Source organism: Suillus subalutaceus (assembly GCF_016647625.1).
Source record: "Suillus subalutaceus strain FC151 chromosome Unknown DFJ58scaffold_49, whole genome shotgun sequence".
Lineage (NCBI taxonomy): Eukaryota > Fungi > Basidiomycota > Agaricomycetes > Boletales > Suillaceae > Suillus > Suillus subalutaceus.
Genome location: NW_024540298.1, coordinates 1 through 132,008, shown reverse-complemented (window position 1 = coordinate 132,008; position 132,008 = coordinate 1). Strand labels below are relative to the sequence as shown.

The window sequence follows — 132,008 nt, the reverse complement described above, 5'->3', positions numbered from 1 at the left end:
AATATGCCTATGACACTCATATGCGCCCAGCGCTGGTATGATTGTCACAACGGTTAAAAATGCATATCCACTACCAAGATCTCAAGACCTGATTCATGCCCCTACTGGTGCTACAATGTAATCCAAGATGGATGTACGATGGGGGTATAACAATATTCCGATGAAAGAAGGAGATGAGTGGAAGGCAGCTTTCAAAACACCTTATGGTCACCATGAACCAACCGTAATGTATTTTGGGTTGACAAACTCTCCAGCAACTTTCCAAACCATGATGAATGAAATATTCAGAGATTTAATAGACAGCAAAACAGTGGTCGTTTATATCGATGACATCTTGGTTTTTACAAATGGAAATAGAGAGCAACACCTGCGCCCGTCATTGCAGAAGAGTTTTCCTGCTATTGCATTTTTACCGTTCCATCAGTTTTGAACCACGCTTTTGTCATCTGGAACCAGTCTTTTTTTAATTTGCCATCCATGCACAACTTACGTGCTCATCTTGCATATATTTGCACCTCACTTGCATTTATCATTGTCTATGACTTTGCATCTTTTGCCTTTATCCACAATTTCCATTCTTCCGTCTATCATGTCGATATCATCCTTGCATGCCCTATCAAGGGCTATCTGTTTATGTCTTGGCACCAATTGGCCCTTGACCTAGAGTCTATCCAACACAATCGCGCATTATCCGCGCCTAATAACACTTATCATTTGTCTTGTGTTAATATTTTCACAGTGTATCAGCCACTCCTCGCATATTTAGAGGATATAGAGAACAACGTGCCCAACCACGATTGTGCGCACAGCTCACGCGCACATTATCTAACCTTAGAGCACCCCCACGCGCCTTATATCGCCCCATTAGGGCACACTTTCAACTTGTACCGCAAGGTGCAAGAATTCATTCTGCCAGTCACTAGTCCACCATCAAGCTGCGTTTGAAGAAGATTTGGAATATACCTGATAGGAAAAGATGTCGCAGAGTTAGAAGATGAAGATACCACCGCCCTCAGTTGCCTTAGTTGCCTTCCACCATCGCCTCACGCGCCTTTCGACCTGCAGCATCGTGCACCCTCAGATAGATGAAGAAGACCAGGAATGCACTGGTAGGAGAAGAAGTAGAAGAGCTTGACAAAGAAGATCCAAACACGCCAGCTTCCGACCCACCCACTCCATCACTCAACACTCGCCATCATTATCCACACCATCTGCTTTCTCCACTCTGTCATTTTGCAATACCATATACCATCACATAAACCGTCATTTTCATAGGATATAGTTCATTTTACCCTGGGTTTCATCCAGTGATCTCCACTTTTCAATTTTCATTTTCCCTCATTATAACGTCGTCCAAAGGACTAATAACGCGCTGATATATACGCCTATAGAAAACTACCTAGAAGAAAAGAAGAAAAACAAAAGACCATAGATTGTGCCCACCTAACCCAGTAGGATATCATTTTCTCTTTGCATGCATGAAGCGGCACCATGCACCTTTTTACCTTAGAACGCGCCTCATATGCGCACAGATTTCCCACATTTCCACACCCATAGGAAGGAATAGATGTCAACAGCCGCACAAAGAAGCCAAGTCGGACTTGGACATCCACACCATTTGCCGTCTCTCTTTCGCATTTTGAATATAGTTTTACTCATGCCATTCAATCCCATAGCACCTATTACTTAGCATGCCTAGTGGGACTTGGTTTGGACATGGATTGGATTGCTTCCAGACCGCCTAGCATCGCCTTATACCCCCACAGATATATTGGACATAGACATCATCACGCTATCATCCCCTCATGCTTCCTTGCAGTTTCACACATCGTGCATTCATCTCCTTGCAGTTTTGCATTTTGCATTTTGCATTTTGCATTTTGTGCATTTTCACATGCTGCATCCTTGCACCTAATGCGACACATCTGCGCCATCCTTGCATTATCATAGTTCCGAGTTCATTTCACAATTCCTGTACCAGAGTCATTTCGCACAAACCACTGTATGTGACACATTCTTGCGCTTATGCAACACGTTCCCATGCTCGCGCACATCACACATTAGCCACGCCTCTTTGCACTTAGTCGCACTATCATCTGAAACACACGCACATCATACTCGACGATCATCACGTACCCTTATCACCGACTTCACTCAAGATCCTCACCAGACACACTCTGAGTGGGGATACTCAGTATTCAAAGTCCCCGGTGTCCTGCATGATTTGGGAATCATGCATGGACATGACTACTAGGTATCCCCCTAAAAGACAAAGTCTGTTAGCTTAGTCCTCAGACTAGTCAACCCATACCTTGGTATCAAACCTTGGTCCAATAGTTTCAGTTTTCCCTCAGTGATTCATGAATCCACCATGTTTTGAAGAAAAGTCATATGTGAGATGGGAATCACATAATGACCTAGTTGATATGAGAAGCAAAATGAAGGTTAAGGTATTGCCTTTCCTTTGGCTTATTCACTTTGGCTAGAGAAACCCATAGAGAAAAGTTCAAAGCCTAACAAAAACCTATCTAAAAAGCCTGTGTATTGTGTACTATTATTTGTTCCATTATTTCTGAGTTGTTTTCTCTAGTGTTTCATTACTTTACTTTTCTATTAGGATGCTCTGACTAATCAGATGCTTCATAAAATTCTACCTACAGGGTATGATGTCATAATGATGTCATAGGACTTCACCCACACTCCTGCAGGTATTTTGTTGAAAGATATGATATCATGTTCCATGGAATTTGCTAGAACATTCCAATGACTCATAATGACTCAGAATGATGTCATTATCCCACCATGAATATTCTGGAATGTTTATTTGCACCTGCTAGAACATTCTGCTCCAGTTTTTAGAATATTCTTCTCACATTCTGAAGTCATTACATCACCTTTTTACTTACATAATATTCCCACACAAAATGTATATAAGGAGAGCCCATTCTCCCCCAAAAAATAGATCTCCCACTTGTTGCATTCAAGAATCTCCCACTTGAGCAAATTGAACTCTCACCTAAGAAGCTTCAGTCTGAACAAATTGCTGCTTACAAAGCCCATTTCCTTTGTAAGAACTGTCCAGACAAGTGCAGGGAAAGTGTTTCCCTTGAGATTACATAAGTTTCTCGCGATAGAAACCCAGTTTTGTGAGACCAGTGTTCTCACCACATAGTGTTTACTGACCAACACAAGCTTTGGTCACCATTGTTATTTGTGAGACCAGCGTTCTCACCAGGTATTTGTATACTGACCAACACGAGCTTTGGTCATTGTTGTTATTTATCATTGTTTGTTTTTCTATTTGTCACTTGTTGTTATTTGTGAGACCAGCGTTCTCACCAGGTATTTGTATATTGACCAACACGAGCTTTGGTCAACGTAGTCACATTTGAGACCAGCTTCTCAACAGTTAATCGTATATTCAGGAAACCAGTTCAAGTGTCTAGACAGTATATCCTAGACAATCCCATAGTTTCAATCAGAAATAATAAAGCTCCGGCTAAGTTAATCTGACTGATTGGTTTAGCAAGCCTCCCAAGAACTCACACATTATCTACCACGAAAGAAGAAACATCATAGACCGTGTTAATCAAGGACTGGCAAGAAGTCTTATCCAGTGTAATTGTGGTGTCATTACATTCTTACACGTATTTATATAAGACCCTCGGTTATTAAGACAACACGACCAATATGCCAGCAAGGGTAAGATTCACATCACGCCAGAAAAGAGGATTGTTATGCCCGACAGTAGCAACATCCCTGGAAGGCTCTCTGACGGGAATTTCAAGGAACGCATAGACAGATTCCTGCGCGATGGACCCACTACAGGTTCTAACTTGACAGCGCTAGGGTTCATGTATTGTCGCGCTGAGCCCACTACTCAGGTGACTCTGGATATCGAGCCTTGCGCATTCATGCACACATGTGCCAGTGTAGAGGATAGCGACTCCGACAACGAAGAATTAGCCCACCTAGAGAGAGAAGCAACTTGAGCCCGCGATGCATTCGCAGCGGTGAAAGCAGATCGTGCTAACCGCAAGGACAAGGGTAAGAACATACAGTTTGAAGGCATTAATGTTCTGCCATGCCCAAAACCAGGACCATCTTCTAAAACTACCAACGCAGTAGAGGAAGTCGCATCTCCACAAGTGAAGGCATCTGGGTCAAAGACCACCAGCACGCCTAACAAAGGTACAGTAGTGGTGACGCCAGCAAGCTCATCATCCGCACCTAATACTTCATCCTATGATCCACCTACCGCTAATCCCTCCTCTACACAGTTTAGGTATACCCACCCGCTGGAAGATAAGGAAGGCGACAAGAAGGTAATCAACCGGATGCTAGACTCCAGCATCAGCATACCCATGCAGGAGTTGATCGCAGTATCCACTGACGTCCGCAAGGTGCTCAAGGAAATGACTACCACCAAGCGTGTTACAGTCGGGTCGATATCAGTGAACGAGCTGAGCGGCCAACCCGAAACACATGAATTCCTGAGGAAGTACGATGGTTGTTTGCAGAGGAGCGACAATGTTGGTCAGTATACAAATACCTGGTGAGAACGCTGGTCTCACAAATAACAATGGTGACCAAAGCTTGTGTTGGTCAGTAAACACTATGTGGTGAGAACACTGGTCTCACAAAACTGGGTTTCTATCGCGAGAAACTTATGTAATCTCAAGGGAAACACTTTCCCTGCACTTGTCTGGACAGTTCTTACAAAGGAAATGGGCTTTGTAAGCAGCAATTTGTTCAGACTGAAGCTTCTTAGGTGAGAGTTCAATTTGCTCAAGTGGGAGATTCTTGAATGCAACAAGTGGGAGATCTATTTTTTGGGGGAGAATGGGCTCTCCTTATATACATTTTGTGTGGGAATATTATGTAAGTAAAAAGGTGATGTAATGACTTCAGAATGTGAGAAGAATATTCTAAAAACTGGAGCAGAATGTTCTAGCAGGTGCAAATAAACATTCCAGAATATTCATGGTGGGATAATGACATCATTCTGAGTCATTATGAGTCATTGGAATGTTCTAGCAAATTCCATGGAACATGATATCATATCTTTCAACAAAATACCTGCAGGAGTGTGGGTGAAGTCCTATGACATCATTATGACATCATACCCTGTAGGTAGAATTTTATGAAGCATCTGATTAGTCAGAGCATCCTAATAGAAAAGTAAAGTAATGAAACACTAGAGAAAACAACTCAGAAATAATGGAACAAATAATAGTACACAATACACAGGCTTTTTAGATAGGTTTTTGTTAGGCTTTGAACTTTTCTCTATGGGTTTCTCTAGCCAAAGTGAATAAGCCAAAGGAAAGGCAATACCTTAACCTTCATTTTGCTTCTCATATCAACTAGGTCATTATGTGATTCCCATCTCACATATGACTTTTCTTCAAAACATGGTGGATTCATGAATCACTGAGGGAAAACTGAAACTATTGGACCAAGGTTTGATACCAAGGTATGGGTTGACTAGTCTGAGGACTAAGCTAACAGACTTTGTCTTTTAGGGGGATACCTAGTAGTCATGTCCATGCATGATTCCCAAATCATGCAGGACAGCATAAGGTGCAGCGGTTTGTGTAGTGATCTCCTCTGCAGAAATAACACACGTTGTTGGAGAGAGGTCGCATCTGGCTATACTCTCGTTTTACCACAGTTCCGGTGGCGGGTTGCTGAGGTGCGGGTTGCTGGTTAGTCGCGGGCGCGCTAGGAGGTGAAACAGTGGTTACCGTGGGCGCGATGCTGGGTAGCAAGAATACTGCTGTGTTGTATACTTCTTCCAAGGTGTATGGGTCGTTGGGATGGTGGTCGACTAGCTTGATCTCTAACCTTCGCTTGATGGCGGTATTGGCCGTGGAATGGATGCCTTCTAAAAGTAGCGACCGAGCTCGAGTTCTGCTATCCTACTCTTGTCAAGGAGGTATTGTGAAACGTGAAAGAACTTGCAGTAGAACTGTCCAAGTTCTTTCTTCGAGTGAATCGGTTTGCGGACTTGTTCTCTGCAAAGGTTTTCCAAATCAGTGCATGCATAGCGATGATTGCCTTCACATCCTGGGTACATAGCCTTGATGGCATCAACAAACTTGTCCCAATCTTTACCTTTCGCAGTGGGTCTTGATGCCCATGTTTCCGATTTGTCAACGGGCGCGTATTGGATCGCAGCCTTGATGCACTGTTCAGCAGTAAGTCCTGCATAGTCAGCAAGTAACTCCACATCCTCACAAAATGGTATGAGGCGTGTTGGTGTGCCATTGAACTTTGGCGCAGCGTCGGTTCCTCTAAGAGGCATCTTGAATGGTGCGGAAGACATGATGGCGGGTATGATGGTTTGAGCAGGTTGAGTAAAACGAGCGGGTTGTACGACTGGAGGAAGGGCGGTAGTAAATGGTGCTGTCGAGGAAGATGCGGTATGAATAGTGGGGTCGGGTATGGATGGCAGGAGAGTGCTTAGTCGCTTTCGCGGAGACGGGATAGAGCTAGGTATGAAGGAGGTGGGTATGAAAAGGTTCTGCCTTTCGGGTGAATCGTCGTGAGACGGAGTAGAGGGGGTGAGTGATGATGCGGTGGAGGGAGTGTCTACAGTAACGAACAGAACTCAAGGGAGCGGAAGGTAATGTGATGTTAATTGTCCGAGGGGTTCTTCCTCTTCTTTGAAGTCGGAGGTAAGATGGCGGATAACAGTAGCTTCCAAAGATGAGCGGGATCGCGAGTCAAATGCAGCGCGCTCAACTTCTTCATTGGTGGAATCTATTACTGAGTAGAAAAAATCTTCTTGCGAAATGTCGCTAAGGTCGTGAGGTTTTCGGGTCTTGGTAGGTCTAGGCGGTGTGCCTTCCAGCTTCAAATGGCCCCCTCGCGGTGGGCTCCAGTTGTGAAAGAGAAATAGCAACTAGGCTGGTTAGAAACTAGCGCTACTTATCCAAATAGGCGCGAGTGTAGTATTTGACCCAAGAGGACTGCTATTGAAGCAACTCCCTTCAAATATGCAAGGGTAGCGATAGTGCGAAGGACTAATAACCTATAGCGACCTAAGACCAAAAACTAATGAGTAGCGCTATAGCAATAAGTGACTAGCGACTAGTGAGTTCTGACAGAGAAACGTGCGTATAAGTGAGTAGTGCTATGCAAGTTGTTTTATGCGATAGCGCTATGCGACGTCTGACTAGCGACAGCGAGAAGAAATCAAAGGAAGGGAAAGCGAGGAATAAGGTAAGACAGTGCAAGTGAAATGCCCAATAGTGACTAGATTATAGCTCAACTACCAATAACGATCCCGACATTGCGAAAGTCAAACTTATGAGGGAACTTTAGCGACTCGCACTTAAAGCAAGTCAAGCGACACGTGATCAGAGAGATTGGCAAGAGCGGAATCAATTGCACCAAGACTAGGATATAGCAACTAAAGTGACTCCAACACCAGCAAAGGTCCGGGGAAGGGAAGTACTGTACTGTATGTGCGACGGGTCATTTTATCATACTGCGTAAAAGTTCGGGAATGTGTAGGCGAGAACAGTAGCGATACTGGCGAGGGCACAATGTAGCGACAGGTAAGAAAACATGCTGCGCTGCGGAACACAAGGATACATGCAAAAGACCTGCGACTGATGAGTAGCGACATTTAAGGAAAAATAACGCACCAGCAGAGGTAGGTGGACATAGGCAGGACATGGGAGGACGGAATACCTAGGCATTGGGCCGGGCAGCGCGCTATGGGAGAAAGCGGTTCCAAAGCGGATAGCTTGGGAGTTGAATAGCGCTGATGACTAGTGCCTTACTCTTTTCCTCTATGCAAGGCAAAATATGCCTATGACACTCATACGCGCCCAGCGCTGGTATGATTGTCACACTGCCTTCACAACAATCCTCCATCACCATCGTAAAGACTGAAGATTGCGATAACTTTATTTGTCATAACTGTGGTCTTACTGGCCATCATCACAAGAACTGTCCCACATATTTCTGTCGTGTATGTTGTAACCTTGCGCCAGGACACCTGTCGGTCTTTTGCAAAGAACTCAAAGGAGAAGCAGTAATCCCTTTGGTTTGGACGGACAACGGGTTCTACGATGCTCTCTCTAGATGGGAGGCTGATAAAGATGCTGCCTTAGAACAGATCTCAGTCGAAGAAGACGAGAAACTATTCTCTCAATGTGCAGGAGACCGTGACAACTATGACACTTACAATAATTATGAATGTTGAAATCGGTGACTTCAACAATAAAAACGGGGTAATGTTACAGTCAAAGTACGCCCCTATTCATTTTTCCTTCTTTTACTTGTATTACGTCACGATCACTATCAAAGCCGTCGCTAGACTTATCTTTTCTTGCCTTATCTCTGAATAATTGTATTACATCATGATCGCTATCAAGCCGTCACTAGATGACCTATTCTTGTTATCTCTGACTCGTCCTTATCTCTGACTCATTCTGACTTCATCATACCTGCCCTAAAGCAGTTACCATTCACTATATAAACTCGCTTTGTACTATGTAGTTCTTTACTTTAATCTTACTAGGTTTTACCTGGAACTTCCTTCGCTTAAGACCTCCAATCTTAAGTCGTCTGAACTTGATTCAAGTCAAGGACACTCTCCTTGTCTTGTCTTAGTGAACCATCGAACTCTGGTATACACCAGAGCCTTGAACCAACCTTGGCCGATTACTCTTATCGAGTAGCCATACGTCTGAACTATCCTAGTTCATAACAATTCCTCCCATAGCGTCCATCCAGGACAACAATTTCGTTTCTTATATTACCGAGGCTTGTATGCCCAATGCCACCTTTATCGCGGCCACTCAAGGCAAAGCTGATGCATTTCGCTCCCTCAACAAATGGATTGAACCCAGTATTACCTATCCATAATCTCTTAGAGACGAAAATCACGCCACTCAATCAACGTCTCCCAAAGACGAAATCCTTGCCGCTCATACTATCCCTACTAACCTTCTGAACCGCCAGGGACTAACACTGTTAGAAAGGAAAGCCCTGGAGGAAGCAGAAGGTCTGTTTTCTCAATATAACGCACCTACCATCACTGACAATCCTATGCTAGACTCAAGCATCACTCAAGAAGCTCAACCTGCCAAGGAAAGTGGACGTTTGCAAGTCCTAGGGTTTTATGATGCTCTGAATACTATTCTTGCACGCGCTACTCAGGACGAAGACAATGAAGACAACTGCCACCCAAACAGAATCCAAGAAGTTGTCAAAGAACATGAAAGGTGCAGTCCCCATCTCGTTCTAATGCCTCTACCCGTCCTCCTTCATATGACTCATCCAACCCTTCTTCTGTACCCCCGGCTTCTCGGGACAGTGTCTCGAATGTCGACGGTACCTTCGACATCTTCTTTATCCGACCACTTTCAACTGGAGGACCCATGCTTATCCCACCATCACCATCTATGACGCCATCATCAATCTTTCCTTCAACTCCTCCCAACTCCAACTCCAGCTTCTACAACAACAAGGCTATGCCGTCACTAATGCCTTCAAATAAATATGTTTCTCCACCAGCAGAGCCTCCTCCCATCAAACCAAAACTGGCACATGCCAAAGCATCTATCTATGAGGAAGACGTACCTATGCTCAGTCTTTCTGCAGAATCGTTCGAACCCACAACTGGTGATATCCCTTACCATGGCCATTTGCGCGCTGATGGGAGGACCACAATCTTGTTCGACAGACTGACAAATGCTCATGCTGAACAGTACCTTACCTCTACCTATGCCCAATATAATGATTATCATTCTGTTTACATCCCTAACGTGATCCACACCATTGAGTCTTTCTGTTCCTGCCAGGTCAACATCATCTCCAATGACTGGAATGTCCACATGTTCCGAGATGGGACATATGCTGGTCATCCTGTTATTTCTGGGGGTATTAAACTCCCCATGGGCGGTCCTCGTTTAGGAAGAACATGGCAGGAACGCATTCCTGAACTCCGTGACCACCGAGCACACATGCGCCACATAATTAATGTTCTCGACACCGTCTTATCCACTCGCATGCTTGCCGAAGCCACGACTCATGCAAAGACTATCAAGTGTGATAACCTCTTGCATATCCAAGGGGGCCTTACTGAAAAAGTCTATGCTGGTCATTATGATGATGTTAACCTGTTTTTTTTCCGAAATCGAAAGGAAGCGCCTGAATGCCTATGCTGCTGCTGCCGAAGCACATGGAGAGCCAGAGCTCGCTTCGAAGATCCTAGATGCCCTACTCATGCCTTTCCCCAACAAAGATATTGTCAGCACCCTCACTGAATCACAATTTCTCAACATCGGAACTTCCCAAGATATACTGCGCCTCACACATGAGCGAGATCTTGTACTTGGCATCACATGCACCGGACTTGCTATTGTTGCTACTTCCCCTTTTCGCTCCAAGAAATTTGACGACCTTGGATTCTCAAATGAATGGTATATACTCTCGGATATTAACGAAGAGGATGAGGAAGACCAACACTCAAAATCGAAAAAGTTCTTTCTCTAGCATCCTAGAGGTGAACTCTTGTTTTTCAATACCCTTTTGGTCACTTATACCCTGTTTTTTCAGTAATCGAGATTATTCAACTCCGTTTTCGTTTTTTCAAGTTCAAAGCTCGTATTTTTATCCATCGTGTTCATTCCTATCTCGACTCTTATCCCTCAGCAACAAACTCGTATAACCTCAAAAAAATGGACCCTCGGAGCCTTGAATCATTATCTATGTACTTATATCACCATTTTTACTCCGTTTTTAGTTCTCACGCCTTGTTCGACATGTTTGTTTTTGCTTGTCCTGATTGTTTCTAGTGCTTTGGCCTATTTACAAAAAATTACAATGCAGGCTTCTGTGTACAATAGCTAGGCTATGAAGAAAGGTGTTAAAAGTCAAGAAGTGATAGCTTTAGATATGAGTTACCAGTTCTGTAATTCGAGTCTTTTGCGGTCCGTAATTTCATCCAAACTTCCTAAGTTCAAACAAAGTCACACTTTAAGTCTAAGTCTTTCACATATCCCCGAAAAGCCTCAAGCACCGAGATATTAGTCTATCCCCAAGATATACTTGAAGATGAGACAATAGAGGGAATCAAACATGTCGATTCTCACACCGATTCTGTTGTCAATTTTTAGATGACAGAATTGGGTAGAATTGAGAATCAACAAGAATCGTTGAAGCGGCTCTGGAGCCGCTTCAACGATTCGTTTCATCATCAATTCATCAACATCATGTTGCCATGTCCAATTTTGTAATTTCCATGTGAATTAAAATTGCGAAATATCCATTCAAAACATATCACAAAGAAATACACTGTCCCCTACACTATGACTCAAAGGGCCTACTGCTGTTATAACCTGCTAGCTGTACCATAGCGAAAGCAACAACCAAAAATGCACTTGCAAAGTCTAAGCCCGCTGATGCGAAAGCTAAGAAGCAGCCCACCAAAACAGGCAAGAGAGGATCAAAGGGTCAGGAAGATCATAGTGCATGACCTATTGTTCTGTTACTATTAGTATCCAACAATGCCCAACTACAGATGGACTGAAGATCTTACTTTTCAGATGCTAACTGAGATCACTGACAAAGCAGGTGCTATGAGCGAGAATCATGCATGATTCAGAGGCAAAGTTGCAAGTAGAATCGGGGGTGTTCAAAGTTGGCATCAATTCAAGTCAAAGAATCGAGCCGAAAATCGGACTCAGAATTGGTTGTGAGAATTGACATGTTTTATTCCCTCTAATAGCAGAGTGCTATGAGAGACTTAGAAAATACCCAAATCAATTCAACCCAAGCAAACACGTACCATTACAAACCACATATCCAGAAGACTCAGACTATGAATATGATACCGATAGTGAGTCTGATGTCCTTATTTCATGCGAACCTACTGATCAACCTGAGAACACTCCAGTACTATCTATGTACAAGAGGGTTGATAAGAAAGTTAAGCCTGTATCAGGAACCTTTCCTCAGGAAGCTTGCGTAGATCGTCACTTTCCACACGACCCCCTCCATAATTTAATCCCAATACCCTGAAGCCTCCCAAATTCATTCTCTACTGGCCAACTATCCCAAGGAGAATATATGGATAGCTTAAAAATAAATCCACAAGGAATTCTTTGGCCTGAAGAGAGAAAACTTTTCAAACATATCATGAATCTAACCAAGACACCCTGCTTTGAGGAAACCAATAGGGGTAACCCTAATAAAAGAATCATACTGCACCCACCTATACACCACACTTTCCTACCATTACCTCATTACCCCGGAGAATTACAAGAATATTCCTATTCCTCCCCAGGATTTACAACAGAAAGAAGCTTATGAACTACTCAAATTAAAAATCAACGCAGGAGTATACGAACCGAGCCAGTCAGCTTATCGACCTCCTCTTGATGGTGTCTGTGTACTCAGAAAGAATGGGCAATTATACGACTAGTTCATGATCTCAACCACTCAACCAAAAAATATCTATCCACGATGCCGGACGTATTCCGATAGGGTACGATGATTTCATAGAATCATATTTGCTGGAGCGCAATGTTACACCGTATTCGATTTATTCTGGGGATTTGATGCACCCAAAATGCACCCAGATAGCAGAGACCTTACAGCTTTCCTAACTCCTTTAGGATTGCTACAATTAACCGCATTACCTATGGGATATACCAATGCACCTGCAGAATTTCAGAAATGCACTAGCTTTGTACTGCAGGACGAGATCCCACACATTGCAAATGTTTTCATAGATGATCTTCCTGTCAAAGGACCGAAGACAATCTACCCAGACAATGAAGGAAATCCCAAAGTCTTATAAGAAAACTCAGGGATTAGAAGATTTATTTGGGAACACGCTAATGATGTTCACCGAATCATGCACCATATACATGATGTTGGTGCCACTTTTTCCGCTACCAAGATTCAGTTATGCCTTCCTGATGTCCTCATAGTTGGACAGCGATGCACACCGGAAGGAAGATGACCCGATACAGAGAAAGTATCTAAGATTTTGAATTGGCCAATCCCCTCAACAGTCAAACAAGCACGAGGATTTATGGGACTTTGTGGGACAGTTCGTATCTGGATACTAGGATTTTCTGAGCTAGCCAGACCTATTACTCAGCTCTGGAGAAAAGATGCCCCTTTTGTTTGGGGAGAGAAACAAAACTATGCATTTGAGACTTTGAAAGAATGTATATGCTCTGCACCAGCAATGAGAAGCATCGACTATACCTCTTCAAACCCCGTATACCTTTCAGTAGATTCCAGCTTCATAGCTGTAGGAATCATCCTCTCACAGATTGATGATGACGGAAAATGACGTCCAGCTCGATATGGTTCTCTACCAATGGGAGAAGCAGAATCACACTATTCACAACCTAAGCTGGAACTCTACAAACTTTTCCGAGCATTACGACACTACCGACTTCATATAATTGGAGTACAGAACCTTCACGTTGAAGTTGACGCAAAATACATTAAGGGCATGCTTAATGAGCCCGACCTTCAACCTAATGCAACAATCAATAAATGGATTCAAGGAATCCTCCTTTTCAACTTTACACTCCACCACGTACCTGCTACCAGTTTCAAAAGGCCCAGATGGCTTATCTAGACGCCCTGTTGCCTCAGATGAAGAGATTATCCCTGAAGACGACTCCTGGTTAGATGAAATAGCACTATTTACATCTATCACATCACCATCCACACTTCCATACAACTCAACTGAGTTACCATCCACACTCCTGTCAGCTGCTGATCAGGAGCAGACACTGACAAACATCTACAAATTCCTCACCACATTAGAAGCTCCAAGCTTTGATAGTACTGCAAAGTGTAGAAAATTTGTTAAACGTACCACTCGGTTTTTCGTACAGAAGGGAAGAATGTATAAACGTCTGCAAGATAGACCACCCTTACTTGTAATTTTCGAACCAGATAAGCGAATTTCTATACTCACAGGAGCACATGAAGATTTAGGTCATAAAGGTGTTCAGTCCACCTTTGAGACAATACAATACTGATTTTTCTGGCCTCATATGTATACCAACGTTAAGCACCATGTACAGTCCTGTCACGATTGTCAGATTCGAACCGTTGTAGAGACTCGCATTTCTGCAGGCACATATGGGCTCATATTAAGAATTCTGATGACTGGCCTTTACTGCACAACTCGCACTATCATCCACTATGACTTCCCTATAGAGTGTACCACTTTCCCGCGAAATGTGCCATAGGTGCGACACTTTCCCGCACAATGCGCAGTATTCCCACGTGCGACGCCTTGCGCGCTTTCTTGCGCTTAAGTGCCCTGCGTCGCACAGCATCCAGGAGCATCCGTCCATTGTCCGACCAGTCCCTCGGTATGTCCCTTTCATTATCTGACCATATTTGGCATATTACACTTCCTATTTCATCATGGACCCTTACTTTACATCACTTTACCTCATTTACATACTTAGAGCGCTCCATATTCGGCTCTGAGCCCTGGGAGAGTGCTTAGGTAGAACTTACATACACTCATGTTCGATTTGCACCTTAGCTTCCTACCACCTTAGCTTCCTACCACTCAGTATCTATCACCAGTTAGTTCCATGCAATGCATGTGTCCATCATCATTTTGAGGCCCTAGCATCAGTCTATAGCTAGTGGCACTATCAGTAGCCGTCTAGATCCGCACTTTCCCCTTATCAGTCTCAGTATCCACCGTCTACACTTGTGCACCACTTGCACTACCTTCCCTGCGCTTCGCGCACTTTCGCACTTCGCTTTCCCGCGCGCGCCTTCAGCGCGTTTCTCGCACTTTCACCGCCATTCACTAGGGTTGTTCAGCATCATTCCGTGGATCCTTGCTTTCTTTGCTTCCCCTTTAGGGTCGAACGTTCTTGCATTCTGCAAGTATAGCAGCTAGGCAGAGCTCAGACTCACTTATACTGGCTGAGCACTTTTCTTATATGTGCCTGCCAGGTTGTGATACCCACACAGTTAAGAAAATGCATATATCCATAACTATCTCTACTGCCAGCCACAATTTTCACTGAAGATCTATATTGACATACTCAAGATGCCAGCCGGGAAAGGTTTGAAGCATCTAGTGTTAGCTCGAGACGACTCTGTCACGATTCATAGAAGGTAGAGCATTACAATCTGCATCCGCTAAATCTATGGCCAAGTTCTTCTGGGAAGACTTGTACTGCTGATATGGTGCCATAGGACAGATCGTCACAGATAATGGCTCAGAAGTTAAAGGAGCATTTCAAAAGTTACTTCAGCAAGTGGACATTCCACAGATTCAAATATCACCCTACAATTCACAGGCTAATGGGGTAGTTGAACTGTGGACATTTCAATATCAGAGAAGCAATAGTAAAAAGTTGTGGAAAGCACATCTCACATTGGCCTGAGAAAATTCCTTAGGCACTTTTTGCTGAAAATATTACCACCAGCCGTGCAACTGGATTTTCCCCATTCTACCTCCTCCACGGAGTACATCCCGTTCTACCTTTGAACCTTAGTGAAGCCACATTCCTTGTTGGAGGATTTCATGAGAATATGAATCCTGTTGATTTCCTCACGTTACAAATACGTCAAATCAAAAGAAGACCTGAAGACTTGAGACAAGCCGCAAAGACCTTGAAAAAGGCAAGATTCAAGTCCAAGCTTCAGTTTGAACAGAAATATCACCTCAGGATGCATAAGAAATTGTTTAATCCTGGTGATTTTGTCTTAGTCCGTAATACCCAGATCAAAAAAGAATTAAGTTGCAAAACAAAACCATGATACTTAGGACCCTTTGTTGTTGAGAGACAAACCAAAGGAGGATCTTACATATTAAAAGAAATGAACAGAAACTCTGTCTAGATGTGGTGTAGCCGCCTTTAGACTAGTTCCATATATCAACTGAAATGATCCTGCCTTGCAAGAAATTGCTGATACCCTTGTCAATGCTCAGCGCTCTGAGGAAAAATTTATCACCATCTGACTCTGATTCCTCTTCCCTCTCCCAGGACAAGTGACATTAACAATATAAAAAATCATAACATTATGAACGGAAAAGACCACACATATCAATTCAGTTTGCAGGATGAAATTACTACTTTATTTGACATTCTTCTGGAGGATTGTAATCAACTCCATAAGAATTTCATTTTTCACGACATCAGTATTCACTATTGACAAATGCTATACTACTGGGACAGAAGTCACCAGGAAGTATTATCACAACTATGTCCAAAATGCGGAGTATACTTCGAGTTTTTTTAGGATTCTAGAGGACTATTACCACCTCACAGATCCAGAGATTAGATGGAGAAGAGAGAGACGAAAATTAACATCATGACACGCCTTCAACTGAGGACAGTTGCTGATTTCTCGTGCCGGGTGGATGTCATGCATGGTATGTGATCCATACCATGACATATACACAACAGCAGTGACAGGGAAGGTAGAAGACACCTGACTGATTCCTATCACCAAGTTACCTTATCATTTTTTCATTCATTTCTTAGCTAGTATTTTCACTTTCAAACTTCACTCCTATTTTTTCCATGTATTTCTATTTTTCTATGAGATTCTATCTCTTTCTATTTTTCTAGGCACATTTAGCCACCAGACTTTTCCTCAAGCCACCAAACATGTTAGTAATCATGTCATGTGACTAGGAAATACTCTGATTTGTAAGGATTTAGCTTGATTCATCATGTTTGGTCATGATTCGTCATGCTTTGTAAAACTTGCAACTGTATTTGTAATCCACTTTGTCATAAGGCTGATTCAGCACACCTAAGGACTTGGTTTGTAAGCACATTCTTACCAATCCATGTGATGACTCATGCTTTTCATTTTTCATTCTTTGTAATACTACACTTCATTTTGTATGTACATTAGTAAACAAGCTGATTCAACACAAGTTTGTAAGCACATTCTTACCAATCTATGTGATGAGTCATGCTTAGTAAGATGGCCTCCCAAAGGTATATAAGGAGCCCATTTTCACCCATGCAATTTAAGCTTCCCACTTTAACTCTTTTCTCAAACCGTGTGAGAACCAGTAAGATCTAAGTGCAGGCCATTCAGCAGCCTTGAAGTTAAGAATAAGAAACATATATTCAAGTTATATACTACCTTACAGGGGTTGACTATATAACAAAGTACAGCTACCTAGCTAAAAGTTTATCAGCACTACTTTCCTCTCTCTTTTTCAGGAAGGGAGACACAAATCACGAGACACACTTCACGAATTCACGGGCACACACTTGCCAAAACATGTACAAACTTCACACTCAGTATTTCGAGACCACAAGGTTTAAACTAAACCAAGGAACAAGAAGGAGAATATTGAAAGACATTCCTCCCAAGAACTCAGCACGTTAGTCTACCACGAAAACTAGAAAAGTCGTATAGACCGTGTACTTAAGGACTGGCAAGAAGTCTTATCCTGTATAGTTGTGTTGTCACTATATACATGTCATATATAAGACCCTTAAGTAACAAGACACTGGGCCCACACATAGCTACCGGGATATACAACATACCGCATACCAATATACCTTGGCATTCCAACCAGGCCCATCCGTATTCACCGAGATCCCAATGCCATACCAAGCATTGCTTCCAACCGGGCCCCAACACATGGCTACCAGGATATAACACATACCGCTGTGACAATCATATTTCCACTGGGCTTGTATGAAGCCACTATGCAATTTGCATCCATACCCCATGTTGTCCGACTCACCCCTAGTCATCCCCGATGCAACCCAACATCTCCGATGCAACCCGATGATCGGACCCGCTCAGATACCCTGCGGACTCGTCCTACCTATGTCCAGTCCAGTCGCACTTTACCCCACTAGGTGCACAGTCATTTATTTCCTTATTACTGAGGCGGTAGACAGTGCTATTACATGTATTCCCACTGGCCGCAGCACCTCATGGCCTTTTACATATTTTGTCGGACCCAATGATGTGCTACTACTTTTGCCTACAGTACTCTGGACTTGCACGTAGCTAGTTAAATAGGACTCAGTAGGTGATCGTACTTTACCACTCTGTAGATGGGAGAAATTCCCTGATACTAGGTCACATCACTTAGTCCCTATCCCCTATACCCGCTGAATCTATCTGATTTCCACTCTTTACGCTCTGAACCTCAGTCGCTCATTATTGCTAAACATTCCCTTGTGTTTCCTATCCTAAGCCTGCAACCTTCCTTACTTCTCCCTCACTTTCCCGTCCTCCCCAATCCCCGAAACGTCGGACTCGGTATCCCCTACGTCAGACTACATCTCCTATCATCGGACTCGACATTTCTACCTTTGGATTTTATTCCTTGTGTGGTACTGACTTATTTCAACTTAACTAGACAGCAGACCCCTTTAGGGTCGAACACTCTTGCTTGCAAGTGAAGCAGCTAGGCAGAGCTATGACCTCATATACTAGCTAAGTACTTTACAGGTATCTAGCTAGGTTGTGATTTCCACACCGCATACCAATATACCTTATCATTCCAACCAAACCCTTCTGTATCTACCGAGATCCCAATGCCATGCCAAGCATTGCTTCCAACCGGACCCATGCATGGCTACCAGGATATAAAAACATTCTGCATACTGTTATACCTTGGCATTCGAACTGGGCCCATCTGCATCTACCGAGATCCCAATCCACATGGGATCCATCTGGGCCCATCCATGTCCACCGATATTACTATCCTATCCTATATTCCTATCATACCCAACTTGGCCCATCCATTTCCATCGAGGCCATAACCCTATGCCATATGCCCAGCCCAGTCCACATCCACCGAGATATATACCGTATACTACATGGCTGGCCCAGCCATCAGTATCGGGTAGCTATATCCACATGGGCCTACTGACTCTACTGGGACCCACCTACATCAGGGCCCGTCTCCCATGGAAGAATCTCAACCTCGGGTGTCCGTTTAACACGGAAAATTTTGACTGAATTATGTGGATTTGGGCGCTAATGATGGGCATTTATTGGGTTGTTCATGAGTATTCAAGAATGAATAATGATGTGTATTTGGAACTTGTGACATTACCCCCTCTCTAGATTGAGCATCATCGCGAATGTAAGATGGTCAAATATTTTGCTCTCTCCATTTCTTGAAATCTTCCATATTAAGAATAGATCCTAGAATCTGTTTGGATTTAGCAGCTGTGGGATTTTTCTTGTGGAAGTCCGCAATTAGAATCAGAGAGTTTTTAATGTTCTCTTCTGGCTCCCATGTTGATTCTTCTATTAGATATCCTTCCCATTTAACTCGGTATTGCACTTTTCCTCAGATTTGTTGACTATCTAATATCTCTTCTATGACAAATTCTTCCTGATCGTAAACTACGTCTGGAGGTGGTTGGGTGGCTTGAGAATGAGGCTGGTGCACTTCAACTTATAACCTCCACCTCCCACCAGTCTACTACACAACTAATTCACCATGTAGTCACCATGGGCATATCTGGTTAGAAAGATTACAAGGATTATCGTTGAGCTGCTTCATTAACTGGCAATATATCTCATCCCTTAGCTTCATTAGCTCAGTTGCTAATAAAAGCTTAGCGAAAACCCCAAAAATTGCATTCATCAGCTTAGTTGCTAATAAAGCATAGCAAAAACCCTCAAGGGTGAATCTTATAGCTCTCTGGCAATTTCAATTTGTAGTTCACTTCACCAGTCTTCTCTAGTATTTCAAAGGGCCCAAGACGACGATCTGACAACTTTTGACTTGGACAACGTTGTTTGATGTTCTTTGCGTCTAGCCAGACCTTGTCTCTCTTTTGATACTGAGGTGCATTGAGGCGATCTCAACCTGGCTGGGCTGATATGAAATATCTAAAATGCTCAACCAGTATAAGTGAATCTTGGCTCTGCCTAGCTGCTATACTCGCAGAATGCAAGAATGTTCGACCCTAAAGGGGACTGCTACTGAACACAGAACCAGATGAATGAAAGACCCTTGTAGTGCGATGGATGCGCGAAAGCATGAGAAGAAAAGCGAAGTGAGCATGAAGCGTGAGAGAGCACACTAAGGTAAGCACGAGTGTGAGAAAGTGTGCACTAAGGCGCATGGTGTGCAGGAGAATACCGGTGTAGAGACTCGCGTTTCTGCAGGCTCATATGGGCTCATTTTACGAATTCTGACAACTGGCCTTCATGGCACAACTCGCACCATCATCCACTATGACTTCCCTATAGAGTGCACCACTTTCCCGCACAACACGCAGTATTCCCGCGTGCGCGCCTTGCGCACTTTCTCGCGCTTAAGCGCACTATGTCGCACAGCATCCAGGAGCATCCATCCATCATCCAACCAGTCCCTCGGTATGTCCCTTTTCGTTATCTGACCATATTTAGCATATTACACTTCCCATTTCATTATGCACCCTTACTTTACATCACCTTACCTCATTTACATACTTAGAGCGCTCCCTATTCGGCTCCGAGCCCTGGGAGAGCGCTTAGGTAGAACTTACATACACTCATGTTCGTTTTACACCCAACTATTTCACCTTACCTTCCTACCACTCAGTATCTATCACCAGTTAGCTCCATGCAATGCATGTGTCCATCATTGTTTTGAGGCCCTAGCATCAGTCTATAGCTAGTGGCACTATCAGTATCCGTCTAGATCCGCGCTTTCCCTCTTATCAGTCTCAGTATATATCTTTTACACCTGTGCACTGCTTGCACTACCTTCCCGCGCTCCGCGCACTTTCGCACTTCGCTTTCCCGCGCGCGCTTTCTCACGCTTTCACCGCCATTCACCAGGGTTGTTCAGCATCATTCCGTGGATCCTTGCTTTCCTTGCTTCCCCCTTTAGGGTCGAACGTTCTTGCATTCTGCGAGTATAGCAGCTAGGCAGAGCTGAGACTCACTTATACTGGCTGAGCACTTTTCTTATATGTGCCTGCCAGGTTGTGATACCCACACCGGATGAGGGAAACGGATAAGGAAATGGATGTGCAAAGCGAGTGCAAATGCAGAGTGAGTGTTATAACGAGCATGGATAATAGTCTAGTATAGGCAGATAACGATAACCATTGGAAACACAAAGTGTGCCCAAGTGGTGACTACTACTTGAAAGTAAAACCCAATAGTGAGGGAAGTACAGCAAAGGGGAGTAATAATGATGAAGTAGTAAGTCAGCAAACTTTATACTATGGAAATCACATCAGAAGCAGAAGGGATAGGAGGAGTAAGCACTAAGAATACATAATGACATGTAATAGCACTGCAATGCTTGTTACAAACCATGAGGCAAGGAATATGATGTACAAATGAGGTGGATGGACATAGATGGACGTTCCTGGATGATAGGCGATGCAGGGCGCTTAAGCGCGAGAAATCACGCAAGGTGCGCGTGTGGGAATGCTGTGTGTTGTGCGGGAAAGTATTGCGCCTATGGCGCATTTCACAGGAAAGCTGCGCGTTATGTGTAAAATGACTAGAGACATGATAGAAATCAAATATAGCTGATCGTGCAAGTTGTGCAGTGATGCCCAGTTGTCCTGAGTCATGATATAGGCTATATATGTGTCATATCAGCCTGCAGAAACACAAGTCTCTACAGTGTTTTTAACTCCTCGGTCATAGAAGTGTTTCATGTGTTCATTGACTATCTTTAGAGTATTTTCCGCATCATCTCTTGCTTCTCTCATTTGATCTGCTCTTTCATCGGTGGCAGGAATAAGGGATGTGGAGTTCAGAGATATGGTGAATTCGGGATTATATCCATAAAGGACTTTGAACGGACTGTGACTGGTTACTGTGACTGTATTGTTATGTGAAAACTCTGCTATTGGCAGCCAAGATACCCAATCATTTTGTCTATATGAGGCAAACATGCGCAAGTATTGTTCAACTTCTTGGTTTACACCTTCTGTCTGTCCATCTGTTCTGGGATGATAGGATGTTGAGGCAGACCATTTCATTCCTAATCTTTTCGATACTTGTCCCATAAACTTTGAAATGAACTTTGTTCCTCTATCCGAAATCACCTTTTTTGGTGTACCATGATGTTTCCATACATTTTTTAGAAATAGCTCGGCAATTCCCTTCGAGTCTACGTCTTTGGTGGTGGGAATGAAGTGCGATTGTTTTGAAAATCGATCAACAACATCAAATATACTGTCGCATCCTTCACTCTTTGGTAAGTCCACTATCAGGTCACATGAGATTGTTTGCCAAGGTCCTTCTGGAACTTTATTTGGCTGTAAAGGTCCCATTGGTTTACTTAGGAACACTTTTGTTTGTTTGCATCGATCACAACCATCTATGTAATTATGGACATATTTTGTCATTGACGGCCACCAATAATTTCTGGAAATCAATTCTAAGGTTTTGGCACATCCAGGATGTCCAGCTGGTGGAGAGTCGTGAAACAACTCCAATATTTCTCGGTGGATGTCTTTATCATTTGGAACATATACCAGTCCTCGGAATAACACCAATCCATCTTCAACATTCCATTCTTTGACTCCTCTGCACAATTGTACTGGTGCTGCTTTTAGCGTTTCTAGTGCTTTCATTACTTCGGGCTCTCATTCTGTGCTCTTTCTTATCTTTTTCATGAGCGAACTTTCTCCTTCTATGAGAATTTGGCCTCGTTTAGCAGCATTGACTTTGAAAAACTCTGGTTTTAACAAAATGCGGTCAGAATTATCGTTTTCTACCCCCCCCCCCCCCTCTGTGGTCTTCTCTCCGAGATAGACGGTTGGCTTTGTCATTGACTACACCAGGCTTATGTTGGAGTGTAAATTCATACTCCGCCAGGAATAGACTCCATCTGGCTTGCCTTCGTGTCAACTTTTGACTCGTCATAAAATACTCGAGATTCTCATGATCCGTCCAGATCTCCACATGTTGGGGTTTTCCCTGCACATAGTGCCTCCACTCTTCTAATGCTTGAATGATTGCTAATAACTCTTTATCATGAATGTCGTAATTTCTTTCTGCATCATTCATTGACTTCAAATAATAAGCCACTGGGTGCCATAAGTCATCTTCCATCAATTGAGATAGAACTGCTCCTGTTGCGTAATCAGAAGCATCGGTTTCCATTTCCATTTTCTTCTTAACATCAGGCATGACTAAGACAGGAGCTTCTGTAAAACGCTTCTTTAATTCATCAAAGGCGTTTTGCTGTCTCTCTGTCCAATCCCATTTGGCATCTTTTTGTAGCAAATCATTCATTGGTCTAGCAATGTCTGAGAACCCAAGTATGAATCTTCGATAGAAGTTGGCAAAGCCCATGAATGCTTGTATATCTTTTACGCATTTGGGAACAGGCCATTTCAATACTCCTTCTACCTTGACAGGGGTCCATAGATACACTGCCTTTTCCACGATCAACCCAAGGAATTCGACTTTAGACTGTTCGAAGCTACATTTCTTGGGCTTGACATACATGAACCTGGACACATCTTTTAAACACAATATAAGAGTCTGTAGGATTAACATAAGTAAACCAACGCGACTCAGATTTGAAGGGAGTACTTGCCACAGGTCCTGGGTGGGTCAGCGTAAACTTGATGATATAAGTCAGCCAGTCTACGAGCAGATTTTCGACATCCATGAAGATGTGATTACCAGCAATGTCAACTTTGTCACTGCAGTCGACAGGTCCAAAAGGGAGGGCAGTACTAGTGGGAGGCATTAGAATATAAGTAGGTATAAGATTAAGAGTTATCAATACCTGAGTACGTGTCAACCTAATACACTACTCACAAAATTCCAGCAGAGCCCAATCTAATAGGAGCCAAACAAGGACAAGCGCGTCAATATTGATGATATTCACGCATCTTTATCACTGATTCTTATTTTTCTGTCCTACACCTCGGCCCGTCACAAATGCACTACCTCTATTTCATTGTCTTCTTTATCCAACAGTTCTAGCTCATCTGAGTCAGTAGTAGTTGTACCTCCGAAGAAGATCTCGAAGAAAGTCACCAGGCCAAAGAAAAGGTGGTGTTCATCAGATGATGATGACAAAGGGACGTAAGTAGATTTATCATCAGTTTTTTGGATGTTGCAATCACTAATAATGTTTAAATCCAGGAATATGGAGCCTGAGACTGATCCTCATGAGGAATTTCTTGCTGCATCACGTTGTATAGTGCGCTGCATTGATGTCTTCTGTAAGACAAAACAACCAATAACTGTAGGTCTTTCTCTGCAGCAGCACAACACTGCAGAGAATGGTGATGTCTCGGAAGATGAAGATCTCCGTGCTAGTCGTGACAAGCGACTCTCAAAAATGTAATTCACTTCTAAATCTTACCATTAACTAAATCTTTTCTGGCTTGCAGGTCACCCAAAATCCAAGATCAATACAAGAGAAACTACACTTGTCTACTCCAGCTTGCTCCGAGCTTGAAACCTCTGCTCGGTGATCCTCAGAAAGCCTCGGAACTCAGCCTTATCATCAAGAAGGTGAGTGTATGCGCATATTATGTACTGATTTCATCCATCAGATGGATGCTACTATTTCAGCTACTCATCCTGACAATACCTCATGCCTGAAGAGTCAAATCAGTCACTACACGGCCTTTAATGTTCACTCCCCAATAATGCTAGCTATATATGATGGCACTGGTTCACGTACCCACCTGGGTAGTAATCACCCCATTCTTGCTTGATTTCTCTGTCCAGTCAGGGAGCTCAAAGAATTTTCAAAGGATGCTGATAAGTGCGTATTTTTTCATTTATTCCAACTCAAGGTAGTCTAATGCTGTACAGGGCTCAGAAAAACTTCAGAGCGGCAAGATTAGAATGACTGCCTCCACTCTTCCTGCCTTTCTATGGGCTGGGGATCTACTGGGCAAAGACTACAATGACGACAACATGTTTGAAGGGATGTTTGAAGGTCATTTGTTGGAAAGAGTATGCATTTTTTATTATTGTTGCTTTATGCTGATGTTCCTTTAGACTATGCGCCATATTTTTACAAGTCCCTCAAGTGTGTATGGGGGGGAGATGTGGGTGACACGCACATGTAATGCTGCTCTTCATGACATGATGACAGTAGAAGCAGCACATATTGCCTATGGCTGCTTGCAGGTTTGATTCCCCAAGTTCTCTCTGTAGTCACGATGAGGCGATCTCAACCTGGCTGGGCTGATATGAAATATCTAAAATGCTCAACCAGTATAAGTGAGTCTTGGCTCTGCCTAGCTGCTATACTCGCAGAATGCAAGAATGTTCGACCCTAAAGGGGACTGCTACTGAACACAGAACCAGATGAACAAAAGACCCTTGTAGTGCGATGGATGCGCGAAAGCGTGAGAAGAAAAGCGAAGTGAGCGCAAGGCGCAAGAGAGCGCACTAAGGTAAGCACGAGCATGAGAAAGTGCGTGCTAAGGTGCGTGTTGTGCGGGAGAATACCGGATGAGGAAACAGATGTGCAAAGTGAGTGTTATAGCGAGTGGAGATAATAGTCTAGTATAGGCGGATAACGATAACCATTGGAAACACAAAGTGCGCCCAAGTGGTGACTACTACTTTAAAGTAAAACCCAATAGTGAGGGAAGTACAGCAAAGGGGAGTAATAATGATGAAGTAGTAAGTCAGCAAACTTATACTAGGGAAATCGCATCAGAAGTGGAAGGGATAGGAGCAGTAAGCGCTATGAATATGTAGTGACATGTAATAGTGCTGCAATGCTTGTTACAAACCACGAGGCAAGGGATATGACATATCAATGAGGTGGATGGACATAGATGGACGTTCCTGGATGATAGGCGATGCGGGGCACTTAAGTGCAAGAAAGCGCGCAAGGTGCACGTGTGGGAATGCTGCGTGTTGTGCGGGAAAGTATCGCGCCTATGGCGCGTTTTGCGGGAAAGCTGCGCGTTACTTGTGGAATGGCTAGAGACATAGTCGAAGTTGCATAATGGATGAGCATGCGAGTTGTGCATTGGAGGCCAATTGTCATGAGTTGTGAAAAGGTGTAATATAGGCCAATCTGCGCCTGCTCAAACTCAAGTCTCTACAACGAGTTGCTCATTTTTTAAAGGTTCATTTTGGTATTCGCACCAAGAATGCTTGGTTGGAAGTCGACAGCAATTTCAACTATAGGGACTTTTACAACAACATTGTCAACCTCATCAAAGATTCCCCTAATCCAGAAAGGAAAGACAAAATCCTCAAAGCTTGGAATATGTAAGTTTTTTTTATATTCTTGATGTCATGCTAATATGATTGATTCAAGGAAATTATTTAAGAATGAGGAAGGCCATGATGGAAACTCTATCTCTAGTAGAGATAGCGACATTTCCAGCACCTCAGATGAATGAGTCCATGCCCAAATGGTGGCCTGTTGTGCAGCCAAGGCAGCTCCAGCACATCATCCTTCTCCCCCACCTTCCCTTTCACCACCTCCCCCTCCTCCAGCTCGTCCTTCTGAACCAATGCCTTCTCACAAATCAACTCCAGTGCCGCCTCCTGCTCACAGGACAGTTCCTACTCCTAGGCTGGTTCCTACTCCCAAGCAAGTTTCTCCTTGCAAGGTTCCAGCTCCATCTGCGCCAGCACCTGCACATGTTGAGTCACCCACCCCCAGTGATCTAACAGGGTCCTTGGAGTTGGATGAGGAGTCTGAACCCATCCAGACCAAATGTAAATGCAAGGCCAAGAAGGGGAGCACCAAAGTCTCTAAACCAAAGTGTGGCAAGGCTGCCCCATCTGCAGAAGCCAAGCTACAGAGAAGTTCAAGGAAGTAGTTGTCCCCTGCCTCATGTATCATCACATGTTCTCCTCATTCGCATTGCTTGCAGACCCCCATGTGTACTTTCATTTTCTCACTGTCATTTGCTACTGTGTTGTACTACTGACCTACTCATAGATCACTCATTTCCCCATTCTGTTGTCTGCTCTCAATTACCTGCATTTGCATACATAGGCTTGGAACTGTTGTACCTCACTGCTTTGTACTACCACTAATTCAATGCATTACATGATTATATCCAAATGCAATTGCAATGTCTGATGAATCTGAACGAAATTCAAATGGATTATGTACATAGCAATGTATGATATATCGGTACCCTAGCCTAATGCCATACTACAGTCATATAGCAGTCACCATGTAGGAATTGAGTTTCCTAACATTGCCTTACATTGAGAGCTTGGGCTAGATACATATGGCAGGTATGGTGGCTCCGACATGACCATGTCTGGATTCAGTAATTTTGGTGATGAAGCAGCAGTACCGGTACTACCTGGGCAACACCCCTAATTGTCGCCACCATCGTGACTGTGGGAATTTCCTCAAAAATAGATTCACTTGCAGAAACGACTTTTTAGTTGGAGACAAACTTGAGACAAACACGACTTGCAGAATTTTCGGGATATTTGACATCCAAACAGAGGTACGGATTTGTAGCAGCAGCCCTAAACAGACGCCATTCAGAGGACTGTCATCAAAACACTTTTGAGATTATTTTGACTTCGCAAAACAACCTCTTTCTTCACCCAAAACCGCGTCTGTTTTTTTTACCAGTGTGTTATTTCTCCACCCTTTCTCAACCCTAGGTTCCTTGGCGTCAAAAAGTATGTCTTGCACTTTTTTTTTTCAAGTCCGTCAAATGCAAAACTTCATCCCAAGCCCCCTCCTTGCTCCCATTTGGCTGACGCGGCAGCGCAGTATACGAGCATCCCATTGGATCACTATATTAACGCCCAGGTCAAGGGCGAAGCTTGTGTCGATGGAATGTCGGACGTCAGGACGCTAGCTGAAGGAATGGGTCTAGCGTGGTTTCAATCATACCTTGATATCACCTGTATGGAACAACATTTACCCTTCGTATCGCTATCGTATGCTGACATGCAATGTGACATGGAACAACTTACCACGATTGTATGATCGAATCATTATTGATCACGCAGCCCTCCCACCGGTGGGCTACATACCTTCAGTCTTACGTTACAATTCGCGGAAGATTACATCCAAGCGTATCTGAAATGAAGACACTGGACCCATATTCATGCGCCACGTGTTATCAAATAGTGATCACGCCCTGCTCTACTGAGGTTATATGAGGTGAGTCTAGATCGTACACGACCCCATGACTTGAATGAAGGAAGCCATACTAAAATTTAAACACTCAATGCTTCAGCTTCCCAACACCATGGATGGGTTCAAGTTTCTTCCTCCGTTCCTGCACAATCGCTATGATTGCAAACCACGCCAGGAACTCAGCTTGTCTGCGTGACTCTACTCTCCTGCCTGATGTAACTGTGTTTGCTGAAGATCGTTGTCAGAAGCGATCTTTGCACGCTTACCCTCGCTCACGCTTCTTGATTTGTACGTTCGCTGGGCCTCAAAATGTCTGCCACTAGCTTCTATATGAACTCGTACCCTCTTTAAGGTCTGGTTCTTACCTTAAATTGAACTGTAAGTAATGTCCGAGCTTCATCTTTGCACCTATCTCACCGGCGCCAGATAAGGTTATGTCCGCTATCTATATTCAGCTTGATAGTTGCAATCTGTCGCTGGTTTTCGAGTGTCCTCGCCAGTCATATTACTCAACATATGACTCTCGACATCACTCTCGTACGTACTTTTGATTCTCCGTCGCAATCAACGTATTAATTTCTCTCCCCATCAAATAATCTCCCTTAGTCTTTTGATCCAAGACTGAGTCCCTTTCCCGTTCCTAGTCCGAACCTCCTCATTCGTAAGAATATTGCAAGTGCCAGTTATGATGGCTTCCCCAAGTTCGAATTCACACTCAGAACATACCAGGGACGAAGCGGTTCTTGCTAGGTTGGGATATAAGCAAGAGTTTCGCAGGGAGTTCACTCCATTAGAGGTGGGTCCTCATCAGAGCCTTGGGCATGCTTGGCAATGTCCTTGCACAGGTCTTTGGTGTTGCATTCAGCATCGTGGGGCTCCTTCCATCCATTGCGTATGATGTGTTATTCTACCGAGACGAATTGTTCGCTGATACAATGTTTGTTCAGATCGGTGCTCTTCAATGCCATGCCCAACGGTGGTCCTCTTGCAATGGTTTGGGGTGTAAGGCTTCACATGTTAAAAGTATCGGATCTTGTACTCATTCCGTTATACAGTGGCTGTTTGCCTGTGCTTTTATCATGTGTATCGGTTTGGCCATGGCGGAGCTTGCATCTGCGGCACCAACCTCAGGTGGAGTATGTCCTTCATCCTGTCGCCGATACAGATTCGACCTCTCACAAGTATCTAGTTGTATTACTGGACCTATTCACTTGCCTCCCCTCGTTGTCGGAATTTTCTCTCGTGGATAGTTGGGTGTGAATATGACCTTTCCTTTCAAACTCGTTTCACTGACATGTGCCATCACGCAGATTCTAATACGATCGCGTCTATCGCAGCATTTGGTGAAGAACTCAATGTGCCGTGAAAAATTCGCTTATTGAGTTACGAAACTAGCTTCAGTAGATTGGGCATGCGCGATCCAAATCACAGCGGCAGTTAGTATCGCATCTAATCAAGTATACGTGACAACCAATGGACAGATCTAGTGAGTGTTTTTATGTCTCGTCGATGTGTCAGCTTCCCTGATCCCTTGCAGTGGTATATTTGCAGCGTTGGTGTTATCCCATGCTGTCCTTGTGAGCCTCGGGACACAAATCCTGGCAAGACTTCAAAGACTATACATCCTCCTAAATGTGTGGTAGGTGTTATATTTCCGTCTTGTACTAGTTTCTTCAGGTTCACTGCCTGAGGCAGCCTCTGCTTTATAGTCATCATCGCGCTTCCAATCGCAACGCCATCAGAATTCAGAAACAGCGCCAGCTACGCACTCGGAGACTTTACTAACTGTATGTGACATGTACTATTGTCATCTCCATCTCATAATTTTTGTCAGTGGACGGCTGGCCATCTGGATTTGCGTTCATATTAAGTCTATTGGCGCCTCTCTGGACGATAGGTTTGGCTTATCCCTTGTTGCTCCCATTTTGTTTGACAATCTAACAGGTGGTTATGATTCAAGTGTACACATGAGTGAGGAGGCATCCAATGCCACTACCGCCATACCATGGGCCATTGTGAGTAGCACTAGACACTGTAGCCACAATGCTAATGCAAGCAGATCGGCTCCATTGCAATATCTGCAGCCCTTGGCTGGGGTGCGTGTCACGTTGTCGAATATATTGTTACGAATTTAATGGCTTCCAGGCATCAATGTCTCCCTTGTATTTTGCATGGGCAGTGACCTCGAAGGCATCTTGAGCAGTCCGATCGGTCAACCTATGGCGCAGATATTCTACAACTCTTTTGGGCAAAAAGGAGCGTTAGCCCTCTGGTCTCTCGTCATTGTGGCACAGTGTGTTCTTCAGATATTAGGCTCCCCTTACTGCTCTAAAAGAGGAACAGATATATGATGGGATCGAGCGTGCTGCTTGTCGGTTCCCGCCAGACGTTTGCGTTTTCTCGTGATGGCGGTCTACCGTTCTCGCGATATTTTTTACCGAATCAATAGCTACACAGGAACGCCAGTCAATACTGTTTGGCTCGATGCTTTGCTTGCTCTTGCGATCGGTCTTCTGGCGTTCGTGAGCACACAGGCCATCAACGCAATATTTACCCTCGTAGTCACCTCTTCATACATATCTTACATCACCCCAATCGCAACCCGTTTCGCTTTCAAGAATGATTTCAAGCCCGGTCCATTTAATCTTGGGAAATTTGTGAGTCAGAAAGCAATGGATGTGATCTTAGACTTATGTCTCTTGCAGAGCTTTCCTGTCGCAGCAATCGCTGTGTCATGGATGGTCTTCATGAATATGGTTTTCTTCTTCCCCACGACCCCACAGACTACTGCGCAAGAGATGAACTATACAGTGGTCGTCCTAGGTGGTTTCATGTCCCTCGCTGTTTTCTGGTATTACTGCCCGGTATACGGAGGAGTACACTGGTTCAATGGACCTGTCTCAAATCTAATGTCAGCCGAGAAGGGGCAAGATGATGAATCGGCATCAGAGAAGACAGGGAAAGGGCGAGGAGTAGATGTCTTGATCGTGGACGCATAAGTCTAGTTCTCAATGTTATAACTGTTGCAACATGATTATGCCCCACTTAGTCCCTAGTCACTCGAAGCCTTCATAATTACGTAGCGTTGACTTGAATAAGCACTCCATAGCTAACATGAACCTTTGGGGGGTTATCCGTGAATCTCAGAAACCATCAGGAACGCTTGAAACAGAGCTGGAACGACAAACGGGGCCCTTTTCTCTGCCTCAATCTCATTGAGACCTCGCTCAGCTCGAAGGCGCTTATATCTTTCTTGCCGTAGTTCGTTCTCAACTTCAGCGAGACGAGCTTCAAGCTCTGCATTATCATATTGAACGAAGGCTAAATGCAGCTCGGAACTAGTCACCTGAGGATTTTTGTGCTCGTCCAGATTCGAGGATGTGGCGAGGAGCATCTAGATGGCACAATGAAGCTACGAGGTCGGTTTCGCGCGCTCGCAAGGCAGTCATTTCCCGTCGGGTATCCCAAAGATTGCGTGTGAGTCGGGATGTTACATTGCTATCAGGAGTTGATTGCGGCTTCTCGGGCAGCGACGATGCTATGGTGGTCGAACTAATTCGAGGAGGTAGCTCCACAAAAACTGGACAATTAGGAAGAGATGGGTGCAGCTTAGCGAGACTAACTTGCGTTCCCTGATTTGCCACATCTGAGCCGAGAGCGCTAGAGAGCTGCACGGGGCTCACCACCGGCTGTTGCTGATGGAGTGGGTTTACGGTTGTGCCCTCTGTCAGGGCTTTGGAATGATTAGGACCTGTAGGATCAAATATGTCTGAGAACTGGTTGAGACTTTCCAGTGCACCCTGTTGCATATAGACACTACTAGGACTTTGCTCTTGCTTCTTCCCTCGCTCCTTATCTTTCGGGCTTGCTGTATACCCCTTCCCCTTGTGATACTGCGGTTCGTAACTTTTAATAGCGTCAGCCTCATCGCGAGCAGTCTGGAGATGACGACGCTGACGAGGCCTCGTCCCGTAATGTCGGTGATATAAGCCGTTAAGCGATCCCCTCTTGAAGCCTGAGCTGTGAGAGCTTGTGGGCACTACATAGCGTGAGGGGAGAGCCTCGTGGATAAAGTGGTAAGCTCACCCATGAAGTTCTCAAGTGGGACTCCAGTGGAAGTGGCAGCTGTCGTCGAAGGCCTAACTGGAGAAGGCTGTTGTCAATTGAGACCCGGTCCAAGTGGGTAACCTCTCACGCGACGGTCAACTCATCAATTTCTCAATTTACTGTAGAGATACGCACTTAGGTTCGGCCCTATTGAGGTGTGACCAAATGAACGTTAGGTTCGAAGGTTCGCAGGGGGGGTGTGACGTGTGACACGCTGTGCTTAGGTTCGACGACCGACGTTAGGCAGACACATTCCTTCATATACATATGCAGCGCTAAGCGTGCTGATCCTTGTGCTCGACCCGGAAGTGCTCACTCTACAAGCTTTGTCTCTAATTTTATTTCTGTCCGGCAACACAACATCTTCTCTATATGTCGTTGTAAAGTCTTGTCAGTGTGGATCTTCCCATGTTTGGCATGCCTGAGCACTGAGTACCGAGCGCAACGACTCAATGGACACGGTCTGAAGCATTTCCCCTCAAAGTTCTGTACCATGCCTGATCTCTGTGTTGCCTCAGAGGCTAAATTCCAGGATGTGCTATCCATGCCTGCACCATTCTCAATATTAATTGCTCCTTCTGGCAGCCTTTCTGTCGCTACATTACTGCTTCTAAACCTGCATACAGTGTTACAAAATGACACTTTGGCTACTAGAATTGTCTTTTCCACTCAGTACAAGGACTTTTGGCTGCACTAGACTTTTTTTTCATGTTTTTACCGTATGTCACAGATTAGGTTCGACGGCCTCAAAATTGGTGTGACCGTCACGCAAAATAGGTTCGATTCGCTAGGCATGTGACGGTGTGACGAACTTAGGTGCGTATCTCTACAGTAATGGGCCGACCCCAAGTTGCAGACGCGTCAGGGTAATTCGTTCACGTGACTGTACCTGGAAATTCTCAGTTCCAATTTGCCCAAGAAAACAGATCGACGTGTAATGATTGACATAAATGAAACCGTATCAACTTTTGAGGACACAGCATTTTTGTAAAGCCTCTTCTTGTCTTAGAGAAGTGTCTTTTACCCAAAGACCTCGAAATGCAGTAAAAAAACACCACAGCCTATTATTATAAGTATTTCCTTCGTAATACATCGCTACCGTGTCGACTTGCACTGGACTTCCAATTTCAAGTGCCGTAGAAAAATCGCCAATAGCCAGGGAGTAAGTGCACAAGGGTAAACCAGAGCTACAGCCATGAGTCAGTAGGTAGAATTTTCCAACTCGAGATCACTAACGCTGTACAGTTTGCACGATTGTTTGTGGGCATTCGCAGTCCTATAAACCATGAATCTTGCCCCGACAATCGTTCCATAGATTATAAATGCAACAGAACAGGTGGGATCCAACTTCCAAAGTCTGCTGAGGCAAAGTGACCAAAGGGGGACGCCAATCATCATGGACATGCGTGCAAAGGTAGGGAACAGAGTGACAAGAGTGCGTCTTCCTGTCAACCGATCTCCCTCCTCATCTTTAAAATCTTGTGCGTGAAGTGTCGTTGCAAACACTACGGAGCTGAAGGTAATTCCATGTGCCCCAATTTTATCAATGCTGGACCCTGGTTATTGAAAAATAAATCCCAGTCAACAACAAAGCTTGCTTATGATCTCTGGCACAGCCCACGTACCAATCACGACAGTTGCGCCTAGTTCAAGAATTGTATATGCTAGGTTCTTCGAAAGCCCAGTCTTATCGCCACCGAACTCATTGTACCAGATACTGAGGACTTCTAGACAAACGCTACAGGCGAGGACCGTGCTGCCATACATCGCAGAAAATATCAGGCAGACTGGCACTAGCAGCCAGCGCACATCAGCCGCATTTTGTGCAGTTATACGACCAGCAGGGAGAGGGCGATGAGGTTTGTTTTTCTGGTCCTCCTCTGGATCTTGCATTTGGTTATATATATCGTGTTTCAGGAGGTGCAGCCACATCCATACGACAATGTCTGGAATGCGAGTTACGTTGGGATGGGGAGCAGCTGCGAGGGTAGACAAAGTCTAATGCACAAAGTCACGTCAAGGAACATACAAGTAACATGTATTAGGGGCATGCACGATAGGGATCAGAACTGTCAACAAGTCGGACTTGGTGAACAAAAATAATGTCATGATGTGCCCGCTGATGCGACGACCGCTGTCTAGGGCTTGAGACAGCATGGTCTGATTGTTTGCTCATTTTTGAGACAGCAGCCTACAGTTATATAGCCTGACATGCTGCTCAAAATCTGACATTACCAAATACTAGCCGGCAAATGCGTAGGTTGTCGGTGACCCTGCAAACCGGCCGCAATAGGTCCGAGTCACCGTCCGTTTCCAGGCACGGAGCTGAATGCCGTGCAAGGTCACTGGTTAGGAATGCTTTTGTGATTCTCGGAGGTTGAGGTCACCCTGCGACCGATGTCGAGATAAGGGTACCCGGTGGTCCCAGCTCCATTCGACTTTGTCACAATTTCACGGCAATCACGTGCCGCTTATCGTTCCTAATCTGGTAGTTACTCCTGCTCATTCTGACCACAAGAGACACATCTTCCTGTAGTAGATACTAGGCTCAACGAATACACCTTATTGGACTGCAAACCTGACCCAAAGGACTTGCAAAGAACCGTCAATTTTAATTTTTCACACGAATTCCATTTCAAGGCGAGTGTCGTAGTAAGAATTTGCGGAATCGCTTATGTTTTCGTGTCCAGATATCAGGGTGACTCTCAATCCTGTGGTCACCGCTTCTTGACGATGCTGGCAAGTGCTTCTTGTAAGTTACAAGTATGACTCATCAGGCTGAGCACACCGTAATGTCGTGGGGTATTGTTGCAGCATTTTTTCCAGCTGTTTTGTCTGGTGCTGTGGCACCAGTCATCCGGACTGCTACAACCATCGGATACAAGCAACGACCTCGATCCGGTGCCCGGGTGGCACCATAGGAATTCCAATACCATGTTTGTCCTGAGGAGCTGCAGCCGCAAGAGCCCGCATCTGCCAATGTTCCCACTCGCGTAGCTGCTGTTGACTCTCCTGGAGAACTCGTACCGTCTCAGTGGCGTATCGGGTGCGTTACCATCTGAAGCCCTGGCCTATCACGTACTGTAATTATAACACCTACTCACACATTTTGCTAATGCCCCTCGTAATTTTCACTTTTCGGCAGAAAAACATCTCAGTTCTTATGTAGAATAACCCTGCGCGGCTGCGTTGCTTGAAATCGAGATCAACGACTCTGGTCATTAACTTTATACTAGCACCTTACTTGGAGTGCGGCATTCTACTTGTAACAGTGCTTGGGCACTTAGAGCCAGTTCGGCAACTCGATGTTGGGGCGTATTTGCCATGTTGCACATCTGGCGCAATGTGAGTTGCACCGGCATGCTCCCGGCATATAGTCAGAGCTTGAATGTAATCCTAGGTTAGACGACTGTATCCCTGGGCTCGTGAATCCTTCATAGTACTATGGAGTCCCTACCCGAAGTCTTTCCAGGGCTTCGTCTTCAAAACCGGTCTCAGGTTCATCATAAAATCATACAGTATGTAGTACTTCTACTCAGCATTCTCATCCATGCCTCCGGCAGTCTTGTAGCATCTATGTACCCAAGGGACCCACAACCCTACCATACATCAGCGCTTTCTGGTGAAGCATGGGTGGTCGAATTACTCACTGGTCATCCGGAGCGCATTCGTTGTGAGCTTGGAGTGCATGCCCATGTCTTTGCAGAGCTCATATCAGAACTCCGTACCCTTGGGTATTCCGACTCCAAGTTTGTCTCTCTAGAGGAGCAACTCGCCATTTTCCTGTATGCCGCTGTCACAGGCCTGTCAATCAGGCATATTGGTGAAAGATTTCAGCGTTCCAATGAGACAATATCTCGGTAAGTGTCATATTTTCATGGACTGGACTCATTTGTCACGCTATATCTAGATACTTTCGAAGGATGCTCGTAATTCTATCAACCCCACCATTCTATTCAAAATACGTCCACCTCCCATCAGATGAAGCAGTTTCTCGCAAAATTCGCCAGAATCCCAAATTCTGGCCGTTTTTTAAGGACGCCATTGGGGCGCTTGATGGGAGCCATATCCATGCTACACCTCCTGCACTTGAACGTGCTGCCTACCGCGATCGCAAAGGTCTCGTCTCTCAAAACTGCCTGTTTGCATGCGACTTCGACATGAATTTTACCTATGTCCTTACCGGTTGGGAGGGATCCGCCACAGATGCACGTGTTTTCGAGGACGCGTCTACCAAAGACCTTAAGATCTCCCAAGAAAAATACTTTCTAGCTGATGCTGGTTACCCTCTACGCCGTGGACTCCTGATACCATACCGTAATGTCCGCTACCATCTCGCTGAGTGGGGACGAGCGAGTGTAAGGTAAGACAGTCCATATTCTTTGGAACGCACACTAACATTGATAGTAGGCCATGCAATAAAGAGGAGCTATTCAATCTTCGCCATGCCATGGCAAGGAACATCATTGAACGTGTCTTCGGCGTCTTAAAGCATCGCTTCCGCATCCTCATCCTCGCACCAAGGTATAACTTAAACATTCAAGCGCAGATTCCAGCTGCTCTATGTACAATTCACAACTTTATATGCCTGCACGACCCACAGGAGGGTCCTATCCCAGATACTAACTCAGATGGGGATCCGGCTGAGGATGAGACTGACCCACATGAGGCAGTGGTACCAGAGGAAGAAACGGCAGATATTGAAATGAGCCACTTGCGTGACAACATCGCTGAAGACATGTGGGCTCAATATGGGCAAGTTTTGCATGAACAAGTACTAGCAGATGGTGATGACTTAGATGAAGAGGACTTACTTGGCCTGGATGGTGATGACAACGCAGACGAGGATGAGGGCGCAGATGCAAACAATGATATTCATGTATAGTTCTTACACGTGTATTAGAACCCAATGCTACATGATTGTGGACTCGAAAATGATGGTGGGACAACAAACAACAAAGCAGACAGAAAACAGCGCGACAATCACAGAACATACGGCCTAAGATACATTGTACAAGTAAGGGACAAGATGTGAAAGTGATACCTACTTCGCTGCATGAGCCTCAAGAAGCGCCTTGATATAAGAGTGGCGTGGTCCCAGTGGGCTTTGCACATAAATCTCCATCGCCCGCTCATTGCTTGTAAAAATTAGTAACAGTCGGCCTAAGTCCTCTGCAGGCACCTCCGCATCTTCGGTTTGCATAAGGATCATGGCGTGATCAAGAGCGGTTGCAACCAAGGGGGGAGGGGGTGGAGGAGGTGGTAGTGGTGGTGCAGGCGCAGGCGCTGCAGTGACGGCTTTTTCGAGAATGTCACCAATGCGGTTGATGGAACCCTGCATGCCAACAACAGCAGTGGCAGGTGAAACCTTCAACCCTCGTGCTGCACTGGTCATCATTGCGACCGCACTGTCACCGTGACGTCCAGATCGCGATTTTTTTGCAGGAGGGGGTGCTGATACCAAGGTAGAGGACGGCAAGGGACCAGAAAATAACGGATAGCTGGATAGGTGAGTTGATGATTCCATGTCGCACGATGCATCATCATGAGTGCATTTTCCAGTGCCAATACTGGATGCAACAGTGGAAGGAGGCAAGATGGGAAGACGAGAAGCATTGAAGTTGGTATCGCGAGGCAGTTCCATGGTAGCAGCAACAGGGTCATTACTGGCACTGGCAGCTGATGCGATGATGGTTGCAGCAGCAGCAGTAGTGATGACATGCTCTGCACCAGGCTCAACATCATCGTCAGCCAGTACTGGAGCTGCAGCAGCAGCCGGATGAAATGCGTGAGTTCCCTGAGCGCCAGTGCCATTTGGGAAGATCTCAGCTAGTTTGTCGTAGTATATCCACCCGCTGTTGGCAAATGGCCGCATTGAAGCGCGGGACGTCTATTTAATATATTAGATTACAGTAGATAGCTTTGAACAGGGGACGTACACTTGATGTGACGTAGTTATTGAATACCTCTAATGCAGTCCTTCCTTCGATTCCAGCGCCTCTGGTATTATCCCAGTGAGCTCCTGAGACATTGCGATAGTTTTGGATCTCTCGGTATATCCCTCTGAGCTGGTACAGGGGTAGATATTAGTAGAATGGGACGTAGAGAATCTCAATGCACTCACCGTGTTCCATTTACTTCTACAGCGTTTATTTGTCTTTGGAGGGCCTGCAGTTAGCAGGTTGGCCCTTGCAAGGGCAGTTGCTGCTGAGGTAAATGTAGATGGCTTGAAACCGCCATCCCCAACCTCGGATTTGTTGCTGACTAGGTGATCGAGAAGAGCGTTCGTCTCTGCCACATTCCATTGCAGCTTTTGGCTCAGCTGGTACTGGTACGACAGTAGCAGTGTTTGGCTCGGTAGCCATTATAACAGTAGTAAATTGGCCGCAAATAGATACAACAGCGACGACCGATGAATAAACTAGCTTGCGGAGGTGAGGGTCGAGCCAGTCCATTGTGGTGCTAGTCAGTAGATAGGGAAGGTTCGAGCTCCGACTGACCAAAGGTATATGCCGGGAGCATGCCGGTGCAACTCACATTGCGCCAGATGTGCAACATGGCAAATACGCCCCAACATCGAGTTGCCGAACTGGCTCTTACGCGAACATCGCTTGGCAACGCTCAGCTGTACTCCGCGGTGGCGAGATGTCGTCCGAGCTCTCTGAAGCACGGTAGCAACCTCAAAAGCTTCGACAACTCGACAAAACCACATTATCGACCGTTCTAGTACCTACGTCGACTATCCCCAGAATTTTCCGTCCGCGTCCCGCGCCATCACCAGCGGCATATATGCGGCGTTGGTGTTAACACATGCCATCCTCGTTAGCCTTGGCACTAATTCTTGGCAAGACTGCAGAGACCACATCTTGCCGAATGTGTGGTGAGTATTGTCCCTCCCTGATCCTTGCTCTGAATCTTCCCAGAGCCTCTGCTTCGTAGTCATCATCGTGCTTCCGATCGCAACGCCATCAAAATACCGAAACAGCGCGAGTTGTACGCTAGGGGGCTTTACAAGCTGTATGTAGCGTGTGCCAGTTACCACCACGGCTCACGATCAGTTGTAGTGGACGGTTGGCCATCAGTGTTTGCATTCATTTTGAGCTTAATGGCTCCTCTGTATACAATAGGTTAAAACATCTTCTCCTGGATGGTCTGTTCACGTTCTCAGCCCACCAGGGGGTTGTGATTCTAGCGTGCATATCAGCGAGGAGGCCTCAAATGAAATACCGCTATCGCGATACCATGGGCAATTGTAAGTAACTTTAGAAAATGAACAATTATTCAGCTTACCCCAGCTAGATTAATTCCATCGCCATGTCAGCCATCCTTGGCTGGGGTATGTGGAATGATGCACAACATCACTATAATTTTGAGGTCATTTTCTTATATAGGAATCAACGTCCCCTTACCTTTTGCATGGGCGCTGACCTCAACGGCATCCCAAGTAGCCTCATAGGCCAGCCTATGGCGCAGATCTTGTATAATTCGTCTATAAACTAATTGAAAAGCAGGTACAAGATGGAGTCCAGCTGTCTCCTGGTCAGCTCTCGCCAGACCTTTGCATTCGCTCGTGATGGAACCCTCCCATTTTCATAGTAACTATACCGGGTCAATGACTGTACAAGCACACCGGTTAATACAGTCTGATTTGACGCCGCCATTGTTCTCGCAATCGGATTTTTGGCGTTTACGGGCCCCCAGGCCATTTATGCGGTATCCATAATTGCTGTCACTGTCTCATACGTCTCATACTACATAACGCCAATCGCGACCTGCTTTGTGTCCAAGAACGATTTCAAACCCGGCCCATTTAATCTTGGGAGATTGGTCAGTCGAGCTGTGGTAATGTCACGGCATTCTTGCTAATTTTCCCGTGCAGAACGTTCCAATCGCAGCGATCGCTGTACCGCGGGCAGTCTTCATGATAATCGTTTTCTTCTTCCCTTCCACTGCGCAAATAAATGTCCAAACGATGAACTATACGGTCGTTGTCCTTGGAGGATACATGTGGTTTTCTGTTTTGCTGCCCAGTATACGAAGGTGTGCGCTGATTCAACGGACCTGTATCAAACCTCGCACCTGCCATCAAAGGTGGATGTGGAGATGAGGATTCGGTATGCGAGAGAAAGGAAATTCGTGAAACAGATCTCTCTGTGTGAGTAGTAGATTCATGAGTCGTATTCGCGTACCGTCGTAAAGTAAAGCGCCAACTGGTATACTACAACAATTATATTTCAACTGAAGATGTGCAGTGGATTCCAAAGTGTTATACGAATGACCATCCCGAGTTTCAATCTTATTACTCATCCGAGGTTCGTGCAATCTTCTCTGTTGCCTCCGTGTTCCTGTAGTCATTGGTGTTCCTAGCAGCTCTGTGAAGTAGCAGTCCACTGAGTGTTGCGAAAAGGACCGCGAACCAGGGAAGGATCGCACAGAGTCGCACTTTGTATCGTTCAGCACGAAGACCTGGTACCATATTTGGTTCATACGCACGGTACCACTGCTTTCTGTATTCAGGTGAGACGCCGATGGTTTGCTCCATCTGCTGAATGACACTTTGGGATACTGCAACTCCATCGAAAGTTGCTGTGATTTTGGTTGACCGAGTGGCAAAGATAACATCACACGCGATAACAGTAGCCAAAAGCCACAGGGCGCCAAACAACATGAGAAAGGCTTGGAGGTGCAAAAGGCGCTGTTTTCTTCCAATTGATGAAATTATGGAGAAAGCCGACACGAGGGACACGGCTGTCAAAAGTGCGCAGGCTGCTGCGATGACTGAGCAAACCGAGTACACATCTCGAGACGAGCGTCAAAGAAGCCCATTATAGTATGTGTCTCACAAGCACCTTACCATGATAGTTAAGATCCACGATGGTGCCACCAGGGGCCGCGCTCTTGACATATGAGCTTTCTTGGTTGGACCTTCATTGGAACTCTTCAGTTCAAATAAACCTTATAGAAGTTGCAGTCTTTACTCACTTCACTAGAGCATTGATCACAACCGACCACCCAACAACCGAGAACGCAAATGTCAGAAAGAGCGAGACGAGAAGTAAAACCTTGGAAGGCATATGGGTGGCGTGGTAGTGGGTACAATGCGGCGGGACAGTTACGAATGTATCCTAAAAAGTAGGAACGTCATTATATCACTTCTGGACTATGTAGATCCGCTCCTTGGGCGCAATGAGAAGTCACGCGAAGTATCATCGTGATTTGCACGAACCCCAAAAACTATCATGTGTTGCGATCTTTCGTAAAGATCAGGATGCAGATACCCCTTACAGTAAGAAATAAGATCCGATACATTACTCAAACGCTCCCAGTTGACGGCGATAATGCTGATCATGCATGTGCCTATCCAAATCCTATATTGGCGTTGAGCACCTACTTGATTGAGTCGAAGAGCTGAACCTACCTCTCTACAGTCAAAGGACTGCTGGCATTGGTCGATTACGTCGGGCCCAGTTTTCCATTTGCAGGGATACAGCCCACACTCTTCTTCCTCGGCTTCCTCCGGGCTAACGTCAACTTCTAAAGCGTCCGCCTGGCCCAAGAAGCTGGTGTCTGGACCCGACAGACCGTTTAGCTCTATAATTTCACCTGGTTCAAGCTCGGTATACGATAGTTTCACCAAATGGAAATCGGGCATCTGATTGTGTTCTTGCAGTTCGGAGAGTTTCAGATCTTGCATCTTGTCGCGCTCCGCAGAAGACTTCTGATGAACACGTCCAAGCTCGATGAGGTCAGCACGCAACAAGTTAACCTGGCGCTCCAGTTGCCGGCATCGTTCTGCAAGCTCAGGGTGTTCGGCAGCACGCCGTCTGATAAGATCATCTGTTCGCCGATCTTTCTCCTGAAGAAGAGTAGAAACACCCCTCCATCGATCGACATCTTCTTTCAACGCCTTTATCTGACTCTGTATCACAACATCGTCAAGAGAGCAACCAAATACAATAAGATAAAATTACCTCAAACATGTGCTTGATCAGAGCGACTCCATCGCGTGCTTGACCTTCTGCAGTCTTGGCCTTCTGCTCCAGCTCAACATTCTCTGCTCTAGTGGCACTCACGAAACCAGAAGCCTGCGTATATTGATCACGGAAGAAGTCGCGGTCCTTTTCAGCTAGACTCTTGGAGCGAGTCAGGGCATCCAAAGAGGACTTTGATCTCGTCACGTCCGCAACAAGTGCCTCGTGCGCCTCGATCATAGAGGTGCGCTCCGCAGACCACTTTTCGCGCTCGGTTTCCCAAAGTTCCTTGTCACGTACCCATTCGGTATGATCGGCTTCCCATTTAGTCCGTTGCAGTTCCATGGCTTCGCGATGAACGTCCCACAAAGCGCGTTCTCGGGCACTTGCTGTTTGTTGCTGTGCCCAACTCTCCCGTTCCGACACCCATGCAGCACGCTCCGTCGTGATAATAGTTTGTTCTTGTTCCCATTGAGCTCGTGCTGCTTTAAAGGTGGCGCCAGTCTCCGTCAACGATTTGATCTGGGCAGCAAGACGATCACGTTCCTCCACCCATCCGATTTGCTCACCAAGCATTTCGGCCACTTGGAGATCCAACTTCTTGCGTTCATTCTCCCATAGCTCGCGTTCTCGCCGGAAAGTCGCTTGGTCTGCATCCCAAGAAGCTCTAAGCTCGTCAACTGGGCGCGCGTTGGTTTCAAAGCGATCTCGCTCAGCGGTGAGTCTCAAGATTTCCTCCTCCAAATTACGGCGCCCCGCCTCCCAAACTTCGCGCTCTTGGTTCCACTTGACCCTCATGTCGGCAAGCTCGGAAACGGCTGAATTGGTCTGCATTGCGCCTACGGGTTGAGCGCTTGATGCGATTCCTTCCTGAGTAGTCGTGCTTGGGGATTGCCAGGCTACCTTTACCTCGGCTTCGAGCTTTGAAGTTTTCTCGCGCTCAAGTGCCAATGCAGCTTGCAACGCTTGAATCTCATCGGACTTCTTGTGGAGGGTGGACAGTGCCTGATTGAGCCGTCTCACAGTCGCGTCGCTCTGTGAAAAAAGGTAAAGGGGTTAGTTGGTCTAGTCTATCAGTAAAGTTGGGCTGTAATGCAGTACATACATCATGCTGCGGTACGCTTCGTGTTGGTGAACTGTTCAAGATATTTGATGTATCAAAATCTTCATCATCCCTGCCTTGCCGTTGACCCTGACTCGGGTTGGCGATCATACTGGCAACTTGTAAGTCATCTATATGTGTTGAAGGCTGGTTTGATTTGTGTTTACTTCCACCTGGCTCGGCAGGTATAGGGGACGGCTAAACGAAATGAGGTGGGAGCCAACAAAATATATTAGCGACAAACCTGAACACCATCATCATTATTGCCCATGTCTGTATCGTCGATGGCTAGCTCCTGCCGTCGCGCTTCGAAATTTTCCACAACATCTACCTTTGGCACCAGAAGCGCCGGATTACCACTGAGCAAGGCCTCCTGCGTACATTCCTCCTCCTCCTCACGAAGAAGGATACGCTGAGCCTCTTTGTCTTGGGGACCACTTTGTGTGAAAGTGTCGATAGTTGTGCTATTTCCTCCGCTGAGGTCAACGTAAGCATCCTCCATTTGCTGAACGATTTCGAGGTCTCCCTCGTGAGCCCCCTTGTTAGACGCGAATGGGTGAGTGTCTGGTCCCGACTGTTTGCCTTTGCTTGTCATAGCCAGAGGCACGCGTGATCGTACAAGGTCATTGATAGTTTTTTTAGGTGGTTTATCGGTAACTTGGAGAAGCTCCTTCTTCCGCAAAGCCCGCTCATACAGTGCTTTCCCTCTAGCTTTCAGTTCCGCGTCCGTGACGCTAGGAACACGATCTTCGTCGCTTGAACGTTCATCAGGACCAGAGTATCGTTGCTTTCCCTTATCTTTCCGCGGAGATGGGAAGCTTTCAATGGAGCTCATCGGAGGCTCGTTATCGCGTTCTGTAGTAAGCGATTCAACCGTCTTACGAAAAGTATGGGGAGAGATACGTGGAATTGGCCCTGTGGGTGGTTTCCGCGGCCGAAGTGACACTTCACTGCTTGAAGCGACGGTAGGTAAGACTGATGCTGCATTGGACTTCCTTGAAGTAGATCTTGGGAGAGAAGGTTGTTTGGGTGGCGGCGGTTGATCAATGCGCTTTCCATTCGTCATGTGGTTGGGAAGTGAAGGCTGGGACTGCGAAGACTCTGTCTCCGGGACAATCCCAGAAAATGGCGAATCGCCAGTAGGTTCCTTGCGACCTGCCGTAGTAGCAATCGTGGGTGGGGGTGTTGAAAATTTAGGAGGCGGACTAAGAGGTGTGTCGTAAGGATCTGCAGCACCATAATCTGTATTCTCGCCCATATTTGCATAGGGATCTCCGTCGCCATTATCCGAACCGATGCCCATCATGCAGTCAAATATTTCTAACCGAGCTCGGGCGCCAGGAGATAATGATGGTTGGCGTCGCAAAGGAGGGGGGGAAACTGGAGATGACTTCTTGGAATGAAGTATTGCGGGAGTAGATATGTGTGATCTGACTGAGGATTGAGCCACAACATGTTTGGCAGCAGTCTCTTGTGGTGTGGTCTTTGAGGTTGTCTTCCTGTCAGCGAAGCGGGATATAGGTGGCTTTTTCGATTTGGGTAATAAGTCGGCCTCCTCTGTAGATGACAACACGATGACATCGTGTTGGTTCTTCGAAAAAGGCTGCCCATTTCGACTTGGGCCACTGGATTGTTCAGGCTTTTGGATGGTTGTTGTGGTTGTGACGCGACGATGATCAGTGACGGACGAGAGGACGTCGTCCTTGGGCTTAGGTACAGGGCGTTTTCTAGTAGGTGGACCAACCCTGGTGACTGGAATTCCATCGCCTACTCCGCCTGCTGCAACGACGCTATCATCGGCGTCTGACTCGATAGATTGACTGTGGCTAGCGGGGGTGCGCTGTGTAGCCTTGCGCTTCGATTTCGTACTAGTTGGTTCACCAGTGACGAGTTTCTTCTTCTTCCTTGGATGTTCCGGCTCTGAAGGATCCGCCGAGTTGCTTAGATTTGATGGCTCCTTTGCCATATCTGCACGTTTACGCTTCGAAGATGAAGACTGTGCCTTTGACGTTGACGGCTGAGCACGAGGAGGTTCATCATAGTCTGTTAGAACAGGGACGCTTTCTTCCGCCAGAGAGCGCGATTTTCGGGAAGTAGAAGTCGTAGAAACCTTTGAAATCGTCGAGGCGCGTGAAGAGGTTTTCTGGCCACCTAATAAAAGGAATGATGTATCAGACTCATTGCTGTTACAATAGCACTTACCAGTCTTATTCGATCGACGTCGTCCCTTCACGGCCTTTTTCCTCTTCCACTCTTCCACAAGATGATCCGTGCAGTCATGCTTAGGTACCCAGTCCAACGGCCATGGCCTCCCCGTCTTGGGATCATTGCCCGCCCACCTAACCCGATACTTCTTACCCCGCTCGGCAACAATTTCTATGACTTCCCATAGAGCATCGTCATCGTTAGACCGAGGCTCAAATTGCGTCTCGAACTCGGACAACTCTCCCGCGGGGGATTCCCCTTCAGTAGACATGATTCAAACAAGGTACAAAACCATTCAAAATTGTTGAAGGGGGTGACCAAGGGGTGACACTAGTAGGAAGAAAGCAATTGACGATTACATAATCACCACTATGATAGACTACTGATAGAATGTTAGGAATACAGTCTAATACAGTATCCCTCATCTTTTGGGTAAGGATTATCATCTCTGGTTCAACCAAGTCTGACGACCGATAATTCATTGACATTAAGTAGGAATGGTCCACATATAGGTCAATCCAGAAGCATAACCAGCGCAAAGGCGTTCACTAGTAGAAAAAGTTACCTCTGTCAGCAAGCTCTCTTAAGAATAGAACGAACTGTTCGCGTACCCAATAAACTTGAGCGCAGTGACAGATCCTAAAGCAATATCAGATACCCCCTCTCCAGAATTCATCCGACGAACTTCAACAAACTCCCATTGCGCTTGCATTCCAGCTGGAGTCCCATCTGCGTTCCATGTCCATAGCGTGATGGAACCATCGTCGTGACCCGTGGCAAGGATATCCAAATGCGAATATTCACGTTCATGGAACGCCAGAGACGTGATTGGCGCGCGCACAGTGTCGAGTCTGGCAATTGGTCTCGCGTTGATTGTGTGCAACATTAAGTGGGAAACGGAACAAGTAGCGATGTATCCCGTAGACTCGTTGATGGCAGATAGATACACTTCTGCGCCTAGGATTTCATTGCCGTGCCAAATTGAATGTCGGTAAGACCCTCTGTTCAGGTCCCAAACGATGGCACTCCCGTCCTCGCTGCCACTAACAATAACGGACCATGTACGCGATGTTGCAATACACACCACACGTTGAGTGTGTCCTCTGAGGAGATGTGTCATCGACAGCGTTGAAGATGCATGCCTGCGAGACCGTCCCGAAGCTCCAACAAAGCCCGAAGGCGCCACTTGACCTTGGTTGACGCGCCAAACACGCACAATATTATCACCAGAACCCGTGACTAGAGTGTCCTGGTCCGCGAAGGCAGCACATGCGAGTGCTGCTTGTTCAATAACTTGTGTAACCTGAGAGGACTACATTAGTTGAGACCATCGTCGTCAAAAAAATGAGTACTTTTCCGTGGGATACCAATCGCAGTGAGCGATCACTTGAGTCCTGATCCCATTCGATTTGTTCATGACCAATCGAAGGGAGGCCGATCGCTCCACGAGGCAACGGACGCACACCGCCATATTTCCCATCAAACAGGTCGGCAGAGATATTCGACACAGCACTATCCAACACGACTGCGTCAAACAGTTAAAGACTTGAAACGAACGAAACAAAATTGGGATACTTGCCCTTGAAAGGCTCCGGATCTCTTACTAAGGCAAGTGCGTCCTCAGGGACACCACGGGTTATCGTGACAGGGAGACTCAGGAACCCTTCAAGATTTCGAGGTGGATGTGGCGAAATAAAGAGCTCCTTGGGAGTCTGCCCGACTGCATTGCTATTAATTGACTGTTTCAGGTGACTGGGACAGGGGCTAACGCACAATTGTGGATGATTCCAACAGTAGCTTGTCGCTCCAGATCGCTGGTGATCATGTCCAGATCTGGACATACCCATCAACGAAGAGTAAATTCAGACAGCGAAACCTACCAATTGCGCCTTCGTAACTGAGAGGGTGAAAAACGTTCGCAGAATCCACGTCTCGTTGTTTGCATCCCCATATGAGATCTATCCAAGCAGGAAGATTCTCGCTGACGTAGTGGCTCTCAAGAACCTGTTTACGCACCAGAACAAAGTTGTTTAATCAAAATAATATTGTATCGTAAAACTTACACGGCGATGCATTACGATGAACAGGAGCGGGTCTCCTTTCGCCCACGCAGGCAGTTTAACATTGTGAATTCGTTCTCCGGTAGTTTGAGAGATACCGAAGTCGAGATTTGATGAATTCTCGAGGAATCTGAACACGGTAATATCAAATTGAACGAGACACAGTGCAGTCAGAGGACTTACTCTGGACAAGTAAAGAATTCGGGTATTAATTCACGCACATCCCCACGGATATCATGCGATGCCAAGGAATATGCTTTCCTGATATCACTAAAGTATAATCATTACACGTTGCCCCACATCCTGGTTCCAACTGAAAACTAACCTGAAAAGCCTATCGGGCAAATCCCAGTCTCCTCCCTGTGGGAGATAAATGAATGTTCTTCGACACCAAAAAGGAACACACCTGGAGCGTCTTGAACATACTGGTAAACGGCTGCATGCGAATATTGAAGTGGCAAACGATCATCGACCTGTACTCGGTGTCAAGAAAAAAATATGGGCAAATAGAATAGACTTACGAGCTGAAGTGTGTTCCGTAGTGGAATGGCTCTTCATCAACACTGCCCAGGTTAGCATAGCGAGCTTCCGCATCCTCACGACGCTCGACCGTCAAAGCCCCCATAGGCTTCGTGAGGCTGAAACAATGTGTTAACTTGGAGTTTACGATCTCAGGGAGTGTGCGAACTCACTCTCTGAACACATTAGGAGATGACAGATCCAGCACCTCTGAAACATAATCATTAAGAACCCAAGCTAAAAGTTGCCGTGAGTTTCCTTGTGAATAAGGAATTAAGAATCACTGACGAAAAACGGGGTATTGAGTTGCATCGTTTGGGGTACGTCCCGACAGTTGGTTAAGAATACTCAAATAACCAAACTAGCTCAAAATAAGTACTGAAATAAGAAATGTGAACATCACACACATTGCTTAGCTCTCTATTCTGCCACCGCCGTTGCGCTGATTGGAGTTCCTTCTCTACTGCGCTAGTGGATGATCTACTTTTCAAAAGCGATTTGGGTATAATAGATCCAGGTGTTAGGCTGGGTTCGAACGTCCTCATTTTCAAGGCTATCGACGAGAGCATCTGGGAAGCCGCTTGGCGACGTGTCCCATCAAGGAAAATAACCAGCAGTGTGCGGCTATCTTTGAAAAAGATCTCGACCCTGACGACCGAGTTAGTAAGGTTACATGCGGTGAGCGACCCATCTCACCCTACGTCCTGGAAAAGGAACATCCTGTCAGAGAAGCCTGATACTTGCTCTAATGACCTGTCACAGAAGATATTCAGTGTCACAAAGCTAGAACAGAAAAATGTTCTCTATGTACCATCGTTGAGCCCGTTGCGAGTTCCGAACGTCCGCGGCACTTCCGGATATAAGGAACAATCCTTCCGGCGCATTAGCTGCGTCAATAACTTCGCCCTCACTATTCTCTACGAGGCCTTCCAACATGTACAGGTGGGTACGCCCGAAGATCAACATGCCAACTAGGGATCAATGATTGAGACTGCCAGTGATCAAGTCAGCAGTTTGACCGCTTACGAAAAGAATCGACGCCGGCTATTCGGCAGACAGTGCTAACAGCTTCAATGACATCCCCAGGCTCGAGTTGATGCCTCACTCTCCTCAGTTTGTCCTCGGTTATGTCTTCAGCGAGCTGATGATCGCCTGGAAATAATGTTAGTCAAAGTTGATAAAGCATCGAAAGTAAAGAAGAACCGTCTTCGCCTGTCCAAGATGGAACAACCACTGTATTCGGAGAAGTAAGTTCTGACTGGGATGGCGACAATAACTCTGAATCGAAAGCTGACGAAGCTTCCTCGTGACTAGCAGACCTCGAATCCTGCACAAGCATTTCCAGGAGGTTCTCCATCTTTATCCTGGTTGATGTCATTGTTTGGCTTCTGACAACGAAAAGTTCACTGACCTGACTCTATGCGGTCCTTCAGTCTCGTCCAATTTCCATACGCGTTTCCGAGCTAAATGGGGCCAAATATCACGTTCGGTCGTTGACGCAGACACACTTTCTTCAAAAGATGCGGCTCTACGTCGCCTTTCCTGCCTATATCAACAGTCAGTACATCTCAAGGTCGCTGTAGCATGGATAGTTAGGCACAAGTCTAATAGAGTCTGTCTGAAGTGTTTGCGCTCCGAAACAAGAATCGTCTTTCGCCATTCTTCAAGATGTGCAGATGCTTTACGGACCGTGTCTGCCTGAGCAAGACTGAGTTGTGACCCAGAAGTGTCTGCAAAATCAGGTCGTCCTTTTGACTGAGCGCCAGGGCGAACGATACCAAGAATCTGTGCATATAGTCTGAGAAGCCTTATCATATGACAAAGGAGTAGAATACCTGTTGTTTTTGAGACGTAGATATGTGCTTGCCCATCGCTACAAGTAATCCGAAGTGCGTTAGCTTGACGGATATTTTGGCATCCAGGACCCCGGCAGGCTGCCTCATGGTAGAGAATATATTGAGGCCATCAAGAAGTAGCTGAGCAGTGCTCTGGGACCTGAAGACGCGGCGGAACGGTGAACTTGACTCGTGCAGCTTTGTTAAGTCATCGAGAATCCAGATGATAGCATCTTTTGAAGGAGCTGCACGAAAGATTAAACGGAATATCAAGGCAGTAGACAGATAGCCCACCTTCATCGGATTCAGCATTGTTGTTCCCGATTGAAAGTCCTTGATATAACGCAAAGAGAAACACGGACAACATTTGAGGGGATCCTGAGTCATCACTGGATCTATCTCCAGGGCGCCCAGGCAGGATGTCTAAGGCTGCATCATGTACACTGCGATCCCAGACTCGAGGTAACACAGTTTTGAGAATGCCCCAACCACCGGCCGAGTCGAAGTTTTTGCCAGATGACAATGAGGCTTTCAGGCTGAGGCCAAGCATGCCAAGCACTTGGCAGGCAGTATGTGCGGAAGGTTGGCTCCCAAGCAACAGTAAACAAATGCGTGGCATAGGAAGTGTACCAGCAAGCTTAGAGTGAAGCGAAGGGATGCGCATCATGGAAACAAGGGCTTCAAGGACTTGCTCGGCTTTATCCCTGGTGCTATATCTTAGCAAGTCCCCACGGGAGGTTGTTGATTGAGGTGACGATGAAGATGATGATCGGGACTCTGGGAGACGTTTGATGGGACGAAAAGAGGTTGAAGATGAGATTGCCCACCTTCAGCAAGGGTGGCAGCTATGTATGAAACAATTGGTTTGATCGCTTCCTCCGCTGTAAATGATGATTGTGCAACAAGCACCAGCGTGTTGACGACAAGTGATATAGATTCTTGCGGGTACCAGGCTGACTGAATGGCGAATAATAACTTGCGCACGATGCTTAGTTTCGACAATCGCATCTTGATGGTGAACTGTCTATATCGACTGGCACGCAACAGGAAGGCGAAATGCTCGAGATGAGCCCGTTGGATGTCGGCACTGGTTTTTGACCACAGCTCAAAGTCGAGTGCCACGGCTCTGTATGCGATGGTGTTGACAACAGTGGATAAACTGATGGAATGTCAGTGCCTTGCATGTTAAGATAGAAGGCAGGCATACTCAGGAGAACGGAAATTTAGACCAAGGAATTCAAACAATATTTCAAAGCTGGTCATGTTTATGAGATGACTTCGAGCTCTAAGCGTGCTTGCAAGAACATCATAACCGTCTATACGAAAATCAACTACAAGCAAGATCTCGCATATTCTGTACTCACGTAACCTTTCCATGTCATCAGAGTTTTGCCAACTGTTGCGAAGACAGTCAGAAAAGACGCTCAATGCTCTGGAAAGTTCATGCGGCGTTTGAGCAAGTGCTACTAGGCGCAGCAATAGAGCCGCCCCGCCAATTTTCCACACCGCAAGGTCCATCGTCTGACAGCATATTGTAAATACATCGCCTCGAGTTACAATTTGGTCCTTTTTATCGTGCGGTTGTGGGACGACACGAAATATAATCGATGAATCGCTAATAATCGAATCTCCGCGAATAACCTTCTTGAGCTGCGAATTCTCAGGTAGTGATGCACCTTGAGTTGTGATATGCATGCTGAGCGAAGTCGACGCTTCGTACGTCAGGAACCTGATGAGACTCTGATCTTGGAATGAATCAGAATATCGGGGGCCCAGGTGGTGTATAAATCTCGGAAAGTCATCATCTACATGTATTAAAGAAATTAGAGTCCTTTGTTGATAGAAAATGCTTACCGAGAGCGACCGAAAGCAGGTAGGCAGAAGCCACGCACCAGCTAGATTCAACTGTGGCAACGTCATCTCCTACCATGAAAGTTGCGGGCGACATATTATGGAACTTCGGATATGCCCATTGCAATGAGTCACTTAGAATGCCATCAACGAACAAGCCTAAAACACGGCCGGTCAGAATATTAAAGGGGCATATCCGAGGCACGTACAGACGGAAGGATGCGACGATCTATGGTTATGATGCACAAGGGTGACGTGAGTCCATCGAGAAGTTGTCAATTTCGACTTTGGAAGCATTTCAACTTTTTGAACGGCACGTGATCGCAAGGCTAATACCCCGTTACTACCGACAGAGAGAGCCACGGCTTCACTGGACCCAAAAGATATGCTGAGCAACTTGTGTGGCCCTGATGGCATCCTTTCGAACCAAATCCAGGCCTGCCCGCGATTTAGACACAATTGCGATTTTGCAGATCAAATGGCCTACCATGAATGTAAAGCCATGGGCAGGAAGAGTCTTCATTTCTGTAGACGGCATTGCGAGTGCAGAAGAGCCATCAAGTGAGAAGTGCTGTGGCCACCTCGACTTTGCACTTGAGCGTAGAAGTTCGAGCATATCTGCATCTACAGCTCCATCTTGCTTCGCAGTGCACTGCAGCAAATCTCTGGAGTTTTGGGTACTAGCACCCATTTCGAAAAGACGGCGAAGGATCTTTGCTAGGATACGGTGCTCCTTATCGTCATCTCCGGCGCTACTCGTATTAGCCTTCCACGATTTGAAAAGATGCGGCAAGATATTTTGCATGCTTAGGACGGCGAGATTTCTATGCGTGCTATGTGTCAGATGCTCTAGAAGCCGGTAAACGATGAGCCTCAAGGCGCGGTCCGTGTTCATGGTTCGCAGAATGAAGCTCCAAAGAACATTGAATGCTCCGGGAAGGCTGATACTGGCTAGACCGGGTGCAAATTCCAGGAAGTGGATGTGCATCGCTTCGGTCTCAGGCAATTTTGTTCGTAACGAGCTGAAAAATTCCACAAGAAAGACATCACCAAATGAAAGAGCTAGCAAGCACCCGAGTGTCGCATCCGCAGTCAGCGCATTACAGACCAGCGGGTCCACAGCATCAGAAAGCGAAGCGTAACCAATGAATTCCTTGGGTTTCAAGGTCACGATGGTATTACGACCAGGTGCAAAGAAACGCACCTCGAAGAACTCAAGATTCACTGCATGTTCCTTCAAAGCCTCGGATGCCAACGTAAAAACTGACTTGATACAAGCCGCAACATCACGCGTCGATTGGGATCCTCGTCGTCCGATCGTCGTCGAGAGTGTAGAGAGCACGTGAACTAGTAAGAGAAACCCGTCTGAACTGCGAAACGCGTCTTTCGTTTCGGGTACTTCACGAACGAGAGTAGCAATTCGTTGCAGGAGCTACAGGATGCGATTATGGGTATCCCACTGAACATAGAACGATACGCAGCTCACAGTCGTCTTCGCGACTACTGTCTCTGTTACTTTCAAGTCCTCTACCATATCTCGCATCCGTCTTGCCGCACGTTCACCACCGTTGCTGGGATCTGAGGCTTCGCCGCCAGTGATGTTAATTGCAGGCAAAGTGGGCGCGAGGTCTTCGTGACTTTGCCATGGTGCAAGCAGTGACCGAAACATCCCGACAGGAACTGTGCTCTATCAGACTCAAGTCCCAATCAGTTAGAACGCGACCTAGAGAATGACGATGGGGGTATGTTGAATAGTGTTGAAGTACGTACATGCGAGAGCCAACTTGGCTGGGAAATTGTTATTACATCATGATCATCAACAGAAGTTCCGACCAAATACTGCCAGCATGTCAAACCTAGCTATCAATATCTCTGAATATACTCATACGCCATGTACAGTGATCTTATTCTTTTCGCAAGTCTAAGTAGCATAATCGGCGAGTTCATCTGAATATCAAACGGGACTATACATCACACCCTCTAATTCCTCGCATTGATGATATTGACAAACTCTGGCTTCAATGAAGCTCCTCCGACAAGGAAACCATCTACGTCGGATTGAGTAGCTAAAATGGAGAGTCAGTATCTCCTTCTTAGTCTTCTGCCGTATACGTACAAAGATCTTTGGAGTTTGCAGCGGTAACACTGCCTCCATAGATAATCCTGGTGTTCTCCGCTACAGCAGGGGACACTGCCTGAGTGAGGAACGTGCGAATGTCCAGATGAGCCTGCTGAGCTTGAGCGGATGTGGCGACTCTGCCTGTGCCAATCGCCCACACAGGTTCGTATGCGATCACAACACCACTGAAACATTGCCAATCAGCACAGCACAGTACGACTGTATAAGTTCGCACCTCCAGTCACTCTCCTGCAGTACATCGACGACGGCCTGCAACTGATTCTGAACGACTGCTGCAGTCTGCCCTGTTTCACGCTCCGGAAGGGTTTCACCAACGCAAAGGATGACTTTCAATGTCGCATTTAAAGCAGCCTTGGTCTTCTGGGCAACGAACTCAGACGTTTCGTGGAAAAGGGTTCGGCGTTCAGAGTGGCCTGAAAGAATTCAGTCGACATCTATGGAAGTTCATAAACCACTCACCTAGAATCACATAGGGGATATTGGCATCGACGAGTTGCGCAGGACTAATGATGAAAAAAGGTCAAGATTGAGTCAACTCAGGCTGTTTGTCAACTCGCCTGAGTTCACCAGTGAATGCTCCTGAATCTTTATAATAGCAGTTTTGAGCAGAGAGCTGTAGTTCCGATCGCACCGTGGCTTTGAGTGGGATGAGATAAAGCGACGGAGGCGCAATGACGATCTCTGCAGTAATCTCTGTGAGCTGAAGATCTCGTACATATAAGAAAAATACGCGCCAGTTGTGCCGTCCAGATCAGCAGAGTTAAGGACACTGATGATAGATCCCAGTTGACCCGATGAGGTGGGGTTCATCTTGAAATTTCCGCCGACGAAGAATTGACGAGGCATATCGAATAAAAGTCAAGGTATATGGTGGAAGACAAAAGATTTAAATTCAAAGACGGCGTCGAGCAGAGGAGAATAGCGGCGTTGGTAGGTGTTCAGCCTTGAGTAGAGCTAGTCCATATCTAATCTTTATCGAGAGTCCGACGCTAAATCCGATCATACGACGAGATCATACGAGAAATTTCAAACGTGGGTCGCAAATATTGGTACGTGATCCTGACGCAACGACCTGCAACGACGCAACTCGTACGACTCAGATTCTATTGACCATGTAGAATCTAAATAGTAATTCGGTTTGTCTTCAGACACTATAGTTCCGACCAGTATAAGATCTTTCTTGTCCCTCATAGCACCTCAAACCATGACTCCAGCAGCCTAAGTAAAGAAGAGCCCTCCATCTACAGAAACCTGTCTCGAGAAAATCAACAGGTTTAACCAGATTCCCATTCAGTGCTAGTGCACTTACGCTCTGCCCTATATAACATTAGGTATCCGATAAGCCCTGATGTTCCACTGGATGGGACTCGAAACTCACCAGTTATAAAGTGCGCCTCCTTTGATACGAGGTAGGAGACTATACTTGCGATATCGTCTGGAGTACCCTCGTACCCAACTGTCGTCTGCACCTGATGCGAAAAACCATGAGAATGTATGACTCCGTACAGTCAAGAATTTGCATCTTACTCGTTGAATTGAACCAGGATCATGTCCCTGTTCAGCTACCCATCGCTCCCTTTGTTCTCTCAAGGTCCGCACTGAAGGTGGGTCGGGACATTATTGGAACTACGAAAACATTCTAATGCGCACACATTTCTGTCTGGATGGGCCCTGGAGCATAGCAGTTCACAGTGATACCGTGATGACCAAACTCCATAGCTGCGGAGGATTAAGGGTATCGGTTATCCATTATTCGTTCTATGCCCACCACCATCTCACCTGCAGCCTGAGTCAGCCCTCTCACAGCAAATTTGCTGCTGCTATACACAATAAAATCCTTAGTGCCTTCGTATCACAGGTAAGTCGGAATACTACTTGAACAGGCAATTCAAACACCGTACCTTTCTTCCCAAGCACTGATGATGCGCCTATAATTCTTCCTCCCCGTCCTTGCTCGATCATCTGCCGGGCAGCATGCTTGTAACAGAGGAGCGTCCCTCGGACATTCACAGAGAAAGTGGCGTCGAAACTTTCTACGTCGGCTGGGCACAGGTATAACTGCAGTGAACGTTAGTACCACATAAAGGCCACTTACCGTCCAAGACATTGCCAAATGTGATTATCCCGGCGTTAGCTATCATCTGCTCAATATTAGCTAATGCTATTAGAAGTGTGTCAAGCAGGACTTGCTACATCGACGCCACCCAGAACACGAACAGTGGTTGCAATCATCCCTTTGACCTCATCCTCCACTGATACATCTGCTGGAACAACGATAGTTCGTCGTCCCTTACCATTAATGTCACTTGCTACAGCCTCCAACTCGATGCTCTTGGTCGCAATGTCGTTCAGAGCGATATCAAAACCATCATCAGCAAGGCGAAGTGCGATGGCACGGCCAATTCCCCGACTAGCTCCTGTGACAATAGCAGTGCCTTTAGGTTGCGACATGGAAGAAAGACGAATTTCAATGTTAGCGAGAGTGTAGGCAGGTCTCGAACACGCTTGACACTGAGCGGCAGACTCTAAATATCCCAAACCTCTGATCTATCCGAATGTAGCCTTTTAGTTTTGCCAGTTTTACCACAGATCCGGAAGAAGTTCTTGCGCTCAAGTTTATGTAACAATAGTATCTGCGAGTAAGAATAGATTCTTTTCAGGACCTTTTCTCAGGTCATGAGGCCATGCTGTTTCTCCCATCGACTGAGATCTGGGAGTAAATCAGACCAACTGTGTGCAGCAAACCAACTTATTGACCTGAAGACATTACATGCTACGTGAGAAAGAGATGGGCTCAATGAAGCTATGAACTTACCGGCAATGAAGTGCGCTTCCTTCGATCCGAGATAGCTTACCGGTTGTCCAGTGTGCTTGATAGGAACATTCCCAAGTAACTTGTCGAGGTTTTAAAGAAAACGAGTGTTCAGTATCTGGATTTTGGACAAGGTTTGCAATCGTGCCATACTCACCGACATTACCCACTTTCTTGAGACAGGATCGTCGACGATTGTTGCCAGATCCAAATTCCCAGAGTCTGGGGCTTCCTAAAGTCCAGAAAATAACTGCAGATGAGCCAGAATCTCAACAGTACTTGAGCATGCAAAGGCATACATCTCATTTCACTGCAGAAGTGCGATAGCAATTAGAAGGCGCTAATCTAATTCAAGTCTCACCAAAAACCATCTGTGGTCGAACAGAAACCTTACGTATCTGGAGCGCCCAGTAGAATGTAACCAGGAGCTACGTCTCACCGGGTGCTCGAAACACATAAACTAAGTGACCATATTGGTGGGTAGTGAAATGTCGTTGATATCTGGGCTGGGTTCAATCCTGAGGATCTAGGTGGAAGACCGACTGTGCACACACCTGCTACGCGTTTTAACCAGCTAGGTTCAATTTTGTCCAGACGTGCACCTCGTTTCTATGGGTATTATCGCAGTGAAAAATGGGCCGTTAGGCGGGAATGGTGTGACATACTGCGTTCAACAGTACAATGGCTCCTTTGGTTGATACTGAAGCTTGAATTCGGGGCTACAACTCATCTCAAGCTATAGCTAAAGAGTCATGGCATCAGAACTCCGAAGAGATGGGTCTCCTTCAGACAAGTTCCAGAACTCGACGGTTGTGTCACACATGTGACATGTGATGTTGACCCTTTGGCCGTACACCATGAGGATGGTTGCCCTGATTGCAGACGAGGATCTCCATTCCCGATCGCGCCATGCGATACTGAACAAGCCTGTGGATATCGCATACAACGAGGAACACAAACCCACCTGTGACAAGCTACTCGCTTGCGCATCGGACAGCAGAGAAATGCTTATTACAACGGAGCGCGCCGCGGCGTCTTCAAGTCTTGTGATTGTGCGTCTGTATTTGAACCAGTCTGACTCTTGAAGGTTTCGGGCACTGATCAAACACCGGATTCCGTTGGCCGAGGCAAGTTCTTCATGAAGGTGTGTCTGATGCTTCCGAATCACTGTAAGACCGCTGCCCGTGGCACTGACCTACCTAATCATTCCTCGGGTCGCCGGTTCATTGTTCTCGCACATCCCTAAATGTTGAACAACTCCTTCTTACCCCGCCGCATCCCCATTTCAAACAGGGGTAAAAGCAGAGCGACAGGCTGTCTCCCGTCCGAAAATTCTCGGTTCCCAGAAGTTGCGTCACTTCAAGGTACGAGCATTGGCAATTGCTCCTTCGAGCCTATGCAAGACCCCGAGGAACCCATGTTCTTTAGTTCCAACAGTTATTATTTCGCTGACGTCTGCCGCATCTCTTGCCTCCTAACGCTTCACCTACAGCTCACTCCTCTGAATATCCATGTACGTTCCAAGTCAGTTCAACGCCTTCGTTCGGCAAAACTCATCTCTCTTTGGGCAGTCCAAATTCTAACGTATTCAAGCGCCCACTGTTCACACCGCTTCGCCCGTTCAATATGAACCCTGCGAACGCTTCGACGCTGCCGCTTATGAAGGACCGTTGAACTTTATAAAAAAATATTTTATATCATCACATCACAGAGCTACACCTTCCCTGCCTTTCGTCGTTACCACAACTTACTACTCCACCCAGATAACTTCATGTGGAAGGCCTTTATGGCCCAGGCAGAATGACGGCGTATGTGAGTCGGCGGTTCATCAGGTGTCACGGCATGTCGTCTTTGATGGGTTGGGCACCCACCTCCTCTCGGGAAGATTGCTTGGTATGTCTGCGGTACAGGATAATGAGTTGCATTAATTGGCAGCTGCAGTACTCGGTACGTGGTTCTGGTATTTATCATCACTTTGGGATCTCAAGTTACCAGCATTTTATATCAGCAGAGGCTCGAAGAAAGACAGTAATCGGAACAAGCCAGCGGAGTTGGGAACTGGCGCGTACGCGGCGCTACTATGCTTGTATTTGAACAGAGAGCAGCGAAAATAATCGGCGGCTCGCCGCCGCTGTGATACTGATAAGCGACCTCATCGAAAGTCGTACAAATGCAAGCCACCCGGACAAGCAGTGACATCAATTTATGACGTAGTCCACAAAATACAAGTGAGTCAAATATTTATTGAAGGGGGGGAGGGGAGGACTTTGGCACATTGAATTCGTCACCTATTTACAACGATCGACACCCAAACAAGACGAGGCCCCTATGATCAATAATCAGTATCGCAAAGACAAACGGTATGATATTGGCGTCACCTAGCAATCGGAGTTGGAGGACTGCCCCTTCACAACCTCAACGGGAGCTTCCTCGGGCAGACACAACTTGCGCGCAAGGGCCTGGATGTGATCAAGTTGTGTGTCAGTAACCACGAAGGATGCAAGATCGTGACTATGTGCCCCAACACTGAAGTCCATGCTAGCTTCAAGCTCCTGCTTGTTGCCTCCAGCCAAATACCTTTGGAAGTATGAAGCATCCGCAATGCTACGAGCATATTCGTGAGCATTTTGCTCGAGAATGGATTCAAGAAGCTTGATGCGTTGCAGATTTGCCTCAATCTCCCAGGTCGTTGTCAGAACACGTAAGCGCATGGATTCGCGAGTAGCTTGCTTCGCGATAACAGCTTGAGTGACAGTCTTATGAGACATGCCTCTCAAGCCACGCTCGAAGATATCTTTGCCCTGGTACAACGATTATCACTGTGAAGTGGTGTATGCATGGTTGGTTGACATACCTCTTGGACGTCAGGTAGACTCATCTCAGTCTCGCTAGCATATTTCCCAACAGACCTGTGAACAAGACGAAGTTCTATTGCGTTTGGCGCATGGCTATGGTGCGGGTCATAGGGCTTGAACTGTCTTTGTGCACGAGTCACAAGCCGAGACAGGTTGCGCATGATGCCAGAAGGAGGGCTCGGAAGTGCACGAAGCTCATCTTCAAGTGATGAATCATTGCTGGTGTCATCGGAAGATGGTGATAGTTGACGAGGGTACGTCGTTGTGTGTTTGGACTGTGTTTTTGTACTTTGAATATCATGATGCATCCGACTGTCACGGAATGGAGAGCAGAGGTTCTGAACGGGCCTCAATTGGCGAGGCTCATCCGTATCACGGGTAGGACTCGGTTGTCCCACAGAACTTGGTGGAGGAGTAATACAGGCGTGCATGCTGGACGTTGTTCGGAAACATCACGATGCCCTGGGGGAATGTTATAAACCAGGTAGCGGAGTTGCAAAGACGTTAGGTGAAGTTTGTAAATGTCAAAACGGGATTGATATTTCCTCCGTATCAGGGTGTAGTATAACTCGCAGCAAAGTTGGTCCAATGTACTGGCGCACAACTGCCCGTATGGGATTGAAATTTCCTCCTCATTTGGTACTACTATCACTCCTGGGGTTCTGCAACATTTTCAATAAATCTTTTGTAACTCCTCAACCGCATCATATTATCTTCTACTGATTTGCACCATTATATATTCGTAGCTACTCTATATGAATATGATTTTTTCTGATTTTTCTGATTTTTTGGTGGAGTGTCGGATGAAGGCCGAGAAAACTCAGGGTCTGACTGGTATTCTGCAAAACATGGTCACGCTGTGTCACACGTCGGCACAGCAGCGGCACCGTCAACTTTCACTCTCCGAAGACTCTGAAGCTCGTCGTTGCGCATCGCATTGAAAATGAATATTATCGAGGATCGTGGTCTATATACTAATTATTGTGATTGTAATGGTACTGTTGATAGAGTCTTGACTCATACAGCTGACGGCCTGCATCACCAGAGCCCCCAATGTCATACATCTGCACTCCACCAACTCGAAAATCCTGAGACATACTAGCGCTACCAACCGGTGTGAAGGGAGGGTGAAGAACAGGTGGAGACCGAGGTACAGAATGGTGCATTGAATAATATGGAGGTGCGTAGCCGGGTGGGGGCAGATCCATGGCTGACATTGAGGAATGAGTGACAGGCAGCTGTGGTTGATACCTGGATGGTTGTTGAATCGAATTTGCGGGAATCATATCTTGCGGGAATTCAGGCGCCACACTATTGTCATTTTCGAGACAGCGCCTGCGAGAACGGGGGGGATTAAATAAACCATCATAGCGTTGATTTTTCTTGAGTTCCGGGTGGTCGTTGAAGTGCTGCAAAATTCGCTGTAACAATTCAGCCTTGAGTCCAGTCTCCGGCAATCGCAAGGCTGCGGCTACGTCTCGTAATTCCTCCAGCTTTTTGGTCTTGATTGCGCCTGTAAATGCAGCTTGAGAACGCTCCTGCTCTGCTCGCCGATCACGTTTTCCCTGTTCCTCTGCAACCTTCTTCTGTTTACTCGCTTCCTCCTGACGCTCGCGCTCAGCCTGATCAGCCTCCAATTCCCTCAGCTCCGCACGGCCTTCCTCTGATGTCAGCACCCTTGAATAGGGCTTCATTCGTTTCTTGCCCGATCCCTTGCGAGTTTTGTCGTCCAGCTTCTTGTTCAACCGTGCTTTGTAGTGGTCGGCCATCTGAGCTGAAAAATAGCAGTGAGTCTCCGCAGCATCTTTTTGGAACATCAATAATTCATTTTCTCGACGGAGCCATTCAATCTCCTCCTCGGCCTGTTGGAGACGTTCCACAATCATTTTCGATCGCTCGACTGGTGTTGCACTTCGTGAGAGCAGGCAGTTTCGTACTTGCAGACACTGATCGAGTGTGGCGCCGAAGTGTGTTTGCGGGATGAGTCGTCTGAGTCGTGCTGGGATCTGTTTCTGGCACTAATGACAGTGAACCGGAAAAATTGGAGGGGCCTGCTTCCGGCACTGATGAAGACTCAAGGGACTGGGCTCCTGACCACTGCGGGGGTAAGTTTCCTTGTCCTATTATTCTAGGGGTATGACTCGGATCACTGCCATTATCAGATTCTGACGAGTCTGAACCCGATTCTGAACCGTCAGAGTCGGATGAAGTTTCTTGTGGTGGCTCGTATGTTGGATCAGTGTCGGAAAGGGGATCAGAGAATGTGTGATTAGCCTGAGGGAAGGTGGCAGGGAGGTGCAACTGGGTGGATGACTCGTAACTTGGTGCGTAATCCTCTTCTGTAAATATTCCTGGGTTTATCGGTCTAATTCCACTTTTTTTCCATGCCTGCAGGATCGTCTCCTCTTTAAATGCGATATCTCTCGCCTTCATATACTCTCGAATCACGTTGCGCTTTTTGATCCCCTCCCCAGTCTCTTCCATCACAACCTCACTGCGTCTCTGCCATTGTTTCTGTAGGGGACCAAAAACGCCAACATCAAGGGGTTGTAAACGATGTGTCGTGTGTGGGGGGAGACAAAAAAGGTGAATGCCATGTTCTTCTGCTGCTTGACGAAGTTTGATGGTCTCGTGTGAGCGGTGTCCATCATATATTAGGAGGATCGGTTGACCGGATGAATTTCGTGCTTTGGCTTGCGGCACGAAGCTTTTCACAAACCACTCAGTGCCAATAAAGTCACTCGTCCAACCATTTTCGGATGTTGCAACTCTATAATTGAGTGAGTTTCGTTCTACCTATCATCGAGCAGAGACTCACATTATACCATCTTCTTCATAGTATTCCGGGTATATTTGTGACCCAGAAAATACAAAGCCGGGCTTCAGATTGGAGCCGTCTGCACACACTGCACTCGATCACGGTCACCAGCTCAAGTTGGTCACTCTTTGCCCTGACCCTGGCTTTTGCGTTCCGTGAAAACAGGTACTTCGTGTTATCACATTTCCTCCCTCCCCCAAGTTGTATCCCCTTCTCATCCATGTTATACACGTTCTCCCAGGGAATGTTCTCCGATTTCAAGAAGTTGTCAAGGAGTTTGAAGTGGTGATTAACAGTTGTGTAATTGAACATTTGCATGCGCTTCGGATCAATTCCAGTAGGGCGTCCCAGCTTGATTTCCGGATGGCGAGCAAGAAAATAGCTGATCCACATTTTTGAAGGCCCCTTATCTTTACCAGTCAGCTTCTTCTTTGCCTTTAACTTCTCGCTCAGCTCTGACACCTTTGCACGAAGGCTGCGCTTGGAGAGAGGGTGACCTGTCATTGCCAGGTACTGGGCCCAGTGACATAATGTTTCTTCCTGTCCTTCGGTGAGTAGCTGTTGGTTTTTGTGGGCTTTCGAATGAGGTTTGGTCAGGTTCAGTGCCCGTCGACGAAGAGTGTCATATGGCACTTTGAACTGTGCAGCTGCTGTCCGGAGGTTCTTGGTCTTTTTGTCTTTGACAGCCTGGATAGCAGCTGTGAATTTGGCCTCACGAGTTGCATCTTCTTCAGCTTTCTTCTGAAGGTTACACCGGCGGTTTGGAGGCATTGCGAGAATACGAGACCGAGACAATGCAATGTGAATGCGACTGACTGGACAGTGCCGTGTATCAAGCCGAGTGTGCCATAGAGGAGATTGAATTTCTTACACACTCTCCTATCTGTTGTCACGCTTTCATACATGTCCACAATCCTCCGTCTATAGCATCTTAAAACAAGAGAATGACCTCTATCGAAATTGTGTTCTGACACCCTGACAAGGTGCTTGATATACCCCGGGTGTAATTTTTTGAATATCTCTCTAGGATCTATGGGATCTGGATCATTTATGATTATACAAGGTTGCAAATTACCACTATTCCGTCTCTCACAGCTGCAACACTCAAGAAATTTTTATTCTACTTGGACAGTACATCATCTCTAAGTAGCCTACATGCATCTAAATTTTTTTGAGGTGATTCAAGCAGCGCATTGAGGTGTTTTGCACATTTTGCATATTACATGCCAGTTGCAGATTCCCAGGAATGATAGTAGGCCAGCCGGGACGACCGGCCATCAGATTTTGGACCCGTTGAAAAACGATCGTTGAACGGACCACATTGAGCAAGGCACTTTGCCAAAAACACCAAACCGAAAGTTACAAAAGCGAGAATAAGTGAGAGCCGCCGATTGCCATTATCAAGGTTGATATGATCACAATTAAAGATTTTACCCAGATACAAAGTAGTACTACTGAGCTCAGCTGAGCATCAGTTGCTGCTGTACTGCATTAAACCGAGCGCTCACTGAGTCATCTGACCAGTGGCACAGATCGTAAGTGTCCGTAATGCGCTCAAGTTAAGCGTTCATTTCAGCTGTTTTACCGATCATAGGGTCGGGCCTAACCATCAAATAATTTGGCCGAGGCCACCAACTTCCATTTGTTGTTCCACCGCTTTGGCATGCAAATTCCAATGCAAGACTGAGCTCAGGTTGCCATTTCAAACTTCTGTTTTAGAACAGAATTTTGATTATGTTAGTTTAACTCCAGAGCTGGACCGTATGGACTCGCCAGGCTATCGGAAGCAGTCGCCATTATCCTGATTGTCAAATTATTTGACGCCGTCGTCGCTGGACAACTGGAGCACCTGGGGATCGGTGAAGCCTTTGACTTTACCGTCCTACGATTTCACGCTGTTAGCAATCTCGCATCTGTTAACACCAGGCAGACTTACTATCTGGTCGATCCCAAGGTACAGGTTTGTCTCAGTATCATAGAGAGTCGCAAGATGCTGAACCACGTCCTTGACATTGACTTGGATCTATGGGCATTGATGAGCACGGGAAGTGCGTTGCTGTAACGATGCACGCGTATGATTTGAGCAACGTCGTGGCCGACGAACTCCTTGTTTCCTGACATGTGGACGTACCGGTCTACATACAAGACATTCCTGATCTTGTATGGTCCGGAGGGGATCATGTGGCTCATGGTTGATTGAAGATCCCGTTGAGTACTGATTGAGAGAAGGTTGTTGATAGAAACTGACGACAGCCTGAGGACATGATGATGCTGCGACCTTTATACCTGGCCGAAAGCTCCATTGCTAGTTCCAGTCTTCCAGATAAGCCCCAAAGTCAGCATCACCCTCCGTCTATGTCTTGGTCTTGGGGTCACGACTCACATAACTTCGGGTACTGATCAAACATCGATTCCCGAATTCCGTTGGAGACAAGTTCTTGATGAAGGTGCGCCAACTTCCGAATTATTGTGACCAACATTATTGATCTAATCATTCCTCGGGTCGCGTCCGGTTCATTGTTCTCCGAGTCGTACATTCCGAGTCGAACGGCTCCCCGCAGCATCCCATTTCAAACAGGGGTACAAGCAGAGTCACCAGTTTCCCGTTATTCGTCCGAAAATTCTCGGTTCCCAGAAGTTGTGTCACGAAGTTCAAGGGACGCCTTCGAGCTTATGCAAGACCCCGAGCAGCGGCCATGTTCGTTAGTTCCAACAGAGGGTGCTTGACACTGCCGAAAATACTTGGTGTCGCTCGGGCCCAACCTCGACGAGTGTTAATTAGATGAACGACAGTTTGACCGGAAGATTCGCTGCACCCCTGAATGCTACTCATGGGACCAACTCAAATGCCCTGCTTGTATGAGTATATCATCCCCTGTTATTCGTCCTCGCCGGTCCAGGTTCCCTGGAATTGCATCACTTCAAGTACAGGCAAATTAATCACTGTTCAAACTATGTGTGCACTGGCCGTCCCATTACCTCAGAACAGCAGAACAGCAAATCAAACAATTTTATTGACACAAGATACACAAGACCGTTCTTGCTCGTAGTTCCCCGTCTTGTAGTGAGGCACTTCCTGCTACATCCACAGTACAACTGCGCATCTATCCCACTCGAGATCGACTGAGCAATTTCAGTGTCTTGCATGGAGCTGTACAGTAGTGTGTAATGGATGATACAATGCCCGGCGGGGCAATTTTTATTAACAAACGTGAAGAACGCCTGTCACTACCCTACATATCATCCTGGTGCCTGTTCGCGCAGCGCAGCATTCCATCCTTTTCTCGCACGAGATCAGTTGGTTTGCGCGGTCACTTTGTCGATGAGTTTCCTCAGCACAAGCCTGTAGTCGGTGCTGTCAGCAACGACGACGCAAATCAGTATCATTGGTGAAAGGCGAGTGACGTGCATGGGGGATGCAGAGCAGCGCTAACCTTCGGTGTGCAGAAATTGAGGATGCAGAAGATGTCACCACGAAGATGTTGCGCGATGCTACGAAGGCTGTGAAGGCATACAGAGATGCCGTTGCATGGTTCCCCGCAGAGGAGGAGAAAGAATGGCTTGGCTGAGCACGAGGAATTTTTAAAGCATGGGTGCAGCCTTCGGTCCCAGTTGTATCGAGAATTCATTTATCACCTTTATCTGCAGGATCCATCCAAAGGACGTGGACGAAGTGTGGTATCTCAAAGATGGCGGAAACTGGACCTTTGTTTGTTTTCATCGCTGACCTTTTTTGACTTGATTTATGACCAACTTCACTCTAGATCACTGTTCAGCCAGCTCCTGCCTCGGAGGCGAAGTACTGGACGTTCGAAAAGGCGAAATAAATGTTTTGAAATGCAAGGATACCTAAGTAGCAGCTGCCAGCTGCTGTTGCTCTGATCTGTATGTCTGTCGGAGAATGCTTGTATGATTAGCTTATGATTGTGATGTATGCAAGATATGTTTGTGACTTTCCGTGACTGGACAGTGGGATGTCCAAATGTTTACCTGTCAGAGTTGTGTCACCTCTACCGACTTACGCACTGGTGTTATTGTTATCTGCTCTCTGCATTCACAGCCATGTCTTCCTCCCACTCGCCTTAGTGGGTAACAACTGAGCTCCCGTAAGTCTCGCTTGATTGTGCGCTTGATGGTCCCTTCCTCGCTGAGAAATACTGCGCTGTACGACCGGTAAGATGATGTCAACGTCGCTTGATCAATCACTGGGAGCAATTCTGCGCAGACTCCTTACCAACGACTCCCCTTGATGGGTGCTGGCGGTGCTGGACTAGGTTCAATACCTGGGAAGATAGCATCGTCTGGAACCAGGTGTTCGTCAACTACGGCATGGTGTTCCCTTCAGTATTTCCGCTCCATCCAACATCGCTTGATGAGACACTGGTCGTTCTCACTGAGAGTGTGATTTATGCTCAGTTGGATGTCATCATGTCACCCGCTTCAATAAAGCACGGCATAAAATAGTGTAAAACGCACGACAATACAGGTATTAACACCACTAATTCGATCCAGGGGGGTCCATTCGTTCGGATGCAGCACGTGCCGTCCACGCCGTCCAAAATATGAAGACACATGCTAGACTCTATGTGTAGCTGCCGATTTTCGTGATGGCAGGAAGAAGGTCAGCTATATTAACCGGTTGATGCTATCTGACTTGTACAAATAGTAGCAAAGATATTTGTGGAGCTATTTGGGCTTAAAACCCGCAGGGTTTTATGACCCGAAACACCGTTTCGAACCTGTGGAGAAAGTCCAGGATGAGCCGTGATTCCCAAATTCAAGGAGCCCTGCGATGCGTCAGGCGCAGCATGGACTCCCAATTCGAAGGAGGAGGGCGGATTGGTGTGTGCTTACCTTGTTAACGCGTCAGTGGCATGGTGTAGCGGGCGAACGGCTCCAATGCTGGTGACGCTTGCAGGTAAGGCGCTAAAATTAATGCGTGTTTGCGCAGATAGATCGTGAACGCCTCGCTTGACCATCTACCCATAGATTTGACTACGTCAAACGGAACTCCCCGCAGCAAATATTCCAGGGTCCCTCCAATGCGTAGGCCATGCCCCTTCAAATTGCCTAGTCCCGCTCTCTTGACTATTCCTCCGATTCGTTTCCAGAATTCGGACCTCGTCAAAGGCCTCATGCCTTTTTTGTGTTTCCACGCAAAAAGATGACTGTCTCGCGGTGGGTCGTTGACCGCGAAATGATTGAGCATGGCTGCTTTGGGTTCGGAGAGATCCTGTTGTTGCGCCCAGTGTACTCCTTCTCCGTTCCCTGCTGCCTTGGTCCTCGGTAAGAAAATCTTGGTTACTCTAAGTTCGTGCCTGTCCTCAGCGTCCATTTCTAGATTAGAACACTTTACATGCTTCTCCGGTTCGAAGGTTTTCATGGATTTGACGGTCAACTCTCCTACGCGGCATAATGCGTAAAAGGCACTCGTTAAGCATGCGTAGACTGCTGCATTGAGAGGAGCTGATGGGTTTAGGTGAGCGCGGATATCGATAATGAGTTTTATGGTGAAAGGTTCGTGTTTGGGACGTTTTGATTTGTCTGGAGTTAGTTCTGAAGCCCTGTCTAATGATGCTTTCAGTTCATCCTGCTGTACGTTCCAAGGCTGACCATGTAACGTGTGCCACGCTCTAATTGTATACACATAGTTTGTTACAGTCTTCCCCGAATACGATCCAGCGCAGCTTGAGACAAAATTCAGCATGGTTCGCGTGTCGACTGGACATCGCTGCTCCTCAGGTATGTTTCTTTCATCACAAAAGACATGGAACACTAAGAGACTGGCCCCGTAGCATTCTCTCATTCCCGTTGCCCATGATAGGTTCATCACGGTCATGACCCTCTGTAAGTCTTCATCCGAGATGGCCAGAAAACGACCGTCTGCTCCCGAAGCTACTCTGGTTTCAACCGGGAACCAGAGTTTCAACCTGTCTCAGCGCTAAACAGTGTGGACGAAGCTGCGAAGGTATCAGGATGAGTCCCGTCTTGTATGGAAGAGGCTTTGCTACAGGATCTGGTGGGAGAGATGCGCTAAAGTGCGTGTTGTTCGCTGGTATGCCCCTGCCTCTGGTGGATATGATAGAGCGCGTCACTGATGACTCTTGCACCCTCATCGATGTCGGCACTGATACTGTTGAGAGAAGATTTCTTGGGGGTACCTGGTTGGATCCGTTCTGAGCTGTATTCTCTTGGGTCCGTGGAGATGATGAATGGATCAAGGATGAACTGTTCGAGTGCACTTGGGATGGGGAGCATTGGTAGTAGGTGCTCTGTGCTACCATAGATTCCTCTGGAGGGATCATCTGCAGGGTTTTCTTTGCTAGAGATGTATGCAGGATAGAATGAGTATGACACTGCAGAATTGTCGATAAAAGTGAAGATGCGATGGAAGACTTCATTGACGGCTGAGTTCCTGCTTCGTCCGTTCCTCCACCCTTCAATGACACCCTGGTTGTCTCTGAATACTTTGAAATTTCTCTGCAATCCTCCCATGCTGACAAGGTGGTGAATAAGTAGCTCGAACCCGACTGCTTCCGCCCATCCGATGTCCTTTTTTCTGTTAAGAGTTCGCCATCCTTTGCGCAGACACCATGCTCGCCATTTGACTCCAATAGTGATTGCGATCCCAACGCCGGAGCTGGCATCCAAATAGGCCTCCGGGTCAGATAATTTGAGAGGTCTAGGGATGGCGCGTCCAACAAAAGCACTCTGCAACAGAGACTTCCACCAGTGTAGGTCAAAATCGAGGCTTTTGACAGGCCTCCGTGGGATAAAAGGCTTATCAAACGCGAGGCACAGCATCGCTTCGAGCGACATAAGATATGCTCTTCCCTTCGGTACAACAAGTGTGGTATGCAGCAACTTACCGTAAAGTTGTTGTATGTCAATAAGCACGTGCGTGTTACGGTTCTGCCAGGTGTCAATTGCTGACAAGTACTTCTTCTTCTTTTCCTTGTCGAGATAGACTGTACCTTGGGCCAGATCCCACATGATACCAATGTAAGGGTTAGCATACGCGAAGTCTTTGTCCTTGAGAGGCTCCCAAGGAACATCCAGTTCTGCTGAAGCGTCGTCAATGTCAGACAAGTTACATGAGAACTTGGCGTCTTCGGTTGATCTCGGTGACGCCTCTGAGAGATCAGTGATTGGAAATCTGCAGTCTTTATCAAACTCTTCAAGAGTGCCGTCTTCAAACACGAAGCCGCCAAACCACACTCTGCCCCGGTCCTGATGCATACCTCTCTTAATGATATCTTGGTGCCAAGCTCGCCTCTTTTCGTTGTATGCTTCAATGTACTGCTTAAGAATTCGTATGAACAGGTGATCATCGACCCATCTCGATGCGGGCCCGATTCCCCGCGAACGAAAAAGGTCCAGACCAGCATCAGCCAAGCAGCCATAAGCTCCCGCTGATGGTCGTAAGCCGAAGCACATGCAAGTATCGATGCAAAACAGGTCTTCCAAGATACAGGCAACCGACCCTGGCCATTGGGAAGGGTGAATGGGTACGGTTCGGTATGCTTCCAATACGTCCCTGATAGCAATTTGAGACCCGGGGGGTAGGCGACTGATTGTGAGTGCAACGACGTGAAAGGTGCCCCAGGTGCTGGGAAAATTATCCAGATTAATGTATGAATTGATAGAAGCATTAGGGAATTGTGTAGATGCGGCGTGAGGAAAAGAGTAATTTTGAATGATGCGATAATGCCCGGGGCGACCCGGCTTAGGAATAATGGAGAATGGAGATGATTGAAACGGGCCGATGAGATCCTCGACCTCTTTTGCTCTAAGTGGCCTGATGTACCTTCCTTTCTTAAGCTCAATTTGGATGATAGCAAGGAACTCTTTTTGATATGACACAATGGATTGCTTGTTGGGTGGCGTTTGTGTAACGTTAATACTAGGAATATCCAGATGAAAACCCTTCCGCAGACCCTCTGGAATGTGTGGGTATCTGTCAATGAGCCCTGTCGACGCGAGCCTCGATGCCCATGCTTCCGGGTTGTACAGCGTGAGTGCTTCAAGCTCTCTGCGCTCAAGAGCACGTTTGAGCTCCGTGAGATGCAGCACCGCATCCAGAACAGAAGTGTCTTCGGTCATGAGTGACCTCCGAGCACCCTGCTGACCCGCTGCCAGTCGCTGCAAACTGGTTTGCCGTCCCGCATTGTGAGGACTCTCCCAATGTGGGAGCAGAGAGTATTGAATGCATCGTCCCAGGTTTTGAGGGCCTTGCATTCGATAATCCTGTGTGGGTTGCGTCCAAGGCATACGGCACAAGCGGAGAGGACTCCCCCATTTGCGCCCGTCCGAAAATCCTGATGCGGCTTCTTTCCCCTGCCCGAGCGTTCAGGAGACGCTGAACACTTGCGTGACTCCTTCCAGTCTCGCTGCCTCGATGAGGACGAGCCACGATGGTCAGACTGTGATGAGGAATGTGGCGTGTCATGTGGCATGTTGCATGTGGCATGTAGCATGTGGCAGATAGCATGTGGCATGTAGCATGAGGCGGGTGTGGCATGGTTAATTTGTTTCGTAAAGTGAGAATGCGCGAAACGAATTGATTAGTTCAAGAACTTCATTATCTCTTTAGTAGACGCTGACCTTGTAGTCCTGCTCGTTGTCTCTCTTGTTGCGATCTTCCCAATACACTCGGTCTCTTGTGGCCTTCAAAACTTTCTCATTAACGATAGAGATGTTGTATGGCCCTACTGAGGACTTTGCAGCTGCATGCCAGGATCTGCGCTGCTCCGCTTGATAGACGAGGAGAGCTTTTTGGGCTAATGGATCTCTTAATGCACGAAATTCGTGGACTTGTATATTCATCCAAAAACGCGCCATCATTTGAACTCTGTCCTCTGGCCAGTCCACTTCTTCTACCGCTTTCAGAAAGCGAGGACAGGCTTGACAAAACTCCTCGAAGGGTAAGTTTTCGTCATTGACTACTGCACGTGCGCTTCTGGTCGATGCTGACGATACCCACGCCATTGACCCATTCGCTAGAGTTGACAGTATCATAGTGTCATCGTCGACGGTCTTCTTGAGATTAGCCTCATCCAGACCGTCATTGGTAAAATACCATAACTCCACGTAGTCACCTTTGTCCAACTTCTTAAGAGCGTAAGAGCACGGCGTGTTGGCAGGATCGTCGGGGATGCCGGCCTCGAGAATCGGAATAAACTTGTGTTTATTTTTCTTCCTTTCTTCTTTGCGTGCTACTTCTTCCTCGTCGATCCTCTCTTGATTGAGTCTTTCTTGTTCCTCTTTGTCTAGCCTTTGACGTTGTTCTTCTCGTTCCTCGTCCTCATCTACTTGTCATTGCCATAACACTTTGACTGCATTGTTGTTGGCCTCCCAAATGTTCCTAAGCAACTGCATGGCTTGAATTTCGGTCGTGTTCTCGTTGACCAATTGTGCGCGAATGTTGTCGAAGACCTCAGACGCATAGTCCGGACAGATATTGAGGTTCGGGTTGTTTCTAATTCTCAGCATGTTGAAAATTAGTCTATGCTGACAATCAACTGCTGGTATGTGACAGAGAAGCGACGAAACGAGAGTGTCGTCGAGGAGTGGATGAGTTGCAAGTACTAACGTGGTAGTACGAAGCAAGAAGGTGGGAAACACGAAAAATCGTGTCGCCACATAGACCTAATTCTATCTTCGTTCTCGTGCCTCGAACTCATATAGAATACAACACCAGTCACGGTGGCGCTGAAAGCGCTTTGTGTCACGGGCGAAAGTTCGGCGTTATCCGGCGGCTGGAGTGTAGTCCCGTGATCCGCAGGCTAATTTTAGCCCATCTGGGCTGAATGCACTAAGGCGCATAGACCGCGTCAAAATAGCTACGCCCCTATCACTGTCCTAAGCCACCATACAAGTTCTTAAATCTTTACCACCTCCGTGAGCAGGACGTGACTCAGTCATTCGTCTCCCCAACCCTCCAAAAATAACATCCTTAATACATAACTTGTTTCGATTGAAAATTTGAAGCAAGCCAAACCAACGCTAATCGGTGGGTGTGATCATTTAGAGTGATCATTTAATAAATTACTTTTACTTACATCCTGCATGCAAGATATTTCAACCTTACCGTGTATTCATCAGCCTATGTTCAGCACAGACAACACGAAGTGGTACAGACTGTCATATGCTACGCACCAGGCAGTTGTGCAGCGTTACACCCTCTCAGGATCTCCTGTCAATGAGACAGACCCGAATTCGGTCCTCCACTGCTGGAAGATATTTGTGCAGTGTACACTTCCAGATGATAATTCTCGGATTGTCACGCTGGACATGATGCCCGGCCAGGACAGTAGAACCGGTGCCCTGGCTGTGACAGAAGCCCCTGACGAGTCATCTCAATCAAGTGTTGCTGACGTTCCAGAGGACGCTGCTACTGATATCACAGTTAAATCTCTTTTGGATTTACTGGAATATAATGGGCGCAACCGTTTCTTATATGACAGCACCGCTCTGGATGCCGGTTCTGGTGCCACACGGTTCTTGGTGATCTGGAGAGAAGAAGATTGGTTTGCGGTGGTGCCATCTCCAGGTTTGATGCATACGTCGCAGAACAAAGCCAAGAAAACCCCACGTGGTTCCCACTACCGACCCGTGAAGGCACCTTTTACTAGTAAAAGCCGATTTAGGGTATTATTACATGTCAATTTAAAGATATGAATGAAGTCTCGTCAGAATTCTACATTCTTCGAAATGCATACGACTATAATATCTCTACCGTTCTGACGTTCAACATGTCGCGAATAGCAGACACGTCCTTGACACGTGCGATGATGTCATGATCCGATGCGATTCTTTTGTATTCCCCACCACGCTGCTGCGCTAATAAAAGTGCGCCGAAAGGCTGTCCAAGGCGAACGATCAACCTCAACGCTCGCGACTGAGACTCCACATCAACTAGGCCAACTTCTTTAGGGTAGCCCCAAGATAAATCGTCTAGTGGAGACGCAGGCACTGGTCTGCATATCGTCTGAGAAATCAGACAGCCCGACGTCATGACGATTCCAGGGACGGACAAGTAAGAATCTCTGCCGAAAAGGTCTCGCCTGCGAGAACTGAGTCAGCTTGTTTTCGGTGGTGATTAACAAGTCTTGAAGTCCGTCTGCTTTGACGTCATATGTGAAACATGTCTCCCGGTGTAGACCGTGCCTCCTTCTGACTCCTGTGACAAGAAAGGTGATGCAAGGAAGGAGTATTCTGCGGTTCGCGAAACGAGGAGCGCGCAGGTTGTCAAGCTGGGTATACAATGCCACAGCCAACTCTACATCCGCGACACTTCGAAGGTTGGCGACTGACGCCTGCATCTCATCTTCGGATAGCGATGGTGGTATGCATGGCGGCGCTTCGTACAAGGCAATGTCGGCTGGCAGACAGCTATTGAACTCCGACGATTTTCCGACCCAGTCCAGGGCAGTGATGTCACCCGACTGAGCCACAATCGCCTGCAACAGTCGCCCGAGAGCGTGATGCTTCTTCTCGCCGTAGATTACAGGCAGGTGGACCCCAAAGATGCCAAACAATGAGTACGCAATATCTTCCTGCAATGTCGTGACACGTGTCGACGCCCATTGAAGTTTCTCTCGTGCACCTCTCATCCCCGGACAGAAGGCCACGAGGGCCTGGGCGTTTATGCCTGTTGCATCCTCTAACTCATGCATGATAGCGACAGACTCCTTGTGGTTGGGAGAGCGGTCATTGAGATATGGGGTCCAATCTGCTTGGTAGAAGAGAATGACTTTGGGAGCCAGAAACTCTTGGACAGTCCATCCTCGTGTGTTCCAAGCGCTCTTTGCGAGTGCGCCAGACTTCGATGATGGCGCAACGTCGGATAGGTAGACAATCGTAAGAGGTGAATGGCGATACCAGACAAACATAGAGTTGATCGATCGCTGGAGCTCAGCATTGTTACTTTGATCGATGCAACATGTATCGCTCCATGCCCAGCGATACCCTGCATCACGGGAAGTTTTGCAGAACATCTGCAGCTTCAGCATGGTTCCGACTGGATCCAAATCGTATACGGCCTTGTTCTGGATGTCGAGTAGCAGCGGCTCCTTCGTTTCCCACCTATGCGATAACATCACCCAACGGAAGTACATCACCACCACCTCTTTGATGCACTCCATTTGAAGGTGCCCATGGGTCATCAATGAAGACATAAGTCTCTCGTATTCTGTGCTCTCCATGAAGGCATTTGTCTGTGCCTGTTGATCGCACAGATATCCAGTGGAGGTGTCGAGTAAACGAAGTGGAGCGGTATCCAGGTGAGCACGAATCGCTTCTCGAATAGCATGTTCTGCTTCACAAGGAGTGACATAATGATATTGCCGACGTAGTTCTGGAAAGAAACGTGATTATGTTCATGTTGAGTCATGAAAGATTCAGGACTTACGTTGTATCTGCGCGTCGGAAGCATTTTCCAACTTGGAGAGCATGATATTGAAGGTCACGACTGCTTCATCATAGCGATGTACCCCATAGAGCGCTTCGTGCTTTAGTTCGTACCCAGTATAAGACGATGGGTCGAGTTCGATCACCTATGCATCGACAATGTCAACACAATGCTAAAAATTATGCATGTCATCTGCACCTGTTCCGCGTCGGAGAGGGCTTCCGCATACAGGTTCTGTCCCAAATTCTCCTTACCGCGGCGTACAAAAAGGGGTTCGTATGAGGGATCTAGCCCGATCCCTGCCGAATAAAGCTCGATAGCTCTTGCATGATCGTTTGTAACAACAGCGTCTTCTCCCTTGGCCACACAGCGTGCAATGCAGTCTTGCTTGAAGGCTAATCAACCTCGGGGTCAATATCGATGCTCGAGTTGTCTAAGGTCATAAGACACTCACTGGTAGACCATCCGAGACAGCTGGTCTTCTCAGTCCCATCAATCATGCGCATCATGTATTGATACGATTCGACCGCTTCGATCACTTGATCCGCGCGGAGGAACGCGTCACACCGTTGTTGGTGGACGGTTCGCCATAACGAATCCAAGTCCCAACCGAAGAGCTGCAAAGCGCATATCGTCAATTATTGGAAGTGCTGTGACGTTGTAGTGACGCACCACGGTGAATATCTTTAATCTAGGTTCGCAGAGTGCCGTGCGCAAGGACAAACCAGTCAGGGTCGTAATGAGGACCTCCGTGGATTGTTCAGCAGCTTTGAGGTACTGCCCATTCTCAAAAGAGATGTTTGCAAGTTGTACATGTAGATATGACTAGCGAGTGCATTTCAGGAAGACGGACGACACTCTGTGAATCCTGACATAAGACTCACGTTTACGACGCTGCACGGAAGTGTATCTAAATGCTGACAAGTAATGGTTAGGTCTTGAACTCGCCGGACTGCCTCGTCGTGACGACCTGCATTGAAAAGCGCGACAGCCTGAAAAGGTGGAGACTGAGACTGAGACTGACCAACTCAAATGGTATGAAGAGTACCTTGATCAACAGTAAGAGATTGGTGGTCATCGAATCATGAGTGGCAAATGTGAAAGCGAGATCAAAAGCTTCCATGGCATCCCAAAGTTGCCCCTTGCCGCAAAGGGCAATGCCTTTAGAGATGCAGCCCATCAATGAGGGTTGGATAGCAATCGACTAGATCACCAAAGGAGTCAAATCAACAGTCATGATAGGCTGAGTGTCTTACGTTGTCTGCATCTCGAAGTGCCTGGTCCCAATCTGAATTCCGTGCCATCACAACTGAGCGACTGGCATGAGAATCGCAGTTGTCACCATGAGTGTCGATCTCCTGGGTCAGAATCTCTTCAGCAGCATGCAAGTCCCCAGTGATGCATGCATTGCGAACCGTCGTGTTCATAGGGAGATTCTGCATAATAAAACACGCTCACATTCCGTAACAAGCAGATGCACCGAAGGGAAACAACCCACATCGAATAATGAAGGAAATGTGCGTGTGCTAGAGGCTACGTGAGTTTCCGAAGAATGATTGCTCGTAATGTCGCAATTGTCAGAGGATTCAGATTCGTTGCGTGACTGTGCCATAGTGCGGAAGAAATAAGCTGAGTGAGGAACAAAGTGGAAAATCATGCGTAAGAGCGTACCTGGATGTCACTTTGAGCGATGTCCTTCATTTATTGTCATTAACAGTATATGATACCGCAGTAAGAAGAGAACTTACTGGTAAAAGAGGTGTCGACAGAGCATCATGATTCTGGTTTGAAAGGTCGCCGGTCAGGACTGACTATAGGATTCAGAACGGCAATACAGGCTTACGGCACTGTCTAGCTCTTCCTTCAGCCTATCCTCCGCACTATGATATTCCTCGAGTATGTTCTTGATGGACCAGAGTCGAACCTTCCCATCTCCATCTCCACTCATGAGCAGTTCTCCATTGGGAGAAATTACGACGCAGCCGACCCAGGTGGTATGTTCAAGTGCCTGCCCTATCTGTTGGTGTGTTTTTGTGCTCCACAGTCGCACAGTATCGTCACAAGATGCAGTGGCAATGAAGGAGTCGTCAAAAGAGATGGCGAGCGAATAGATCCAGGCAGTGTGACCAGCGCAAGGTTGACCAATCTGGTCTGCATCTGACGAGTTCCAAAACTTGACTGTTTGGTCGTACGACGCGGAGACAAGTTGCTGGCCGTCATGCGACCACACAACGTTTCGGATCCGATCTTGGTGAGCGTTAAACTTGAGAAGAACCTCGGCGTCATTGGTGTGCCAAACGCGAATGGTATTGTCTTTTGATCCCGAGGCTAATTTCAACCCGTCGGGGCTGAATACCACAGTCAACACCAAACTGTCGTGACGAAGTGTTGCGAGGACAGCGCCAGTCTCTACATCCCATACAACAACCGTGCAATCAGATGACCCGCTTGCCAGTCTTTTACCATCGGGGGAGAAGCACACCGAGTTCACATCGCGCGTATGCTTCGCCAGCGGTTCCAAAATCATCTGCTTGTTCTCCGCATTCCAAAAGATAATGGTTTTGTCCTCTCCACCGCTCGCAATTCTCCTATCGTCTGGGGATATGGCGACTGATCGCACCCAGCCCTTGTGTCCCTTGAATGGTGCTCCTACCAATGCTCCTGTCTGCACATCCCAAATTCGCAGGGTTTTGTCCGATGAACTCGTGACAACCCTTCGACCGTCTTTGAAGAACGCAGCTGCCAACACTGACGATGTGTGTCCTAGCATTATTCGTGGCTGCGTTGAGCGCTCTTTCACAACAAGGTCTGCGTTTCTTGCCACATCCGAAAGCTCGACTGACATATTGTACTGGTCTAGAGAGAGAAACAGATAGTCAGTAGCAAATGACAGGTACGTTTTGTGGACATGTTTATATTGTAAATTTGATGTGGGGTGAGAAGCATCGTTCTTATGCCCACAACCCACCTCATGTAGGCGCTTTTCTAGTGTTCCTGGTGGCTCCCCACCTCGCCGTTACAACGTGGATCTCATTTCGTTTCATCACCACTACCGCCTGTGCACAGCTAAATGCTCGTCGTATGTGGTATCTCCTTAATTGGTGTGCAGCACTACCCATTCGAAAGAGCTTATATCTGGAACCCTATTTCTGCAATCTTTTCCAACTGAAGTCCTCTTTCATTATCAGTTACCACGCCTCGCCACGAGACGATAGATAATTGCTAGGCTCTAATGTCTTCACATTTACGGAAGTTCCAAAATCGAGGCGATGTCTACTGAGGTTTCGTGATCTTAACAGCGCCGTTATGTCCAATATATCCTATGTCTATGACCCCAAAGGACTTCATTCTGAAGGAGAGGAAGAAACAGTAATAATGACTACAATCGATAAGGATGTGGCACGGGGATATTTTTGGATACAGGTACGGCCAAGGTATGGATGAAAACACATCTGATATCTGTCATTTGAATTACAATATTTATCTCTAATGTCCTAACATCCATCGTGTCATGATCAGCAGCCGAGTACCTAACATGTGCAATGATATTGTGATCTAACGCGATTATGTTGTACTCTCCACCACGCTGCCTCGCCACTAAAAGTGCGCCGAAAGGTTGTCCTGAACGATCAGCGTTGCAGGCTCAATTCTCGCAATTGAGACTCTGTATCAACCGGTCCATCTTCTCCGGTGTACCCGCCGAACGAATACTATTTCAACGGAGACTCGGACTCGGCGGACCAATCATCCACGCTCCACGTATCATCTCCAAATCCAGGCAGCCCGGGAACCACAACGCATCCACGGACAGATAAACAAGAACATCTGCTGAGTGAGCTGTGCCGGCTACAATTGAATCGACTTGTCGTCTGTAGTGATCAGCAGATCGTCAAGCCGTTTTTTTTTTTTTGTATCCATTTGTGTCCATTGAGAGAGTAACTCTATGTAGGACAGTACTTGCTAGTCTAAGGGCCCCGGTGCCCTGTCGCATCTCTGGAGTCACGAATGCCCTGATGTGAGACGTGCTCCATCAGTCCGCCGTTCCTGCCGGCCGTTTTAGACGTGCCCTCCTTCGAAGATGAGATGACTGTAATTATACATGCGGTGGTGTGTGTCTTTTCAGTGTAGTATATATGGCTATGCGCGAGCTCGACCGCGAGTGCGGAGGTATAAGAATTCTGTGGATAGAGGTATGAGTAATGAGGTTTGGGGTTGGCGGTTGGCCTCTGTATTCTCATGTGGTCTGGTCCGTGGGGGCGGGAATTCTTGATGGCGAGCGTGGGAAGGAGGGGGTTTATTAGGTGTCGGTGGTATGGGGTGGGGATTATAGGTGCTGTATGGTATTGGGTAGGAGTGATGGTGAGGCATAGTTTCGTGGTGTTGCATAGATGTTCATAGGTGTTCATGGGTGGGATTGGGACTGGCATGGGTCGGGCATGTATCTGACTTGGCGGTTTATCCGTCAAGCCGTTGTCTTGTGCAAGGCCCACACATTATCAACTTAATTCCATCAAGACTAGTCGTGTTCTCGTGGATTGAGTATAGAGAAAACCGAAAAAAATATTGCATATTCAATCATAAACGACGACAGCTCGATTCCTCTGGATTTCACGGAGCTTCTCCTGAACCAAACCTACAAAGTGACAATTCCTTAGCTTGCGGGTTCCTGCTGTGATTCTATTATTCGACAATTGGAGGATTCATGTCAAGACAGCATCAAACCACCGTCAACGGAAATCTGCGTGACCGGTTCCTTATCTCAGTTACTGAACATACCAGTGGCTCAAATGAACTTACGCATTGTCCTAACACATAGAAATACAGGTTAGCTCTCATACAGCCCTTGTGGGATGGAAAACTTGCCTGTAATGAAATGGGCCTCCTTAGAAGAAAGGTATGCAACAGCGCTGGCGACATCTTCCGGCTGTCCGACGTATCCGACTGCAGAGGTGTCAATCGTCTGTGCGGCAATTTAGCCAAGACATCTTATGGTGGATACGAATCTCCTGGTCGCACCTTTTGAAAGTAGTCGTCCTTGTCACCTCGCTTTGCAACTTGAGCCTTTGATGCGACAACTGTCCGTGATTTTACAGTGACGGAACGCAAACAAAATACTTGTAGCACTTACCCATGGGTGTTGCTATGATGCCCGGAGCATAGGAATTGACTGTGATTCCATATTGTCCGAGTTGCAGTGCTTAATGCGGTCGTCAGTACTAATGCATATGCATAGTTAACGACCTTACCAGCCGCTTGCGTTATGCCTCTAACAGCAAATTTACTTGCACTGTACGACAACAGGGGGGATGTGGCTTCATAATAGACATAGCGTTTTCAGGCGCCACACTCGAATCAGGGAAAGCCTCTCACCCTGTATTCCTACCATGGAGCTGGCACCGATGATGCGTCCGCCACGTCCCTGTTTTATCATCTGGATTGCGGCGTATTTATAGCACAGGAACGCAGAGGTGGCGTTGATTCTCATCATGCGGTCCCAGCCTTCTAGAGTTTCTGCATGAAAAAGTGAGTATGCCAGGGTTTGTTCACGATCGATCTACGCACCACTTAAGATATCTATCATGGCACTAATTCCAGCATTCGCGACCATCTGCGGTAGTATGTCATGAGTCAAACGATCACGCATTCTGCGTCGCTACTCACGACGTCCAAGCTCCCTAGAACGTCAATTACAGAATCAATCATGCTCTTCACCTCGTCCTCTTTACTGACATCGCAAGTCACAATGCATGTCCTAGGATGGTAGGAGCCCTCCTGATTCTCCGCCTCGCCGAAGTTCGGCTGCGAAGTCTTCCAATACCTCTTTCTTTCCGGGTAGATCATTGAGCGCTAGATCGAAGCCATCTTGGGCTAATCTGATTGCTATCGCACGGCCGATTCCTTGTGCTGAGCCGGTTACGAGGGCGACACCTTTAGATTGAGACATCGCGGATATCGATTGAACAGTCCCAAGATAATCTATGGACATTAAATACCTTTTGAAATGTTTGAAGTACATGCACTTATCATTATCTCAGGCTACTGGTATCCAGTAGCCTGAGATAAAGGTCCAAAGGGGATAAAACGCACTTGCAAGCCTTCAACGTCATCGTATCAAAAAATTATGACGTGGGTCTCCCCAGGGTGCTTTACGTTGATTGCGGTGAGTTTCCGACGTTATAGATGGCTTTATACAACTTTATATGCCAATATAACGAAAACCTTTTCTGTATATGATCATATGTCAGTATATGTGACGATATCTACGGCTCACCAGTCCTCTGATCAGCGCCCACCCGTCAGTTTTCTTGACAGCGCGCTTCGATCGAGTCGGTGGTCATTGTGTTCTACGTGAGAAATAACGCGTCGTAATATTGGCTCGCCCAATCGCAGAGGACGTGCGAGGCCTGCCGGTCAAGGAACGGTTGCCCTGACTATTCTCAGCAGGGTATCCTAAAGTTTCTAAGTATGAAGCCATGTCATAGCGAATACGGTCTTCTTAGTTGAACGTACCGAGTAATCGAAGCTAAACTGACAGCCTGCAGCAGGGTTGCGGATCACAAGAAAACTCTCCCTTCCTGGGACAGAAGGAAACGGCCAGCTTCGCCCAAGAGGTACCCGCAAACCTCGGGGAAAATGTACATGAGGTTGACTTAAGACCCAGGGGCCAGTGCTTTCAGAGTGATATCTGGAAAGTAGGCTGGAGGCCATCCTTTCCGCACTCCGACTTTTAAGGTTTTCAAGTTAAGTAAGGGTTCTAGAACTTACCTCCGAGTCCGATGGCAGATCGATGATAAAGTTCAAGTCGGAGTGAGTCTGCTGACTCGGAACAAATAGATAACGGGTCCAGGGATGCCCTTGCCAAGGAATGCCCTGTCCAAGGGCTGTCCGGGAGAGTTGCACGAAAGCAGTCTAGTTGAACCAATATCATACTGAGCGTTTTGGGAAGCGCCCGAAAGATAATATTGTTGTGGTTGGTAAAAGGAAAATTGCTAAATTTGGCAACCCTCTTAGATGGGCGGCATATTACATGTTACAGGTGGCGTCAAGAGTTACGCACTCGGGAAAGGACCTAGGGGGTATCAAAATGGTTCCTATTGGGTTCAAAATTTGAGCATCAAATGTATAGATGATCTTAGATTGTGGAAAGTGATGACATATGCCAATCGAGACTTGGTCGAGAGGCGAGGCCAATTGGAAACTCTCCGATTTCCAGTCTGACGCCATTGACGATGAGGTGGATGAACATTGAACAATCATCAGCTGTTCCATATTGTACATCACATGTGTCTAGCGGTGACGTAGCATTGACATTGACATTGATCCCCGAGTCTAAGATCTCAATCAATACAGACGCCTGTCGTTCAATATGCAATCGTCATCCGCTGTATCGCTCGGTTATTAGTACTACGCGTCCGTCTGACGCGAGTGGTAGCCGAGATACGATACCTTCTGTACTAAACCCTCGTTTGACCATCAAAATTCGTCCATCCGCAGCACACCTTAACTCACTTCAAGTGTTATTTCATCTCCGCACATCATGGACTCGGAACAGGGTTCATGAACTTCGAATGCAGACACTCTGAGTCAGAGTCCAGACCAAGATAGATATTGCTGGTGTCGAAGGCCGGAATCCGGAGAAAGGATCAAATGCAGCTTCAATAGCTGCAACCGATGGGAACTTGTCTTTATTTCAACGTTCCTCTATCACCGCAGTTGATTCCATTTGTGATAGTTTCATTGGTTTGCTTGATTGCTTCCGAGGTAGATTGGTTCTGCAGCAACATATGCAGTGTTAGTAGTACCAGCGCTGATAGGAACAGAGAAATCCAAAAGTTATATCCGCTCGTTTGTACGATGCCTAGGATGTTTTTTTTGGCAATACATGTTCATGAATGTTCATCGACATCGCTTGGTAGTACATACCCCTAGGATGTGGGAAATTCACACGGGAGGGGGGTCTGGTCTGGGAGGGCATAAGGTGGCCTCATGTCTCCTCATCGTGCGGACTTGCAAAATACTAACGTGACTGCGGCACATCAGCAGAACTTTATAACAGAATGAAATGTACGAAATTGGTATGATACGTGATACTTGGACTTCGGTTTGAACCAAACGGCGGTCAACCTAACCGGTAACCCGGTATTTCTCGAGCGAGGACCTCTTGAAGACACATTTGTTTCTTCTTTTAGTACATTGTATTCGGAAGACGTCTGGCTTGCTAAGATAAAACGACACCTCCGTCAACAGAAATCTGTAGTGTAGTGAATACCTTGAAAGTTAGGGGGTCAGCACTGTGCACTTACGCATTGCCCTGTTGCAGCGTCAGACAAGCTGCAAGAAATGAACAGCAAAATAAGAACTCACCTGTAATGAAATGCGCCTCTTTTGATGCCAAATAACTGACAATGCTTGCAATATCCTCTGGTTGACCATTATGTTTGATCGGCCGGTTCCCGATTAGCTGCGCGACGTGAGCCAACGGTACAGAGACGTGTGAGCATGAAGGGAACAACAGACCTGAGCAAGGTAATTCGTCGAATCTTCGTCTGCCAGGCTGACATTTCCTGATTGGTCAGAAATGCTATCCACTGAGTTCACGAAAGCGATCAGCTTCGAGTACAGACTGTGTTCACATGAAACGCACGTATCTGGGTTTGTATGACACCCGGCGCATAGGCATTGACTGTAATATTATATTTTCCAAGCTCAAGAGCTTGGCCAGATTCAGTGATTATTCACTCAAAGACGTTCCTGCTCACCAGCCGTCTGCGTCAATCCGCGGACAGCGAACTTGCTAGCGCAGTATGCAGCAGCTGATGGAAATCCTGCAGAAAGCGCTCATGTCAGCCCTTCGAGCTCGGCTCAACGCGGAATATCAGTCACCGATCTTTCCGGCGATGGAACTTGCGCCAATGATCCTACCGCCGCGGCCTTGAGATATCATCTGTACTGCGGCGTGTTTATAGCACAGGAAGACTCCGCGGGCGTTAACGGTGAATGTACGCTCCCAGTCTTCAACAGTGGCTACACCACGTCATGAGATTGCAGCGCATACTCAAACACAACATCCGAGCTTACTTGCCAAAACAGTGTTGGCTCCTGGAATACCAGCATTGGCGACCATCTGTGGAAACATCATAAGCAAGCTTCCAGGAATGAAAGCTCAGGGTCCTACCACATCCAATCCACCCAGCTCTTTTACGGTGTCGTTGATCATATTCTTGACTTCCTCCTCATTTGTCACATCCGCGGTCACGATACACGCTTTGCATCCCAATGCCTCGATTTCACTAGCGACAGCAGCCAGTTGGTCACTTTTCATAGGGAGGTCGTTCAAGGCAATGTCGAAGCCATCCCTCGCAAGCCGCAGAGCGATACTGCGACCGATGCCCTGAGCAGATCCTGTGATGAGTGCGGTCCCTTGTTGAGGCGACATGATTATGGTAGAAGGTGATGGGCTTGCTAGAATGATAAAGTGGTACAGTCGGATTATATATGCCACAGGAATGCTAGCTCCTTTCATATCGCTTGGAGGTGGAAGACACTAACTACTCTTGGACTATCCCTTGCCATAGAAGTTAATCGCAATGTCAATGATTACGACGTTAGCTTGCGTGAGTTGTGTCATGAATGGTCCGGAAACTTGTGCTCCATCGGTGCCGTTAAGAGTGGCAAAAGTTATATGCTACCGGTGATTTCAAGCTGTTCCGAGGTGTAAGTTATTGCCAAAAGGTTGGTCTCCGACGGTAATGGACGAAGCCTTGTCTGAAAGGTGTAAAATGGCTGTAATACGTAAACATCTCATGGATATCACCTCTGCCATCACGACCAGTTACCAAACCTTGCGAGAATTTTTGTTATTCCTGCTTCGAAAATAGGCTATAGTTGCTGTTGTGCACCCACAATCAACGAGTATAGCAGGCTTCTGCTCATGAGCTTCCACACTACCTGAGTGGACCAACGATTTTCAGCAGCCAAAAGTGAGTATTCAAACACGTACCAGAGAGATTTATCATAGGATCATCCAATGACACGGGAAACCACGACAAGGACGACATCTCCGTCTATTGAGATCTGGAGGTTCAATCAGCATATAGTTTTATCAATACAAATCGTTCCTACGTATTAAGTCCTATGGATTCGGACCGAATTAGCTACGTCCCGATTTATCGTGACAAAGGACTCACCAGGAATGAAGTGTGCTTCTTTCTATGCAGGGTAGCTTACGATACCCGTGATATGCTCCAGCAGACCATCGTGTTTTTGGTTTCCAATCATCTGTACGTGTTACATCGATGATACAACGAACAATCTCGTACTTGAGCGTTGTGGATCTGGTGTTCTTTCTCCATCTCATTCAATGCCAATGTTCCAGAACGATCCACGAGATCCGTTTTAATGCGTGACGTCCATTCGCAATACATTGGTGTCGACGCTAACGCACACATCGGACCTGCTTACATACAAATTTACAGTGATGTCGTATTTACCGAGTTCGAGAGCTGGAAATTTCTTGGCCACGGTAACCCGATTGAGAGCATCGAATACCTATGTACCAGCGGATTGCGTTAAACCAAGTCAAATCGCAAACGCCTAATTTGCTGGTGCAATCCGCGGCGGCGGTGAGTATACCTGAAACCCAAAATTATGGCAGGTGAAATGGGCTGCCCGGTCGAAGACATCACCCGCTGAAGCAACGTAGGAAGGGCGGTGGAAAAACGCACACACTTGACAGGAACGAATTGCGACCATCTGATGAATAGGTCAGCACGAAATCAATCCAGTTGTACTCATGGAGACTAGACATACAGCATACAACCTCCTAAGTATGGTCTACAGCAGAGGCGACCATTTTCTTGACTTGCGTCCTCCTCGGAGACGATGAATGTCTTTCTCCTACGGCTCTCAATTCCTATTGCAATAAGTTGATAACATTCGGTGGCGACATCATTAAGAGCGACATCGAAGCTTCTGGTTAGACGGAGCGCAATTCTCGGACCAATGCTTTGAGCAGAACCACTGATGAGAGCAAGGCCCTTTTAAATGGTCATGTCGATGGTGTCTTGATGTAGCTTGTCGCAGACGCGCCAAATTATATACCTACATGATGATCACATCCACTGAGAAACTTAACCAGACGAACCCACAGATCACTTGCGCAGTGCAATGCAACTATAGAATCTGCAAAAGGTTTGGTCATCCAGTCTTGTGGCAAGGGGCAATGACAGGTGCACTTACAGTGCAAGGTTTTTTGTATCTTTCAATTCTCTTTTTTCTTGGAATGAACACTGAGGTGCGGCTGAAACCAAGACAAAGAAAATCTTAGTACAGGCTATTCATGTTCGGCAGAGCCTGATCAAGGTGATCCAGCCTCAACTTCATCACGTAAGGCAAGATTTTGTTTGAATGACTCGAAGATTCATGCACATGGAGAATACTAGTGGACCAGGTCTGCGGGAAGGTAACAGTCTATTGCCTTGATGCATCATGGATAAATGTTGTGAGTACACCCGAAGTTCAAATGCGTTGGAGAAGAAACACATTGTTGTACAGTTTCCCACGCTAGCTTTCCTTCACAATCATTCCTTCCATGTCTTCGTCACGAACTACAGAAGACACTTATGAAGCACAGAATGACCAGCGACTAGATGAGTTACATTCGAAGATACGCACACTTCGTGGAGTATGATTCATATCGCCTTATTTCTACAAATCTCTGAACAGTCTTCCAGGTTACCACGGACATCTACGACGATGCCGAAAGACAACATCTGACTCTGGATGATACAGTACCTTAATGGTTCTCCTCTTCGCTTTGAAATATTAATATTCGCACATAGGGAAACTCTTTCTCTAGCCTTTCAACCTCCTTGTCTCAATCCTCTCGACGAGCTGCGCAAGCATTTGGCCTCTCTGGCGCAGGCGGCGTCAGACAGATGCGGATAATATTGTATATCGTTGGCTCTTTGCTGGCATTCTGGCTCGTTTGGAAAACGAAAGAGATCTGGTGGGTCAGCGAAAGCGCATGAGCCGCTGTAGTTACCCGTGAGTACTTTTCCGTGATTGACACTATTCCCGACGCTAAATCGAACAAGAATTGGGACAAGTGACACTCCGTATATATATAGGATAATCCGTATAATATCTATGCCCTCGCATGAATCAGCCATAAAAGCAACAGGGGTATCGGAAAGGGACCCCTCCCGCTAAGTAAGTGCATCTCCTGTTATACAGAAATTTGTCACGCAGACCTTCAATACGATTCCCATCTGCAGATGCCTAGATATGTCGGCCACAAAGTGGCGACCCTGCGTGCAGCTTAGCAGCGTCGACTTTCTAAATTTCCAGTAGGAAGTTTTGTCCTGCTCGAATACTGCGCACGCTCTGTGGCGTGGGACTCCCGGGTATCGAAATAACGGATTTGTGTGTGCATTGCAGTTCTTCCGAGTTCTCTTCTCGCGCTGATCACCTTTCTGCATTATATGAGATTATACTAGACATGCTGATTATAGATTCAATAAGTATTATTCTTTGCGTAATCCATTACTTGAATCTTGAAGGCAACGACTAGACTTGCAACGATTCGACTCCAGTCTTCAGGAATATTACTGCGGAACCTCGGAACCTCGAAACTAACGCCTTGCCCGATAAAACTCAGGCGGCCAGATCTGCGCTGCAGGGCAGAGATGGCACGCTTGAAAATGAGTTATACAGCACCAACCTTGTATAGTCTGTCATGCAGTTCTATCGTCATGCCAGGCTCGTGCGCGTGACACGATGTAGGATCTGCACAGGTTTTATGATTGTTCCATACGAGAACCGAGATCTTTCTTAGCCTCAGGTTAGAACCTACATTCGAAACTGCGTTTAGCGAATACCCGCTCTTCTGAGATAAACGTTCTGTTTAAGTCAGGGGTCTGGATGGACGACGGTAAGCACCAGCTAGATTTTTGTTTATACGGACTCTCATACGAAGTTTCTTCTAGTTTGCTAGCAGTAGAGGGCATGGGCCTGCATGGACAAACAACGCCACTTACACATACTCGAAGTGTTCTGATCCTCAAGCTTAAGGCCTTACTGGCAAGTCGATCAGCACCACCACTGACCAGTCCAGCGAAGAAATCCTCATTTTAATATTGTAATCACGCCATAGCATCTGCGAGGTGTAAGAACATAACTGTTCACAAGGCCTTCTCAGCTCATAGTGGCTCCCCCATCGACAGAAATCTGGGAGTAGAATCAGACCAGCTGTATACGGCAAACTAAATTGACCTACACATTGACCTGGAGACGTAGCATGCTAAGTGAGCAAGAGACAGGCGTAAGGAAGGCATGAGCTTACCAGTAATGAAGTGCGCTTCCTTCGATGCGAGATAGCTTACAATGCTAGCTATATCTTCGGGCTGTCCAATGTGCTTGATAGGAACATTCTCAAGTAACTTATCGAGGTTGTGAAGAAAGCAGGTATTCAGTATCTGAATAAGGTTTGTCATCGTGTTGTGCTCACCGACATCATCCACTTCCTCGAGCAAGGATCGTCGACAAGTCGTGTATAATCTGCGTTCCCAGACTCGTCCATCATGATCTTGGCTAACTAGGAGTTAACTAGGAAATCGGAAATTGGTTCGACCTTACTCATAGGAGTCTCTATCGCGCCTGGAGCATATGAATTTACAGTAATGCCATATTGACCGAGCTCAATAGCTGTCAAGAGGTCTTTATCAAAGGCTGTTCATACGAGTATCTCAGCAATCACCTGCAGCTTGAGTTAGCCCTCGAATTGCAAATTTGCTCGCTGTATATGAGGAGTTGTAGGGAAAGCCTGTCTGGTCGATTAGATAAAAATACTCGAGCAAATTCATATCTATACGACGCACCTATTTTGCCCGCGATCGAGCTCGCACCAATGATTCGACCGCCACGCCCCTGTTCAATCATCCGCATGGCAGCATACTTATAACACAGATAAGGTCCACGGGCGTTTACTGAGAATGTATGATCCCATGACTCTACAGTCGCTAGTGGAGGACATGAGAAAACGTCAATCGTAGACTTTGACCCAGATCGTACATGATACAAGCGAGGCAAGCGTTACTACTCCAGCATTAGCAACCATCTGTGTACGATATACATTCAGGGAACACGTCTAGTGAGATAAGAAGAGTCACTAACGACGTCCAGTCCACCAAGTTTTGTAACAGCATCATCGACCATCTCTTTGACTTGTTTGTTGACGGACACGTCGGCAGGAACGATGCAGACTTGTCTCCCAAGGCTCTCGATTTCAGTCGCTACCAGCTCCAGCTTGGCATCCTTGCTGGGTAAATCATTGAGAGCAACGTTAAAGCCATCCCGTGCAAGCCGAAGAGCGATGCTGCGACCGATTCCTTGAGCAGACCCAGTTATCAATGCGACACCTTTTGAGATAGACATGAGCGTGGCGATTCAGCGTAACGCAACTCTTGTTGGCCTATTATAAGACTTCTATCACATACTCCATGGGAATTGGACGTGCCATATTCAGATGAGCGCTGAGCCTTGAGGTCCCGAGTTAGGGGTCATGCGTTGTCAGATATGTGTTATGCGATTAATACATAATTCATTCTGACTTCTCTGGAGGAGGCCCAGCAACATCTAGGGCTGAGTTCACCTATAACATTGTCGACAAGAATTTGAAATTGCCGGAGTACTTTAGGTGGGTGAGTGACGCGCCAGTGGATCTGAGAAACTTTCATCCAGATCTTGGAGTAACAGAGTCACGATGTAATTGTAAATTTGCTTGTTCCATGTTTGTACTTCTGACGTGTGCAATAGGTTCGCTTAGGCTATATCGATGACAATTATACTATGCAGCACGCACCGTGCGGTTTGCAAGACGTCTGTGTTAGTCATTGACATAGTCCTTGTCCGACTTCCTTCCGGCACTGTACTGCCAGTATGGTCGCACTATCTGCTGGTTTGGAAATGTAGCAGCGCACTCAGCTGCGTGACAACCATACTGGCAAAGATCGAGGTACTTCCGACTCAAAGATCGTGCCTGAGGCTGTAGCACCAGGTGACGAGCGTGGAGGATTCAGAGGAACTGATGAGGCTCGTATTGAAGCATAGGTTTTCATCTGGCAAGAAATACGTTCCTGAAGGCTATTGTATTGCTACAGATGGGTCGCTTCTCGTTGATACAACAGTTACAACTGCAGAACCTGAGGAAATAGGAAGAGGCAAGCGGAGACGGCGTACCCCAACCTCCAATAATATGGTGGATCTTTGGTGATGATTCGATTTGCCGTGCTGCCGTGTATATTTTCGAGGTCCGTTGTATTTACTGTTGTATTTACCAAGAACGCATCTCAAACGTCACAGTCACCACATATGGTGTTGGGCAGCATCTGCCTTTGTATACACGCGTCGTCTATAGGGCTCGGTGAGAAATACGGATGTAGCAACGCCAGCCACCGACTTGCTTATTCCTCAGGCTAGCATGTCTTGTGTCAAACTAGTCTTTTTATTTTATTTTGCGCTGGCAAATGACTGCTAATCCTATGCGACTTCAACCCGTCCCCGCTCACTATATCGGCGTGGATGTTCATGCCCAGCCTCGCAGTCACATCTCATCTGGTACACCATTCAGGGCATTAGTGGATGGGAGTGGACCAGATCGGGCTGTCAATGTACAAAGGTGGATTGTGGCCTTTGTCACTGTAGCGGTTGCCCAGGAACCGTTGACACTCGGGCTGCACTGCTCGGAGTCAAAGGCTTAACTTCATTCAAGATGAAAGACAGTGGAGAAGCACAAACAGAAGGGGAGGACTTCAAGCGACGACAATCCCACTGAAGCAGGTTTTCACTGATCCCCGTCGTTTTGTGCTTTTCTTCGCGAAGCCTCTACTAAGTGAGTCATTGTCGTCTAGCCTTTTTTATATATGTTCATTATTAATGATATAGACTGGACGTTCGGGCTTTCATTCTTTTTGTGTAACGTGGCCGACGATGAGTCAATCCCAGCGGTTCAGATATATATATTATCCACGCAGGTTCTGATTCTAGGGCTCCAATAGATTCATCCTAAATCATCCGTCGTGAAGTTCTGCCATCCAGGCGCAACCAATTTTCCAAATCAATAGAACTTCAAGTTTTTGCCCGCAATAGTGTTTTAATTCCAGGATATAAAAGCAAGCTCTGTCTACCTTAGTAGTTCAGAGTCCCCTTTGGGAAGCTTCTATCACTTTGTATATATCATGCATTTCTCCTCCTCGTCGTTACTACTTTGGCAGCATGCATGTCTGTCACTGCCGCACAGTGCAAACCTTCCTTAAAGGGCTGCGATACGAACGATGATTGCTGCAGTCACCACTGTGCTCCAGTGAAAGTGAGTATGAATAGCTTGCTTTGCATCCAGTATTCGACCCTGTTGCTCACCCCTTGCACCTTGCAATATCAATGGCGCGGCGGTCTGAAAATCTGCCAGTAAGACTGCTTACCGATGAGCTGGCAGCCCGTCCATGAGCACATCTGGACAGTGAGTCGTGTTTCCGCTTTCGCATTGGTGCTGTGGCTGAAGGCACAATATATAGTTCGTTGCTGACTTGGTCAATGTGGTTGTTCCTGGAGTCTGTTATTTTCCCTGCTTCATGGGCAATAGAGGCGCCTTTTTGATTAATCTGAACACTCATTATTGACTACTTGAGGAGCGATTTCAATGTCCAGAATTGTGCTGCGTCATTCAGAGCTTGAATATTCATTGCCGAAGTCTGCATTATGTGTATAGCGGCTGTAGCAGTCGAGGCGGGAATTTTGACCGCCGCTGCGGCTGACGGGCGCGTCAAACTTTGGACATTTTCAATATCCATTCAACATCGTCTCACCACCCAACTTTGTTTGCAGGTTTTCACGCTTGTTCTTGCTGAACATTCACTTATGGATGGATCCTTCAAGGTCTATCTTAAGTAGTCATAGCCGACTGGCACCAGAACATTAGAAATATTGGTGGTGCGGATTCAATATTCAATATTCAATGCCGACACATGTCTTATCGCACCCTTGACATTCATGGACAGCTCTTCGGAGTTCATCTCAACCTCTGAAGTGTACTGGCCAAAGTGATCACCACAACGGAATCCAAATCTATTTCTCTTGGACTGTGCAGGTTCGAAACCTGCCGATAAGTCATGAACACCCTGTATCAATATTCACTCATAGATGGTTTCGTCAGAGGCTCATCTAACTGGTCTTAGCTAAGAGGTTACCACAACAGAATCAAAATCTGTTTCTCTTGAACTACGCAGTTTCCAAACCTGCCGACAAGTTATTTTTATCTCGGAACACCCTGACATTCACTCATGGATGGTTTCGTCAGAGGTTCGTCTAACTGGTCTTACTAAGTGATTATCACAAAGTGAAGCTCACAGCGGAAGTGGGTTCTGAGTCCTGACGGACCCGAACCACACAGTTAAAGCTGAACAACGATGTTAGCAAGAATGCGACAGATAATATTCATACGGGGCCCGTAAGATAAGCTTGATGGACAGGTAAGGATTAAGTAGATGGGACAGCAAGAGAATGATGATGATGACGAGCAAACGAGTTCGTAACGCGGTCAAGCTCTAGCAAACGCTCCGTGTTGGCAGAGGAGGCGATGAAAAGAGGCAATATGGTATTGGGGCACCCGATTGGATACCTTGATTCGCTGACGGACTGGACGTCGTGTAGCATCAACCTACATATGTTGATAAAGATCTGTGATGAAAGTGTCACGTACAGCGAGTAGCGACTTGTCGCGCTGATCCAACAAAAGTTCATCGAGGCCAACCTCTTACTATCGCAGAAATATCACAAGTGTACGCATTTTGTCCTCAAGGGCGGTGGCTAGTGGCTTTCCATCTGCTCAAAACGACACAGATTGCATGTCAGATACATGATGGAGGGGCGAACTGATGCACTGGTTGTTGCCGAGGTTCCATAATCGCGCTGTGTCGTCGTACGGTGCGCTTGCGAGGATGCGGCCATTCCGGTATGGTGAATCTTTGGTGACGGTTCAATTTGGCGTCATGACATCCCATACTCCCGCACTTGGCGGCCCTCAGCTGCCGGACGCGTCGTAGGCATTTGCATATATTGCAGTACAAGGTGGTCACATTCCGCAGTCTTGAGAGAGCTGTGTACAGTTGGAGTTATCATTGATCAAAGAGTACCAAAACCTTGGCCTTAAGTGGAGCGCACACATGGCGTCGATGCGAATCTGCCGTCGGATTCGCGACCAGCACTATACACGCTGGACAACGGGTAGCACGAAGTGGTGCTGCCGTAGTCGAGCTCACCGTTGCTCACAACGAGCACGAACGTTTCGGCAATGTCACCGGTCACCAGTGTCGACTCAGAAACCTGGTGTGACATACAAGTGACATGATTTATATCATTGTTAGGTGTGCTCTGTATACAGAATAATAAATACGGCGGACTATGAAAAATATATGCGCGTCACCAGAGATCCACCATACAATAGATACTGTCCGCGAGAACCAAACATGAGCGCTTGAGCTTTGATTATCACTGCCTTTTGGCGTAACTGTTAAACGTTAAGGGACGACAGTCTTGACTACTTACACGTAGTCAGCCAATCATTGAAAATCGTTCCGATCGTTCAAGATTCGCAACGGCCCTCCAGGCATTCCAGGACCTTCCCTTTCTCTTTTGCATTCGGTATTGCAGTCGTTCAGGATGGAACGCAATCGGATTCAATTCCACTTTTTTCGACAATATCAACGATAAATACTTGATTCAGACGCGATGTCCTCAGTCTCCATGACACATCGCTGTAGCTGACCGCTGACCAGTCCAACGAAGAAATCCTCAATTTAATATTGTAATCACACCATACCAACTGCGAAGTGTAAGAACATAACTGTTTACAAGGGCTTCTCAGCTCATAGTGATTCCCCCATCGACAGAAATCTGGGAGTAGAATCAGACCAGCTGTATGCGGCAAACCAAATTAACCTACACATTGACCTGGGGACATAACTACGTGAGCAAGAGACAGGCGCAATGAAGGCATGAACTGACCAGTAATGAAGTGCGCTTCCTTCGATGCGAGATAGCTTACAATGCTAGCTATATCTTCGGGCTGTCCATTGTGCTTGATAGGAACATTCTCACGTAACTTATCGAGGTTGTGAAGAAAGCAGGTATTCAGTATCTGAATAAGGTTTGTCATCGTGTTGTGCTCACCGACATCATCCACTTCCTCGAGCAAGGATCGTCGATAAGTCGTGTAAAATCTACGTTCCCAGACTCGTCCATCATGTTCTTGGCTAACTAGGAGTTAGCTAGGAAATCGGAAATTGATTCGACCTTACTCATAGGAGTCTGTATCGCGCCTGGAGCATATGAATTTACAGTAATGCCATATTGACCGAGCTCAATAGCTGTCAAGCAGTCTTTATCAAAGGTTGTTCATACGAGTATCTCAGCAATCACCTGCAGCTTGAGTTAGCCCTCGAATTGCAAATTTGCTCGCTGTATATGAGGAGTTGTGAGGAAAGCCTGTCTGGTCGATTAGATAAAAATACTCGAGCAAATTCATATCTATACGACGCACCTATTTTGCCCGCGATCGAGCTCGCACCAATGATTCGACCGCCACGCCCCTGTTCAATCATCCGCATGGCAGCATACTTATAACACAGATAAGGTCCACGGGCGTTTACTGAGAATGTATGGTCCCATGACTCCACAGTCGCTAGTGGAGGACATGAGAAAGCGTCAATCGTAGACTTTGACCCAGATCGTACATGATACAAGCGAGGCAGGCGTTACTACTCCAGCATTAGCAACCATCTGTATACGATATACATTCAGGGAACACGTCTAGTGAGATAAGAAGAGCCACTAACGACGTCCAGTCCACCAAGTTTTGTAACAGCATCATCGACCATCTCTTTGACTTGTTTGTTGACGGACACGTCGGCGGGAACGATGCAGACTTGTCTCCCAAGACTCTCGATTTCAGTCGCTACCAGCTCCAGCTTGGCATCCTTGTCGGGTAAATCATTGAGAGCAACGTTAAAGCCATCCCGTGCAAGCCGAAGAGCGATGCTGCGACCGATTCCCTGAGCAGACCCAGTTATCAATGCGACACCTTTTGAGATAGACATGAACGTGGCGATTCAGCGTAACCTGGCGTAACGCAACTCTCGTGGGCCTATTATAAGACTTCTGCCACGTACTCGATGGGAATTGGACGGTCCATATTCAGATTTGAAGGCTGAGCGCTGAGCCTTGAGGTCCCGAGTTGAGGGACATGCGTTGTCAGATATGTGTTATACGATTAATACATACAACTTGAAGCTGTCATAGTTCGAACGTTCATTCTCTGACTTCTCCGGAGGAGGCCCGGCAACATCTAGGGCTGGGTTCACCTATAACGTCGTCGACGGGAATTTGAAATTGACGGAGTACTTCAGGTGGGTGAGTGACGCGCCAGTACTAGTGCCACGTGGATCTGAAAAAACTTTCATCCAGATCTTCCGGAGTGACATCATGATGTAAATGTAAATTTGCGTGTTCCATGTTTGTACCTCTGACGTCAAACGAGATTGCACGAAATGAGGATGTGGCGAGAACCTCAAGATTCGAACCAAATGTTTGCCACATTCTGAGGGGATGACGAAGAAATGAAAATGCAAATAGAACGCGTGTGCAATAGGTTCGCTTAGGTTATATCGACGACAATTATACTATGCAGCACGCACCGTGCGGTTTGGACGTCTGTCTCAGTCGTTGACATGGTCCTTGTCCGACTTCTTTCCGGCACTGTACTGCCAGTATTGTCGCACTATCTGCTTTTTTGGAAATGTAGGAGCGCACTCAGCCGCGCAGCAACGATACTGGCAAAGATCGTGCCTGAGGCTGTAGCACCAGGTGAGGAGCATGGAGAAAGTGATGAGGCTCGTATTGGAGCATCTTTCATCTGGCAAGAAATACGTTCCTGCAGGTTACTGTATTGCTACAGATGGTTCGCTTCTCGTTGGTACAACTGCTGACGTGCATGAGGAAACTGTTGTCCGGGCATAACCTGAGGAAACAGGAAGAGGCAAGCGGAGACGGCGTACCGGTACCGCAACCTGGTATGAAATTTGGAAATGTCGAGCCAAGGCTATTACTAGTACGATCCAATAATAGTTCATTAGTCAGCAGTACATAATTTGCCTTTCAAAATGGTAGCGTAGTCAGCCAATGAAAATCGTTCCGATCGTTCAAGTTTCGCAACTTAACAATTCAGCAAGGTCTTCAAGTTCAGTCGGCCAGACGCTAACAGCCACATCGTCACTTGCCACTGCTCCAGTGGTTCCAATCAAATGCCTAGTAGCCAAGAGTATATGTGCATGGTACATTCGACTCGTAACTTGAAGGTGCTGGAAAACTAGGTGCAAATATTAAAACTACTGACATAATGTAGAAGAAACATCATGGAAGGCAACGTATCAGTTGGTACAGGGTCCAGCCCAATGGTATGCAGTGCGTAGTGTCATGAAGAGAAAGTGATTGCATAGACAGACGGCATAAAGGCATACCTAGACTCGCATACATCAACATACCGAAACATCAAGATCCCCGAAGCATACAATTGCTCCATGCGAGCGCGCTGTATATGCATATATCCACCATGAGCACATGGTAGAGGCTCAAGAGTCAAGAGCCTAGAGTAAGGCCTAAAAACCACCCATGAACCCAACCATCTCTACTTCACCGAAGCCGTCCCGTTTGGCGCGTCTTGCGGCCTTGAAATCCGCACCGCCGATTTTAGAGCCTGCCGCTGTCTTTGCTCTCGCGCCCAATAGGCCCGCCTCGTCCGAGATGCGGGGATGCTTGGGCTTGAGCAACGGTGGTAGCCCAGTCATAGGCAATGGCGGCGGGCGATGTGCGGATTTATGCGGATGGTGGGAACGATGAGGTGAGTGAGCCTGATTAGCTCGTGTGGTTGTTTTCAGGACGACAGTGTGATGATCTATCGAGAATGTGACAGTGTCGTCGTGTGATGGGTGCACAGGCCGCGAGCGGCTATGATTATGCGAGCGTTCGGGCATCGCGGTGTGTGGGACGGCTGTCCTCGGGCTGGCAGGGGTGGATGGGAAAACGGCTTCTACTGGAACCTCTTCACCTAGCCTCCTCCGTAGCCTTTCCATTTTGCTGCGCTTGTGCGCAGCCTCCCTGGATGGAGTGAGAAGCTGTTCTTGAATAGAAGATTTGCTAGAGGAAGTTGATACGATGCTAGGGCGCCGTGCAGGTGCAGTACGTGGGGGCATGGGCGGGGAGTTAGAGTCCATGGCAATGCCACCAGAGAGTTTCATAAGCGGGGGAAGGTGAGTCGGTTTACGATTCCTCCATGTGTCTTCTTTGGAGGGTTCAACTGGAGTGGGTGGTCTTGGAGGCGTTACCATGACGAACTCTGTACCTCATCAGCATTATCCAGGTGAGTGAAAGGAACGATAAACTCACGATCATCAATATCATCGACAAACCGCGGGATATCGCCGAGCATGCGTCCTATCTTCTTGGTCGAGCGCACTAGTGCAGAGCGCTCCTTCGACGAAAGGGTGTTGTTGGTTGGGGGTGCAAAGGTGCGAGGTTCAGGGGGAGGGTATGTATGTGATGCCATAATGGATGCTAACTGATGATGGTTTGGGTATTAAGGTACTATGTGCTACAGATAGTGGGGTGTAGGGCGAGGTTCGTAGGTGCCAGACGCTACAGAAAGATAGGTACAAAGTGCAGGTAAGTGTCTGACAAAGGGACTCCAGGACCCAACGGATGAGAGAGGAGTCGCTGTGAACTCGAGTTATTCATACGGCTCTTAAACAAAAAGGGTTATCAATGTGGGCGAGGGATCCCCGTCCTTGAATGCCGTACATGCTCTCCCATTTCTCGGGTTGACATGGCGAATCCGGGAGTGCGTTTATTGTATTTGTGGTATAGCACCGAAGCTCGTCTGATCAAGCCAGGGAATGTAAGACAATAAAGACCTAACCGATATTGGATGAAAGGAACGCCTAATTTTGGACATGGACGCTTTAAGGGCACGCCGCAGTGTTCAAAGGGTGGTAGCTGCTTCTGCCAAGCTTCCTGATAGAGATCTGCACTTGTGCTGCATTCATAAATGTCCCTTGTAATTGTCGGCTCGCGGTTACGGTGATGATAGCATTCGGGACTGGCTCGGAAGCAAGTTTTAACGACGTCACGGTCGCCCACACGTGGAGCTAAGCTTGAGAACCAAACATCCGACCCTTGAGTAACTGAGATCCGACGTGCAGACGGGCTCAAGGCTTCATTTTATCGCGCACGCTAGCAGACATTATGGACCCGCCGGAAGCACTGAACGACCAAGTAATTTCATCGCCGAGGGCAAGTATGTGATAGAGCTCGAGAGGTTATGATCCTTGTCCTGTGGGAGAGTATAATAGGCTAATTGTAAGTTGCCAGCTAATTATGGCCGCAGCTGTGAATTTGCGAAGAAAATATGAACAAGTTGGTCGACTCAAGGTCAGCTGCCTGGGTTTTCAGTGCTTATCGATTGTCGCATTCATCTCGACGATTAATATTGTCACATTGTTGTCTTTTTTGCTAATCGCCTAGTACATAGTGCCAGTCAGGACTCCGTAACTACTCCTACGAAGGATATCGTGACAGTTCCTGATCTGATGTCGATCTGGTGGACATGCCTATCATCTCTCTCAACTAAAGCACGATCATCCCACTGTGCTTCTATCGCGAATAAAGGCACCCTCCTGCTATATTCTGGCGAGTTCCAGCCACGCAAGCCTGTTGATGGAGATGTTCACGTATTTGATCTGAACAACGCCATCCAGCAATCCGTAGCGGATAATGCTGGCTTGTGGCGCACCTTGTCCGCATCGTTGAAGCCGGAGCCCCGAGTGGGCGCGACAACGGTGTTCGATGGGGGAAATCTGTACATGTGGGGCGGAAGGGGGGGCATTGATATGGCGCCTCTAGACCCCAAGCAGTCAGGCATATGGAAGGGGCAGATATTGCAAAATGAGGTGATATGGGAGAGGCTGGAAGGTATGGGCGACGAGCCCGTCACAAGAAGCTTCCATGCTTCCGTCATGGCTAATGTGAGCGTCCGCAAATGCGCCTTACAACCTGAGCGCTCAGCGTTTCATCAATTTACAATTCGTTATCTTCCTGAAAGTTGTTCTCGTACTGATCGGGATTTGTATACAGGGACAATTGTACATCCATGCGGGTTGTCCTGCTTCTGGTCGCCTCTCTACTCTTCATTCTTATGATCTGCAATCCTCTCGGTGGTCTCTCTGCGCAGATGCTCCCGATCCTGCGCGTGGTGGAACTGCTATCGCTTCTGTAAAAATTCCAATGTCTTCCTCCGATGAGGAGGTGATCATTCGATTTGGTGGTATGTTGTTCTTTTATGTCTGATGTGCGCTCTACCTACGACATTCGTGATCCCCGCTTCGTAACCTTATCAAACAGACAAAGTCTGATAGCATTCACGCTCTTTTTGTTTTCCCCTTCATATGCGCCCGACTTCTGTTCATTCTCTCCTTTTTATCGTGGTTGACAGCCTGGTATTCACCATCGTTCCAGCCTTCCTTATCTCTAAATTAACTAATATCTCACATTTTTTCAGGTTTCGCTGGGTACCAACTCCCCACCTCAACACCACCACCCTTGGATATTTACACACCGAGTACCAATTCCTGGTCAACCGTTGTACCGTCTGGCGACCCGCAACAGGGATATCCCGGAGCGCGCTCTGTCCACGGTCTCGTTCCTCTTTCCACACTTGATGGCACTGGAATCGCATTGCTATACCACGGCGAGTGTGAGGCATCCAACTTGGGCCATGCGGGTGCCGGGAAATTCTATGATGATGCTTGGGCGCTGGTGTGGCACGAGGGTGCGCTAAGGTGGAAGAAGCTAATCCTGGAAGGTAAGTCAACCTTGGTTCGCGATTCATCGTGCCTGCGCCACAGCCATGTAAACATCCATCGGCTGATCTCATTCACAGGTGATTCAACTCCGGAGGGCCGTGGCTGGATCCCTTCAACGTCTTATACCACCCCTGGAGGTAATACTCGAGTAGTTCTCTCAGGTGGTCTCCTTAGTTCGAACGAGCGCAGTGGGGAAGTGTGGGTTGGCGATGTCCAACTCTGAGCTCTGATTTCATTCCGAAAGGTACGTGCGCTCCGAATCGTTCGAAATATACTTATAGTTGTGATAAGCATGGGAGTTATGACTCCACAATTTCGTGTTTCTTCTCCAAGCCTTCATTTCAGAATATTCAAATTTGAAACTATGATTTATCTTTTCTTTTGCTCTAGCGAATCAGGTTGACTGCAAGTCTGGGCGTCCTTTGTAAACAATAACTAACTCCCGTTTCATACAACTTAATGATGATCAATGATCGATGATCTCTGAACCTGAGGCCTGAAAATTCATCCGTTGGATCGATTGTGGACAGGGTGAGGGGCTTATTGAATTCTAGGTACTGAGCTTCAAGTGAACGAGGCTGAAGGTTGAACATGTCACCCCTACTAACATGCGGAACGCTGCACATCACATCACAAACTCAAGATAGCAGAGCAATCCTTAATGGAGATTAGGCAGACCCAAAGCCGATCAGAACCCGGTAACGAGGCACTGGTGTCCTTGAAAGCTTCTATTAAAGACAGTTGAGTTTACTCTTAGCAAGGTTTGGAATGCTTCAAGCAGAATACTGTAGATCGCAGTCGGCTAGATTACTGCCCAGCTAGAGTTAAAAGGGTTGGATTGCACATTACATATTTGATTGTGAATAAGCAAAATTAACATAACAACAGGACAAATGAAAAAGAAAAAGAACATACATAATCAATAGTTCATTTGCATCTAGAGCAATACAGTCCCAAGTTCAAACAAAGGCAAGCTTTCGTTTTGATCATCGAGTTTCAAGGTCACTAACATATTTCCCCTGCCCATATCCCCCACTCTGCCGGGCCTGCGTGACCCGCGACTCGTCTCCCCCCGTGTATGCTGATATGTAGTCGAACTCATCTTCATCGGGTTGGACTGGGTCTGGGTTGATTACAGACAGCCTTCGCATTGCCCCGGACTTCCGTGACATCGAAGGTGCAAGCGACGCAGAAGGGCGGGGGAGGGATAGAGGTGAGGTATCTGCCGGCCCACTGTACCCTGCCGGAGTCAACGATGACCCAGACTCGCTTCCAGAGCGGCCAGGCCTGCGGAACGCAGCAGCTGAGATCATTCGCGGTGAACCACCGGGAGCACCCGAGGTCAGTGAAGATGTGGACTTCGCCATGAGAGGAGACGAGAACGGCGGCGACGGGCGTGGGTATTCAGGCGGCGACCTGTAGGGAGCGGAAGCCGGTGATTGCATAGAGGACAAAGAAGATGGCGGGAGTCGAGGTGATGTGGAACGAGGCGAACTACTCCTCGAAGTAATTATGTTTGGTAGAGGACGTGATTCGCCTGGGTCAACCCCGATATGAGGATGAGGCGAAGTGGGACGGTGAGCGAATGGTGCATTAGGTGGTGCAAGGGGTGAAGGCGGCTGAGAGGTCTGATTAGGCACTTGCTGAGGTGCATGAATCTGCAGCTGTTGGTGTGGTTGAGGTGGGTAAGCCTGCCCTGACATGTAAGAACCTTGTGGTGGGGCTCGGGATTGAGTTGGATGAGTGGAGTACGTCACTGGTGCGGGTGTGCTAAATGCTAGCGCATCCAATTCACGAGTGACCTCACGTGCAGCTGCTGCGTTGCGTGCGTGCTCGTCGTCGCCGTCTTCTGAATGACCTTTCGCTTGAGTCTGCAAGGGGGAAGTAGACTGTTGTGAAAGCGGAGACACGATCCTGGTATGCTCTGGTGGCGTTGGTGCCTCGGTATCTACGGAGGGCGGAGGCACACGCGGGATACGTCTCTGACTTTCCGTCGTCTCGGGCGAAGGTCTGCGTTCTACCTCTGTTTCATCCTCCTCCGTCCCGAGCCCCACTCTTCGGTCCATCTTTTCCAGTACATTTTCATTCGATTGGTAATCTTCGGGCTCCTCATCACGGTCATACGGCATCCCACCCACCGACTCCTGTGATGTTCGTCTGTCGCTCAGTCCAGTAATGCTCGTCGTCCGTTCATTTCCACTCATGACGCTCATCGCATTGTCGTTGCTTTCGCTCACGGTACGCTGCTCCTCAATTTCAGCGCCCAAACCGTCGTCCCAAGCCTGGATTGCAGCAGGAGCTGCTCCAGGTGGCAAACTTGGACTCTTGCTTCTGCGTGTGTCTCCAATACCAGTGTATGGAGCACTTGATCCGGGCACGAACGGCTCATACTTTGGCGCAGGATCATCAACTGAGGGATGATTTAGGCTTAATGATTTGGAATCGCTGCGAGCCAGGGCGTCGGCGATAGAGCTGGTCAAAGAGCCCGAGGTATCATGCGCGGGAAGGGCCGAGGAACCACAAGCTATTGTATCTGCTTGCCGCGAGTAGGAGAGGGGAGGGATTGAATGAGTCAATCCGTCATGTGACAGGACGCCTAGGCTTGGGCCCCTGGTAGGAAAAGAGGAAAATTGACTGGTGTGTGTTGACGTCGGTGTAGAGACGCCAAGTTCATCCGCGGACGCTGTGCGCTGGCTTGGATGTGGAGGAGACTGTAAATGACAAAAATGATAAGATATCTTGGGGCAGGTCGAGCTCATTAAAGTCCCACCAGAGGTTCACTCCCAAAGCTGCCCAGGTGGAGCCCGCTTCCTACCCGCGGAGCAGGTAAATAGGGAGAACCCGACAACAATGTCCGTTGTGATCGCATCTGTGGCGAGGTCTGAGTCGAGGATGTATGCTCATACTCTCCTTGGCTGACGCGGTCAGATGCGACAGCCGTAAAGGCCACTTGCGCAATACTACGTTGTGCCTCAGATGCAAGGGCGCTGACACGTGGGTGAGCGCTGTAATACGCTCGAGGAAGTCCTGGTTGCGTCACGTCTTCGGGAATCTCCTACAAATGAAGGTCATAATGAGACCTGCGGGCATACACCAGAACATACTGCAACGATTGCTTTGCCTATATCGCCAACGATCTGAGTAAAAAATGAGGCGGAGAATGAGCGAAAAAAAATCAGAACGACTGACCACACCCTTCTCACAGCACTCTACAAGACCTCCAAACTTGGCCTGCATCCAGCTCTTCGCACATTTTCTCTTGAAATCGCTTAGCTCAGTTTCCTCGCGAACAATCTCGCCATCTATTGCGCGCATCTCTTCACGCAGTCGATTGAGAGCGTCAGTCTGCGCTGTGAGATTTTTGTGTTCGGGGCTCATCTTGTTGAGCTTCTTTTCGGCACTGTCTGCAGAGGCTCCAACACGCCGTCGTCGGCGCCGTAGGTCATCGAGTGCTTCCTCGCGCGTTCGCACAGACTTCATGGTGTCGCGGATTCCATGATGTGTGCTGGCGTACGCACTCAGCGCCGCAGCAAAGTTAACAAGAAGGGTAGTAGATGTACCGAGGATATCCTATAGTTTCGTTGTCAGAAGGCGGATATTAAAACATGGCGGGTGCACATAGAGCCGTTGGTCTCGGACGAAATGCTCCGTCCAGTCGCGTAAGTATATACTGTACTCAGCTCCACATAGCAAGATGAGGAGCTTGTCTACGCGTTATTGAGCGTCACAGAATATGCGAGGCATCCCATGGAGCTTTGCGTGAACGTTACGGAATGAAGTGCAACTGCACCACGTACACCCAGGCAAAAGCATCACTCACTGCGAGGTCATCACCCTCACCAACCCCCCACGTTCTGAGGGACTCCGCAGCCTTGGTTATATCAACGCCCAGTCTCTGAATTCTGCATAATAATGCGGCAAGAACGTTAACAGGGTATATGCGGTTTCTAAAGCACACTCACGAGACCAGAACAACCTTCTCCGCGTTAATGAGATCCTGAAACTGTCTCAGGTCGCTATTACCCGCAAGTGCCGGGATCGTTGAATTATGCGCAATTTTTGCTGCTGCCGTCTTGAACATGGCTCGTCGTGGCAATTATGTCAGGTAGTTGTTGTGAGTAAACCTTGGCGACCTCGCGGAAGAGAGGGGGGTAATTGTGCGTGAAGTGGTGCATAGGAATGCCACGATTCGCATAGCCACAGTTTGCTACATATAGTATGCCTAAGGCTGTACAGCCTGAGTAAATATAACCGCAGCTCGACCGCAGCAAAGACTTCACGAACCGAGCACCGGCAACTGACTTTTGAAAGAAATCCTTTGATAATCAACAGACAGCCACATGAATGTTGTACAACGTGAATAAGTTATGTATATGAGGGGGTATCTCGGCATATCGAGCATCTGAGTCCTTCGGTCCTAATTTCACGTCCACGGATTTTGTTCGTCCTCCTCTGGACTCTTGGTTCCATAGATTCCAAGTCCGAGCATATGAAGGCGGCGTCTCAAGGCGTACTACTTCCTCTGGATCGTGCCCGTCCGGAACATTAGGTTCCTCCTTCCGTATATCATGCTCCTTGTCGATTTCACTAGGGACGACGCGACGGTCATTAGACCACCTGTCATTTTCTTCTTCTAACCCAACCGAGGATTCAACATGGATGTCCCTTTTCTGATCCCAGACACGTTTTAAGCCTGTTGCGCGCAGAGAAGTATGAGCAGCATGCGAACTTGAGGGCACCGGGAGCGTATCGGTAGACACAACAAGGTCTACAGCATCTGGCTCGGCGAGTGGAGGATGAGAAGGAGATGGGTGGGAATGTAATCCAGAAGGAAGTAAGCGGGGTGATGGAGTACCGAGGTTTGATCGCGAGTGTGAAGGCGAAGAATGAAGGTATGGAGACGACGCGCGAACGTTAACATTGCTTCCAGAGAGCAGTCTCGGGCGTGATGCATGAGATGTCTGTGAGTTGTGTCGGGATGAAGACCCTGAGCGCAGATGATTCCCTGAACCTGATCCACTCGCAGATGAGCTTAACGAGCCGGAAATCGGTGATGATGGAGCTCCATTAGTTCTGGTATCCGACCACCTCAACTTCCTCGATGCATTTACTTCTGCCCTCTGACTGCCTTCCTCAGGGGCAACCACACGTTCTTCCGAAGCGAACACTTCGTCCTTACCGTCATCGTACTTGCGTATTTGACCAGCTCGAGTGCCCGTTGCACCATAGCCTCTGCTACCCGCTTGTACCAATGTGGACATTGACGTGCATCCCTTCTCTAACAATCCTCTCTTCAGCAGCCCACATCGCATGACGCGCTTCTTCAGAGCTGACATCTACAACAGGGTACGCGTAGTCGCCGAAGACATAATTCTTCGCGTGCTCATAGAGTGAATCATCCGCGGTGACCAGGCCATCATTGAAGTGCAGTGCATATTCATCGTCGTCTTCCACGTACACGTCATCGCCGGGCATTCGTATGGTCTGCCGTTGTTCCTGATATTGCATGTCGGGCGCAGAGTGAACAACGTTCTCTGCATGTTCCGCGAGTAGTGGAGCGGCGACGTCTCCATCGTCGCCGGTGACTCGACCTAAACCAGCCCCTGTGGTCACCTTCGGCATTTCCATCACCTAGACCCGTCACCTCTGGGAGCCAATACTTCCGCTTTCCGCCTGCGGAATAGCGCAAGCCGGCACGTATCCTTCGCTCCCTCGCTGCTCCAATGTGCATTCCACCCTCGCTTGGCTCGAATGCACGATAATTGATGCCTTCTCCACGCAAAGTTGCCTTGGTGTCCTCAGCAAGGTCCTTCAGGCCAAATGCATCCCGAACGGCATACCCTATGCGCATCCGTGCCACGTGGACTTTGGCAGAAGGTGATGATTTGACAAAGTCTCTATAGGAAAATGCATACATATGCGCGATAGCGAAGAATGGCATCTCGACGCAAATTAAAGTGTCAGTGAGTCCGAGGGAGATATGTTCGCTGTCCGTGTATGGTCCAAGTTTGGATATGACATTGGCCGCGACGAGAGTTGATACAGCAATAGATTGCCAGAATGAAAAGAAGAGGATTCCTTTAACACAAAGGAATTTTGGTACAGGGCTAAGCCGGAACAATGAATTTTAGATAGCTAAGCAAACGTCTGTTGACCCACCGAAATGGCTTCAAATCATCGCTTACACACATCCAGAAGACTGCAAGGCAATACAATGCAAGGCAAATGGACACGTTGTACACGATCGAAACATACAGGTACCCGGACCGGGCCCGGAAATCACCCTCGTGATATGTTCCAGTTGCTTTCATGATGAGGCTGGCAACTGCTAACACGGGTTTGACTTGCACATATTCTGGAAACGTGTCAACATGACCATTTAAAAAGACGGCGACAACTGACGCAGAATGCCTCGTTTAATGAAGAGAAACGTGTATGGATCGCTAACATCCACTTCGTGTCTCCAAAGACTGACAGGAAATATGGCTGGGATAGGTGGTCGTCCGTGAAGTTGAATGAGAAGCGAACGCTCGCCGCCCAAATAATCAAGTAGAAGAACGAAGAAGCAGTAAATGACGAAAGCCTAAATCGGTGTTCATAGTTCACAAGAGAGATACTCGTGCATAGACAGTACATACCTCGTATACATCTCGTATCACATCAATGAAGAACGCTGCGTCCAGCGAGAAAAGGGAAATCAGGGATGACAAGGCGTAGATTGGGACCATGAGCATAATTCGGATGACCATCCTGAAAACATCATGGCTCAGCAAATAGTCGTTAGAATTCAAGCCCTCATAAGTGGAATTACCTTTGCAGGAGGGGCTTCCTATAGTTTCTTAGCTGCAGCCATATCGACAATCCACTGACAGTCACCGCTACTAAGGTCGATACTCCGGCAAGAAGGAGAACAGGAAGTGGCAAGCCAGAGCCCGCACCACGCCCATGGTTCAAGTCCGGGAGAAGCCCCATATTACCTGCAACATGCAACAAATTATTGTTGAATGATGACAAGTTGGCTGCCGCGGCGCAGTACTCTGAGGCGGCAGCATTATGTAAGAATTTAGAAATATTAAGTAATTCATTAACATTTGCAATAATTAAAATTTTAATGTTGGTGCAAAGCTTCAAGCTTCAAAGTTGCTTGTCGGCCCATGTCTTGTCATGCCCGCCACCTTCTTGCAGGTCGCAGGTATAATATTCGCACTTCCATGTTGCGTGCTACTTTTCTCGGCGCATGCCACCTTCCCGTAGGCCACACAGGATTCTAGTATGATATTTCCCCTTCTGTTAGCCCAAATCAAATTCGCACGCGCCGCGCTCGAACAACAGCAGGCGCAGGAGTTACTTTACATTCCGTACGACCTAACTGGCTCAGCCATCACACTTCAGCTAGCAGTCACGACGAGGATCTTGCTAGTCACTTGAAGTTCTCTTGTTAGTAGGAGATTATCGATCTCGAGCAATGGCTACCTGGCACTGTGGCGCCTTCTCGCATGACTCACGGGGATGCAGTGATGATGATCTAAACTGACATCGAACCACAAGATTACGACCTTGTCTGCTGCGCTGGATTCTGCATTGCCCGCATACAATTCATTCTCCGCACAGCGCTAGCATACGTCATCTACTACCAATCTCCGTCGGATCCAGCAAACTCCTCGGTGTTGCCTTGAGCCCCACTGGCAGTGACTCCCGCCAATGCGTTTGTTGCCAGACTTAGTAATTCGTGGTTATTAGCTTACGTGCGCTAATTTAAAAAGAGACTACCAATGCTTGAGCTTGCGTTTCAACTACCTGATGAGGAGAGCATCAGGGGTTGAGTAAGGAATTAAAAAAATCACACACGGCCTTGTCTGCAGCGGGGAACTGCTCCCAGTATGCTTTGAATGTGGCCGCTCAGTGCTTGTCGCCTCGCGGGGGGGGGGGCTGTAACTGGGTTACTGGGCAGACGGCGCTAGTAGGTGCGTTGTGTTCATTTTCGCTTTCGTCATTTGTCGCTCTGCATCGTCGTGTAGCGATACTATCACCCGATTCATGTGTTTCATTGTCTATTAATGTGGCTCAATTGCGAATGTAAAAACTACCTGAAATGAGATCGAACGCGTATCGATCGGTAAATAATACTCGTTCAATCTTTATCAATAAAATCGATAAAAGTTTCGTTTTTCACGATACACGTTGATTCACATCGAACTACCAATTTCTATCAACAGTTATCGATACACATTGTCCTCTATTTTGCTTGTTTTCACCGAGCTTCGAGCTTCAAATGCTGTGGAAAAATCGCCAATAGCCAGGGAGTAAGTGCGCAAGGGTAAACCAGAGCTAAAGTAATGAATTAGCGAGAAGAAACTTTTAACTCTCTGAGATCACTGACACTGTACAATTTGCAGGATTGTTTATCAGCGCTCGCAGTCCTATACACCATGAATCTCCCCCCTACGACTGCTCCATACGCTATAAAGGCAACAGAACAGACAAAATCCACGTTCCAGAGTCTGCTGAGCAAGAACGACCAAAGGGGGACGCCTAGCATCATCGAAATACGTGCAAAGGTAGGGAACAGAGTGACGAGAGTGCGTCTTCCTATAAAGCGATCCCCCTCCTCGTCTTTGAAATCTTGTGCATGAAGTGTCGTTGCAAACACTGCACAGCTCAAAGCAACTGCGCGCGCACTGATACTATCGAGGCATGAGCTGGACCCTGGTTATCAAGATATGGATCTCAGTTAACGACAAAGCTTGCTGTAGGTGGAATAGCCTACGTACCTGCAACAATCGTTGCGCCTGCTTCCAGGCACGTATATCCAACAGCTGTCAATAGATTCTTTGAAATACCAGCTTTGTGGCCTCCAAACTCATTATACCAGATACTGAGGGCTTCAAAACAAGCGCTAGAGGCGAAAGTCTGTCTGCCATACATCGCGGAAAACATCAGACAGACAGGAACTAGTAGCCAGCGCACGTCCGCCGCATTCTGGGCGGTTATGCGACCAGCAGGGAGAGGGCGATCAGGCTTGTTTCTTTTGTCCTCTTCTGGATCCTGAATCTGATTAGATATGTCGAATTTCAGGAGGTGGATCCATATCCATATTATGATGTCCAGAATGCGGATTGCGTGGACATGGGGAGTATTCGCCAAGGCAAACAAAGTCTAATGCACAAGGTCGTGTCAAAGAACATAGAACCAATTTTTGGGACACTCACGACAGGCAACAGAGTGGTCAAGATGTCAGACTTCGTGAATAACAACAGTGTTATGATATGCCCACTGATACGGCGACCACTATCTAAAGCTTGGGACAACATGGTCTGATTGTTTGCTCATTTTGAGCCAGTTAAATAGCCTGAAATCGACTTTCCATATCGACATGGCTATTCAGACACGTATCATTGAAACGTCTATGGTGGCAGTTATTTATGAAACGAATAGGAACACCGGTGAGCTTGCCACCTCGAGCGGATGCCGTCATGAGTACAATGTCCACACAAATAGTTCAGAAGATACGTACTATTATGTTCTCAAGAAGCTAAATGAAGCTTTCTATCGCCCCAACGGGGCTGCTCATTAGGGGAGATCAAATCAGAAACAAAATATACCATGTCAATTTTGGCCGAGCACAGCCAGAATCCCGTTGAAATATGCCGCGGTGACAGCGATTGACCGCCTGGTTCGGAGACTCTAAATCTGACAAATATTGCAGTGCGATTAACCTTGATTTAGTCCCAGTGCAAGCGTGTCCTGCACCAAACGAGATTTGCTAAGCTGCACCAACTTGACTTAAAGCGTAAATAAAGGAATGATTCAAAGTGGGAAACTCTTTCCACGGAGGGAGCAGAGAGCGTACCTCCTCCCTTGAATTACGTTACCACAGGATAAAAGGATCTCCACGGGAACTATTCTGCATACGAGCTCAAGCTATTACTGAAAGGTGGGTGACGATCGAGCGCGGGCGTGCAACGTGATGAGAGTCGTGTGGGCCTTGTTGGTGCAATGGGGCGTGAAGACTTGCCGGTGATAGAACGGAATGCCGGGGAAGGTGTCCAAGATGTTTCACTTCAGTACTAACCCCCTATTGTCCACTATGCTTCCTTAGAATCAAAAGCCAAGCATCGCCATTACGCTGCGGAACGAATGCAGGAGGCGCTTGAGGTTTTTCTTGTGGTAGATTTTCCAAAAATAATGACATGTAGGCGACCTCCTTTCCGAGTAATGTCACAGTCGCATAGAACAGCAAATAAAAACGGTATGGTCAGAATTTTCATGCCATCATGAAACTGCCACCCACCCACACATCATTCCAAGGGAGCGAAATTCAACTTCAGATGACAGTTCAAGTTACGTTGACTCCTCTTCACAGGGTGGCCGCTGGTGCCACTGGAGGAACGTAGAAGACGGTCATGCAATACGACTCGTGCAAGCAAGCACTTACCGGTCATTGTTGTCCGTACGTATCATAATCAAGATCTTGCCAGGCGCCATGTAGCTCAGTCACAGAAGACAGACAGCGTTGTTGCTTGGTTCCAACGCTGACAAATATATCTATTAGTACTACCTGGATATAAAATCGAAGCCTTATTAGGAAGTGGTGCACGACCCAACGTACCTTGATCTAGTCTCCTAGAAGCTGCATCCCGTTCTGAGAACGAAACCAGGATGCTGAACGTTGTGCAAATAAGACTTAGCGTGATTGTTACGATAAAAATAATTGGGATGGTGCGACTCAAGTTCAGGAGGTAGTAATCAGCCGGAAGAAGAACTTGAACACCCATCTGTCAACCATGGGTATTCTCCTACTGGATCCACTATCACTTCTGTACCTGGCTGCGCAAGGTACGTGTATTGTCTTCTTATCCGTTAGCTCGTGCACACATGGTTTGTATCTTTAAGTCATGTCATCTTCGAAGGATGGCACGTCTAAAATGGCCGAGAGTAACAGCGGACTGGTGGGGGTACGCCTCACACCAAGGCATTCGCACGCCCAGAGATGTGACGGGGACACTGGGGTCCCCTAGACTAGATCACCAGTACCGTACTGTCCTCCTTAGAGAACAACTCTCCATAGGACATGAATTTGAGTCGAAAAAAATCCAGGAGACGACCGACGTCATTCAGATTCTAATTTTTTTTTGTGAAAGTCAGTACTCACTATGGAAAATCCAGGGCAGGGACTACGACAGAACTCTGGAGATAATATCCAGGTCCAGCCCGAGTTTGCCAACCGCTCGGCTCGGAGTTTTAATACGCCCATAACGTTAGAGGCTCGGTGGGCCGGCTTCAGACGGTCGACAGTAGCTGCCGAGCTAGCCCCGCCTGAGTCTCTCATCGTCATCCTCGATCTTTCCTAATAATATTGCTGAAATGAAGAAGGACGACACGAAAAGGAGAAAAGGGACCAATACGTACTTGAATCGTGGTCCGGGCGAAACTCGGCCCATCGACGATGATCTTTGACAATAATGCTCTCACGCCTACATTTGGTCTCTTGATGTGGCAACGTTCCCCTTTCTTTTCGCTGGTACTTATTCCTAGCGGCTCCGTCAATGCAAAGTGATCGTTCCGGCTTCTTGTCATGCGAGCGTAGTTGTATGACGATTAGAATTGACGATTCGTATCCCACTAACGCAGAGATTAACTTTTTTTAAAAGTCCGTAATAATGATCTACTATTACCTACCACCAATCTGTGCACGGTTAGTGTTGCAGCAGAGGCGAATCGAATCGAGGTTGATAATCAACACTTACACAAATCGGTACTAACGAGTTGAAACGAAGCGACGCTACCCTCGTTTGCCTCGCGATGTGAGATGAGTTCGGGAGTGATATACGGACCGGCCGGTAGTCCAGCCAATGAGAAGCTAGGGATAATGGCCTGTGTATATATATGGAGTTCGAGCTCTCAAGCCGCAAGCATGACAAAAAGCCCTTGTCACCGCCTCAAGACAATCTCATTGATTTCTTGTCAGATGGCATTCATTCGAGGCCATTTGGGAGCATCATGATTTAGTCTTGTTCAAGTAGCTTTAAGATTTGTGCCAGACAAAATGTGGTTATTGAGAATGCACGAACTGGTGGTAGGTAATAGTATTCTGTATCATTTTGTTTACGGATAGTCATCCATGTCATCCATTAAGTAGTACATCATCAGAACGGGGAAAATGCAGCTTTCAACTCCGGATACTCAAACACCATAAAAGAAACGCCAGTAACCCGGAAGTAAATGGCCGAGCGAGTACCACAACTAGTATGAGTACATTGTCAGCTTCACCTCGATGTGCTCCCAAGTAATATTTCGACTCACGCTATAAAATTTGCAGGACTGCTTGTCGGCGCCTACTGTGTTGTACATCACAAATCGGGTTCCCACAAATGCGCCGTAAGCTACAAATGCGGCGGTAGAGAGCGCATCTAGCTTCCAGACACGGCTCAAGACAAATGACCAGAGGGGAATGCCGACCATCATTGAAAAGCGCGCGGCTTTGGGGAAGATTGTAGGTAGCGTGCGCCTGCCAGTGAGGCGGTCACCTTCTTCATCCTTGAAGTCTTGTGCATGAAGTGTAGTCGCAAAGGCTGTCGAGCTAAGTGCGACCGCCAAAGCACCAGCCTTATCGATGCATGAGTTGCAAGAACCTGTACACTAGATCAGCAAAATGATAGATTTTCTGCGACTGGATAGTTTTACCGGCAGCAATGGTTCCTCCGACCTCCAGGCACCCGTAGAGGATGGCTGTGAGTACATTCTTCGACAATCCCATTTTATCACCGTTAAGTTCGTTGTACCAGATCGTCAACACTGCAAAAACGGTGCTTGCAAGCAGAGCCTGAGTGCCGTACCACAGCGACAGCATCAAGCAGACTGGGACCATCACCCAGCGTATATCAGCTGCGCTGTCGACAGAAATGCGACCAGCAGGTATCGGACGGGAGGGCTTGTTCTTGCGGTCCTCCTCCGGATCCTGGATCTGGTTTGCAATGTTGAACTGCAATAAGTGGAGCCATATCCACAAAGGAGCCTGCCAAGCGTGGACGGGATCATATTTGTGAGCCGCGGATAGTGCGAATATGGTCTGAAAAGTGTAATTGAACAAAGGGGCAAGATGCGCAATGGATGTCACATACAACGGGTATCAGAGTGGTTCTGACATCATTCTTTGTAAAAAGGAAGACCGTCTCGAGATGACGAGCGATGCTATCAGCGCGAACAATGAGAGCTTGAGAGAACATAGTGAGTTGGTTGTTTGAATGTCCAGGTTGTGTGCCAGGTCCGGGTCTTTATATTCTGAATGCGGGCCTACAAGAAACGTGAACGACCGGCCGATAGCGAAACTCATACCGGAAGTATGAGCACTGCTCCCAAAAGTCCCGAAGGATGCAATGCTGATGTTTAATAATTCAAGGTTGGCCGACTAGACACCCGAACCCGATGTGTATTCGTGAGAAAAGCTCTCGGATTCCGTCATAACCGGACGTACATTGAAACCCACAACCGACAGGGATTCGAAAGAAAGAATCTATACGGGCCCTCAGGCCCAGGTGCCACCCGGTGAACACAGCCAAATATCAAGCGCAAGCCGCATACCGTTTGACCCATGGTGTGCCCACACTGCTATGCTATGACTATAGTGAATCAACGACAAAGCCTCTCAGGGTGCTAATGCACTCACTATCCAGGGAAGCCACGATAACGTTACTTGGCACACACCCGAAGACTGCGGGTAATGTAGTTGTACTGTAAGAGGTCATTGGATGAACGGGCGTTCGAAAAGTCACGAGCGTCACGATGAAGGTCTTTGACGCTACGAAATGACGCTCAACTTGAATTACCTACAGGCACCGTGATGTAATTACAGCCACGATAACGTCGAAGTTCACGTTTAACGTGAGATTGCAGTGAGCATAGTGCTGGCTTCCGAGTCCGACGGGACGCCGAACCACGGCTCGAGTTCCGAGGACTTGGCCTACTTGATAGGAACCATCATACAAAATAGACAATGAAAAGACATCGCTCCAAAGTCCTAGAGGATCATATCGGTCGGCCACTTCCTATTTGCGAAGTATTGTAAAATCCTGCTCATCAACGTGACTGCCCTAGCCTCTTTAGATTAGTGCGAGAATTGTAGCTATGCGAAGCTTGCGGATCAGCGATGCCACCTATTGCCCAGTGGATGATTGAGGACGAACATTTACTAATCTGCTGTTATGGTGTACCAGTGGTCAGTGACACTTCTTTGTGGCTCGATAACGGTCCCGCTTCTTGAAGTCCCGATATAACCCACCAATCGAAGGCCAACGCTAGATAACCGGCATGAAAGCGCGAGAACAAAGCAATGCACCATATTAACCTTCAAAGTTCAAACGACAAGGGAGTAAATCCTGAACGATCGGCAGTGGCGTCCCGGATCCCGGTCATGTGCCTACATAGTACCGCGTGCGTGACGACCTCCGGCTGGCAAGGGTGCCAGTCAAATACTAAAATATTTCCTTTCGCCGACGAAGGATCAAGTCAACGTTTACCATACTTATGTAACGTGAAGACTGACGCAAAGATTTGCGAAAGTATCTAACTCAGTAACTCATGAAATTGCATACTGGCATGATACGTATTACGAATACGAGCATTTCACTACCGACAGGAACGTTCAACGTTCCACCAAACAATGATGCCGTATGTGACGTACCTCAAACTCATGGACTTGAACAAGGCAGGCACTGCCCAGTTGATATTTCTTCGTAATTACCACCGCTCGATGATGAAGTGGTGTGTAGACTCGATGTACGCAGTTTGATCGGGTTCAGATAAGACCGTGTGTCTCCGATATCACTGGATATAGGTGAAGGTAATGGCTCATCACCTTCCGCGATGCTATCAAGTCTAAAGCCAGCAGATCTACTCCGCGCCAAAGTGGAGTAGCTTCTATTGCCAGAATTCCCTGTTGTCCTTCTACGGCTAGACAGAGCTGAAGATAGCTCAGAAGATAGCGGAGATAACTCTGCCTGATAGTCGTAATCTGGTGTGGAAGTTGTCGACGGGCCAATTTCAGAAAGCTATTCTCAAAGTTTCCATCAGCTCCTAATGAGATCGATCACGAGGACATACCACGTGCACAGCTGGCATCATATCATTGCCAATTGAGAATCGATTGCTGTTGGACGGGAGATAATCGACGGCAAAGGGCTCGTCACGAATCTCTGGAAGGTCTTTGAAGCAATTCGGACGGCTTCGGGAAATCGGTGAGCGCGGAGTTTCGTGCGTCTCGTAACCAGATGGCGTTCCAGAAAATACGACTTGCATGATGTGATGCTGGGCTTCAGATAGTAACGAGTTCATGTGCTTGTGCCCTACATATGGATGTTTGGGTGACTCCGAAAGTTCCTGATGAGTCCCGGCGCCTCTTAGAGAACTGAGCACTGGTAAGTAATAGGGCGTCACCCACGACTATCATTCGCTTCCCGATCTCCCCTACAATCTGTTCAGACATATATCAGGAAGTCGTGACCTGAATGGCGCCCAGAACATACCATGCCGGTCTCACAGAACTCCGCAAGACCTCCAAACTTTAGTGTCAGCCAGTTTTTTGTGCATTTACGTTTGAAAACGACGATCATCGATCGTTCGTGAGCGATTTTTGCATCCAAATGTCGCATGTCTTCGCATGAAGTGTTCAGTGCGTCCATCTGTGCACCGAATGCCTTGGTCTCCTGGTTCGTCCGAGTGAGCTTTTTCTTGATGCTCTCTACCGAGGCTGCAGTACGCCGCCGGCGTCTTTGAAGTTCATCAAGGGATTCTTCACGCGTACGCACGGCCTTCATGTTGTCTCGAACGATCTTTTGAATAGAGCTGTAGCGGTTGAGCGCCCCAGAGAAGTGCGCCAGGAGTGTTCTGGATGAATTCAGTATATCCTGAACCCCCATTCGATGTTGAGTTTATCTCGAGACAAGGCCAAGACTTACAGAAAGGTCGTCTCCTTCAGAAATTGCCCATGTCCTCATGGCATCAGCAGCTTTCGAAAAGTCCGAGCTCAATCTTTGTAGTCTACCTCGAGGTTTGATTGATAGTTGTATCAAACGCGAGTTGGACTCACGAAGCAAGTAACGTCTTCTCTGCTGCAATTAAATCTTGCAGAGGCCTACGCTCCTCATTTACCATCAGCGCAGGAACAGGGATCGTCGAACTATGGGCCATCTTCACAGTTGCGCTTCTAAACATCGTGGTAGGTCGATAAGTTCCGAGGATACTGTGGCGTTATTCGGCACCCGGTCTTCAGACTGTGCCAAAATGGATCACTTGGCGCTTTAAAGTAAAATAACAGCGACCCCCCTACCTTTGATCTACCTTTGATCTGTATCATATAGCTGTGTGAGACAGGGCAATTCTTGTTGGTAAAATGATGGCTTCACCTAACGAGTAGTACGTTCTTTCTCCTAGTAGTAATGTCGATATGTGACAGAGGCAGCGATCCTGACACAAGTACTTTGGATATTGGCAAGTCACTGGTCATAATGGAGATGACATGAGCATCACAAAGTAGCTATCAACCTACTTAATAGCATACAGATTGACCATGAATTAGTACCAGACAGCGCCTCAACTCTTTGAAGTAGAGACTTGAGCTCGAGGGCTGAATATTCAGGCGGCGGGAAAACCTTTCCTTTCTTGCACGCGTTTCTAGATTGTTCTCGCCCCTTGATATCTATTTGTGGTGCATGTGAGCATCCGTCTCGAGTGTTCTCTGAAGAGTATACTTACAAAATACTGGGCAGAAAAAGCACAAAGGGCAATCCCTGGGGGGAAGGGGCAACTGCATGCAGCCAAAGTGGCATTGCGAATTGGAGGTAGAAATGATTAAAGATTGGAACCGTTGATGAGTGGGACAGAAAGTATCGAGTAGGCGTTGGTCCCTGGAATGAGTTCTGAACTCCGCGAAATTGCACGCTAGATAACTATAGCGATCGCGATTTACCACGTCGCTTTCAAGTGTTTTTGCTTGACGTACTAGTACTCCAGCTCACTTATGGCATCCCTGAAGATCTCCGTCGGCGACACTATTCCCAAGGGTGACTTCGGTACCATCCCTTTCACTGAGGAGTTAGCTGATCATGTGAGACATATTGCTCTGAATCCTAACATTGTTGTTACTGATATGCCTGGTTACACAGTCAGTGTGTGGTATTCGTGCGTTTGTTTCCTGCCAGTACCCGTAGAATAAGGCTTATTAGAAGGATCACAAGCCACCACCCTCTCTACTGACAGTTGGAAGGGCAAGAAGGTTGTGCTCTTCTCAGTGCCTGGTGCTTTCACCGTATGTATTCTCAAGTGCATTCTGATCATTGAACTCACTCCATCCCGTTAGCCAACTTGTCACATCAACCACCTCCCGCCCTACCTTGCCAAGTACAACGAGTTCAAAGCCAAGAATGTCGATGTCATCGCTGTCATCGCTGCCAACGACCCGTTCGTCATGAGCGGATGGGGACGTGTTGAGGGACTGACAGACAAGGTAAATTACCCATACTATCAAGTCATTCTAGGAGCAAACGAAAGAGTTTGCGTGTGCAGATAATCACCCTCTCTGATCCCAATGCTGCGTGGTCAGGCAGCCTGGGATTAAGCATCGACCTCTCCGAACGCGGATTTGGAGTCCGTACTGCACGATACGCCATGATCATAGACGACTTGGTTGTCAAATACGCCGAGGTTCGTGTATTTCGAACACAATAATAACGGGAATCCTGATGATTGGTCTACGTAGGTCGAGCCTGGCCCCGGAGTGACTGTTTCTAGTGCTGACGCCGTATTGGCCAATCTGTGATCGAAGGTATCGTTTTTGTTCGCGTATTTAACGCATGTATTTGTGAGGCTGTCTCACTGGAACGAGCAGATACCTCTAAGTAGGTATTGTGTGTAAATCAATAAATCAATAGAGTGAAAAAGAATATGCTTACCTGTCTGCTGAGGAGGATTTTCTCAATCGAACAGTATCTCAATAACTTTAGACTCTAGAGGAAGCCGATTACTGTTTAAGCTTGGTTTAAGCCGATGTTGTAAGTTGCCTCGGCCAGGTTCGGGACCGTGCGCAGATTAATAGGTAGTTTGTTTGGAGTTGTATACGCGCTTTTGGTCAGGTGATCGAGTATTGTTTGTTGATGTCTAGATAAAGTTCAAAAGTAATAGGGTGTCGAGCGCGTCCACCCTCACTTTTCTTCACCCACAATCCATCAATCGCGATGCCCCGCAAAGCCGCTGCGACCGCCGCGCCTGCAGACGATTCCGTGCCCGCTGGCACTACCACAGCAGCTGTCGATGGTGATGCTAATCCTGCTCGCCGTTCATCCCGCCTTGCTGGTCGGGACAAGCCCCCAGCGCCCAAGAAAGCTCCCGCGAAACCGCGGGGGAGGAAACCTAAACCTACCGCAGACAGTGATAACCAAGAGGTTGAAGCTGAAGCCAAACCCAAGTCTGCCAGGGGAAAGAAGCGTACTGTTGCTGAGAAAACTGCAGAAGAGGGCGCTCAGCCAGAGAGCGAAGAGGCCCCTGCTGCCAAAAAGGTCATTTTATCTCTATTTTGTTTACTACGCGTCTCAGTATGTTGAACCGGTCGTCAGGCTAAACCCGACTCCAAGGCTGCGTCGAAGCCTACATCCAAGGCTGCTTCAAAGCCAGCCTCCCAGGTAGCCCCCGCAAAACCTGCCTCTAAGGCCGCGAAACCTGCGTCTCGAGCATCCGCCAAACCTGTTTCAACAACTGCCAAGAAACCCGCTTCAAGAGCAAGCTCCAAGAAGCCTGCGTCTAGGGTGGGACGTACCTCATTTGATTTACAGCCATGCTTATCTTGATTGTCAGGCTGAAGCCCCAACAAATGAGAACGAGGCCCCAGGCCCCGCTGCTGACACTATTGTAGAAGAGCTAGAGGAAGAAGCCGCTGCTGCTGAAGCCCCAGCTATTGAAACCGACGTAAGTTTTTTTGCTCGTTGGCGTTCAGAATATCAATAATATGCTTTTTAGGCTTAATTACCCTGTTTTGTAATCATCCATCCATGATGATGGATGCTTCCCGCTATATCCGCCGCAGACAAATGTATCTTTTTCCTATCATTATCTGCTATCACCGATTTGTATCCCTGTCTTTCCGCCCCAAACATCGATCGCGTCCCTTCGCAGTATTGTCCGTAATTTCGTTGTTGCTGTCCTTCACCCTTACTTTTAGCCTGTCCCAACGACTTTCATATCTTTAACCTTCTAGACCATCGCCGTACACTCTCTTGTCGGATGGAAACCTTATGCGTCAACGGTGCTAGCACCTCTTTTGTTTAGTTCAACTCCGTTACCATTTTATGTATGCGTACGTTGGTTATCCTAGGTTTTGTTGTGTGTATGTGATATCTACATTATGCAGGTATTGCATATTGCAGGGCTACTCTAGTCGGGACTGCAAGAGGCTACCTATTCTATCCGTATGTGTTCCAGAGAACAGACGAATAAAATATTTTGGCGGTTGCGCGACTCATGCACTCAGCAGAGCCTTTCCTCTGGAGGAATTTCCATTGATCACTCGTGCGCGATGGTTCCGCGAATCCGCGTGGGCATGTTAAGGTACCTTTCAGCCCCAATTCATTGGCTCAAGGTCTGCTCAAGTGCTCTTGATGTTGTGTTATTGTGCGCTGAACACTTCCAGCTTTCCAACTGGACTGACTCAACTGTTGGCGGGAGTATGCCCAAACCACTGCAGTCCTCAGCAGGCCCGGGCGATCGAACGTCTGGAAGTAATCGCTTCACTTCTACCCAGCCTGTTCACACATCGGATCTCTGGACAGGGAAAAACCAGCAACAGGTCTTCCGAGTCGATCCTCCGTAGATCCGTGACTAAGCGCCCTCAGACATGTCATTGAAATACGTCCTTCTCTCATGAGTTGTGGCCTACTACACATATGGTGTTCGCACTCGAATGGCATCAATGATATTTATCTCGACTTCGAGTCAGACCGGTTCAACTACAAACGTACAAGCACAAGACAAGACGCCCCGTTTTGCGACGAGCATTTCTCCGCTATCCGATGCGCAAGCGAGTAGCTTGTCACAGGTGGGTCTGTGTTCCTCGTTGCATGCGATGTCTGCAGGCTTGTTCAATATCGCATGGCGCAATTAGGCATGGAGATCCTCGTTTGCAACCTGGCAGGGCAAGCCACACTAGTGTCAATGGGCACAATATTGCATGACGCAATCAGGCATGGAGATCCTCGTGGCAACCAGGGCAAGCCCATTAGTGAATTGGGAAATTAGACGTAAGGAACTTTTATAATTACGAAGTTCCCCTTCCACTAACGTGGGAGTCGGGGATGGCTATCGTACATTGTATGCCGCGGTGTAAGTGATTTTTGCCTCGTTTCACTCCAGTCACTTACATCAGACTGCAAAACGCTCCGTGGACAACTTCGGTACACGACGTGCTCTATATTCTCCTCGCTTTATCTCAGACCATCTTGGCAGCATGGGCGGAATTCTTCAATTTTTGCGGGCAGCCTGCCTCGCGCACGTCTAAATTCTGACCAGACAATCTTTAACAAGCAAAAACCACAACATTCCAGATTGTATCCCTATGCCTCTTCCGTGCGCCGTATAACTACGTGAAGGCCATCGGGGTGGACAAAATAATCAATTGCGTCATCTTGATCTCTTTCAGAACGTACTTCCGACAAGAATGTAGCACCCGGTATTTGGAACAGAGTTGCTAGCTATCATATACAATCCTCCTTACGCACTTCTCATGTGGAGGTCAGCTACAGTGGATGATTGGCTTTAGGTGAAACTGACTGAGTATTTCCAGTACGTTGTTCTTGGTTTTCGCTTTTGCATGCATGGTATTCCGCTCGGTGACGCAAAGCGCTTTCAACGCCACTGGTGGTCTACCATGCATCTTCATATTTTGGACGGGGTGGACGACATGTGCTGCATCCGGACGAATGGACCCCCCTGGATCGAATTAGTGGTGTTGATACCTGTATTGTCGTGCGTTCTACACTATTTTATGCCGTGCTTCATTGAAGTGGGTGACATGATGACATCCAACCGAGCATAAATCACGTTCTTAGTGAGAACGACCAGTGACTCATCAAGCGATGTTGGATGGAGCGGAAATACCGAAGGGGACACCATGCCGTGGTTGACGAACACCTGGTTCCAGATGATGCTATCTTCCCAGGTATTGAACCTAGTCCAGCACCACCAGCACCCATCGAGGGGAGTCGTTGGTAAGGAGTCTGCGCAGAATTGCTCCCAGTGATTGATCAAGCGACATCGACACCATCTTGCCGGTCGTACAGCGCAGTATTTCTCAGTGAGGAAGGGGCCATCGAGCGCACGGTCAAGCGAGACTTGCGGGAGCTCAGTTGTTACCCACCGAGGCGAGTGAGAGGAAGATATGGCTGTGAATGCAGAGAGCAGATAACAATAACACCTGCCAGTGCGTAAGTTGGTAGAGGTGATACAACTCTGACAGGTAAACATTTGGACATCCCACTGTCCAGTCACGGAAAGTCACAAACCTATGTTGCATACATCACAATCATAAGCTAATCATACAAGCATTCTCCGGCAGACAGATCAGAGTAACAGCGGCTGGCAGCTGCTACTTAGGTATCCTTGCATTTCAAAACACTTATTTCGCCTTTCCGAACGTCCAGTACTTCGCCTCCGAGGCAGGAGCTGCCTGAACAGTGATCTGGAGTGAAGTTGGTCATAAATAGGTCAAAAAATATCAGCGATGAAAACAAACAAAGGTCCAGTTTCCGCCATCTTTGAGATACCACACGTCGTCCACGTCCTTTGGATGGATCCTGCAGATAAAGATAATAAATGAATTCTCGATACAACTGGGACCGAAGGCTGCACTCACTCAAATTTGACGCCGTCCTCGGTGGACAACTGGAGTACCTGGGGATCGGTGAAGCCTTTGACTTTGCCGTCCTACGATTTCACGCTGTTAGCAATGTTGCATCTGTTAACACCAGGCAGACTTACAATCTGGTCGATTCCGAGGTACAAGTTTGTCTCAGTATCATAGAGAGTCGCAAGATGCTGAACCACGTCCTTGACATCAACTTGAATCTATGGGCATTGATGAGCACGGGAAGCGCGTTGCTGCAACGATGCACGCGTACGATTTGAGCAACGTCGTGGCCGACGAACTCCTTGTTTCCTGACATGTGGACGTAGCGGTCTACATACAAGACATTCCTGATCTTGTATGGTCCGGAGGGGATCATGTGGCTCATGGTTGATTGAAGATGCTGTTGAGTACTGATTGAGAGAAGGTTGCTGATAGAAACTGACGACAGCCTGAGGACACCATGATGCTGCGACCTGTATACCTGGTCGAAAGCTCCATTGCTAGTTCCAGATGAACCCCAAAGTCAGCATCACCCTCCGTCTAAGTCTTGGTCTTGGGGTCACGACTCACATAACTTCGGGTACTGATCAAACACCGAATTCCGTTGGAGACAAGTTCTTGATGAAGGTGCGCCAACTGCTTCCGAATTATTGTGACCAACAATATTGATCTAATCATTCCTCGGGTCGCGTCCGGTTCACATGTGACTCCCACATAGGCCCTATAATTGGAGGTACCTGTGGACCGGGTGTGTGCCTATTCATTTATCACCTTTATCTGCAGGATCCATCCAAAGGACGTGGACGACATGTGGTATCTCAAAGATGGCGGAAACTGGACCTTTGTTTGTTTTCATCGCTGACCTTTATTGACTTTATTTATGACCAACTTCACTCTAGATCACTGTTCAGCCAGCTCCTGCCTCGGAGGCAAAGTACTGGACGTTCGAAAAGGCGAAATAGGTGTTTTGAAATGCAAGTATACCTGAGTAGCAGCTGCCAGCTACTGTTGCTCTGATCTGTCTGTCTGTCGGGGAATGCTTGTATGATTAGCTTATGATTATGATGTATGCAAGATATATTTGTGACTTTCCGTGACTGGACAGTGGGATGTCCAAATGTTTACCTGTCAGAGTTGTGTCACCTCTACCAACTTACGCACTGGCAGGTGTTATTGTTATCTGCTCTCTGCATTCACAGCCATGTCTTCATCCCACTCGCCTTAGTGGGTAATAACTGAGCTCCCGCAGGTCTCACTTGATCGTGCGCTTGATGGCCTCTTCCTCGCTGAGAAATACTGCGCTGTACGACCGGCAAGATGGTGTCGATGTCGCTTGATCAATCACTGGGAGCAATTCTGCGCAGACTCCTTACCAACGACTCCCCTCGATGGGTGCTGGTGGTGCTGGACTAGGTTCAATACCTGGGAAGATAGCATCATCTGGAACCAGGTGTTCGTCAACTACAGCATGGTGTTCCCTTCGGTATTTCCGCTCCATCCAACATCGCTTGATCAGTCATTGGTCATTCCCATTGAGAACGTGATTTATGCTAAGTTGGATGTCATCATGTCACCCGCTTCAATAAAGTATGGCATAAAATAGTATAAAACGCACGACAATACAGGTAGTAACACCACTAATTCGGTCTAGGGGGGTCCATTCGTCCGGATGCAGCACATGTCGTCCACGCCGTCCAAAATATGAAGACGCATGCTAGACCAACAGTGGCGCTGACAGCCTGAAAGCGCTTTGCGTCACCGAGCGGAATACCATGCATGCAAAGCGACAACCAAGAACACCGTACTGGAAGTAATCAGTCAATTTCTTTCACCTAAAGTCAATCATCGACTGTAGCTGACCTCTACATGAGAGGCGCATAAGGAAAACTGTATACGATAGCTAACGGCTTTGTTCCAAACACTAGGTGTGGCATTCTTGTCGGAAGTACGTTCCGAGAGAGATCATTAAGTCTCATAACACGAGAAGGATGAGAGCTGAATCATCATACCGCCTGCTCAGCCGAATGCTGACCCTTCCTCAGACTCTGGCGGACCAGTACTGTGAGTCCCAGGATCACCGCCCCAAACGCTGGTTATTGCCCTAGGTATGACTGAACGTTCTCAACAGGGCATGGTCAATAACAAGCGCAAGAAAAGCAACTGAACACCATGGTCGCCTGGTCAAAGCTTAGGTAATGGTACAGAAGATAAAACGTGCACGCACAGTTAGTGCCAAGCTAGACTAATCATCATTCAGCTCAGCTACAAACTACTTCCAGAGGACGCGATTGATCATTTTGTCCAACCTGGTGCCATCAAGCACCTTCGCATAGTTACACGGTGCGCAGAGGCATAAGGATACAATCTGGAATGTTGTGGCTTTTACTTGTTAAAGATTGCCCGGTCAGAGTTTAGATGTGCGCTGCCCGCAAAGATTGAAGAATTTGGCCCATGCTGTCTGTCAAGATGGTCCGAGAGAAAGCAAGGAGAATATAGAGCACGTCGCGTACCGAAGTTCTCCCTAAGGAAGCTGCAGTCTGATGTGGTCGCACTGAGGCAAAGTTCACCGCGGCATACGATGCACGCATCCCCGACTCCCACGTTATTATTGGAAGGGGGACTTTGTGAGTTCCTTACCAATTCCTTACGTCTAATTTCTCACTACCGCCTCTTGCTTTATCCACCTTGGCTGTATAGTTCTTAATGCTGTTCGCCCCGTTCGCCAGTCTCTAGCTCTAACTGCATCATTCGTCTCAACCCCGCTCTCTTAAGTTATTGCCCACTCCTCCCATCGCACAAACCCGGCCTGTTTCAACACTTCCACTCACCTTCTCTCGTTATGTTCTTCGGCAACCTTTCCTCGCTCCCTGCTGATCCCCTGCCTCGTCAATGTTGATGCTTACGATCGAATCAGCCCAAACTCTTATTATTGTGGTTATAACGTCTGCCCTGATCCTGTGGTGCACTTACATCGCATTGCCACCTTTGTTGCCACTCACTGCAATGACTCTCAGTGGGACGAGAACTCCGCACGTGGAGACAATGACCGACATTTCGCAAATCCAAGTGACCCACTGGGCCAATCAGCTTGGACCAGATCTCTGTGTCTCACCTACAGTGCAGTTTCGTAGAACGAACAACCGCACTACGGACATGCCTGCGCGTGCCCCGGCACTTGGGTACACGTTCTTTCAGGAACATCCATTGGTACATGCGACACCAAATGCTTCAATGATATTGATGTCGCTGGAAACGTGTTAGTGGTCAAATACATGCGGAGGAATAAACACGAGGTTATGGACTGGAGAAGAGGATATGCTGTGGGTCAACGGGATCGTCAAACAGCAAGTCAAAGATACCTGCTATGATATAATTACTGACAAAGAGCAGATTCGTTTATCAGTCTGGGTTCTGGAGATGAAGTGTGTTGAAATTCAGTGTTCGTTAGATTGCGAGAATATTCTCAGTTGTATCAAGCGACACCCAGTAGACTGGCAATATAGTCTGAACCTGAAGTGAAGAATCTCGCTTCAGCAAGTGCAAGCGAGTTGAAGTTGGGGACTTGCTGTGTGAGTGGCCTTACTGATACGGTTACCGCTTGTATCGTACCGCGAGTATGTCATAATACCGACTTACCTACAATGCACTTTGCATGCAGGAATGGCTCACTCCCACTCGCCTCAGCGGGTAACAACTGAGCTCCTGCAAGTCTCGCTTGATCGCGCACTCGAGGGCCCCCTCCTCGCTGAGAAATACTGCGCCGTACGACCGGCAGGATGATGTCAACATAATATTAATTCCTTGATCAGTTACTGGGAGAAATACTGCGCACAGACTCCTTACCAACAACTCCCTTTGATGGGTGCTCATGGTGGCGCTAGGTGTAGCATATAATTTATTCAACACCTGAGGATGATAGCATCGTCTAGAACCAGGAGTTCGTCAACCATGGCATGGTGTCCTCCATCGGTATTTCCGCCCTATGCCATCCTCTCTTACCGTCGTATTCACACTTAGCATTGTTTCGGTATTGCGCTGCTGCTGAGATCGAGCCCGGCACCTCAGGCTCGGTTCCCAAGGGCCCACGTCAAATTATTCAAGGTTATCCTCGACACTGGGTAAGACAAATACTTCCCCTGCCTACAACGCGGATGGCTCTAGAATCTCCATCGACTACCAGAGTGGTTCCGTAAAGGGCTACATTCCCCAAGATGGCATCTGTATCGGAGACATCTTTATCAGTGACCAGGAATTTCCCGCAACCTGGCAGGTCTTGGTAGGGCGCATGATGCTGCCAAACACAATGGATACATTAAAACGATTTGATATCATGCGCATGTTCGGTTTACAGAGATCTAGAGCCTCATCAGCAAAATCATCCAATGTATGTTCCGTCCGCCAATTTCAAACAAGTGCGTTACCGCCTGTTTAGCGCTTAGTTGTCACCGTGCTTCCCAAACAAGTTTGCGCAATGTTCCGTATACCAGTACTCCGGTCGCGTCGAATCTATTTTCTAAAGATCTGGAGCTCAGCGCTTAGGCCCCATGAGCCCCTAAGCTAGATCCAACACGGAAACATGGAGGACGCTCCCCTTCCGGCCCCGCCAATCCCTGGATTTCTCTTAGGAATACCATTCGGACGCTCTGTAACTTTGCGGGCCCATCTTCTATCTTTCATGCTGGCTGTCGTTGATCCAAGGTCCTCGATGGAAAGATTGTTCGAACCAAAATGTTGCTCCCTCGCCAACTTCGTATAGTGACGCGGTGGGTTACAATCGGGACTATATCTGAAATTCAAGCTCTGATGACACGAAACATGTCACTGAACGGCGTCATGCGGCCAAGGCTCCTTTTCATCTCGAGCAACCGCTGCAATGTTCGGGTCCTGGATGGAACGTGTCATTCACCTCTGACATGTTGCTATCTGTACCGTAGCCTTATGAAGATTGTGGGGTAAGGCGATCAAGAATCATAGGCGACCCATGTAAAGACTACATAGGCCAATATATCCCTAATGATACTTGCGCTTTAATGACAAAGGTTCTAATGGGCGCATGAAATTCCAGAAGGGCAAAGGGAGTTGTCACTCAAGACCGAGACTCAGACGAATGGTGATATTGAGCATCAGCATCTAGAACGTGACAGAGCCTTCAGGCAGGTATAAAGGTCGCAGGGTATCCTGCCATTGATTTCCGTCAGCAACTATATCTCACTCAGTACTTAGCAGAATCAACTATCAATACACCTCACACTATGCTGCCCTCCGGCGATTACAAGATCCAGAATTTTTTGCATAAAGACAGGTTTGTCCACATGGAACCTGAGGGCGCGGTTGTTGGCTTCAAGGATGCTGATGATGTACGTGTTGCATCATTGACGTACATTTTATACTCATCGATGTCCATAGGTCGAGCTCCTTGTTAAGGACGCAGTTCTGGGTCTTGCGACTCTTTTTGATAAATTGAGGCTCAAGTATATTGTCATCGATAGAGAGGTTAGTCTATCTCGTGTCTATATATGAGATATTGCTAATGGCGTGGAATCATAGGGGAATGTCGTAGGCAGCGTAGAGCCCCAGGTGCTCCAGTTCTCCACCGAGGGCGACGGAAAATATGTGTGGGTATGGACATTGTTACTGGTAACGAGAATTCATTCGTCCCCTTCATCTGCAGAATCCATAAAATGGACATTAACGAAGTGTGGGTCCTCAATGAAGACAGAGACTTCACCCCGGTTTGTTTGTTGTGATATTCTTTTGGAACTTTATAACTGACGTCGCTCCAGATCGTTACTGCTCCGGCTCCTCCCCCAAGCGTTAAGGACCACGAGAAGAAGTACTGGCTGTTCGTGAGGGTGTTTTAAGCTGTTTCGGAATGCAAAGACGGCCAGGTTGCTGTGGCTGTATCTCATCTTATCGGAGAATGCTTGTATGATTAGCCATCAGTCGTGATGTACGAAAGAAAGTTTGTGACGTCATTGGAGATGTACGGGTAGCATGAGACCTGAGTTTTTTTCGGCAATCTTAGCGTGCACACCGAGTTGCTATCCTGTAGGATATTTCGGCAGTTCGTGGAGCATTTCCTGACGGCTTGATGAAGAAGGAAATTGCTTCAGCGGCGAGTCCACATGACTGCAATGTTTTGTCCCTCTACTGTCAGGAACCATGGAATATTCCAGCGAGCGAATAGTGTACCTGACATCTGTACACCTGCCGAAGGACAGAGACAAAACTGCTGGCCCAGTTACCGGCTGCGAGCCTGGGCGCGAATCTGACCTTTGACGGCAACACGGAGTTTGTCAATCTGAAAGCCCCAAGTCGAGCAAGATAGTGCATTCATGGTCTCAACACCTTGTTGTATCGATGCGTTGCAAGTACGAAGCTGCCAAGAGCAACAAGGCAAATTTGCTTCCGCGAAGGTTGGTTACCGGTGGACTGGCTGCAAAGTGACAAGCTGCATTGCGGAACATTGAACATCTGACATGCCGTGTAGTGTACATGCAGTGTAGCTCAGCCTCCGCCAGCCTCCACCAGCTGTAGTGACTTGTCACTGCAACTTGAAGGCTCTTTAAGGGTTGAATAGTATGAATTGGAAGTGATTCGGGCGAGGATGTTGACTTAAGGCAAAGTGTTAGTACTATGGCAGATTCACCAGTACTGTAGGAATGAAATACTCACCCGTCTTCGCTCGGAGTCGGCGCTTATGCTTCAGCTATGGTCTGCTTGAGCCTTGAGGAGACAGATTTGTATGTAAAAGCCTGGACGTAACCTGTGACAGGGTCAATGTCCGAATTTTCCCTGTCACGATTCTTCATCAATCGGACGCCCAGTTTGTTTTCCAATCAGTTGACGACGACCACCAACACTTCGCAGTCTTGGACTGAGTTACTGAAATACTCTACTATTCAGCAAAAAGCTCGCGAGCAGGTCTTAAACTTTCAAACTTCGAAGCTTCAAAAAATGGCGTCTGCACAGGTTCCGACTTCGCTATCTTCATTCCCAGAAGAGCTTCTTGCTCGTATACTTGCAGATTGCGTGACTCCTCCTCAAGTATTACCAGTTCGTCCACCTTGGCACACCCAACCAATATTCTTTCCACGTCCCTCACTCTTAGCCCGCCCGACACCCCACACTAGCACACGTGCCCCATCGTCGCTCTTGCTCGTTTCACGGCAGTTCCTCCGCATTGGTACTCCCATATACTATCAGACCCTCCACCTTCCGACGGCTACCCATGCTGCCCGCGTACTCGAGACGCTTATCTCCCAGCCGATCATTGCTGATGCGGTACGCCGTGTTGTGCTAGGCTGCGTGTCGCTGGAAGGCGCTCGTGTACTTCGGGCGTGCGAGAAGATCGAAGATGTGGATATCTGTATGGATGTTTATGAAGCTAATCCTCGGGGAGATGCAGCAGAAGATCAGGATGCCCAAGCCCTATGTGATGCACTCGACCGACTAGACTTGAAGCATCTTACTATTCGCAGAATTTCGGATGCATATCTCACACTTACGCGCCCAAAATACCTTATTGAGCGCATTACAAAGGCTGTACCCGGCTGGCCTAACCTTGTATGATCCTCCATTTTCCGTATCGGTCAATACCTACTGATTCGTGATGTTCTCAGGAATCCGTTCACTATGCATTTAAAATCAGTTCAACACCAGCCACCAGGCCTTTGGCTGAGGCTCTGAGCCATGCCCCCAAACTACGCAGTCTTAAAGCGCAACTCCCGGAGATTTGGAACGAATTGTTCCTCACCATCTCCACAAATCCGACTCTCGAACAAGTCGCATTGTATGCAGAAGGCGTAGACGGGATTTTGCATACGACTATGTACATGATGGAGGCTAGGAAACACGCACACTTGAACGAACTGATTAAGGTTGGAACGTGAGCGTTATCCTACTCGTAGGCATCGTGCTTGTACCTAACTATATCCTGATTTACAGGACATTTTTCCGAACAAGGGCACGTACAACTGCTGCTGCAGTGCCGAGTCCACCGTCAACAAGACCATCGACTCCTCTGAGCGCCAGCAGAGTGAAGGAGGTGGCTGCCGAACTCATGACTCCTAGGCTGAGCCAGAACGTGCCTCCCCATGTGGCGGGAGGCTCACATGTACTTTGATCGCTTCCTATCGCATATTTCGCATTGGGTATCATTTCCTATCATCTCTCACATGCATTTTCCTCTCCATATCTCACGAAGTCGCGGGCAACTCCCATCACAGCATATATTTCCCGCGCATGACAATGATGATTTTTGTAATGCTCTACAACGATTTTTCTTTTGATATGGCACGTTCTCCTTTCTTTTCACTAATACTTATTCCCTGCGGCTCCGTCAAGGCAAAGTGATTGACCTGGTGAAGTTCTTGTCGCACGAGCGTAGTTGGTCTGGTACTTCTGCACTCGGACGTTCGTTCTTGTTCTTGTTACTTTGTCCAGATATCATGAGCATAGGCTAGGCTAATGGAAAATCATTCACATACACTCCCATTGTCACATAGGATTGCGTTGTGTATCAATATTGGTAGACGACGGCTAACTCGGAGGAGCCAGTCGTTTAGCAGCACTGAGCAGCTGGGCCTATATAACTTGGAAATCACGTCGCATGCACTGGTTCATGATGATGCATAAAATTCTCATGTAACATGATAGCGCACGTCTGTTGTGATTCGAGGAGTTCCGTACCACCAATCAGTTGCGACGTCTTGTACTTAGTATGATACAAGTTACAACATCGGCTATAGTCTATGAATGAGTCAGGGAACCCATGTGTGCTTCCGGATCGGCGACATCAGGGTCTCTAGTCGTGCTACAGTAGAGCTTAGTTGTCTATTCTATTCGAAGGAGCTTTTCATCCTTAGCATCAGCGATCGGCCGAACATGCCACATAAAGCGAGGAACCGTTAAATCTGAGGGGAGTAATCATACTCTTCGATCGTACATTCTGAAACTCCACTCCAACATCCACAACAGTAGGAATGCCGGCTCGTACAGCAGAAAAAGATGCAGCACGCAAAGAGACGCGTAACCCCTGCAGATACTCTGGTTTCTCTTGGGGAGCAGCGACAAGGCGATAGCCGCAGAGGTGGGGATAGCGGAGTACCATCAAGGCTGCTTCACGGCATAGTCTTGAGACCAATCCGAGGGCGATGAGCTCAAAGGGGTGGAGATAACGCGCGATTTCTCGCCAAAGCTCAAGAGGCAGCGTTGGACAAATGGTGCTGAGTGGCACATCAACTCTCTGAGCGAGCGATCTCTCCGCTTTAGTGATTTTGATGTACCGTACGTAATCGCAAACCTCCAGAGCACGCTTGAAGAGTGCGGGGTCGATGTGATAGCCAAGACGGGCAAGAGCAGTAATGCCTGGCGTAGAAGGTGAATTTGCAAAGAATGATGGTAAAAATTAGAGGGCGCTCGTGTGGCTGAATGTCGTTGTGTTTGCGTCTTTGACGACTTTGACAATTGCGCAATGGAAGACACCTCAGGCAGTACTTCTCGGTGGCAATGAAGGGTCTTTTAGACCCGGTTTCTATGTTATGGGAAACTGGGCTGAAAGACCCTTCATCCGGGAGGATCCGCCGTATGTAAATATAGCTACAATCTAAAAATATCAATTTGCCTCGTTGCCTCCTGCTGTACGCTGTTCCGGTGCAGCGCGCTCCTCCTGCGCATCCCGTTGAAATTTAGATACCTCGAATGTACCTTACATGTTGTCCCAGAGCATTCGATTCCACCTCAATGACAATGGTCACTTGCCACTTAGCCGTTTTTTCTCAACTCCTCTGCTCCAGCTGTCAAGATATCATGGCCCCTCGTATGGGTACCCGCGCTGCTCAACCCGGCACGTCATCTGGGCTGGGTACCCACTTTTCCAGCCCACGGAAACTTAGAGACAAGCGGAAAACCCAGGTGCTTGTTGAAGTGCCAGGTCAGAAGGCTAAACATAACCAGTTGCTTGCCAAGATGGCGAGTCTACTCGCCGGTTCAGCAACTCGGAAGCCTGAAGAAACTTCACCTGTCCTGCCAGAGATGGAAATGGATGCTGTGGTTCTCGAGGATGATGCTAACGAGGCTTGGGAAGATGTCCCTGAACCTCATGACAACTGCTCTCCCCAATCTCCTTCACAATCCACACCGAGTCGTCGTACCCAGCCTGATCTTACATCTACTCGCTTATACGACAGCTGGAAAGCACTTATTCCTACTCTAGTCGACATCCAACTAGACTACACTGCACGGACATTAGGCGCGCCTCTCGAACGAACGCCAAAGGTTCTGTCTTTGTGCAGCTCGCACACATGTGCACAAAAACGCACATCTCTTACCTGTCTCTTTTTTGACTGTAAGTATCGGTCGCATTCTTTGACTTAAATCAGCTAATTTCTTTCTAGACTTCATCTCCATTGACGCAATGAGCTGTAG

At 47.3% G+C, this 132,008-nt stretch overlaps 36 protein-coding genes across 36 annotated transcripts; 11 read left to right on the top strand and 25 right to left on the bottom strand.

Annotated features, from left to right (window-relative positions):
- Positions 1-5,887: 5,887 nt before the first annotated feature.
- DFJ58DRAFT_727615 (uncharacterized protein) lies at positions 5,888-7,686 on the bottom strand (the record flags this gene model as incomplete). Its single annotated transcript, XM_041385500.1, has 2 exons — positions 5,888-6,594; positions 7,656-7,686. The coding sequence occupies 2 exons, from the start codon at positions 7,684-7,686 to the stop codon at positions 5,888-5,890; spliced, it is 738 nt and encodes a 245-aa protein (XP_041244202.1).
- A 1,101-nt stretch (positions 7,687-8,787) lies between these two features.
- On the top strand, positions 8,788-10,515 carry DFJ58DRAFT_745538 (uncharacterized protein; the record flags this gene model as incomplete). Its single annotated transcript, XM_041387396.1, has 5 exons — positions 8,788-8,866; positions 8,930-9,022; positions 9,074-9,225; positions 9,249-10,109; positions 10,168-10,515. 5 exons carry the CDS (start codon positions 8,788-8,790, stop codon positions 10,513-10,515), a joined length of 1,533 nt encoding a protein of 510 aa, XP_041244201.1.
- A 14,256-nt stretch (positions 10,516-24,771) lies between these two features.
- DFJ58DRAFT_659984 (uncharacterized protein) lies at positions 24,772-26,191 on the top strand (the record flags this gene model as incomplete). Its single annotated transcript, XM_041382121.1, has 3 exons — positions 24,772-24,909; positions 24,955-25,086; positions 26,042-26,191. Coding segments are annotated over 3 exons (420 nt in total), but the record flags the coding sequence as incomplete, so codon positions are not given.
- Positions 26,192-28,730: 2,539 nt separating this feature from the next.
- On the top strand, positions 28,731-31,041 carry DFJ58DRAFT_727610 (amino acid permease-domain-containing protein; the record flags this gene model as incomplete). The annotated part of the gene is made up of 15 exons (XM_041385499.1): positions 28,731-28,838; positions 28,888-28,934; positions 28,990-29,044; positions 29,098-29,178; positions 29,232-29,298; positions 29,353-29,385; positions 29,438-29,528; positions 29,580-29,681; positions 29,738-29,829; positions 29,877-29,939; positions 29,987-30,057; positions 30,102-30,138; positions 30,188-30,335; positions 30,492-30,699; positions 30,748-31,041. The coding sequence occupies 15 exons, from the start codon at positions 28,731-28,733 to the stop codon at positions 31,039-31,041; spliced, it is 1,497 nt and encodes a 498-aa protein (XP_041244199.1).
- A 52-nt stretch (positions 31,042-31,093) lies between these two features.
- Positions 31,094-32,330, bottom strand: DFJ58DRAFT_683701 (uncharacterized protein). Its single transcript, XM_041383262.1, has 4 exons — positions 32,129-32,330; positions 31,726-32,081; positions 31,389-31,674; positions 31,094-31,339 (listed from the first exon to the last, which is right to left on the bottom strand). The coding sequence occupies exons 1-4, from the start codon at positions 32,130-32,132 to the stop codon at positions 31,173-31,175; spliced, it is 813 nt and encodes a 270-aa protein (XP_041244198.1). The 5' UTR covers positions 32,133-32,330; the 3' UTR covers positions 31,094-31,172.
- Positions 32,331-33,276: 946 nt separating this feature from the next.
- On the bottom strand, positions 33,277-34,306 carry DFJ58DRAFT_841189 (UbiA prenyltransferase family; the record flags this gene model as incomplete). The annotated part of the gene is made up of 4 exons (XM_041392681.1): positions 33,277-33,336; positions 33,386-33,705; positions 33,775-34,147; positions 34,205-34,306. The coding sequence occupies 4 exons, from the start codon at positions 34,304-34,306 to the stop codon at positions 33,277-33,279; spliced, it is 855 nt and encodes a 284-aa protein (XP_041244197.1).
- Positions 34,307-40,281: 5,975 nt separating this feature from the next.
- DFJ58DRAFT_786519 (uncharacterized protein) lies at positions 40,282-41,283 on the bottom strand. Its single transcript, XM_041390087.1, has 4 exons — positions 41,132-41,283; positions 41,004-41,074; positions 40,643-40,948; positions 40,282-40,591 (listed from the first exon to the last, which is right to left on the bottom strand). Exons 1-4 carry the CDS (start codon positions 41,221-41,223, stop codon positions 40,449-40,451), a joined length of 612 nt encoding a protein of 203 aa, XP_041244196.1. The 5' UTR covers positions 41,224-41,283; the 3' UTR covers positions 40,282-40,448.
- A 26-nt stretch (positions 41,284-41,309) lies between these two features.
- DFJ58DRAFT_660020 (uncharacterized protein) lies at positions 41,310-43,161 on the bottom strand (the record flags this gene model as incomplete). The annotated part of the gene is made up of 3 exons (XM_041382123.1): positions 41,310-42,068; positions 42,121-42,519; positions 42,964-43,161. Coding segments are annotated over 3 exons (1,356 nt in total), but the record flags the coding sequence as incomplete, so codon positions are not given.
- Positions 43,162-45,464: 2,303 nt separating this feature from the next.
- Positions 45,465-45,698, bottom strand: DFJ58DRAFT_659976 (uncharacterized protein; the record flags this gene model as incomplete). The annotated part of the gene is made up of 1 exon (XM_041382118.1): positions 45,465-45,698. A coding segment is annotated over one exon (234 nt), but the record flags the coding sequence as incomplete, so codon positions are not given.
- A 216-nt stretch (positions 45,699-45,914) lies between these two features.
- DFJ58DRAFT_716258 (uncharacterized protein) lies at positions 45,915-53,361 on the bottom strand (the record flags this gene model as incomplete). Its single annotated transcript, XM_041384203.1, has 30 exons — positions 45,915-45,975; positions 46,039-46,739; positions 46,780-46,939; positions 47,003-47,147; positions 47,201-47,260; positions 47,308-47,431; positions 47,491-47,617; positions 47,671-47,757; positions 47,813-47,847; positions 47,894-47,960; positions 48,009-48,125; positions 48,180-48,243; positions 48,295-48,367; positions 48,414-48,654; positions 48,703-48,759; positions 48,797-48,977; positions 49,033-49,158; positions 49,210-49,370; positions 49,418-49,552; positions 49,607-49,791; positions 49,842-50,174; positions 50,200-50,537; positions 50,669-51,000; positions 51,049-51,157; positions 51,206-51,646; positions 51,696-51,851; positions 51,902-52,130; positions 52,180-52,845; positions 52,897-53,124; positions 53,179-53,361. 30 exons carry the CDS (start codon positions 53,359-53,361, stop codon positions 45,915-45,917), a joined length of 5,922 nt encoding a protein of 1,973 aa, XP_041244193.1.
- A 193-nt stretch (positions 53,362-53,554) lies between these two features.
- DFJ58DRAFT_359667 (Triosephosphate isomerase) lies at positions 53,555-54,832 on the bottom strand. Its single transcript, XM_041380014.1, has 6 exons — positions 54,565-54,832; positions 54,390-54,511; positions 54,292-54,335; positions 54,047-54,245; positions 53,809-53,996; positions 53,555-53,758 (listed from the first exon to the last, which is right to left on the bottom strand). Exons 1-6 carry the CDS (start codon positions 54,676-54,678, stop codon positions 53,673-53,675), a joined length of 753 nt encoding a protein of 250 aa, XP_041244192.1. The 5' UTR covers positions 54,679-54,832; the 3' UTR covers positions 53,555-53,672.
- A 46-nt stretch (positions 54,833-54,878) lies between these two features.
- DFJ58DRAFT_786489 (uncharacterized protein) lies at positions 54,879-56,358 on the bottom strand. The gene is made up of 9 exons (XM_041390085.1): positions 56,023-56,358; positions 55,928-55,973; positions 55,734-55,874; positions 55,612-55,677; positions 55,483-55,551; positions 55,360-55,430; positions 55,211-55,301; positions 55,142-55,149; positions 54,879-55,083 (listed from the first exon to the last, which is right to left on the bottom strand). Exons 1-9 carry the CDS (start codon positions 56,281-56,283, stop codon positions 55,051-55,053), a joined length of 786 nt encoding a protein of 261 aa, XP_041244191.1. The 5' UTR covers positions 56,284-56,358; the 3' UTR covers positions 54,879-55,050.
- Positions 56,359-59,022: 2,664 nt separating this feature from the next.
- DFJ58DRAFT_727601 (uncharacterized protein) lies at positions 59,023-59,930 on the bottom strand (the record flags this gene model as incomplete). Its single annotated transcript, XM_041385498.1, has 2 exons — positions 59,023-59,445; positions 59,499-59,930. The coding sequence occupies 2 exons, from the start codon at positions 59,928-59,930 to the stop codon at positions 59,023-59,025; spliced, it is 855 nt and encodes a 284-aa protein (XP_041244190.1).
- A 543-nt stretch (positions 59,931-60,473) lies between these two features.
- DFJ58DRAFT_727600 (DDE superfamily endonuclease-domain-containing protein) lies at positions 60,474-63,088 on the bottom strand (the record flags this gene model as incomplete). Its single annotated transcript, XM_041385497.1, has 4 exons — positions 60,474-61,399; positions 61,437-62,269; positions 62,318-62,405; positions 62,443-63,088. 4 exons carry the CDS (start codon positions 63,086-63,088, stop codon positions 60,474-60,476), a joined length of 2,493 nt encoding a protein of 830 aa, XP_041244189.1.
- A 1,042-nt stretch (positions 63,089-64,130) lies between these two features.
- Positions 64,131-64,507, bottom strand: DFJ58DRAFT_841184 (uncharacterized protein; the record flags this gene model as incomplete). Its single annotated transcript, XM_041392680.1, has 3 exons — positions 64,131-64,199; positions 64,254-64,340; positions 64,361-64,507. The coding sequence occupies 3 exons, from the start codon at positions 64,505-64,507 to the stop codon at positions 64,131-64,133; spliced, it is 303 nt and encodes a 100-aa protein (XP_041244188.1).
- A 6,399-nt stretch (positions 64,508-70,906) lies between these two features.
- DFJ58DRAFT_913899 (uncharacterized protein) lies at positions 70,907-71,882 on the bottom strand (the record flags this gene model as incomplete). Its single annotated transcript, XM_041395350.1, has 2 exons — positions 71,648-71,882; positions 70,907-71,620 (listed from the first exon to the last, which is right to left on the bottom strand). Exons 1-2 carry the CDS (start codon positions 71,807-71,809, stop codon positions 70,907-70,909), a joined length of 876 nt encoding a protein of 291 aa, XP_041244187.1. The 5' UTR covers positions 71,810-71,882.
- A 3,136-nt stretch (positions 71,883-75,018) lies between these two features.
- On the bottom strand, positions 75,019-78,055 carry DFJ58DRAFT_359521 (WD40-repeat-containing domain protein). The gene is made up of 9 exons (XM_041380013.1): positions 76,573-78,055; positions 76,478-76,510; positions 76,401-76,424; positions 76,228-76,332; positions 75,986-76,165; positions 75,778-75,933; positions 75,614-75,721; positions 75,184-75,554; positions 75,019-75,124 (listed from the first exon to the last, which is right to left on the bottom strand). The coding sequence occupies exons 1-8, from the start codon at positions 77,572-77,574 to the stop codon at positions 75,291-75,293; spliced, it is 1,872 nt and encodes a 623-aa protein (XP_041244186.1). The 5' UTR covers positions 77,575-78,055; the 3' UTR covers positions 75,019-75,124; positions 75,184-75,290.
- Positions 78,056-79,554: 1,499 nt separating this feature from the next.
- On the bottom strand, positions 79,555-80,673 carry DFJ58DRAFT_727593 (uncharacterized protein; the record flags this gene model as incomplete). Its single annotated transcript, XM_041385496.1, has 8 exons — positions 79,555-79,689; positions 79,746-79,804; positions 79,858-79,926; positions 79,976-80,041; positions 80,100-80,240; positions 80,292-80,337; positions 80,391-80,501; positions 80,548-80,673. 8 exons carry the CDS (start codon positions 80,671-80,673, stop codon positions 79,555-79,557), a joined length of 753 nt encoding a protein of 250 aa, XP_041244185.1.
- Positions 80,674-82,740: 2,067 nt separating this feature from the next.
- DFJ58DRAFT_786461 (uncharacterized protein) lies at positions 82,741-84,749 on the bottom strand. Its single transcript, XM_041390084.1, has 11 exons — positions 84,633-84,749; positions 84,544-84,570; positions 83,905-84,494; positions 83,808-83,853; positions 83,613-83,753; positions 83,489-83,554; positions 83,374-83,442; positions 83,247-83,317; positions 83,094-83,190; positions 83,033-83,040; positions 82,741-82,980 (listed from the first exon to the last, which is right to left on the bottom strand). Exons 3-11 carry the CDS (start codon positions 84,250-84,252, stop codon positions 82,948-82,950), a joined length of 879 nt encoding a protein of 292 aa, XP_041244184.1. The 5' UTR covers positions 84,253-84,494; positions 84,544-84,570; positions 84,633-84,749; the 3' UTR covers positions 82,741-82,947.
- A 1,540-nt stretch (positions 84,750-86,289) lies between these two features.
- DFJ58DRAFT_359363 (uncharacterized protein) lies at positions 86,290-86,850 on the top strand. The gene is made up of 4 exons (XM_041380012.1): positions 86,290-86,412; positions 86,462-86,518; positions 86,570-86,774; positions 86,825-86,850. Exons 1-3 carry the CDS (start codon positions 86,320-86,322, stop codon positions 86,756-86,758), a joined length of 339 nt encoding a protein of 112 aa, XP_041244183.1. The 5' UTR covers positions 86,290-86,319; the 3' UTR covers positions 86,759-86,774; positions 86,825-86,850.
- Positions 86,851-88,112: 1,262 nt separating this feature from the next.
- Positions 88,113-89,365, bottom strand: DFJ58DRAFT_359314 (uncharacterized protein). Its single transcript, XM_041380011.1, has 7 exons — positions 89,245-89,365; positions 88,902-89,190; positions 88,800-88,845; positions 88,607-88,747; positions 88,486-88,551; positions 88,237-88,433; positions 88,113-88,168 (listed from the first exon to the last, which is right to left on the bottom strand). Exons 2-6 carry the CDS (start codon positions 89,160-89,162, stop codon positions 88,324-88,326), a joined length of 624 nt encoding a protein of 207 aa, XP_041244182.1. The 5' UTR covers positions 89,163-89,190; positions 89,245-89,365; the 3' UTR covers positions 88,113-88,168; positions 88,237-88,323.
- A 1,562-nt stretch (positions 89,366-90,927) lies between these two features.
- Positions 90,928-91,384, top strand: DFJ58DRAFT_786429 (uncharacterized protein; the record flags this gene model as incomplete). The annotated part of the gene is made up of 2 exons (XM_041390083.1): positions 90,928-91,245; positions 91,301-91,384. A coding segment is annotated over one exon (270 nt), but the record flags the coding sequence as incomplete, so codon positions are not given.
- A 2,333-nt stretch (positions 91,385-93,717) lies between these two features.
- Positions 93,718-94,879, bottom strand: DFJ58DRAFT_727590 (uncharacterized protein; the record flags this gene model as incomplete). Its single annotated transcript, XM_041385495.1, has 8 exons — positions 93,718-93,734; positions 93,789-93,885; positions 93,954-94,036; positions 94,082-94,150; positions 94,203-94,268; positions 94,324-94,464; positions 94,517-94,562; positions 94,619-94,879. 8 exons carry the CDS (start codon positions 94,877-94,879, stop codon positions 93,718-93,720), a joined length of 780 nt encoding a protein of 259 aa, XP_041244180.1.
- Positions 94,880-96,005: 1,126 nt separating this feature from the next.
- Positions 96,006-97,647, bottom strand: DFJ58DRAFT_913893 (uncharacterized protein). Its single transcript, XM_041395349.1, has 2 exons — positions 97,224-97,647; positions 96,006-97,173 (listed from the first exon to the last, which is right to left on the bottom strand). Exons 1-2 carry the CDS (start codon positions 97,381-97,383, stop codon positions 96,437-96,439), a joined length of 897 nt encoding a protein of 298 aa, XP_041244179.1. The 5' UTR covers positions 97,384-97,647; the 3' UTR covers positions 96,006-96,436.
- Positions 97,648-98,056: 409 nt separating this feature from the next.
- Positions 98,057-100,182, top strand: DFJ58DRAFT_702927 (galactose oxidase). Its single transcript, XM_041383639.1, has 5 exons — positions 98,057-98,151; positions 98,205-98,857; positions 98,967-99,156; positions 99,391-99,693; positions 99,772-100,182. The coding sequence occupies exons 2-5, from the start codon at positions 98,423-98,425 to the stop codon at positions 99,915-99,917; spliced, it is 1,074 nt and encodes a 357-aa protein (XP_041244178.1). The 5' UTR covers positions 98,057-98,151; positions 98,205-98,422; the 3' UTR covers positions 99,918-100,182.
- A 211-nt stretch (positions 100,183-100,393) lies between these two features.
- Positions 100,394-103,876, bottom strand: DFJ58DRAFT_786406 (uncharacterized protein). The gene is made up of 6 exons (XM_041390082.1): positions 103,657-103,876; positions 103,515-103,596; positions 102,884-103,264; positions 102,799-102,831; positions 102,465-102,749; positions 100,394-102,405 (listed from the first exon to the last, which is right to left on the bottom strand). The coding sequence occupies exons 1-6, from the start codon at positions 103,773-103,775 to the stop codon at positions 100,681-100,683; spliced, it is 2,625 nt and encodes an 874-aa protein (XP_041244177.1). The 5' UTR covers positions 103,776-103,876; the 3' UTR covers positions 100,394-100,680.
- A 143-nt stretch (positions 103,877-104,019) lies between these two features.
- DFJ58DRAFT_913890 (DUF300-domain-containing protein) lies at positions 104,020-106,724 on the bottom strand (the record flags this gene model as incomplete). The annotated part of the gene is made up of 7 exons (XM_041395348.1): positions 106,506-106,724; positions 106,333-106,444; positions 106,097-106,277; positions 105,854-106,049; positions 105,308-105,801; positions 105,029-105,285; positions 104,020-104,985 (listed from the first exon to the last, which is right to left on the bottom strand). The coding sequence occupies exons 1-7, from the start codon at positions 106,664-106,666 to the stop codon at positions 104,020-104,022; spliced, it is 2,367 nt and encodes a 788-aa protein (XP_041244176.1). The 5' UTR covers positions 106,667-106,724.
- A 1,238-nt stretch (positions 106,725-107,962) lies between these two features.
- On the bottom strand, positions 107,963-109,005 carry DFJ58DRAFT_716250 (UbiA prenyltransferase family; the record flags this gene model as incomplete). Its single annotated transcript, XM_041384202.1, has 4 exons — positions 107,963-108,022; positions 108,075-108,400; positions 108,466-108,850; positions 108,904-109,005. The coding sequence occupies 4 exons, from the start codon at positions 109,003-109,005 to the stop codon at positions 107,963-107,965; spliced, it is 873 nt and encodes a 290-aa protein (XP_041244175.1).
- A 2,838-nt stretch (positions 109,006-111,843) lies between these two features.
- DFJ58DRAFT_359082 (UbiA prenyltransferase family) lies at positions 111,844-113,416 on the bottom strand. Its single transcript, XM_041380010.1, has 6 exons — positions 113,361-113,416; positions 113,169-113,307; positions 112,816-113,102; positions 112,379-112,763; positions 111,998-112,326; positions 111,844-111,937 (listed from the first exon to the last, which is right to left on the bottom strand). The coding sequence occupies exons 3-6, from the start codon at positions 112,918-112,920 to the stop codon at positions 111,878-111,880; spliced, it is 879 nt and encodes a 292-aa protein (XP_041244174.1). The 5' UTR covers positions 112,921-113,102; positions 113,169-113,307; positions 113,361-113,416; the 3' UTR covers positions 111,844-111,877.
- A 646-nt stretch (positions 113,417-114,062) lies between these two features.
- DFJ58DRAFT_786374 (uncharacterized protein) lies at positions 114,063-116,365 on the bottom strand. The gene is made up of 9 exons (XM_041390081.1): positions 116,095-116,365; positions 116,019-116,036; positions 115,779-115,962; positions 115,648-115,729; positions 115,216-115,596; positions 115,131-115,163; positions 114,794-115,069; positions 114,375-114,741; positions 114,063-114,319 (listed from the first exon to the last, which is right to left on the bottom strand). Exons 3-8 carry the CDS (start codon positions 115,901-115,903, stop codon positions 114,382-114,384), a joined length of 1,257 nt encoding a protein of 418 aa, XP_041244173.1. The 5' UTR covers positions 115,904-115,962; positions 116,019-116,036; positions 116,095-116,365; the 3' UTR covers positions 114,063-114,319; positions 114,375-114,381.
- A 251-nt stretch (positions 116,366-116,616) lies between these two features.
- DFJ58DRAFT_786368 (Redoxin) lies at positions 116,617-117,662 on the top strand. The gene is made up of 6 exons (XM_041390080.1): positions 116,617-116,795; positions 116,854-116,869; positions 116,926-116,996; positions 117,048-117,194; positions 117,254-117,391; positions 117,447-117,662. Exons 1-6 carry the CDS (start codon positions 116,709-116,711, stop codon positions 117,504-117,506), a joined length of 519 nt encoding a protein of 172 aa, XP_041244172.1. The 5' UTR covers positions 116,617-116,708; the 3' UTR covers positions 117,507-117,662.
- A 204-nt stretch (positions 117,663-117,866) lies between these two features.
- On the top strand, positions 117,867-118,805 carry DFJ58DRAFT_358943 (uncharacterized protein). The gene is made up of 3 exons (XM_041380009.1): positions 117,867-118,242; positions 118,300-118,648; positions 118,700-118,805. Exons 1-2 carry the CDS (start codon positions 117,922-117,924, stop codon positions 118,528-118,530), a joined length of 552 nt encoding a protein of 183 aa, XP_041244171.1. The 5' UTR covers positions 117,867-117,921; the 3' UTR covers positions 118,531-118,648; positions 118,700-118,805.
- Positions 118,806-121,349: 2,544 nt separating this feature from the next.
- Positions 121,350-121,965, bottom strand: DFJ58DRAFT_841167 (uncharacterized protein; the record flags this gene model as incomplete). The annotated part of the gene is made up of 5 exons (XM_041392679.1): positions 121,350-121,412; positions 121,467-121,527; positions 121,587-121,657; positions 121,712-121,798; positions 121,852-121,965. The coding sequence occupies 5 exons, from the start codon at positions 121,963-121,965 to the stop codon at positions 121,350-121,352; spliced, it is 396 nt and encodes a 131-aa protein (XP_041244170.1).
- A 1,387-nt stretch (positions 121,966-123,352) lies between these two features.
- DFJ58DRAFT_841166 (uncharacterized protein) lies at positions 123,353-125,773 on the top strand (the record flags this gene model as incomplete). The annotated part of the gene is made up of 10 exons (XM_041392678.1): positions 123,353-123,390; positions 123,506-123,525; positions 123,623-123,641; positions 123,843-123,920; positions 123,996-124,204; positions 124,495-124,787; positions 124,842-125,002; positions 125,029-125,066; positions 125,239-125,342; positions 125,510-125,773. The coding sequence occupies 10 exons, from the start codon at positions 123,353-123,355 to the stop codon at positions 125,771-125,773; spliced, it is 1,224 nt and encodes a 407-aa protein (XP_041244169.1).
- Positions 125,774-128,341: 2,568 nt separating this feature from the next.
- Positions 128,342-130,178, top strand: DFJ58DRAFT_786343 (uncharacterized protein). The gene is made up of 3 exons (XM_041390079.1): positions 128,342-129,146; positions 129,203-129,468; positions 129,528-130,178. The coding sequence occupies exons 1-3, from the start codon at positions 128,361-128,363 to the stop codon at positions 129,703-129,705; spliced, it is 1,230 nt and encodes a 409-aa protein (XP_041244168.1). The 5' UTR covers positions 128,342-128,360; the 3' UTR covers positions 129,706-130,178.
- A 1,527-nt stretch (positions 130,179-131,705) lies between these two features.
- DFJ58DRAFT_627889 (uncharacterized protein) lies at positions 131,706-131,924 on the top strand (the record flags this gene model as incomplete). The annotated part of the gene is made up of 1 exon (XM_041381147.1): positions 131,706-131,924. A coding segment is annotated over one exon (219 nt), but the record flags the coding sequence as incomplete, so codon positions are not given.
- Positions 131,925-132,008: the final 84 nt, after the last annotated feature.

Bases quoted from the DNA above. Each gene is read 5' to 3' on its own strand.
- DFJ58DRAFT_913893 (XM_041395349.1), bottom strand. From the start codon at position 97,383: ATGGCATCACATACATACCCTCCCCCTGAACCTCGCACCTTTGCACCC. The intron at 97,174-97,223 runs GTGAGTTTATCG...GATGAGGTACAG, and splicing joins TGTCGATGATATTGATGATC to AGTTCGTCATGGTAACGCCT.
- DFJ58DRAFT_358943 (XM_041380009.1), top strand. From the start codon at position 117,922: ATGCCCCGCAAAGCCGCTGCGACCGCCGCGCCTGCAGACGATTCCGTG. The intron at 118,243-118,299 runs GTCATTTTATCT...ACCGGTCGTCAG, and splicing joins AGGCCCCTGCTGCCAAAAAG to GCTAAACCCGACTCCAAGGC.
- DFJ58DRAFT_786519 (XM_041390087.1), bottom strand. From the start codon at position 41,223: ATGCCTTCCAAGGTTTTACTTCTCGTCTCGCTCTTTCTGACATTTGCG. The intron at 41,075-41,131 runs GTGAGTAAAGAC...GTTCCAATGAAG, and splicing joins GTGATCAATGCTCTAGTGAA to GTCCAACCAAGAAAGCTCAT. The intron at 40,949-41,003 runs GTAAGGTGCTTG...GCTCGTCTCGAG, and splicing joins CGTGGATCTTAACTATCATG to ATGTGTACTCGGTTTGCTCA.
- DFJ58DRAFT_359314 (XM_041380011.1), bottom strand. From the start codon at position 89,162: ATGTCTATCTCAAAAGGTGTCGCATTGATAACTGGGTCTGCTCAAGGA. The intron at 88,846-88,901 runs GTTAGTGACTCT...TATCGTACACAG, and splicing joins AACTTGGTGGACTGGACGTC to ATGGTTGCTAATGCTGGAGT. The intron at 88,434-88,485 runs GTGATTGCTGAG...ACCTCTTGACAG, and splicing joins AGGGCTAACTCAAGCTGCAG to CTATTGAGCTCGGTCAATAT.
- DFJ58DRAFT_786374 (XM_041390081.1), bottom strand. From the start codon at position 115,903: ATGTTTAGAAGCGCAACTGTGAAGATGGCCCATAGTTCGACGATCCCT. The intron at 115,597-115,647 runs GTAAGTCTTGGC...ATGGGGGTTCAG, and splicing joins CTGAAGGAGACGACCTTTCT to GATATACTGAATTCATCCAG. The intron at 114,742-114,793 runs GTATGTCCTCGT...CTTTGAGAATAG, and splicing joins TGATGCCAGCTGTGCACGTG to CTTTCTGAAATTGGCCCGTC.
- DFJ58DRAFT_786368 (XM_041390080.1), top strand. From the start codon at position 116,709: ATGGCATCCCTGAAGATCTCCGTCGGCGACACTATTCCCAAGGGTGAC. The intron at 116,997-117,047 runs GTATGTATTCTC...CCATCCCGTTAG, and splicing joins CAGTGCCTGGTGCTTTCACC to CCAACTTGTCACATCAACCA. The intron at 117,392-117,446 runs GTTCGTGTATTT...TGGTCTACGTAG, and splicing joins TGGTTGTCAAATACGCCGAG to GTCGAGCCTGGCCCCGGAGT.
- DFJ58DRAFT_359667 (XM_041380014.1), bottom strand. From the start codon at position 54,678: ATGCCTCGTCAATTCTTCGTCGGCGGAAATTTCAAGATGAACCCCACC. The intron at 54,512-54,564 runs GCGTATTTTTCT...ATTACTGCAGAG, and splicing joins ATCTGGACGGCACAACTGGC to ATCGTCATTGCGCCTCCGTC. The intron at 53,759-53,808 runs GTACGTATACGG...TCTCCATTTTAG, and splicing joins TGCAAACTCCAAAGATCTTT to CTACTCAATCCGACGTAGAT.
- DFJ58DRAFT_359521 (XM_041380013.1), bottom strand. From the start codon at position 77,574: ATGTCAGTCGAGCTTTCGGATGTGGCAAGAAACGCAGACCTTGTTGTG. The intron at 76,333-76,400 runs GTACGCTCTTAC...ACTATGGCACAG, and splicing joins TCGCTCAAAGTGACATCCAG to TCACGCAACGAATCTGAATC. The intron at 75,555-75,613 runs GTGAGTCTTATG...TGCACTCGCTAG, and splicing joins TTCCGTGCAGCGTCGTAAAC to TCATATCTACATGTACAACT.
- DFJ58DRAFT_702927 (XM_041383639.1), top strand. From the start codon at position 98,423: ATGTCGATCTGGTGGACATGCCTATCATCTCTCTCAACTAAAGCACGA. The intron at 98,858-98,966 runs GTGAGCGTCCGC...ATTTGTATACAG, and splicing joins ATGCTTCCGTCATGGCTAAT to GGACAATTGTACATCCATGC. The intron at 99,157-99,390 runs GTATGTTGTTCT...ACATTTTTTCAG, and splicing joins GGTGATCATTCGATTTGGTG to GTTTCGCTGGGTACCAACTC.
- DFJ58DRAFT_359363 (XM_041380012.1), top strand. From the start codon at position 86,320: ATGTCTTCGTCACGAACTACAGAAGACACTTATGAAGCACAGAATGAC. The intron at 86,413-86,461 runs GTATGATTCATA...ACAGTCTTCCAG, and splicing joins AGATACGCACACTTCGTGGA to GTTACCACGGACATCTACGA. The intron at 86,519-86,569 runs GTACCTTAATGG...ATTCGCACATAG, and splicing joins ATCTGACTCTGGATGATACA to GGAAACTCTTTCTCTAGCCT.
- DFJ58DRAFT_786489 (XM_041390085.1), bottom strand. From the start codon at position 56,283: ATGTCGCAACCTAAAGGCACTGCTATTGTCACAGGAGCTAGTCGGGGA. The intron at 55,875-55,927 runs GTAAGTGGCCTT...ACCTGTGCCCAG, and splicing joins ATTTGGCAATGTCTTGGACG to CCGACGTAGAAAGTTTCGAC. The intron at 55,431-55,482 runs GTGCGCATTAGA...ACCCACCTTCAG, and splicing joins GCCCATCCAGACAGAAATGT to TGCGGACCTTGAGAGAACAA.
- DFJ58DRAFT_786343 (XM_041390079.1), top strand. From the start codon at position 128,361: ATGTCCGAATTTTCCCTGTCACGATTCTTCATCAATCGGACGCCCAGT. The intron at 129,147-129,202 runs GTATGATCCTCC...TGATGTTCTCAG, and splicing joins TACCCGGCTGGCCTAACCTT to GAATCCGTTCACTATGCATT. The intron at 129,469-129,527 runs GTGAGCGTTATC...CCTGATTTACAG, and splicing joins GAACTGATTAAGGTTGGAAC to GACATTTTTCCGAACAAGGG.
- DFJ58DRAFT_683701 (XM_041383262.1), bottom strand. The intron at 31,675-31,725 runs GTGAGCCCCGTG...GTGGCAAATCAG, and splicing joins TCCATCAGCAACAGCCGGTG to GGAACGCAAGTTAGTCTCGC. The intron at 31,340-31,388 runs GTGACTAGTTCC...ATGATAATGCAG, and splicing joins ACGAGCACAAAAATCCTCAG to AGCTTGAAGCTCGTCTCGCT.
- DFJ58DRAFT_359082 (XM_041380010.1), bottom strand. From the start codon at position 112,920: ATGTTCTCTCAAGCTCTCATTGTTCGCGCTGATAGCATCGCTCGTCAT. The intron at 112,327-112,378 runs GTAAAACTATCC...TCTAGTGTACAG, and splicing joins CGGAGGAACCATTGCTGCCG to GTTCTTGCAACTCATGCATC. The intron at 111,938-111,997 runs GTGAGTCGAAAT...TACTCATACTAG, and splicing joins AGTCCTGCAAATTTTATAGC to TTGTGGTACTCGCTCGGCCA.
- DFJ58DRAFT_786461 (XM_041390084.1), bottom strand. From the start codon at position 84,252: ATGAAAGGAGCTAGCATTCCTGTGGCATATATAATCCGACTGTACCAC. The intron at 83,754-83,807 runs GTAAGCTCGGAT...GACGTGGTGTAG, and splicing joins AGCCAACACTGTTTTGGCAA to CCACTGTTGAAGACTGGGAG. The intron at 83,443-83,488 runs GTGAGCAGGAAC...AATCTGGCCAAG, and splicing joins CGGATTGACGCAGACGGCTG to CTCTTGAGCTTGGAAAATAT.
- DFJ58DRAFT_786406 (XM_041390082.1), bottom strand. From the start codon at position 103,775: ATGTTCAAGACGGCAGCAGCAAAAATTGCGCATAATTCAACGATCCCG. The intron at 103,265-103,514 runs GTGAGTGATGCT...ACGAAACTATAG, and splicing joins GTGAGGGTGATGACCTCGCA to GATATCCTCGGTACATCTAC. The intron at 102,832-102,883 runs GTCAGTCGTTCT...TTTTTTACTCAG, and splicing joins AGTGCTGTGAGAAGGGTGTG to ATCGTTGGCGATATAGGCAA.